The sequence below is a fragment of the Bombina bombina genome, chromosome 6, assembly GCF_027579735.1.
Source record: "Bombina bombina isolate aBomBom1 chromosome 6, aBomBom1.pri, whole genome shotgun sequence".
NCBI lineage: Eukaryota > Metazoa > Chordata > Amphibia > Anura > Bombinatoridae > Bombina > Bombina bombina.
Window position 1 is genome coordinate 863,225,088 of NC_069504.1, and position 132,876 is coordinate 863,357,963.

The 132,876-nt window shown below is 38.6% G+C and overlaps 1 protein-coding gene across 1 annotated transcript; it reads right to left on the minus strand.

The window, feature by feature from the left end:
* Positions 1-40,577: 40,577 nt before the first annotated feature.
* On the minus strand, positions 40,578-121,487 carry TNFSF13 (TNF superfamily member 13). The gene is made up of 6 exons (XM_053716130.1): positions 121,299-121,487; positions 119,885-119,978; positions 119,382-119,429; positions 118,514-118,632; positions 45,669-45,816; positions 40,578-40,745 (listed from the first exon to the last, which is right to left on the minus strand). Exons 1-6 carry the CDS (start codon positions 121,479-121,481, stop codon positions 40,636-40,638), a joined length of 702 nt encoding a protein of 233 aa, XP_053572105.1. The 5' UTR covers positions 121,482-121,487; the 3' UTR covers positions 40,578-40,635.
* Between the last annotated feature and the right edge of the window lie 11,389 nt (positions 121,488-132,876).

The window sequence follows — 132,876 nt, forward strand, 5'->3', positions numbered from 1 at the left end:
TTCGAGGTGAAAGCATCCTCCTATGTCAGCTAACGTTAAACATGAGTGCTTGATAGTAACAACAGGCTTATTCCAAAGACGGCAAAAAAGGATAATGGAAAACAAATACAACCTCTTCCAGGTGAGGATCGGTGTCAGGCAGCTGAGACCGGGTATCTTTAGGCAGAAACTTGAAGCATGAAATGAAGTGAGCCGGGACTTTGCATCCGGCTTCTGTCTCACCCAATTTTCTCCTCTGGTTCCTTAACACTGTAACTGTGCAAGTTGGACTTAGAGGTTCATTCCTGGGTAGATCCACTTTCATTCGCCTCTGCCACACTTCCTTCCGGAAACTTTAGTGTTCTCTATCAACACCATACCAGGTACTTCTTACTGCCGCTTAATTTTCAAATGACTGTGTCGACGCGCGTTTCGCCCCACAATGCTTTGCGTCAGGGCCTCGTCAGGACTGTCAGTCACAGGTGATACATTCTTTCCTTTAAATCTGTTGCCAATGTTGCGGGAGTAGTTAAGGCGTATACATACTATCCAATGGGAATAGCCATAGGGCGTCACTGTTACCTAGATTCCCATGCGTATATTATTTGGAAACAAACTGTTATTATTTACTTTATTTAAACAAAATTAAAGGATTGAAATACAATAAGTGTGTTAAACACTATCAAGAGGACCAAAAGTGCTGAACCTACATTAGATTAATTTTAAACACCCCTGGTTTAATTACTTTACATAACAAGTTGCAGGTTATATACAAATATTATTTTCGGATGCACATTCTTATATTCATGTGTATGTTTAGCCTTTTTAGGAATGACAGAAATGACACGAAAAGGACCATCTTAAAAGAAATACTTTTGAGATGTTGTTTGTGCTATTTGGCACTACCTAGGTTGATTTATCATTTATTCCTTTCTTTAACCCAGGAAAGACCTAAATTCAATCCTTTCATTTAAGCCAAGTGGGGACACTGTTTTTAACACATATGTCCATCTAGCTTCTTTATTTAGAAGACATTTATTGTTGTCACCTCCTCTGCCACTTGTCAGTCCCTGATCAATACCAACAAATTTTAAAGAGATAGTGCTGCTATTGTGTGTATCCTTAAAATGTCTAGCAACACTCGTATCTCTTTCATAGAGTATGTCATCTCTATGCTCCTGTACCCTGTCCTTGAACATACTTTTTGTTTTTCCAACATAGAACAGGGGACAGGAGCATTGTAAGAAATACACTACCCCTACTGTGTTGCAATTGGAAAAACATCTTATTTCAAAGTTTTTGCCCGTATTTGCCGAGAATGATTTGCACTTCAACATATATGGGCAATACACACAGTGTCCGCATGGAAAGCTACCTTTAACTTGTTGGTATTTATTCAACCAATTAGTTGCAGGCTCTGACCTCACAAATCTACTTTTAACTAACTTATCTTTTAAGTTAGGAGATTTCTTTGCGGTCAGTAGGGGTCTTTTACCCACTTTTCCAGCAATTCTTTCATCAAACGACAGCAAGTGCCAGTTACGAGACAAAATGTCTCTCAAATTTTGCCATTGGCAATTAAATGTAGTAATAAATCTTATGTTGCTATCTGCTGTAGCTACAACTTTATTTGAGTATAGAAGATCATTTCTATTCAATTTCCTAACTTTGTTAAGGGTGAATTTGATTAATTTATTTGAATAGCCCCTTTCAATAAATTTTTCACACATAATTTGAGCGTGATGTTCAAATTTTGTTTTTGAAGAACAATTTCTCTTCAATCTGAGCAATTGGCCAAAGGGAATGCCTCTTTTAAGCGGTTCAGGGTGGCTACTGGAAGCTTCCAATAAACTGATTGTTGCCGTATTTTTTCGATGGTTTTCAGTAGTTATCTTATTACCTTCTTTTTTAATGCAGATATCTAAGAAAGGTAATTCCTGATCACGATGTAATCTTCTGCATTTCCTTACTTTCATTTCTGCCTGTAATCTAGAAATATGTGTTTTAGTTTCTTCATTTAATTTATCAAAGTTAGGGTCATGATCGGGGGCGGAGCCAGCTCTATGTCTGAATGGTCGCATGATCTCACAGCTCCTGATACCTATTGCTTATAATTATTTATTAGACCGTCTAGCTCAGCTGATTTGATTTTCACAAGGCACCTCATAACTTATGGTCCCTTACAGAGAAGTCTGAAAACGGTGAGACATGGCTATGTGAGACTACCCGGCGAGATCTTGTGGCGCTATCTGCCAGGGTCCCTGAAGGCAGCCATCTTTCAACTCCATGGGGGAAAGCACGCACGAGGGAAAGTCTTAACACAGCTTTGACTGAAAGATGATGGGCCGTGAATAGCTAGAGCCGAGACTGACTCTACAGCACTAGTCCTCCACTTGAGACACCTCAGCGCAGCAGCCGATCCTACAAAGTGACAAGCGAGCCTCATTGGCGTGAAGTTATTCACGGAAAAAACATGACATCCTGCAGTGAATCTGTATCTGCCGCTATACTTGTGGACATCAAAGAACATCTTAGGATACTAGCTATGGAAGTGTCAGCATTCTTTACCTCTAAATGCAACACCTCTGTGGTGGCTGAATATCCACCGAAGACCCAGAAGCCTCAAGAGGAGAACTCACCCCTCCAGATGAACAGCCCTGAGTCTCTTGATACCGGGCCTCACTTCTCTCACGAAGCCGTACGTGCGAGCAAGCTAAATTTAGCAGACGTGACCTATAATACCCACCCGCTTTTGCTTCTAGCCGATATCAAGACTTTAACAGAGAGCGAGTCCCTCTGTATCCACGAGCTGTCAGTCTGGATGTCGGGTAAACCACTTTACAACAGCCTCCTTAACGATCACTCCTTACTGCCGGTGACCAGTACAGTCAATTGCAGGTACGATTTGGCACTAAAGAGCATTGGCGTTCTGATGATCCTCAAACTGATTTGCTTTGTTATGAATATCCCCCTAAGGAAAAAGACCAATACCGCTGCAATCTTTCGGTTGCAGAAGAGAGGTGTGGGTTAGATTAGTCTCGGCAGAAGACATTGTATGCGAACTGATTGAGAAGAGCATGCATATAAGTTTAACCTGGCCTACTAATCTTAAGTCATGTTAGCTCATCTACCTTACCTATTGTTGTTTAAACAAAGTTTTTGGGTTCTCAATATCGGACAATAAGAATTTCCACTTGTGTGCATTTAGTTAACCCCTCTCATCTCAGGAGCTCAAACATCTATGTTTTACCACCCTGTAACGATTCTTGGAGACCTTTCATGTTAACACCTACAACCCACATCTATAGTTCTGGCTAGATCTTAGAGATGCGAGGCATGCAGTTTAGCACAATGTTAACTCGCTTTGTTATTTGGTTTATTGTGATGTTTTTTTTGTTTTTTTTTTTAATATTACTCTTCTGTGTAGGAAACATATAGCTAGCTTTTTTTACTATTTTATATGTTTCATTTATGAGTATTTGCATATAATTCGGTCTTGTAGCTCATATAGATATAAATACCAGCTACCAAAATGCATATTCATAAGGGAGCGCACAAGATGTTCAAATAACTTGCTTTTTTCACAGGTGAGCTAGATGCTTAAAAATCCTGCATCTATAGATAACTAATTCTATGTTAAGGTGTTCAGATTGCAACCAGCTTATTGCTTGATTTAATTTGTATACATTCTACTCTTTGTTTTGCTTATACCTATGTAATATGTTCACCCAGAGTGCGCAACAATGCCACCTACTAGGACTTTACTTGGACAGGGATACCTGCTGTTAAAGACCAGTATATCAACATGGAAGTACAGCTGCATGTAGTTAATAGCAAAGGAGCTAGTTTGATGGACCTAAACTTGTACAATCATATTCTTACTCTGTCATCTTGGTTGTGTGTATATATGATTTCTAGGTATACTGTATAGCAAAGGTATTTAGGGAATATACAATTTCTACTTGCTTTAATTTTCTAGTTTATATAGCAACTTTAGGTCTGAGCAGGACAAGTCCCATATCCGTACCTCCTCTGTATATACCTTGAAGTTGCCAAGATGTTACTCTAAAATTAGGTTCACTTAAGCCACTTACAGATGGATTCTTACATCAGCACAGGCTATTTATCTAGTCTACCTAGAGTTCCTACATAGCATCGCAAGTACCCCTCACAATTACCTAGTAGATATCTGCACCTATCCCGTGATAGTGTATTCATTGCGTGGCCTCGGGTAAATACTATCCAACTATATATTAAACCTTAGAAGCCCAAATATGTTGCACTTTAGGAGAAACTATTGCCTCTACCTTAGTAGCTACTTACTATTGGATTGAATGATCACCTACAATATCCCTGCATCTACCTTCACTAGCTACAAGACCCAGAGGGTTAGTATAATATGTTCCTTTTTTATTTATTAAAATATGTTATAGCTATCTATATACAATAATTTCATTGGATTTTATATGTATTGGACTCCTAACAGCCTTTCAGGAAGTTAATACTTGCCCCATACTATACCCTGAGCTCCTTGTGCTCTACTCCTGGGGTTAATCCCCTTGAATTAACTTAGATGGTCATGGCAACTAGAAGATACAAGTTACGCTACCCAGGACAGTACATATATTAGATGAGGGGGTTGCTCAGACTACCAAGGCTCAGGTTTCTTATGGCTCACTATTTTATTCTGCTTTTACATCATCATATTTAGGAGGTATATAACACAACTCCGGGTAATAAAAGGGGTCATTGCCATTTGGGAATTTAGGCTCTAAAACGGTTATTGTACAATCTATGTTACGTTATGCGAGCATCATAAACGCACACTACAACTTGGAATAATTAATCTACAATCAATATTTATCTTAGCATATATGTTGCTTCAGGAGTTTTCACTAATGTTCTTACATGGTCCCACATATATCTCAATGTATATTTGCAATCTTTAAAGCTTCTATAGTATAGAACTCAGATAGTGTAGATGTCATAGCAAATAGTTTATAACATATTTATATATACCTTGTATTAAAATGTTCCCCTTTTTATAACAGCATAATTATTATACACTTTACTGAATATCTATCTTACGTAGCCCACTCCTAGTTACATCACTATCCTATTTGATTATTGCTATAGTATTAATACACATTTAGTGGTATTCTTCAACATTTATACCCACTCATCTATCTCCTCCAGCTGACCCCTCTCCTCCCTTTCCCGCAGGCATTTATTACCTGCGGGTCATACCCCTACTCCTTTTGCCCACATCGCCTATAGCTGGCATCTCCCCAGGAGAGGGGCCCCTGTAGCGGTCCTCTGTTCTCCATATATGTGTGTATGTGTGTGTGTATGTATATATATATATATATATGTGTATAGGTGTGTATGTGTATGTATATGTATATATATATATGTATATATATATATATATATAAATACCTTCCCCTGTTCGCCTCCTCTATAGGAAGCTATCCTTACTTTTACATACCCTAGCTTAAATTTTACTCACGGCGTAAATAGAGGATGGCCCCATGAGTGGTGTACTTGAAGCCTCTGCGATCCCAGTCCATTTCCAAACTCGACATGCTAACTGGCTCCGCCCTCCATCCCCCCCCTACTCTATTTTGAGCGGCTCTTGCCCGCTGCATTCCCCCTCCCCATAAAACTATAGGGCTAACTCCTCCCTGGCCTTAATCTTACCTGAATAGATACCCTACTTTTCTTTTTATATGGCACAGAGAGGACCATTTTTGTTTATACTACATTTATGATATCCTATTATAAAACTGAAGTCTTCCTATATAGCCCTCATTTTATATTAACGCTTGAGATATATGGATACATAATGTTTTCTCTACATGGTTATCTCTGCCATACCTTTCTAATTATTATACTGTGTATACACTTATCTGTAACTGTTTTGGGGCATACCTTATATGTTGTATTTGTTTTTGACTTCAATAAAAAAAATATAAAAAAAAAAAAAAAAAAAAAAAAAAGTTAGGGTCATGATCAAACTTATTTACAATTTGTAATGCTGACTCAACATCTTCTTTTATTTTTTCCAATCTTTTATCATTCCTCTTAATTAACATCTCTATCATTCCAAGCGCACATAAAGATAATTTTTCATTCCATTCATCCAAAAATTCTAAGCCTCCCTCTTCTTCTCTGGCATTGAAGCCTGGGTCTAAGAAGAGTCTTAACCCTCTAGGAACAATTTTTTTCTCAACGTAGTTAGCTAGGCTTGAATTTTCAGCCCTTACTTTTACCTGTTTGACAATACAGTTCTTATATTTTTTAAAAGCATTGAACACATTAGTTTCTAATTCACTACTTTCTAGATTTGTATTTGTAAGGGATTCTTTCAGCTCAGCTTCCCAGACCTCATCTGAGAGGGTAAATGCCATAATCTTTTGTTATCAACAATGTCTCAGCTTTAAGAAAGAAAAGTAAAAGTATACATACTATTCTTGTATCACTGGACGTTGAAAGTCACTACTCCTCCATACCTCATGAGGTTGGGATTGGTGCTAGCGAACACTTCCTGAAATCTAGAGGCTCAGAAAGCAACAATCATACTAATTTTGTCATAAATCTTTTAAGGTTTATCCTTGAGAACAATGTGTTTGAATTTGATGGCTCGATTTACAGACAGGTCAGGGGGACGGCGATGGGAGCCGTATGTGCACCCACTTATGCTTGTCTACACTTGGGGGCATGGGAGCTGGACATCTTTGAAAAGTTTGGTGAGGTGTTCAGTTCCCATGTGTCCCTTTGGATTAGGTATGTGGACGATATCCTTATGTTCTGGGATGGCCCCCTGACCTGTCTGTATGAATTTATCGACGCATTAAATAAGAATGATCGGAACATTCTGTTGACACATGCATGCAGTGAGAAAGAATTACCTTTTTTAGATATCTGCATTAAAAAAGAAGGTAATAAGATAACTACTGAAAACCATCAAAAAAATACGGCAACAAACAGTTTATTGGAAGCTTCCAGTAGCCACCCTGAACCGCTTAAAAGAGGCATTCCCTTTGGCCAATTGCTCAGATTGAAGAGAAATTGTTCTTCAAAAACAAAATTTGAACATCACGCTCAAATTATGTGTGAAAAATTTATTGAAAGGGGCTATTCAAATAAATTAATCAAATTCACCCTTAACAAAGTTAGGAAATTGAATAGAAATGATCTTCTATACTCAAATAAAGTTGAAGCTACAGTAGATAGCAACATAAGATTTATTACTACATTTAATTGCCAATGGCAAAATTTGAGAGACATTTTGTCTCGTAACTGGCACTTGCTGTCGTTTGATGAAAGAATTGCTGGAAAAGTGGGTAAAAGACCCCTACTGACCGCAAAGAAATCTCCTAACTTAAAAGATAAGTTAGTTAAAAGTAGATTTGTGAGGTCAGAGCCTGCAACTAATTGGTTGAATAAATACCAGCAAGTTAAAGGTAGCTTTCCATGCGGACACTGTGTGTATTGCCCCTATATGTTGAAGTGCAAATCATTCTCGGCAAATACGGGCAAAAACTTTGAAATAAGATGTTTTTCCAATTCCAACACAGTAGGGGTAGTGTATCTCTTACAATGCTCCTGTCCCCTGTTCTATGTTGGAAAAACAAAACGTATGTTCAAGGACAGGGTACAGGAGCATAGAGATGACATACTCTATGAAAGAGATACGAGTGTTGCTAGACATTTTAAGGATACACACAATAGCAGCACTATCTCTTTAAAATTTGTTGGTATTGATCAGGGACTGACAAGTGGCAGAGGAGGTGACAACAATAAATGTCTTCTAAATAAAGAAGCTAGATGGACATATGTGTTAAAAACAGTGTCCCCACTTGGCTTAAATGAAAGAATTGAATTTAGGTCTTTCCTGGGTTAAAGAAAGGAATAAATGATAAATCAACCTAGGTAGTGCCAAATAGCACAAACAACATCTCAAAAGTATTTCTTTTAAGATGGTCCTTTTCGTGTCATTTCTGTCATTCCTAAAAAGGCTAAACATACACATGAATATAAGAATGTGCATCCGAAAATAATATTTGTATATACCTGTAACTTGTTATGTAAAGTAATTAAACCAGGGGTGTTTAAAATTAATCTAATGTAGGTTCAGCACTTTTGGTCCTCTTGATAGTGTTTAACACACTTATTGTATTTCAATCCTTTAATTTTGTTTAAATAAAGTAAATAATAACAGTTTGTTTCCAAATAATATACGCATGGGAATCTAGGTAACAGTGACGCCCTATGGCTATTCCCATTGGATAGTATGTATACGCCTTAACCACTCCCGCAACATTGGCAACAGATTTAAAGGAAAGAATGTATCACCTGTGACTGACAGTCCTGACGAGGCCCTGACGCAAAGCATTGTGGGGCGAAACGCGCGTCGACACAGTCATTTGAAAATTAAGCGGCAGTAAGAAGTACCTGGTATGGTGTTGATAGAGAACACTAAAGTTTCCGGAAGGAAGTGTGGCAGAGGCGAATGAAAGTGGACCTACCCAGGAATGAATCTCTAAGTCCAACTTGCACAGTTACAGTGTTAAGGAACCAGAGGAGAAAATTGGGTGAGACAGAAGCCGGATGCAAAGTCCCGGCTCACTTCATTTCATGCTTCAAATTTGTGCCTAAAGATACCCGGTCTCAGCTGCCTGACACCGATCCTCACCTGGAAGAGGTTGTATTTGTTTTCCATTATCCTTTTTTGCCGTCTTTGGAATAAGCCTGTTGTTACTATCAAGCACTCATGTTTAACGTTAGCTGACATAGGAGGATGCTTTCACCTCGAACCTGTCAGCTGTTTCATTAATAACGGTACAGCTTTTGTATGAGCTCGCATGTTGCAATTGCATGAAAAAAGATATCTACACCATCACAGATAATATTTGTGGAACTTTTGTTTCTTTGGGACGTTTTACTTCACTGAGATTTCCCATGCTTTTTTCATTTTTTGACTTGTTTTATACAACATTAATTATGTATCATATTGTACCCGTTTATCATGAGTTTAATGATATATTTTAGGTCTTCCACTGCAGTGGCATATTTAGGATCAGGATAACTTGCATTAATAAATGTGTTACATATTAATTGGACCATCTGTGTGCGAGCCTCTGTTTGAAACAATGTCTCAGTTTTCCTTCTACGTAATAGATTAAGAGAAGTCCTTTTGAGTGCTGCAATCCCCTACTTTCAACATAGCATCTCGTATAGCTCTGCTGTGTGCAACATATATTTACTTATATAAATATATTTGAATTACTATTAAATTTCTGGGGTCTGCACCAGGACCTGGTTTAGCTAAGGCTATCCAGGTTTATACTATTGTTTCAGGCAGTTTACCTGTAAGTGATAATAAAGGTGCCTGACTATTTTATTTCTCTCCCTAATTCTTTATTAACTTATATATATATATATATATATATATATATATATATATATATATATATATATACAACAACATTTTAAATTAGGGGGAGATAAAAGGCGAGTTTAAAATACTCCACTACGCACAAAATATAGAAAAAATAACTCATTGTGTAGTTCATTAACAAATCTAGACAGACCCAGAGGCTTGTTTTCCCACAGAAAACCTCTGAATTACATTGTTTCCAATGCAGCAAAGGATTCTGGGTAAGATATGCAAATTAAGTACACAATGACACACCTTTTAACTTCAGTCTGCTTTTCAGCAGGTTCCCTTTACGCCAAAGTATTGCTGTTCACACAGCTTATAAACTTAGCTAGGGTTAGTGCAGTGATTCATAACCATCCCAGGACAGACTGTTTCGTGGTTTTTGCCACTCATCAGCTGGGAGAAGGTTAGAATCACTGCTGGGTGAAGTTGATTCCAGGCAGAATACAACAACATTTTAAATCAGGGGGAGATAAAAGGCAAGTTTAAAATCCTCCACTACGCACAAAATATAGAAAAAATAACTCATTGTGTAGTTCATTAACAAATCTAGACAGGCCCAGAGGCTTGTTTTCCCACAGAAAACCTCTGAAATACATTGTTTCCAATGCAGCAAAGGATTCTGGGTAAGATATGCAAATTAAGTACACAATGACACACCTTTTTATCTCAGTCTGCTTTTCAGCAGGTTCCCTTTACGCCAAAGTATCGCTGTTCACACTCATCGCTGTTGCTGGTGAGTGGCAAAAACCATGAAACAGTCTGTCCTGGGATGGTTATGAATCACTGCACTAACCCTAGCTAAGTTTATAAGCTGTGTGAACAGCGATACTTTGGCGTAAAGGGAACCTGCTGAAAAGCAGACTGAAGTAAAAGGTGTGTCATTGTGTACTTAATTTGCATATCTTACCCAGAATACTTTGCTGCATTGGAAACAATGTAATTCAGAGGTTTTCTGTGGGAAAACAAGCCTCTGGGCCTGTCTAGATTTGTTAATGAACTACACAATGAGTTATTATATATATATATATATATATATATATATATATACAGGGCTAAAAATTTCAAGTCCTAAGCTACTAGCCAGGACAAAATCTTACTTGCCACTAATATCACCCACACAACAGCCACTACTTTACCCCTCTTTCCATATGTTAAGCCATTGTGAAATATTTTGTAATATTTTTTTATTTTATACTATAAAAAATTAAATAATGCTACATACACTAATTTGTATTTTTGATTTGAATAGCCAATAGAATTTCAGTAGCTCTCATCCTATTGGCTTATTTGAACAGCCAATAGGATTTGAGTAGCTTTCATCCTATTGGCTGATTTAAATTTGAAGAATCAATTCAGCCAATAGGAATTCAAGGGACGCCATTTTTAATCGCGTCCCTTGAAATGTCTATCCAGTGTGCGGCGAAGATCGTATGAAGAGGATCCTCCATGCTCCATGACTCCGTGGTCGACGGTCTAAAGTTACAGGGTCACCGGTCTTCAGCTCCGCGGTCTTCAGTCTTCAGCTCCACTCCATGAAGGATGTTCCAGGAAGAAGAAAGAAGAGGTTGCCGCTTGGAAGAAGACTTCACTGCCTGGAACAGGACCTTCTCCGCCGGACTTCAGAAACGGTAAGTAGCAACCTGGGGCTTAGACTTAGGGTTTTTTAAGGGTTTTTTGTTTTTTTAAATTTTATTTAGATAGGGTGGGCCGTAAAAGAGCTAAATGCCCTTTTAAGGGCAATGCCCAACAAATGCCCTTTTCAGGGCAATGGGTAGTTTAGGGTTTTTAGTGTTAGGTTATTTTATTTGGGAGGGTTTGGTGGGTTTTACTGTTAGGGGGCTTTCTGTATTTTGTTGTAAAAGAGCTGATTATCTTGGGGCTACTGGTAGTTTATTAGAGTAGGGGGTGTTTTTATTTTGGGGGGGCTTTTTTATTTTCATAGGGATTAGGTATAATTTTTTAAAATTTGTTAATTTTCTTTTTTATTTTATGTAATCTTAGATTTTTTTTATTTTCTGTAATTGTAGCTTAAAGGGACAGTCTACTCCAGAATTTTGATTAGACTGTCCCTTTAATTTATACTTAGTTTATTTGTATTTTTAAAGTAGTGTTAGGTATTTTTAATTTAATAGTAACTTTAGTATTTTGTAAATTAGGTAATTTGGGTAATTTAGGGGGTGTTAGGTTAGGGGGGTTAGGTTAGGGGTTAGGTTTATTGCGTTGTGGGTTAATGGCGAATTAGGGGTTAATAGTTTTAATAGGTAGTTTGCGTTGTGGGTTAATGGCGGATTAGGGGTTAATAGTTTTAATACGTAGTTTGCGTTGTGGGTTAATGGCGGATTAGGGATTAATAGTTTTAATAGGTAGATGTTGGGGTTGGCGGATTTAGGGGTTAATACTTTAGTTATTACTTGCGGTGTGGTATTGATGGCGGATATAGGGGTTATTAGTTTAATTAGGCTTATTGTGTTGTGGGGGGTTGTCAGTCTATGGGTTAATACATTTATTATTAGTAGTGAGAGGGGGGGATTGCGGATATAGGGGGTTTTACGTGTCAGTCTTATTTTTGGGAGGTTTGATTCTAAAGTGCCGTAAGTCACTGGCGACTCCAGAAATTTGTTTTTTACGCTCATTTCTGGACATCGCTAGTTTATCAGACTTATGGCACTTTATGAACTGCCGGCGGGGTTTATGTAATACCTCGATGTGCGACGTGAAATTACGGGTGGCGCGGGTATATGTAATCGCGCCCTAGATGTGTTCAGATAGCTGCCAGTAGTGCAATGCTGTTTCTTCAGCAATGGATATCAAGAGAATGAAGGAAATTTTATAATTTGTAAAGTAAATTGGAAAGTTGTTTAAAATTGTATGTTTTATCTAAATCATAAAAGAACATTTTTGGGTGTCCTGTCCCTTAAAGTAGTTGAAAACATGAAAAACATATTTATGGAATATTTATAAGTGTTTAGCTGTGTATTTACTATATATATTTCACATTCCAATGTTCTGCACAAAGGGTAGTATGTTCTATGTATTTTTAAATAAATATTCCTATATATATCTGTATATATCTAGACCTATATATAATCAAGTATATATATATATATATATATACTGTATATATATATATATATATATATATGTACAAAACACGGAAGGGGACTGCACTCTCAAACTGGACTGGGTACACATCATATGACCCTGCAACATGCTTAGCCCTGGGTGCTCAATAGCATTCTCAGGAAACTGTGCTGACAAGTCTGGGTGCAAGGCCCATAGGGAAAATTACAAAATAAATTAATAGAACACACAGAGAAAGTCCAGCACTCACTTACAAGCACCCAGCTAAGATTAAAAGCAAAACTGAAAGAGTTAGTTACCGCATCTGGTCAAATGGGACAAGCCCAGGTACCACGCCAAGGTCTCTCCCAAAACCTGGGTCCCTAATACAGCCATACAAATGCAAGCTCTCTATCAAACAAACTGGGAACAAGTCAAGGGTTCACAGACTTATGTAATCACCCTAGACATATACAAAACACAGAAGGGGACTGCACTCTTAGACTGGACTGGGTACACATCATATAACCCTGCAACATGCTCAGCCCTGGGTGCTCGCTGGCACTCACAGGAAGTTAGGATGTCCACAGAGTCCCAGGCAGTTAACCCCAGACAAGTCTGGGTGCAAGGCCCATAGGGAAAATTACAAAATAAATTAATACAACACTCAGAGAAAGTTCAGCACTCACTTGGAAGCTCTTAGCTAAGATTAAAAGCAAAACTGGAAGAGTTTGTTACCGCATCTGGCCAAATGGGACAAGCCCAGGTTTATATGTATATAACAAAGAAAAACAAAAGTACTAATGGCACTGCTGAAAATTGAGGATTAGGGTAGCCTATTAATCTGAGTTTATAGATACCATATGTATAGGTTTGTGTCTATAACTCTGGGTTAGTTACAACATGGCTGAGGTGCTGTGTACTTGTAAACTGAACCACACAAAATCAATCCTTGGATTGAAAATTTGTACACCTGGGTAGCACTCTTCCCCTTAATCACGGTTGGCAGAATTGGGTAGAGACTGGATATCTTTGGAGAGGGAGTGCTTATGGATATTTAAAATATAACCTTTATTGGGTAATTTAAAACAAAAACAAAAACTTACACACAATCCACATATATACAATGTTTAAAAACACAGGATTTGGTCGGATTTATTGTATTCCAATATTCTCTATTTGGATATAGTGGTTGTAGTGTACATTAAACGTATATTGATTTGTCTTGAGTCAGAGGTATCTGTAAGGATCAGTATTAATCTGATTTTCTTATAGAATACGTTGTTTTTTCTTCACTTTATACCACTGTGATAATAAATCTGTTGTTCTTTATCTTGTGGTCTAAGTCACAAATAATGATGTCTTCTCTAATGTTTTGTGAATGGATACACAATTGTACAATTTTGTAGGAACTGATCTAGGGTCATAAGCAGCAGAGTCAAGTTTGTATTCTGTCTTGATGCATATGTTGAAGATTTTAGATTTAAATTCTGCAAATCTAATATCACTGCTAATTAAAAAGGAATATATATGCAGTGTTGGTATGGAATAGGTGTTACTCTCAGCTTGTGATAATAGGCTAAAACTGCCACTATTGCAATTGCTGTTTGAATGTGCTGAGGTTTGCGTCTGATATATTAACAGACTGTTGGATTAAACTATTGCACCTGCTGTCTAAATATGCTGACGATTTAGCCTGATATATTTCCAAACTATTGTGCTGAACTATCAGGTACTTCAAGTAAAGTTTATATATAGTTAACACATAATCTCTTCAATTTTGCAGTGAGCTATATTTAGTATACGACACTTATTAAATAGTTGTTTGGATCTTATATACTTAATGTGCTTTGAAGTGTGTATGGCTTGATCTTACTAGATAAATATCTCATCCAATTGCTTAGATTCAGCTGGATTTGGATTAACTGTTAGTTTTTCATAGAGTATTGTGTCTTTAATATAAAGTACTAGTGGACATCGCCATATATTTAGACAAAATTCTTCAAAAGTTACATTGTAAATTGATTCTTCTATATAGGCGATGTTTTATGGCAGACTTATTCTAGACTGATTGTAACGGAGTACTGATAGCCACACTGTTGTGGTTCAGCACTGCTTGGATTTGCTTCACTTAAAAATTACAATGACTAATGGGTTAACTGAGACAGATATTCTCAATGTCTTATTGATATAATGTGGACTCAGTTTTGCTGCTGAATTAAGCGCTTATTCTATTGGATTCTAATGTTCCATACGTTAACTATAATATATATTCAATTTGTGTATTCCCAAGAAGTAACTATATAATCACTATTTGTGCCACAACTAAGAATTAGATTACAAGTTTAGTCTCTTTGAATACTGCAAGGTAGTTACAGCGGTAGGAAGGATTCGTTCTGATACTTATAACAAATCTAATCGTTTGTTTTCTATATACTTTTCTATATCGATTATCTCTAAGTTGTTTGTAAATTTGTATGAACGCGGCTAGCAGTTTGGCGTTTTTGGTATTTATAACTTATTGGATATTGGGATATTATATTTACATCCCCTTATTCCGTACTAATATACTTATAATACCACCTTGCTGCAACTGCCGGCTACAAATGTAAGGTAAACGGTACTCGATAGAACCTTGTTTGCGAGATTCTTGGCTATAGTCTTAATGTTAATAATCAACATAACCACTACTATTATTTAGATTAAGGACCAAAAATCCTGCTAGTTAAAAAATGTTAGGAGGCATTCACAACAAAGATTTCCCTAACATGTTTCGCCACTAACGTGGCTTTTTCAAAGGATACGGCGCGGCCAGATTTGTGTCTTTTTATTGGCTCGCACTCCTCCTATTGGTTGTTATTTGGACAAATCAAGAGATCCGTTACAGGGAACTAATCACTCGATGCTGAATAACCTATACACATGTAAGGCTGGATATGATTGAAAGATAATGTTTTCTCATTCTTACTTTGTGTATACTTCGAACCTATATGAATGAAAGTTAGTAGAACACAAGCGAGACTATAATCTGATTTTTATGTTGTTTGTACAATGAAATCCTATAAACTGAAAGTTTATATAACGAATTTGTCTTATTTGGTTATTTTGGTTAATGACAGATAGTATCCAATTGTGACTTGGATATAACGTATATGGTAAAGAACAAGTTGCTTGAAAGGAATTTATCAAAAGAGCAAGTATATAGATCAACATATGCTTTTAAGCTATTCTATTATATTAGCCTTATTATTAGCCTAGTTGGTCAAGATGGAGTATAATAACGTTAAAAGGTATAACGATTGTTGATAAATATACAGGTATAAGATTGTCATTTTGACCTTCAGTATAGTAACAAACTTGATGTAAATGCTCCATTTATAATGGCCAATATCTTAATGTTGGTGTTTGAACATTTGCTGAAATAATAATTATTGTAGTTGAAATATTAATTCTGACCAGATAATAAGCTTAGTGGCTATGATAAAAAAAAGGGGGGGGGGGAATAGTATGACTGCATGTACATCTGTTGCTGGACAGTTGTTATCTTCTATTTTATTTTGACAAAATATATATGCTGTATTAATATAGCGATAATGCATTCTTCAGCTTGAGAATACTAGAATTAAATCACTGTATTTATTGTAAGGATTTATGTGCGGCTTCAATAGTTAGTTGATGGTTCAACTTTAAATAATGTTGGTAATCAGTGAAAATACTAATAATCCACCAGTGATTGTGTGTGATAAATTGAACAAATGGTGATGAATAAGAAATTCCAGTGAGATTGGTTATATGATTACTTACTGAATCTAGATTTATGACAGATTATGTAGTCATATGTATGTATTTATTTAAATAATAAGTTATTCACTTTTGTTACTGTATATGTAGGGACACCACATCAGTGTAGGAATAGTGCATACTTGTATATTAATGTACTGAAATTAAATCTTAGTGGTTATGTGCAATTGTGTCGTGACATTATGGGGTTGATGATAATAAATGAATAGGGATGATGCTTCTCAATAATATTTTAAGTCTTTTCAAGTGATGGTATGTCTGAATATCAGATAATGTGAACATGTGAACTCTCCATGAGTGGTGCTAATGTGTGAAAACAAAATAAAAACAAGTGCTCTAATACAAGGTGAGGATTATGATGTAATTTGGTGACATAGTGGGTGACTGTTGATCTAGTGTCTTTAAAGTGATGAATTTGTGGTAATTATACCAATTGTGGTTTAAGTGTTGAGTTATTTAAGATTTATAGATTATTTTGGTGCTTAAGAATTCTTGTCTTGATTTTATTCTTGTTTTATTATTCACTAAGACTTGACGTCTTGTTCATATTTATAGATATGAAAAGTAATTATTGTGCTCATTTAGGCCATTGGGTTGTATAGAATTAAGTAGATATATCCATCTACTTTCGTGTTGGAGTAAGCTTGTTTCTTTATCTCCTCCTCTGATTCCAAAGTTGACTTTCTGTATACCACAGCATTGTAACCCTTCGGGTTTGCCTTGATGGAATTTGTAAAAGTGATGGGCTACTGATGAAATGGTCTTCTTGTTCTTTAAATCTTTGGCTGCATTTCGAATATTGCGCACATGTTCCTGTAGCCTCGTGCGTAATTTGCGTGTTGTCATTCCTACATAGATTTTTGAACATTGACATTGTAGGACATAGATTACTCCGGTAGTATTGCAGTTGATAAAAGATTTGATTGGATGCTTTTTATCAAATCTATCTGTGATAGTTGTTGTTTTTTTCAAAATTTTACAACTGATGCAATTTCCACAAGGGTAGGAACCAGTTTGTATGCTGCTAGCCGTAGTTTTCTTTTTTTTGTGAGTATAGTGGCTAGGGCTTACTAAGTCTTTTAGGTTTTTTGTGCGTCGATAACTGATGTCTACTTTGGGTCCTATGAACTGACCCAAAGTGTTATCTGCTTGCAGAATGTGCCAGTGTTTGTTAATTATTTGGATTACGTCCTTGCTTTGTGCATTGTAGGTTAGTATTAATCTGGTTTTGTTGTCGTTTGTGCAAATCTTAGGTTTCAATAAATTCTCACGTTCTGTTTTTCTTGCCTTGTTCTTTGCCTTTTTGATTAAGGATTTACTGTACCCCCTCTGGCTAAGACGATCTGTTGTTTCTTGAGCTCTGATTTTGTATAGATCTGGTTCTGAACAATTCCTTTTGACCCGTAAAAATTCTCCAGTGGGGAGGGATTTGATTGTGCTTGGGGCATGTGCACTTGTATTGTATAGAATAGTATTGGTGGCTGTTTTCTTTCTGTACAAGTCTGTCCCCAGCATGCCATTACTTTTTTTGAAAATTCTCAAATCCAAAAAAGAGATTTCTGTTTGGCTGGATTCATAAGTTAATTTGATATTCATAGTATTCTGGTTTAGAGTCTTTAGGAATATGTCCAGTTTTTCTTTCGGTCCTTCCCAGATTAGCAAGATGTCATCTATGTATCTTAGCCAGAGGGGGATATGTTGAGTGAACTCGTCATTCTCATCAGTGAAGACAGTATTGTGCTCCCACCAACCTAAGAATAGGTTGGCGTAAGTAGGTGCACAAGCTGTCCCCATTGCTGTCCCCCTTGTTTGCAGATAGAATTGATTGTTGAAAACGAAATAGTTCTTCTTAAGCACAAATTCTAGCAATTTCATCACGAAATTGTTGTGATTTTCATCCTCTTCTGTTCCCAAATTCAAATAGTATTGAACTGCTTCTAGCCCTAGCTCGTGTTTGATGCTGGTGTAAAGGGCCTCAACATCTGCGGTAACAAGCCAAGATGTAGCTCCTAATTGGATGTCTTGTAGGTGCTGAAGTGTCTCCATAGTATCTTTTATATACGAAGGGATTTCTGGTAGGAATTCCCTTAATCGCTGATCAATGTATTTACTTGCTTTCTCTGTCAAGTTTTCATTACCCGATACTATGGGGCTGCCGGGTGGATGTTTGGCATTTTTATGTACCTTTGGGATCAGGTAAAAGGTGGCTACTTTTGGATGGTTCACAGTCAAGAATTTTTTCTCTTTTTCACTGATAATATTGTTCATCTTAGCCTTACAAAAGGAGCCCCAGTCCTTTCTCCAAAATCAAAATGAAACAATGAAAGTGTTAAATCTATCGAATAAAATGCTGTCTGAAGATCATCTATCTTTACTTGCCAAGGGTCTATCTTTCTGTCCAAGTACCACACTCGATAAATTTGAGAACATAAAGGACATACAATTATATCTAAGAAAATTATTGTTACGCAAACAATATGCAGATGTAAAAAATCAGAATGATCCAGGCGCAAAGTGGACTATAGAAGACCTTAAAATACTACAAGATCTGGAAGATCTATTAAAAGAAAATGAAACACAGGACAGTACAAATTGGCGAAACAATTTAACCAATAAATCCAAGTACATACCCAAATCTTCCACTAGCCCAAGCATTCAAATTTTCAATAACATTGTCTGCAAAGAAATTTCCAACTTACAAGTCAAATCACCCTTACCAAATTTAACTAAAGGAGAGAAACGTGCTTTAGCCGAAATTCAAAAGTGGGAAGATGTAATAGTCCGCCAAGCGGACAAAGGTGGCAATATTGTTCTATGGCCTACAGAGATGTACTTAAAAGAGGCGAACACACAGTTAACTAATGAAACCTGTTACAAAAAATTGTGGAGCAATCCAACAGAACAATTTCTCACACAATATAAAGATCTCATTACTCAGGCTAAGATGAACAATATTATCAGTGAAAAAGAGAAAAAATTCTTGACTGTGAACCATCCAAAAGTAGCCACCTTTTACCTGATCCCAAAGGTACATAAAAATGCCAAACATCCACCCGGCCGCCCCATAGTATCGGGTAATGAAAACTTGACAGAGAAAGCAAGTAAATACATTGATCAGCGATTAAGGGAATTCCTAACAGAAATCCCTTCGTATATAAAAGATACTATGGAGACACTTCAGCACCTACAAGACATCCAATTAGGAGCTACATCTTGGCTTGTTACCGCAGATGTTGAGGCCCTTTACACCAGCATCAAACACGAGCTAGGGCTAGAAGCAGTTCAATACTATTTGAATTTGGGAACAGAAGAGGATGAAAATCACAACAATTTCGTGATGAAATTGCTAGAATTTGTGCTTAAGAAGAACTATTTCGTTTTCAACAATCAATTCTATCTGCAAACAAGGGGGACAGCGATGGGGACAGCTTGTGCACCTACTTACGCCAACCTATTCTTAGGTTGGTGGGAGCACAATACGGTCTTCACTGATGAGAATGACGAGTTCACTCAACATATCCCCCTCTGGCTAAGATACATAGATGACATCTTGCTAATCTGGGAAGGACCGAAAGAAAAACTGGACATATTCCTAAAGACTCTAAACCAGAATACTATGAATATCAAATTAACTTATGAATCCAGCCAAACAGAAATCTCTTTTTTGGATTTGAGAATTTTCAAAAAAAGTAATGGCATGCTGGGGACAGACTTGTACAGAAAGAAAACAGCCACCAATACTATTCTATACAATACAAGTGCACATGCCCCAAGCACAATCAAATCCCTCCCCACTGGAGAATTTTTACGGGTCAAAAGGAATTGTTCAGAACCAGATCTATACAAAATCAGAGCTCAAGAAACAACAGATCGTCTTAGCCAGAGGGGGTACAGTAAATCCTTAATCAAAAAGGCAAAGAACAAGGCAAGAAAAACAGAACGTGAGAATTTATTGAAACCTAAGATTCGCACAAACGACAACAAAACCAGATTAATACTAACCTACAATGCACAAAGCAAGGACGTAATCCAAATAATTAACAAACACTGGCACATTCTGCAAGCAGATAACACTTTGGGTCAGTTCATAGGACCCAAAGTAGACATCAGTTATCGACGCACAAAAAACCTAAAAGACTTAGTAAGCCCTAGCCACTATACTCACAAAAAAAAGAAAACTACGGCTAGCAGCATACAAACTGGTTCCTACCCTTGTGGAAATTGCATCAGTTGTAAATTTTTGAAAAAAACAACAACTATCACAGATAGATTTGATAAAAAGCATCCAATCAAATCTTTTATCAACTGCAATACTACCGGAGTAATCTATGTCCTACAATGTCAATGTTCAAAAATCTATGTAGGAATGACGACACGCAAATTACGCACGAGGCTACAGGAACATGTGCGCAATATTCGAAATGCAGCCAAAGATTTAAAGAACAAGAAGACCATTTCATCAGTAGCCCATCACTTTTACAAATTCCATCAAGGCAAACCCGAAGGGTTACAATGCTGTGGTATACAGAAAGTCAACTTTGGAATCAGAGGAGGAGATAAAGAAACAAGCTTACTCCAACACGAAAGTAGATGGATATATCTACTTAATTCTATACAACCCAATGGCCTAAATGAGCACAATAATTACTTTTCATATCTATAAATATGAACAAGACGTCAAGTCTTAGTGAATAATAAAACAAGAATAAAATCAAGACAAGAATTCTTAAGCACCAAAATAATCTATAAATCTTAAATAACTCAACACCTAAACCACAATTGGTATAATTACCACAAATTCATCACTTTAAAGACACTAGATCAACAGTCACCCACTATGTCACCAAATTACATCATAATCCTCACCTTGTATTAGAGCACTTGTTTTTATTTTGTTTTCACACATTAGCACCACTCATGGAGAGTTCACATGTTCACATTATCTGATATTCAGACATACCATCACTTGAAAAGACTTAAAATATTATTGAGAAGCATCATCCCTATTCATTTATTATCATCAACCCCATAATGTCACGACACAATTGCACATAACCACTAAGATTTAATTTCAGTACATTAATATACAAGTATGCACTATTCCTACACTGATGTGGTGTCCCTACATATACAGTAACAAAAGTGAATAACTTATTATTTAAATAAATACATACATATGACTACATAATCTGTCATAAATCTAGATTCAGTAAGTAATCATATAACCAATCTCACTGGAATTTCTTATTCATCACCATTTGTTCAATTTATCACACACAATCACTGGTGGATTATTAGTATTTTCACTGATTACCAACATTATTTAAAGTTGAACCATCAACTAACTATTGAAGCCGCACATAAATCCTTACAATAAATACAGTGATTTAATTCTAGTATTCTCAAGCTGCAGAATGCATTATCGCTATATTAATACAGCATATATATTTTGTCAAAATAAAATAGAAGATAACAACTGTCCAGCAACAGATGTACATGCAGTCATACTATTTCCCCCCCCCCTTTTTTTTATCATAGCCACTAAGCTTATTATCTGGTCAGAATTAATATTTCAACTACAATAATTATTATTTCAGCAAATGTTCAAACACCAACATTAAGATATTGGCCATTATAAATGGAGCATTTACATCAAGCTTGTTACTATACTGAAGGTCAAAATGACAATCTTATACCTGTATATTTATCAACAATCGTTATACCTTTTAACGTTATTATACTCCATCTTGACCAACTAGGCTAATAATAAGGCTAATATAATAGAATAGCTTAAAAGCATATGTTGATCTATATACTTGCTCTTTTGATAAATTCCTTTCAAGCAACTTGTTCTTTACCATATACGTTATATCCAAGTCACAATTGGATACTATCTGTCATTAACCAAAATAACCAAATAAGACAAATTCGTTATATAAACTTTCAGTTTATAGGATTTCATTGTACAAACAACATAAAAATCAGATTATAGTCTCGCTTGTGTTCTACTAACTTTCATTCATATAGGTTCGAAGTATACACAAAGTAAGAATGAGAAAACATTATCTTTCAATCATATCCAGCCTTACATGTGTATAGGTTATTCAGCATCGAGTGATTAGTTCCCTGTAACGGATCTCTTGATTTGTCCAAATAACAACCAATAGGAGGAGGAGTGCGAGCCAATAAAAAGACACAAATCTGGCCGCGCCGTACCCTTTGAAAAAGCCACGTTAGTGGCGAAACATGTTAGGGAAATGTTTGTTGTGAATGCCTCCTAACATTTTTTAACTAGCAGGATTTTTGGTCCTTAATCTAAATAATAGTAGTGGTTGTGTTGATTATTAACATTAAGACTATAGCCAAGAATCTCGCAAACAAGGTTCTATCGAGTACCGTTTACCTTACATTTGTAGCCGGCAGTTGCAGCAAGGTGGTATTATAAGTATATTAGTACGGAATAAGGGGATGTAAATATAATATCCCAATATCCAATAAGTTATAAATACCAAAAACGCCAAACTGCTAGCCGCGTTCATACAAATTTACAAACAACTTAGAGATAATCGATATAGAAAAGTATATAGAAAACAAACGATTAGATTTGTTATAAGTATCAGAACGAATTCTTCCTACCGCTGTAACTACCTTGCAGTATTCAAAGAGACTAAACTTGTAATCTAATTCTTAGTTGTGGCACAAATAGTGATTATATAGTTACTTCTTGGGAATACACAAATTGAATATATATTATAGTTAACGTATGGAACATTAGAATCCAATAGAATAAGCGCTTAATTCAGCAGCAAAACTGAGTCCACATTATATCAATAAGACATTGAGAATATCTGTCTCAGTTAACCCATTACTCATTGTAATTTTTAAGTAAAGCAAATCCAAGCAGTGCTGAACCACAACAGTGTGGCTATCAGTACTCCGTTACAATCAGTCTAGAATAAGTCTGCCATAAAACATCGCCTATATAGAAGAATCAATTTACAATGTAACTTTTGAAGAATTTTGTCTAAATATATGGCGATGTCCACTAGTACTTTATATTAAAGACACAATACTCTATGAAAAACTAACAGTTAATCCAAATCCAGCTGAATCTAAGCAATTGGATGAGATATTTATCTAGTAAGATCAAGCCATACACACTTCAAAGCACATTAAGTATATAAGATCCAAACAACTATTTAATAAGTGTCGTATACTAAATATAGCTCACTGCAAAATTGAAGAGATTATGTGTTAACTATATATAAACTTTACTTGAAGTACCTGATAGTTCAGCACAATAGTTTGGAAATATATCAGGCTAAATCGTCAGCATATTTAGACAGCAGGTGCAATAGTTTAATCCAACAGTCTGTTAATATATCAGACGCAAACCTCAGCACATTCAAACAGCAATTGCAATAGTGGCAGTTTTAGCCTATTATCACAAGCTGAGAGTAACACCTATTCCATACCAACACTGCATATATATTCCTTTTTAATTAGCAGTGATATTAGATTTGCAGAATTTAAATCTAAAATCTTCAACATATGCATCAAGACAGAATACAAACTTGACTCTGCTGCTTATGACCCTAGATCAGTTCCTACAAAATTGTACAATTGTGTATCCATTCACAAAACATTAGAGAAGACATCATTATTTGTGACTTAGACCACAAGATAAAGAACAACAGATTTATTATCACAGTGGTATAAAGTGAAGAAAAAACAATGTATTCTATAAGAAAATCAGATTAATACTGATCCTTACAGATACCTCTGACTCAAGACAAATCAATATACGTTTAATGTACACTACAACCACTATATCCAAATAGAGAATATTGGAATACAATAAATCCGACCAAATCCTGTGTTTTTAAACATTGTATATATGTGGATTGTGTGTAAGTTTTTGTTTTTGTTTTAAATTACCCAATAAAGGTTATATTTTAAATATCCATAAGCACTCCCTCTCCAAAGATATCCAGTCTCTACCCAATTCTGCCAACCGTGATTAAGGGGAAGAGTGCTACCCAGGTGTACAAATTTTCAATCCAAGGATTGATTTTGTGTGGTTATATGTATATAAATATATATTTGTGCAAACATCCATCAGATATACATTTCAATATATCTTTAAGAATAAATAGAGCATATTCTGCTATGCGCAGAACATTAGATTATGAAAGATGCAATAGTATCTTCTTATGTTATGCTTTTAAATAACCGTGATCATGTTTGTGCGACTTTTGGGTTCTAGGTATTTTTTCAACTTTTTCAGCTCCATTGATCTCTATGGGGGAAAGCGATTTTGCATTTACAACTTCTCAAAGTCTATTTTTTACCATGAAGTTACGAACATGAGAGAGCAAACTTTTTACTTTCAACTCGTAATACAAACATGAATCTCTGAGAGCAAAAAATTACTTATAGCAGTTTTAATGCTTAAACGTGAGTGCAAACTACTGCTTCACTCGTAATCTAGTCCATAGCTGGTATTGTATAGCATTAGGTAGCTTGCATTTTTGTGTAGGTTTTATGGGAAAGCCTGCAGAAATACTGGACTTTCTGGTTGGATACTGGACACCTTGCAACCCTATATAAGACACTATTTGAATAGTCATCTCCATAACACTATTTATGGATCAGCTTTATCACTCTATAAAGAAGATAGTTAACATTTTGCAGCTTCAGAGATCCCACAATTTCAACATGGCCCTGATTTGAAAGCTTAGTCTCTGCTTACTTATTTATTCACACAATCAAACCCACGACCACCCAAAACCTGACCAAAAATGCCTGATAATGTTCAGATTTTACCCATTACTTGGCCCCACATTGCATAACTAACATTGCATAACTAACCTTGCATAACTAACATTGCATAACTAACCTTGCATAACTAGCATTGCATAACTAACATTGCATAACTAACATTGCATAACTAACCTTGCATAACTAACATTGCATAACTAACCTTGCATAACTAGCATTGCATAACTAACATTGCATAACTAACACCACCTCAAATTGTTTTGCCCCAACCCACCCCAGACTCATAAAATGCAATAAAATGTATAACATCACAGTGGTGTTTATTTTCAGTATATAATAACACAGTCATTATTTACTAATAAATATATTTATACTTAGGCTTACCAGAAGTCCCAGTTTGACTGGGGTAGTCCCTGTTTGGAGGCGCTGTCCCAGTGTCCCACCCGATTGTTTATTCTGTCCCAGTCGTAGGGTTGCTACCCAGCAGGTGCCGGAATGAGTAAAATACCGGCAATGCAAAAGCCTTTTTTTAAAAATTCTAACTGTGCGCAATCTGCCTGTGGACAGGGTAGTTGGACCTATGGCATACCTCTCAAAATATTGTGGCTAGGTATTAGGGACTCAGAAGGCTGAGGGGACCCTGTTGCCATGTTGTGGGTGGGCCGTGTTTAAAGAGGCAGGGTCGTGGGTGGTTAGGTGACAGAATTGTGAGTGTGCTGGTCGGTGGGTGTGTCTGTGTGGTTAGAGTTGCCACCTCAGCCATTTTTTCCTGAACACTTATGAGTTACACATGCTGCAGGGCGTGCAGGAAGGAACATGTATTGTGTTTCTTATCTGTTATCAATATCCATGTTTCTATAAAGTGATGTGCAGGGGGTTAAAATTGTAAGTTCAGGCCTTTTTATAAGCTAATAATGGTGCTAGCCATATCTGTGCAGCTCTTTGAACAATAAACTGAGTTTTAAACATCCTTAGTTTAATAACCTTTTAACTAGCGTTTACAATTCCAAGTCTTGGGCTTAGAGCTTTTGGAGAGGTGTAGAATGGCGGGGCCCTTAAAGAGATAGTACGTTGTAGGACACAACTTTAACAGAACAAATTCTACTCACCGTGCTATTTGTTTTCCTCCTGTGCAATCCCTTAAAGAGATAGTACGCTGTAGGACACAACTTTAACAGAACAAATTCTACTCACCGTGCTATTTGTTTTCCTCCTGTGCAATCCCTTAAAGAGATAGTACGCTGTAGGACACAACTTTAACAGAACAAATTCTACTCACCGTGCTATTTGTTTTCCTCCTGTGCCCGCACAGAGCAGTTGAAGTAATTACATTATTTACAGCTGCTGGTTGGTGAAACTCTGGATTTTCATACTTGGCACTGCCATCTTGAAGCTCACAAATTCTTGCAACCTTTGACAGAAGTAGTGAAAATTCACAGATCATTGATGTTGCCGGCTTTTTTACAACTCTATCCTACGTGTCCAGTAAGCACACACCATACAGAGTGGGAGGTTTATATTTTTGCCCTTTTTACACACAGTTTAAGTTACAGAACAAATATAAATAAAATGCCATATATGTAGTAAAGAGCAGTACAGAATCTCCAAAAAAGGGAAAACTCCCACTCTGTATCATGCACTCTATTGCAAAGTGCACAATACAGCTGTCAGAAGCCGGTCACTGACCTGTGAATTTGCACTGCATCTGTCAACCTATGGTTGATTCCAAAATATCCCATCCTATCAGAATTGAAGCCATGCTTTTATATTAATATCATAAAGTCAGTTCTTGTGCAATGATAAATGCTGACAGCATATGCTGCCGGCATTTATTGATGTGCAGCGGACATGATACGCTACCTCATACCATATCCGCTCGCACTTTGGTAAATATGCCCCATAGCCTCAGTTATGATGACATTAGAAAATCTCACTTTCATTCAGAATAGCACGACATAGTGACATCACACAGCCATGCTCTCATGGTGCACAGGACTTCATGGGATATGTGCATATGAAAGTATATTACAAAAATGCTTATACTTCATATTGAAATGCATTCACACATTTCATTTTTAAAGGGACACTGAACCCAAATTTTTTCTTTCGTGATTCAGATTTTACATTTTAAGCAACTTTCTAATTTACTCCTATTATCAAATTTTCTTTATTCTCTTGATATCTTTATTTGAAATGCAAGAATGTAAGTTTAGAGGCCGGCCCATTTTTGGTGAACAACCTGGGTTGTCCTTGCTGATTGGTGGATAAATGCATCCAGCAATAAAAAGTGCTGTCCAGAGTCCTGATTCAAGAAAAAAAAGCTTAGATGCCTTATTTTTCAAATAAAGATAGCAAGAGAACGAAGAAAAATTGATAATAGGAGTAAATTAGAAAGTTGCTTAAAATTGCATGCTCTATCTGAATCATAAAAGAAAAAATTTGGGTTCAGTGTCCCTTTAACTTTTTTAATCCCTTTAAGGAGTTTCAAGCTCACTCCTTTGGTGGCTACATTTAGAAGTCATGGAATTGGGTTGTACTTTAAAATTTTGTGCCAAACCATTGTTATCATTTATAATTGTTAAAAGCATTGTTGCAAAACTGCCATATAATGCTCCAGACACATGCTATAAAGCCTACCTAGGTATGTTCTTCAACAAAGGATACCAAGTATGATAATATAAGTAAACAGGAACTTTTTTTTAATTATACAAACTGTATCTGAATCATGAAAACAGGGCATCTGACTATGTCAGAGGTTCCCCTAGTATATGTAGAGAACAGACAGCCAGATTATGAGTTTTGCGTTATGGCTGGCTCGCTAATAACTTGTACGCTATTTTCACCGCTCACCTTTCATAGCGCTACTATTACAGGTTTGCAAAAACCCGGCTTGTGCGGGTGATATGGTTGCGTTGAGCTCCATACCCCACCCAAATACAAGCAGTGTTTTGACGTGCTCGTGCACGATTTCCCCATAGACATCAATGGGAAGAGCAGGCTAGAAAAAAGCCTAACACCTGCAATCGCGGAGCGTAAAGCTCCATAACGCAGCCCCATTGATGTCTATGGGGAAAAAAAATGTACGTTTAAACCTAATACCCTAACATAAACCCCGAGTCTAAACACCCCTAATCTGCTGCCCCTGACATCGCCGACACCTACATTACACTTATTAACCCCTAATCTGCCGCCCCTGACATCGCCGGCACCTACATTACACTTATTAACCCCTAATCTGCCGCCCCAAATGTCGCCGCCGCCACTATACTAAAGTTATTAACCCCTAAACTTCTAGCCTCCCACATCACTAACACTAAATAAATATATTAACCCCTAACGTAACCCTAACCCTAACATAACCCTAACCCTAACACCCCCTAACTTTAACATAATTAAAATAATTCTAAATAAAACTTACTATTAATAACTAAATAATTCCTATTTAAAACTAAATACAAAGTTACCTGTAAAATAAACCCTAAGCTAGCTACAAAATAACTAATAGTTATATTGTAGCTATCATACATCGCAAACACTTAAATAAAGTTTATAACCCCTAATCTGCCGACCGGACATCGCCGCCACTTTAATAAATATATTAACCCCTAAACCGCCGCACTCCCGCCTCGCAAACACTACTTAAATTTTATTAACCCCTAATCTGCCGTCTAAAGTACGAAACCCCCCACTAAATTACAGAAAAATAATAAAATAATTACAAGAATTTTAAACTAATTACACCTAATCTAATCCCTCTAATAAAATAAAAAAGCCCCCCAAAATAAAAAAAATCCCTACCCTATACTAAATTACAAATAGCCCTTAAAAGTGCCTTTTGCTGGGCATTGCCCCAAAGTAATCAGCTCTTTTACCTGTAAAAAAAATACAATACCCCCCCAACATTAAAACCCACCACCCACACACTCAACCCTACTCTAAAACCCACCCAATCCCCCCTTAATAAAACCTAACACTAACCCCTTGAAGATCACCCTACCTTGAGACTTCTTCACCCAAACGGGCACAAGTGGTCCTCCAGAGGGGCAGAAGTCTTCATCCGATCCGGGCAGAAGAGGACCTCCAGACGGGCAGAAGTCTTCATCCAGGCGTCATCTTCTATTTTCATCCGGAGTGGAGCGGGTCCATATTGAAGCCAGCCAACGCGGAGCATCCATCCAGACCGACGACTACACAACGAATGACGGTTCCTTTAAATGACGTCATCCAAGATGGCTTCCCTTGAATTCCGATTGGCTGATATGATTCTATCAGCCAATCGGAATTAAGGTAGGAAAAATCCTATTGGCTGATGCAATCAGCCAATAGGATTGAGCTCGCATTCTATTGGCTGTTCCAATCAGCCAATAGAATGCAAGCTCAATCCTATTGGCTGATTGGATCAGCCAATAGGATTTTTCCTACCTTAATTCCGATTGGCTGATAGAATCCTATCAGCCAATCGGAATTCAAGTGACACCATCTTGGATGACGTCATTTAAAGGAACCGTCATTCGTCGTGTAGTCGTCGGTCTGGATGGATGCTCCACGTCGGCTGGCTTCAAGATGGACCCGCTCCGCTCCGGATGGATGAAGATAAAAGATGCCGTCTGGATGAAGACTTCTGCCCCTCTGGAGGTCCTCTTGTGCTCGGATCGGATGAAGACTTCTGCCCCTCTAGAGGACCACTTGTGCCCGGCTGGGTGAAGACGTCTCACGGTAGGGTGATCTTCAAGGGGTTAGTGTTAGGTTTTATTAAGGGGGGATTGGGTGGGTTTTAGAGCAGAGTTGGGTGTGTGGGTGGTGGGTTTTAATGTTGGGGGGATATTGTATTTTTTTTTACAGGTAATAGAACTGATTACTTTGGGGCAATGCACTGCAAAAGGCCCTTTTAAGGGCTATTTGTAATTTAGTATAGGCTAGGGAGTTTTTTATTTTGGGGGGCTTTTTTATTTTATTAGGGGGATTAGATTAGGTGCAATTAGTTTAAAATTCTTGTAATTATTTTATTTTTTTCTGTAATTTAGGGGGGGGGGTTCGTACTTTAGTTTATTTTATTTAATTGTAGGTAATTGTAGGTAATTTATTTTAATTTAGGTAATTAATTTAATGATAGTGTAGTGTTAGGTGTAATTGTAATTTAGGTTAGGATTTATTTTACAGGTAAATTTGTCTTTATTTTAACTAGGTAGTTATTAAATAGTTAATATTGGAAATTGAAATAAATACAAAGTTGCCTGTAAAATAAAAATAAACCCTAAGCTAGCTACAATGTAACTATTAGTTATATTGTAGCTAGTTTAGGGTTTATTTTATAGGTAAGTATTTAGTTTTAAATAGGAATAATTTATTTAATTGTAGTAATTTTATTTAGTTTTATTTAAATTATATTTAAGTTAGGGGGGTTAGACTTAGGGTTAGACTTAGGTTTAGGGGTTAATAACTTTATTATAGTGGCAGCGACGTTGGGGGCGGCAGATTAGGGGTTAATAAATGTAGTTAGTTTGCGGCGACATTGGGAGCGGCAGATTAGGGGTCAATAAATATAATGTAGGTGTCGGCGATGTTGGGGGCAGCAGATTAGGGGTTCATAAGTATAATGTAGGTGGCGGCAGTGTCCGGAGCGGCAGATTAGGGGTTAATAATATAATGTAGGTGTCGGGGATGTCGGGGGCGGCAGATTAGGGGTTAATAAGTGTAAGATTAGGGGTGTTTAGACTCGGGGTTCATGTTAGGGTGTTAGGTGTAGACATAAAATGTGTTTCCCCATAGGAATCAATGGGGCTGCGTTAAGAGCTGAACGCTGCTTTTTTGCAGGTGTTAGGTTTTTTTTCAGCCGAATCAGCCCCATTGATTCCTATGGGGAAATCGTGCATGAGCACGTTTAGCCAGCTTACCGCTACCGTAAACAGCGCTGGTATTAAGGTGAGATGTGGAGCTAAATTCTGCTCTACGCTCACCTTTTTGCTTCTAACGCCGGGTTTAAAAAAAAACGTAATACCAGCGTTACTTTAGGTGAGTGGTGAGCTGAAACTAAGCGTTAGCAACGCACCCCAGTTACCGCAAAACTCGTAATCTCTGTGATAGGTTTTATTTTTATTTCACAGCTAAGTTTGTATTTATTTTAACTAGGTAGACTAGTTAGTAAATAGTTATTACCTATTTACTAGCTACCTAGTTAGAATAAATACAAATTTATCTGTAAAATAAAACCTAACCTGAGTTACACTAACACCTAACATTACAATAAAATAAAATAAATTAAATTAACAAAATACAATTATCTAAATTACAAAAAAAACCAAAACACTAAATTACACAAAATAAAAAAAGAAATGATCAAAAATAAAAACAGGGGGTTTGGTTGTGTGAGTGGTGGGTTTTACTGTTGGGGGGTTGTTTGTATTTTTTTTACAGGTAAAAGAGCTGATTTCTTTGGGGCAATGCCCCGCAAAAGGCCCTTTTAAGGGCCATTGGCAGTTTAGTGTAGGCTAGGGTTTTTTTTTTTTGTTGGGGGGGGGCTTTTTTATTTTGATAGGGCTATTAGATTAGGAGTAATTTGTTTTTATTTTTGATAAAAAAAAATTATTTTGTGTAATTTAGTGTTTTTTTTTTTGTAATTTAGATAATTGTATTTTGTTAATTTAATTTATTTAATTTTATTGTAATGTTAGGTGTTAATGTAACTCAGGTTAGGTTTTATTTTACAGGTAAATTTGTATTTATTTTAACTAGGTAGTTAGTAAATACAGTAGTTAATAACTATTTACTAACTAGTCTACCTAGTTAAAATAAATACAAACTAGGGGCGTAATTACCTATACGGCGCAGGCTTCAGCGCAAGTGCTGCAACCTGTGCCGCCCCGTAATTTCACCTTGCACATCGGGCTATTACATATATACGGCGCCTGCAGCTCATAAAGTGCCGTAAGTCGGATAAACTAGCGATGTCTAGAAATGAGCGTAAATACACATTTCTGGAGTCACCAGTGACTTACGACATTTTAGAAACTGCTGCCGCCTAAGAAAAGTAAAGAAAATATCAAATCTCCCGTAACAGTCTAACACGCCTCCCAAAAATAAGCCCACCATGTAAAAACCCCTATATCCGCAATTCCCCCTCTCACTACTAACAATAAATGTATTAACCCCTAGACCGACAACCCCCCACAATGCAATAAGCCTAATTAAACTATTAACCCCTATATCCGCCATCAAACCCACACCACAAGTAATAACTAAATTATTAACTCCTAAATCCGCCAACCCCAACCTCGCAAACTACCTATTAAAACTATTAACCCCTAATCCGCCATTAACCCACAACGCAATAAACCTATTAAAGTATTAACCCCTAAACCGCCAAAGCCCACAACGCAATAAGCCTATTAAAGTATTAACCCCTAAACTGCCAAAGCCCACAACGCAATAAACCTAACCCCTAACCCCCCTAACCTAACACCCCTAACCTAACACCCCCTAAATGAACCCAAATTACCTAATTTACAAAATACTAAAGTAACTATTAAATTAAAAAAACCTAACACTACTTTAAAAATACAAATAAACTAAGTATAAATTAAAGGGACAGTCTAATCAAAATTCTGGAGTAGACTGTCCCTTTAAGCTACAATTACAGAAAATAAAAAAATCTAAGATTACAGAAAATAATAAAGAAAATTACCAAAATTTACAAAAATTATACCTAATCCCTATGAAAATAAAAAAGTCCCCCCAAAATAAAAACACCCCCTAATCTAATAAACTACCAGTAGCCCTTAAAAGGGCTTTTTGCAGGGCATTGCCCCAAGATAATCAGCTCTTTTTCAAGAAAATACACAACCCCCCCTAACAGTAAAACCCCCCACCCACCAAACCCTCCCAAATAAAATAACCTAACACTAAAAACCCTAAACTACCCATTGCCCTGAAAAGGGCATTTGTTGGGCATTGCCCTTAAAAGGGCATTCAGCTCTTTTACTGCCCACCCTATCTAAATAAAATAAAAAAAACAAAAAATTCCTTAAAAAACCCTAAGTCTAACCCCCAAGTGGTCCTCACCTGTCCTGAAGTCCGGCGGAGAAGGTCCTGTTCCAGGCGGTGAAGTCTTCTTCCAAGTGGCGACCTCTTCTTTCTTCTTCCAGGAACCAGCCGGCGCGGAGTGGAGGGTGGAGCTGAAGACCGATGACCGTGAAGCTGAAGACCGGCGACCCTGGAACTGAAGACCCATGAAGAGCCATGGAGCGTGGAGGATCCGCTTCATATGATCTCCGCCGTACACTAAATAGGAATTCAAGGTACCTGATTAAAAATGGTGTCCCTTGAATTCCTATTGGCTGATTTGAGCCTTCAAATTCAAATCAGTCAATAGCATGAGAGCTACTGAAATCCTATTGGTTGTTCAAATCAGCCAATAGGATAAGCGCTACTGAAATTCTATTGGCTGATTTGAATGCCCGACAAATGCCCTTTTCAGGGCAATGGGTAGTTTAGGGTTTTTAGTGTTAGGTTATTTTATTTGGGGGGGTTTGGTGGGTGGGGGGTTTTACCGTTGGGGGGGTTGTGTATTTTCTTGAAGAAGAGCTGATTATCTTGGGGCAATGCCCTGCAAAAAGCCATTTTAAGAGCTACTGGTAGTTTATTAGATTAGGGGTGTTTTTATTTTGGTGGGGGCTTTTTTATTTTTATAGGGATTAGGTATAATTTTTGTAAAATTTGGTAATTTTCTTTATTATTTTCTGTAAACTTAGATTTTTTTATTTTCTGTAATTGTAGCTTAAAGGGACAGTCTACTCCAGAATTTTGATTAGACTGTCCCTTTAATTTATACTTAGTTTATTTGTATTTTTAAAGTAGTGTTAGGTTTTTTAAATTTAATAGTAACTTTAGTATTTTGTAAATTAGGTAATTTGGGTTCATTTAGGGGTTGTTAGGTTAGGGGTCTTAGGTTAGGGGGGGTTAGGTTAGGGGTTAGGTTTATTGCGCTGTGGGCTTTGGCGGTTTAGGGGTTAATACTTTAATAGGTTTATTGCGTTGTGGGCTTTGGCGGTTTAGGGGTTAATATTTTAATAGGTTTATTGCGTTGTGGGTTAATGGCGGATTAGGTGTTAATAGTTTTAATAGGTAGTTTGCGATGTTGGGGTTGGCGGATTTAGGGGTTAATAATTTAGTTATTACTTCCGGTGTGGGTTTGATGGTGGATATAGGAGTTAATACACTTTATTAGTTATTGTGGTGGGGGATTGCGGTTGACACGTAGATAGACATTGCGCATTTGTTAGGTGTTAGTTTATTTTTGCAGGCATTTTCGGGAGTTACGGTGCTCCCATACTCAGCGCAAGGCTTGTTACGGCTGCCTTTTATGGCAAGGTAAAAATGGAGTAAGATTTCTCCATTTTCGCCATGTAAGTCCTTGTGCTGGATATTGGATACCGATTTACGACGCGGTCCCATGTTAGCCTATGGGAGTAAAAATTGCGGGCGACGGGTGAAATATACGTAACGCATTTATATGCGGCGCTGTATATAGGATACCAAACCCGTGCAAAAACCGGTGTCGCCGGCTTTTATGGGGACGCCGCATATGTAATGGAGCCCTTAGCTGTGAAATAAAAATAAAACCTAAGATAGCTACAATGTAACTATTAGTTATTTTGTAGCTAGCTTAGGGTTTATTTTACAGGTACGTTTGTATTTAGTTTTAAATAGGAATTATTTAGGTAATAATAGAAAGTTTTATTTAGATTTATTTTAATTATATTTAAGTTAGGGGGTGTTAGGGTTAGGTTTAGGGGTTAATAGGTTTATTATAGCGGCAGAGTGGGCGGACGGCAGATTAGGGGTTAATTATATTTAAATAGTGTTTTTGATGCGGGAGGTCGGCGGTTTAGGAGTTAATAATTTTATTATAGTGGCGACGATGTCGGGGAGCGGCGGAATAGGGGTTAATACATTTTTTAACTGGCGGCGATGTCCGAAGCAGCAGATTAGGGGTTAATCATTTTATTTTAGTGTCTGCGATGCGGGAGGGCCTCGGTTTAGGGGTTAATAGGTAGTTTATGGTCGTTTAGTGCACCTTTTAACACTTTAGTTATGAGTTTTATGCTACAGCTTTGTAGCGTAAAACTCATAACTATTGACTTTAGATGACGATACGAAGCTGTAACGCTCACTTTTTGACCTCACAGCAAAACTCCTAATACTGGTGCTATGGAAGTCCCATTGAAAATGGACTTTTTTAAAAGTGCAGTACTGACGTTGCGTGACGGCCAAAAAAGTGTGCGGTACAGCTATTCTGACAAGACTTGTAATAGCAGCGGTAGGGAAAAAGCATCGTTATGGGCCATAACAATGCTTTTTCACTCATAACGCAGAACTCGTAATCTGGCTGACTGTTACCTATAGTTTATGAAGGTGCTGTTCATGTTTATTCAGTGCAGCAAGCAAAGTAATTAAATATTGATTCTTAATATATATGTTTGCGAATTCTTACATAAAGTAATACAAATATTAAAGGGTCAGTATTCACATATAACATATTACTGCATGTAATAGACACTACTATAATGAATAATATGCACAAATGCTGATCTAAAAATCCAGTATAAAACCTTTTTAAAAATTACTTAGAAGCTCCCAGTTTAGCACTTTTGATGAGGTTGACTGGAACACTGAGTGAAAGCAGACACTCCCCCCCCCCCCACCTCTTCTGCATATGAAAAGACCTTTTACACAAACAGGAGCAAGATGGAGGAGGTATACATTAGTATACTAAAACTTTGGGGCTTGTTAGGAGTCTGAAAATCAGCACAATGTTATTTAAAAATAAGCAAAACTATACTTTTTTACAAAAAGAAATCTGTATGGGCTATATAAAGGGATAATCTACAAAACATTTATGCAAAGAAAAATCTAGTGTATCATTTCCCTTTAAGGAGACGTAAACGACCAATATTAAAACACGTTAATGTGCAACAAGATTTTATTATTGCACTATTGCTTGAAGAGAATTCTGTTTAACTTCCAAAATGGATTAAACATACAGATAAATGCCTCTATTTATCAAGGTCTGGCGGACCTGATCCGACACTGCGGTCCGCCAGACCTAGCTGAATACGGAGAGCAATACGCTCTCCGTATTCAGCATTGCACCAGCAGCTCACAAGAGCTTCTGGTGCAACGCCGCCCCCTGCAGACTCGCGGCCAATCGGCAGGGGGGTGTCAATCAACCCGATCGTACTCGATCGGGTTGATTTCCGGCGATGTCTGTCCGCCTGCTCAGAGCAGGCGGACAGGTTATGGAGCAGCGGTCTTTGTGACCGCTGCTTCATAACTTGTGTTTCTGGCGAGTCTGAAGACTCGCCAGAAACATGGCCCTTCAAGCTCCATACGGAGCTTGATAAATATGGGCCAAAGTCTGCTTCAGACCACCAATAAACTCAACACAGCCGCTAAGCCAATCAGGAACAGCATATATGAATAGCTGCCAATCAATAACTGTATTCAGCTCAGGATAAGCAGAGCATTGCTGATTCAGAGCTAAATGTAACTGCTGTATGTGTTTAATCCCTTTGCAGTGGTTAAGCTCATCAGTCTGATACTAGCTCATAAGATCACTTTATCATTGCTCCTTTATTTCTCCTTAAAGGGACATGAAACCCCAAATTTCTCTTTCATGATTCAGATAGAGGATACAATTTTAAACAATTTTCTTCTCATATCAAATTTACTTTGTTCTCTTGGTATCATTGTTTTTTTTTTGAAGAAGCAATAATGCACTACTGGAAGCTAGCTAAACACATTGGGTGAGCCAATGGCAAGAGGCATATATATACAGGCAACGTGAAACCCTACATTTTTCTTTCTTTTATGATTCAGACAGAGCATGCAATTTTAAACAGCTTTCTTATTTACTTCTATTGTCAAATTTTCTTTCTTCTCTTGGTAACTTTTGTTGAAAAGCAGGGATATAAGCTCAGAGTGCGCATGTTTCTGGAGAACTACAGTTTTACAAAAATGTTATACATTTGTAAGAGCTCTAGATGCCAGCACTATATCATGTCATGCAGTGATCCAGATGCCTACCTAGGTATCTCTTCAACAAAAGAATAGCATAGAAAATAAATTAGAAACTTTTTCAAAATCGAATGTTTTGCTTGAATCACAAAAGAACATTTTTGGGGTTTCATATCCCTTTAAGGGATTAAAGGGATGCGAAAACCAATATTTATTTTTCATTATTTTGACAGAGCATGCAATTTTAATTAACTTTAAAACTCTAATTCTCTTCGTTCTCTTTGTATCATTTGTTAATATACTCAATAAGAAAGAAGAAAGAGCCGGTGGTTACCATAATGCTGAATAGCAAGTTTATTCAAACTTGAACTGTATCTTCACAAACAGTGTGGGGAGACAGCGGCACAGCAGCTGACGTGTTTCGCGCATGCACCCATGTGCTTCATCAGAGCCGTTACATGGACCGGGATACCTTTTAACTCTCACACGGACCAGTAGCAGACCAACTTAACAGAGGGCCCTGGTGCAAATCTTTTTTGTCCCCCCCCAAAGGTAACTCCGTAGTAAGCAATAGCAATAATATTCATGCTGCTCTGTATAATGATTTAAAGAATAGATAGATGGACCTGCAACTTGCACTAATAAAAGTCTCCCCTGCATTAGAATTATACATATTCTGCACATGCCTATGTATAGACTGGTTGATATGGGCCCCCTGAGTACCTGGGCCCTGGTGCCACCGCACCTGTTGCACCAATGGTAGTTCCGCCCCTGATATGGTGGAATCCTTACTTCTCTACTGGCAGTTTCCCTCTGGTTATTGCATCTCACAAATTTGTCCCCTCCAGCAATCAGTACTTCTCTAGCCAGGAGGTGTGGCTCCCACAAGTGGCGCGGTCTGAGAGACGCAGCAGGATCCTGGAGATACTACCCTATCTAAACAGTCATCTTGGAACAGATGGGCAGAGGAACTGGAGTGTCAATGAGGCTATACACCCCTTCATCATAGGATCCAGACTACCCAGAAGAAACCACATGGAGGTATGCAACCCCAATTTGTTTATTCGACTTATCCAAATTGGCCATCACTCAGACAGCACGGACATACACTTGGGCAGTGCTAAAGAACTGACACAGAGTCTCCGTACTTATTATTTGCAGAACAGTGGTGAGAGGGTACTGTGTGAACTTGTTATCTTTTGAGCAGTATGGATATACTTCTGGCTTCCGTTACTTTCATGATTCAGATAGGGCGTGTCATTTTAAACCACTTTCAAATTTATTTTTATCATCAATTTTGCTTTGTGCTCTTGGTATTCTTAGTTGAAAGCTAAACCTAGGAGGTTCATATGCTAATTTCTTAGACCTCGAAGGCCGCCTCTAATCTGACAATTTTTCACCACTAGAGGGCGTTAGTTCATGTGTTTCATATAGATAACATTGAGCTTATGCATGTGAAGTTACCTAGGAGTGAGCACTGATTGGCTAAAATGCAAGTCTGTCAAAAGAACTGAGATAAGGGGGCAGTTTGCAGAGGCTTAGATACAAGATATTTACAGAGGTAACATTTGTATTTTTATAACTGTGTTGGTTATGCAATTCTGGGGAATGGGTATTAAAGGGATTATCTATCTTTTTAAACAAAAATTCTGGTGTTGAATTTAATCTTTAAGAGATTCTCACATAAACATTATACTATAACTTTAATATATTTTTATTAATAAAAGGACCCAAATTGTGGGTCAAATCATAAAAACAAATATATAGTGTAACTAACAATAACACATTTCTCAGGCTTTGTTCAGTATCACTATTATCCTGCATTTGATTGTGTGAGTGCAATAGGATCATGTTTCCCTATGACAATGTTATTTTGTTTCAGTAATCTTCAGTGCGATAAATTGTATATCACAGTAGTACATATCAGAGATGTAATGTAAGACTCTTGTATAATTTTCCTAAAATCTAGTGTAAGTCCTACCCATGGAGTTCATGGTATACAGGTAGAAAACCCTTTATCCAAACTGCTTGGGACCAGAAAAGGTTTGGATTTTGGAATATTTGTATATTTGCATTTGTTAAATGGGACAGTTGAGAGATGGAGTGGGACCATGTGTAAACAACAATATCTTATGTCATTTAGGCAATATTTATATGTCATAATACAGCTAATACATGCAATCTAAAGGTAATGTACATACTTTTAATATTTTTGTATACATAGTACAATCAGAAAGATAGTACAGTAGTGTAATCAGAAAGGTAATATTTGTTGTTTTAAATAAATAATTTTTTTTTTTTTTAATATTATTTAAAAATGTTGTATTTCAGAATAAGTTTGTATTTTGGAATACTTGATTTGGGGATTTGTACCTGTAGTAATAATATTGGAGCTCCTGCATCAAAGAGCTGATAGTATTATGGTATGTTGAGGTACTGCGTCACAGGCTTATTTCAATCCTCTAAAATTTGTAATAATATTAATGTGTAATAGGTAACCATGGCGTGTGTGTGTAAGCGTACGTGCATGCATGTGTGTGTGTGTGAGCGTCAGTGCATGCATGTATGTGTAATCATGCATGTGTGTGTGTAAGCGTGTGTGCATGAGTGCATGCATATGTGCGTGTGTGTATGAGTGCATGCATGTGTGCGTGTGTGTATGAGTGCATGCATGTGTTCGTGTGTGTATGAGTGCATGCATGTGTGCGTGTGTGTAAGCGTGTGTACATGAGTGCATGCATGTGTGCGTGTGTGTAAGCATGTGTGCATGAGTGCATGTGTGTGTGTGCGTGTGTTTATGAGTGCGTGTGTTTATGAGTGAATGCATGTGTGCGTGTGTGTATGAGTGCATGCATGTGTGCGTGTGTGTATGAGTGCATGCATGTGTGCGTGTGTGTATGAGTGCATGCATGTGTGCGTGTGTGTATGAGTGAATGCATGTGTGCGTGTGTGTATGAGTGCATGCATGTGTGCGTGTGTGTATGAGTGCATGCATGTGTGCGTGTGTGTAAGCGTGTGTACATGAGTGCATGCATGTGTGCGTGTGTGTAAGCGTGTGTACATGAGTGCATGCATGTGTGCGTGTGTGTAAGCATGTGTGCATGAGTGCATGTGTGTGTGCATGTGTGTAAGCGTGTGTGCATGAGTGCATGCATATGTGTGTGTGTGTGTGCACCAGGTTTGTGTCTGATCTGCAGTGTATATGTATAGGAAATAGCCTGGAACTTTAAAAAAAAAAAAAAAAGAATACAAGTAATAACCTCTGTTCCCTTTGGAGTTATGCAAGTGGCAGGATAGACTGCTCACTTCTATCTGTACCATTCTGCGATTGGAGTAAATGTCTGATAGTTCCTTTATGCCTATGTCTATCTCTGCTGCAGAGGGAGAGACTCGTAGCTCTCTTTCTTCTTCTGTCATTCTTGCTTGGATGAACTACAATATATCTTTAGCCAATAAAATAATCTCTATGTAGCTGAGATTACCTAAAGGCTGCAGCATTTAAATTAGTCTCTGCTTTACTCCTACATTACAGGATGAGTCCATAACCAGGTGACCTATAGCCTGACCAATCCCAGGAAGGTAGCTTGACCACAGCGGTCCAGGCTGGCATTGTGTCTTGGTATAGAAAGTTGAATGATATCACCTTTCTGCAGCTGGAAAACTCCTGGGGGTGAAAGGATAACACGATTAGCAAATTATTACCAAGTTTATAAGAAATACAAAGCTTTGTACATTAAAGGGACATAATACTCATATGCTAAATCACTTGAAACTGATGCAGTATAACTGTAAAAAGCTGACAGGAAAATATCACCTGAGCATCTCTATGTAAAAAAGGAAGATATTTTACCTCACAATTTCCTCAGCTCAGCAGAGTAAGTTCTGTGTAAAATGTTATACTCAGCTGCTCCCAGCTGCAGGTAAAAAATTTTTAAAAAAATGAAGAAATGAACAGCAGCCAATCAGCATCAGCAGTGCTGAGGTCATGAACTCTTACTGTGATCTCATGAGATTTGACTTAACTCTCATGAGATTTCATAGTAAGCTTCCTTTACCTGATTGGTGAAATAATATGAGAGTGCACGATGCTAGTCCCTTCAGATGTCCCAGGATAAACACACTAAAATGCTGCTTAGAAATCCTTTACAATGGGAGGTGGCTACTGAGGAACTTTTGAGGTAAAATATCTTTCTTTTTTACATAGAGATGTTCAGGTGATATTTTCTAATCAGCTTTTTACCGCTATGCTGCATCACTTTCAAGTGTTTAAACATTTGGGTATTATGGCCCTTTAACAAGACATGAATGTAAGCAAATATATAAATATAACAATAATAGAATATCTGATGACAACAATTGTCCTCAGACAAGCCCCAAAAGCGCCCTCACCTCAAAAAAATCACTATCTCTGTAAAGTATATCGGTTCAAAGTAAAAATATATCTAGAACCCGATGTACATTATATTGTAATATAGTTGCTGCCAGTCCCAAAGAGAAAAACTCAAATAAGTCCCTCTGACTTATTTCGGTAATAGATATACAAAAGGGTATGGGATGGCGCTAAAGATGGCTCAGTATCTGAGTAATTAAATGAATAAGTGGTTCAAAAGAACGCCACTAGTTAATTGCAAGAAATACAGTGTGTATATGTATATGTTCAGTTACATCATATTTTATATGTGTTATGTATATAGGGTATATTGTATATAAAACCTAGTATATTAATACATAGCAACATACATACAAAACAGGCTTAGAATTTTTTTTAAAAAAGAGTCCTGTTTAATATATATATATATATTAAAAATCCACAAATTAATTTAAAACCTCTTAAAAAGTTCAATCCCAATAAGTGAAAAACGTCCAGCAGAAAGTGATCCGGCACCCTATCAGATGTGCACTTACTTTCACAGACCTCAATCAGTATGAGGTAAGTAGATGACCTCTGATGAAGAAGGGAAAGAAAGATTTGTACCCTTTGTAACGCATAAGGTAGATATATCGTTTAGGCTGACAGCCTCCCTTGGATACGGATCTATCCGTGACTTGGACTGACAAACGCCTAGATTACGAGTCTTGCGTTAGCCTTAAAAAGCAGCGTTGAGAGGTCCCAACGTTGCTTTTTTCCTAACGCTGGTATTACAAGTCTTGCAGGTACAGGTGTACCGCTCACTTTTTTTCCGCGACTCGAGCATACCGCAAATCCACTTACATAAATTGCGTATCCTATCTTTTCAATGGGATTTTCCTAACGCCGGTATTACGAGTCTTGGAAAAAGTGAGCGGTACAGCCTCTCCTGTCAAGACTCCTACCGCATTTAAAAGTCAGTAGTTAAGAGTTTTATGGGCTAACGCCGTAACATAAAACTCTTAACTAAAGTGCTAAAAAGTACACTAACATCCATAAACTACCTATTAACCCCTAAACCGAGCCCCCCCCCACATCGCAAACAATTAAATACATTTTTTAACCCCTAATCTGCCGACCGGACATCGCCGCCACTTTAATAAATATATTAACCACTAAACCGCCGCACTCCCGCCTCGCAAACACTAGTTACATTTTATTAACCCCTAATCTGCCGTCCCTAACATCGCCGACACCTACCTACAATTATTAACCCCTAATCTGCCGTCCCCCAATGTCGCCGCCACTATAATAAAGTTATTAACCCTAAATCTATCTAACCCTAACACCCCTAACTTAAATATAATTTAAATACATCTAAATAAATATTCCTATCATTAAATAAATTATTCCTTTTTTAAACTAAATACTTACCTATACAATAAACCCTAAGCTAGCTACAATATAACTAATAGTTACATTGTATCTAGCTTAGGGTTTATTTTTATTTTACAGGCAAGTTTGTATTTATTTTAACTAGGTACAATAGTTATTAAATAGTTATTAACTATTTAATAACTTCCTAGTTAAAATAAATACAAATTTACCTGTAAAATAAAACCTAACCTAAGCTACAATTACACCTAACACTACACTATAATTAAATACATTACCTAAATTAACTACAATTAATTACAATTAAATTAAATAAACTAAATTACTAAAACAAAACCACTAAATTACAGAAAATAATAAAATAATTACAATTTGTTTAAACTAATTACACCTAATCTAATCCCCCTAATAAAATAAAAAAGCCCCCCAAAATAAAAAAAAAATCCCTACCCTACACTAAATTACAAATAGCCCTTTTTATTCGTACTTTAGTTTATTTAATTTAATTGTAATTAATTGTAGTTTATTTAGGTAATTTATTTAATTATAGTGTAGTGTTAGGTGTAATTGTAGCTTAGGTTAGGTTTTATTTTACAGGTATATTTGTATTTATTTTAACTAGGAAGTTATTAAATAGTTAATAACTATTGTACCTAGTTAAAATAAATACAAAGTTGCCTGTAAAATAAAAATAAATCCTAAGCTAGCTACAATGTAACTATTAGTTATATTGTAGCTAGCTTAGGGTTTATTTTATAGGTATTTAATTTAAAAAAGGAATAATTTATTTAATGATAGGAATATTTATTTAGATGTATTTCAATTATATTTAAGTTAGGGGGGTGTTAGGGTTAGACTTAGATTTATGGGTTAATAACTTTATTATAGTGGCGGCGACGTTGGGGGCGGCAGATTAGGGGTTAATAATTGTAGGTAGGTGTCGGCAACATTGGGGGTGGCAGATTAGGGGTTAATAAATATAAGGTAGGGTTCGGCGATGTTGGGGGCATCAGATTAGGGCCAGCAGGAACATACCCTTTCCCATAGATTAGTATGCACTAGAATATATGCAATAGTGCAGTCTTCCTGTTCAAATGTAGTGGCAGGTTTATCTGTACAACACAGTGACAGCCATTTTGAAAATCCTGCCACCATATTCGTAAAGGCAAATCTATATACTTTCCTTACACTGTAAGCCCTGTTTTGCAGGGGGCACACAGCCCCATCAACTCCCCTCCCTGCAAAATCAATACTTAGAAGTTCGTGCCCAGTCTTGAAATTTAGGGCCATATTAGCGCTCCACTTAGTTATATCAGCGCACGCTAATGTGTGTTGGTATAACACATTCACAGCAATGCAAACTCGACTCACATTCGCATTCGCTTCCATAGGCTCAAATGGGAGCCTCATTCTTACACATGGCTTGAGAACCTCGCACAGCAAAGGGGGTAAGTAGCGCAGCGATGGCAGCAATTTAATATATATCTGTATGCTTTTTATATATATATATATATATATATATATATATATATAAATATATATGTGTGTGCGTTAATATGTGTATATACACATATTAACACGTAAATATATATGTATATAAGCATATACATATGTATTTACAGGGAACACATAGTTCAGTGCAGTTTTTTTTTCTAACACTCCACTCCTACAAACTTTAGAGCCCCAAAACTGCCTAGTGCAATTATTTTTTATTTTGTAGCATTTTGTTAAAGGGACACTCAATCAAAATTAAACTTTCATTATTCAGATAGAGCATGCAATTTTAAACAACTTTCCAATTTACTTCCATTAGCAAAATGTGCACAGTCTTTTTATATTTAAACTTTTTGAGTCACCAGCTCCTACTGAGCATGTGCAAGAATAAGCGTGTATGCATTTGTAAATGGCTGATTGCTGTCACATGGTACGTGTATGCATTTGTAATTGGCTGATGGCTGTCACATGGTACAGGGGGAGTGGAAATAGACATAACTTTTCAAATTGTCAGAAAAAAATCTACTCATTTGAAGTTCAGACTAAATGCTATTTCATTGTCTTGTTATCTTGCATTTGTTGATTATGCAAATCTACTGTGTTGACTGGTCCTTTAATAAAAAACTATAATGCCATCTATTTCAAGAGAATTTGGTGCACTTTTAGAATATTAACGAGAGATCTAATCTCGGGTTAAAGGCATACTAATCCCCAATTGTTTTATTTTATGATTCAGGTAGAGCATGGAATTTTAAGCAAATTTCTAATTTACTCCAATTACCCATTTTACTTTGTTCTTTTGGTATCTTTATTTCAAAAGCAAGAATGTAAGCTTAGGAGCCAGACCATTTTTGGTTCAGCACCTGGGTAGTGCTTGGTGATTGGTGGCTGAATGTAGTCACCAATAAGCAAGCGCTACTCAGAGTGCTGATCAAAAATTGGGCTGGCTTTTAAGCTTAGAGTCCTGCTTTTTCAAATAAAGATAGCAAGAGAACAAAGAAAAATAATAATAGGAGTAAATTAGAAAGTTGCTTAAAATTGCATGCTCTATCTGAATCATGAAATAATATTTTTGGGTTTAGTATCCCTTTATTTTACGGAGCGGTAATTGCTATCGCGAGCACTTATAATGTCTGGTTATTTACCGTGAGCCCGCAAACTTGTAATCTAGCCCTTAAACTGCTGATAAAAACTTTTACAAACAAACTGTAATACATTTTAAAATTCTCTCTTTCAGACGCACCTAAGAAAACATACTCAAATTTCGCTTCAACATTAGTCTTAATTGAAAAGTATTACTGTTAATGTATGTAAAATATATTATGCAAAATGTAATCATAGGAATCTCACCAGCACTATAGCAAGTATTATAGGCTATTTCTTCATCACTTGGCATGCTTTGCACACAGCGAAGCAAAATATCCTTTTTGTCAGTGTCTTCTTCTGCTCTGCGTGTAACGCTCTGTCCCATTGTGAAGGTGTTATCATGGTACAGAACCTGAGAGGAGTAAAAATGGCTTTCTTAGAGCAAAATACAAATGTTTTGTAAGAGTAGAGTGAAAGGTAAATGTGAATTATAGTACATCCGCACAGAGAGAGATAGCTGTGTATCATGTTTGCAAGCAAAGTGAGGGATTGCTATGTATATTATATTGGAGCAGAGTGAGAAATAGCTGTGTATTTTATCCAAAGAGGAACACAGTAAGAGATACCTGTATATTATAAGAGTAGGGAGAGAGAGCTGTGAATGTTATAGACAGAACGGTATGAGAAATAGCTTTATATCATAATGAGGAACAGAATGAGAAATATTTGTGGATCATAGAGAGGAGCACACTGAGAGATAGCTGTATATTATAGAGAGGAACAGTGTGAGAGACATAGAGAAGAACAGAATAAGCGATAGCTGTTGAAAAAAAACAGTGATTATAGCTGTGCATCATAAAGAGGAGCAGGGTTAGAGACAGCTGTCTATCAAAGAGAATAAGATATAGCTGTGTGAGAGAAGCAGAGTGATATATAGCTGTGCCACTGTGCATCATAGAGAGGAGCAAGCAGAGAGCTATCTATCATAGAGAGGAGCAGGCAGAGAGCTATCTATCAAAGAGAGGAGCATAAAGAGAGCTATCTATCAAAGAGAGGAGCATAAAGAGAGCTATATATCAAAGAGAGGAGCATAAAGAGAGCTATCTATTAAAGAGAGGAGCATAAAGAGAGCTATCTATCATAGAGAAGAGCAGGGAGAGAGCTATCTATCATAGAGAGGAGCAGGGAGAGAGCTATCTATTATAAAGAGGAGAAGGGAGAGAGCTATCTATCATAGAGAGGAGCAGGGAGAGAGCTATCTATCATAGATAGGGTTGCCAGCTGTGCTGTGATGACCTATAAGTGACTGGACACTGGATGTAGCTACTCTCACACAATGTCCCCACAAAAGCTCAACCTTAGACCCCACCCTTGATCCCACCACATATATTTTTCACTCCTTGGTTGCCAGAAACACATGTACGTAGTAGTGATGTGACCCCCTTGGCTGCCAGAAGTAAACACCCAGAAATGATTGAACACCCCCATGGTTGCCTGTAACACATATAATAGAAAATACACAGCTTAACCTTTTTTGAGCCATATTTCTAGTGTCCAGTATTTTTGTACAGATTGTACTGGACTTTAATTAATATAAAATTGATACAGACATAAAGGCTTCTAAATGTGGGGAATCTACTATTAAATGATGACAGACCTAGCACCTGTAGTTTCTTAGCTACACTGCACAATTACATACGCAAATTAGTATGGATGGTAACCCCAGAGGCAATCACGTGACATGATCCTGAGGCTCAGCCATATCTCTGTAGATATTACCACACCAAAGCAGTTCATGTAATTTTAATAATCTATTCCCAACATATAAGCACTGAAAACTCAGGATTTATAATGGGAGTTTTGTTAGAACTTAAAGGGACAGTAAACACCTTGTAATTACAAGACATTTCTGTTACCGTCCTACAGAATAACATATCAGCCAAGTGTAAAAATGTGTTTAACAAAATAAAATCCTGTTTACTGCAATTGGTTTTCAATAGAAAAACTGTCCCCAATGCTCGCCTTATTTGGAGGAGCCAAGTAAGTTTCAGTCGGCAGACAACAAGGCTAATAATTGCCATTAAGTTAGTATAAAGTGAATTGTTTTGCCGTTGTTATCTATTAAAGCCAATTAGGAAAATATTTGATGCAGAGTAAGCTCTAAAAAGTCAGGAGGATGCAGTTCCAACTCAATGTACAATTTACAGAGCTAAATTACATATAAAGGGCAAAATAAATAATCAGTATATTACACAGTTGTTTTATTATGCATAATTAAACATCTTATGTTAAAGCTACACTAATAACATAACTAAAGGCTAAACTGACAGTCATTTTATAATGTGATGCCTGGTTGTCATGGTGACAGGCTTAGGGGAGTGGCTTATGTGATGCAGCAGTTATGTCACAAAACCAACTGACAACACAAAGCCTCCACACTCATAACTGCTGCTCACTTTACTAGAGTTGCCAGAATGATCCTGATGAGCTTCAGTAATCACTGATATGTAAATATTAGTTATCTAATATCTGTATTTCACAGCTAGCACACTACAGTATAGCTAGTGCTTTACAACCACAGCTCTGTATACAGTATGTGCTGGTATGTTGAAGAACAGTGACTACCTCCAACACAATGCAAGTGGTATCCGGAGGGAGCTGCAGGTATGAACACCAATTACTACAGGTTGTATTACCATGATCACCCCAAATCAGTAACTGAATAATATTAAATCACATTTATATACATTGTAAAATAATACAGATAAAGGACAGAAGTAATAGCTTAAACTTTGTAGTTTCCTATGGGCACCAGTACTCTGAGACAAAACATAGCATACAAACCGTACCTAATAATGATCATTATCTTCACACCTTTATTTATGATAAAGTAATTTTTATTATTTTGTAGCATGTGCATAATAACAATAAGAAATATAAGACAGAAAATTAACAGATCAGGAAAACAGAAATCCTGGTTCTCTAAGATTACATAGTGAGTAACATAAGTAAGATCGTTCTTTCAAAAAAAAAAACAACATCAAAAAAAGAAAAGAAAAAGGGCTTAATAACACCCAACAATGTGAAACATTAGTCTATACAGTGAAGAGTTTTCTTTTGTAGCTGGGATTGAAGTAATCTTGTACTCAATTGAGTTGCTTTTAAAGCTCAAACTGGTTGTATGCTTCCAGGATGAAGAATAATAAAATAAAGAGAAGGTGAAGAGGGAAAAGGATTAGATGGAGCAAAGAGAGAGAGAGAGAAAGGGAGAAGTACAGTGTAGATGAAGGGGTTTCACCTTACCATTCTGCTCCTCTTAATTCAAGATTGTGGATTTAGTGTGTCTCCTTTTGATCTAGTTTTTATCTATCGTGTTTGGGGGCTTTAAAATCCAATTGGTAGGACAGTCATAGTGGGGGGTTCTATTAGCCTCGCCTAGTGAGTTAGGACACATTATGTAATATCCAGTAATACCATACTCTCTGAAAAGTTTCTTGCGTATCTAGAAGAAATGCTGCCTGCTCTGACATGTTATAATAAAATTTAAGTTTTAGTTTAATTTCTTCCCAGGACGGGGCGCTCTCCCGCCAATGGCGGGCTATACATATCCTTGTGGCTGTACATGTTATCCTGATGAATAAGTTAATGTATTTGTTAAATTCTTTAAGTCTGACGTGGAGTAAAGCTTGTTCCATGGTGAGCTTAATAGGGCTGTCTATAATAGAGCTTAAGAACCGTGATAGTTGGTTCCACACCCTGCGTGTATGTGAGCAGTCCCACCACATATGTTTATAGTCCCCGACCTCCCCACAACCTCTATAGCAGAGTCTGGATCTATCTTTAGTGGAGTGTGAGGTTATCTGTGGCGTTAGATACCATCGAAAACTGGTCTTAATGCAATTTTCCCACATATCAGCACTTATTAATCCCTTCCCCGTACTAGATAGGGTTACATGCCATTCTTGAGTCTCCATCTCCCTATTGATATCCCGTTCCCATTTAGTTTGTATGGTGGATTTAGCATTGTCTGTTGCTAGTTGGATTGCTCGATAGAGCCTGGAGATGGTGTTCTTGGGCCTAGATGAGGTACTGCATATGCTCTCTAGTGCAGAGGGTAAATTTTTAGTTATGGAAGGCAAGATAGGGTGAATGATGGAACTGAGTTGCAAGTATAAAAACCATTCTAATTTGATTGGCTGCAGTTTTTCTTGTAGTTGTGTGTAACTCATCATTTTACCTCCTACTATAAGATCAGCTATTCTATAGAGTCCTCTGTTTTCCCATTTCTGGATAATGGGGATCAGTTCATGTCTAACTAAACTGGTGAGTGTAGCTTTGGCAGAGTGCTCGGGGAGTAGAGTCAGAGAAGTAGTCAGTCTAGACCAGTGTTTAATCATGAAGTCTATTACTGGGTATTCGTGCTGTGTCCTATTAAGGCACCGTTTAGGGTCCCAGAGAATCATGTCTCGTGGGATAATTCCCGCAATATCTGTTTCCAGATGAGTCCAAATAATATCTTTGTTGGGATCGTTAAGAAGTGCAGTCTGTGCTAATCTAGCTGCCTTATAATAGTGCTTGAGGTTTGGGGCCCCTACTCCTCCCAACTGTCTGTTCCTAGAGAGGATTGCCGATGGGATTCTAGCCTTTTTGTTTCCCCTTATAAAATTAATTAAATGTTTTTGTATGTCGTCCAAGTCTGGGGCTGGTATTCTAATTGGTAGTGTGCGAAATAGATATAGGATCCTTGGTAATATCATCATTTTGACTGCCGATAGTCTACCAAACCATGTGAATCTTAATTTACTCCAGTTATTTAGGTCTTGTTTAATAGATTTATACATAGGGGGATAGTTTGCCTTGTATAGTGTCGATGAGCTTGTGGTTAAATTGATTCCTAAGTATCTGAGGAGGTTTTTAGCCCATTTAAATTCGAAATTGGCCTCAATCAGTTTTTTGGTATGGTCCGGGAGGTGAATAGGTAATGCTTCACATTTCTCTAGGTTAATTTTATAGCCTGATATGGAGGAGAAAGAGTTAAGGGTTTGGTAGAGGTTCGGGAGAGTCATTAATGGTCTTGATATGGAGAGCAAGACATCATCCGCGAAGAGTGTGAGTTTGTATTCTTTTTGTTTAATTTTAATACCAGTTATATCAGGGGATCTTCTGATATGTTGGGCTAGGGGTTCAATGCAGAGCGCAAACAATAGTGGGGATAAAGGGCAGCCCTGACGGGTCCCGTTAAGGACAGCAAATCTTTCGGATTGGTGACCCATGGCTCGCACACTTGCTGAGGGAGTAGAATATATATTTTGAATTGCACTCATAAATTCTCCCGATATGCCTATATTAGTTAACACTGCTTGCATATATGTCCAGTCGACCCTGTCAAACGCCTTCTCCGCATCCAAAGAGAGGAGCAGAGAAGGCATTTTTGTCTTGTGCATGTAGTCAATCAAGGATACCATTCTCCTGACATTATCTGGGGCTTCCCTATTTTGAATGAATCCGACCTGGTCTGGGTGAACCAGTCTGGGAAGTAGGGGCTTAAGACGGTTGGCTAAGATCTTAGTGAAGATTTTTAGATCCTGATTTATTAAGGATATTGGTCTATAATTTTGACACCGCATCTTGTCTTTGCCTGGTTTCGGGAGAACTATTATTTTGGTGTCTAACAGTTCAGAAGGGATCTTATGGCCTTTTAATATAGAGTTACAGAATTGTACTACATGTTTGGTGAGGAATGGTTTAAAGTGTTTGTAGTATTCCCCTGGGAAACCGTCGGGGCCTGCCGCCTTGCCTGGTTTTAAATCTTTAAGAACCCCTAGAACCTCTCTATCTGTAATGTCAGTGTTTAAAGAGTCTAGTTCTTGTTTGCTGATCTTGGGTAAGGTTGCCTCCTCTAGGAAAGTGTCAAGGGATTTCTGAATCATTTCTGTTTTGGTTACCTTTCGACCGTCATATAAAGAGCCATAATAGGCTGCAAATGAGTCGACTATATCTTTGGGGTTCACACCTTTATTTAAACATACATATAATTTAATAAATATTTTAATTTTTTAAATAATTATTTTAAACATATTATAGCATTATAAGTATTATAGTCATAACTGTAGAACACACCAATGCTTTTCTGTGCTTCTTCTACATATCTTTATAAGACTTGCAGCTGGCACTAAAGGCTTTAAACCAGCTTTAAGGATTACTACATCATTAGTTTGCAAATGCTCTAAAGCAAGGTAGATGTCCTTACGCTGCAAACTCACTGGTGCTGAGACCCTTATTAAACACTGTACTGTAAGGTGCAGCATCTGATGCAGCTGTTTGTTCTACTTGACCCGGACGAAGAAAAGGCAATTGACGATCTGAAATAAATTCAGATCAGACTGATGCGCATCTGGCCAGCAGTATCTGCTGATGGCAGATGTCCTCACGCTGTAAATTCACTGGTGCTGGGACCCTCATTAAACACTGTAGAGAATAAGATATAGCTGTGTGAGAGAAGCAGAGTGATATATAGCTTTGCCACTGTGCATCATAGAGAGGAGCAAGCAGAGAGCTATCTATCATAGAGAGGAGCAGCCAGAGAGCTATCTATCATATAGAGGAGCAGGGAGAGAGCTATCTATCATAGAGAGGAGCAGGGAAAGAGCTATCTATTATAAAGAGGAGCAGGGAGAGTGCTATCTATCATAGATAGGGTTGCCAGCTGTGCTCCATAAAATAGTGGATGACCTATAAGTGACTGGACACTGGATGTAGCTAGTCTCACACAATGTCCCCACAAAAGCTCAACCTTAGACCCCACCCTTGATCCCACCACATATATTTTTCACTCCTTGGTTGCCAGAAACACATGTACGTAGTAGTGATGTGACCCCCTTGGCTGCCAGAAGTAAACACCCAGAAATGATTGAACACCCCATGGTTGCCTGTAACACATATAATAGAAAATGCACAGTGTAACCTTTTTTTAAGCCATATTTCTAGTGTCCAGTATTTTTGTACAGATTGTACTGGACAGCCTGCTAAGATACTGGACACCCTATTTGTATGGTTCAAATCAACTTTAATTAATATAAAATTGATACAGACATAAAGGCTTTTAAATGTGGGGAATCTACTATTAAATAATGACAGACCTAGCACCTGTAGTTTCTTAGCTACACTGCACAATTACATACGCAAATTAGTATGGATGGTAACCCCAGAGGCAACCACGTGACATGATCCTGAGGCTCAGCCATATCTCTGTAGATATTACCACACCAAAGCAGTTCATGTAATTTTAATAATCTATTCCCAACATATAAGCACTGAAAACTCAGGATTTATAATGGGAGTTTTGTTAGAACTTAAAGGGACAGTAAACACCTTGTAATTACAAGACATTTCTGTTACCGTCCTACAGAATAACATATCAGCCAAGTGTAAAAATTTGTTTAACAAAATAAAATCCTGTTTACTGCAATTGGTTTTCAATAGAAAAACTGTCCCCAATGCTCGCCTTATTTGGAGGAGCCAAGTAAGTTTCTGTCGGCAGACAACAAGGCTAATAATTGCCATTAAGTTAGTATAAAGTGAATTGTTTTGCCGTTGTTATCCATTAAAGCCAATTAGGAAAATATTTGATGCAGAGTAAGCTCTAAAAAGTCAGCAGGATGCAGTTCCAACTCAATGTACAATTTACAGAGCTAAATTACATATAAAGGGCAAAATAAATAATCAGTATATTACACAGTTGTTTTATTATGCATAATTAAACATCTTATGTTAAAGCTACATTAATAACATAACTAAAGGTTAAACTGACAGTCATGGTATAATGTGATGCCTGGTTGTCATGGTGACAGGCTTAGGGGAGTGACTTATGTGATGCAGCAGTTATGTCACAAAACCAACTGACAACACAAAGCCTCCACACTCATAACTGCTGCTCACTTTATTAGAGTTGCCAGAATGATCCTGATGAGCTTCAGTAATCACTGATATGTAAATATTAGTTATCTAATATCTGTATTTCACAGCTAGCACATTACAGTATAGCTAGTGCTTTACAACCACAGCTCTGTATATAGTGGCCTAGATTTGGAGTTCGGCGGTAAAAGGGCTGTTAACGCTCCGCGGGCTTTTTTCTGGCCGCACCATAAAATTAACTCTGGTATCGAGAGTTCAAACAAATGCTGCGTTAGGCTCCAAAAAAGGAGCGTAGAGCATTTTTACCGCAAATGCAACTCTCGATACCAGAGTTGCTTACGGACGCGGCCGGCCTCAAAAACGTGCTCGTGCACGATTCCCCCATAGGAAACAATGGGGCTGTTTGAGCTGAAAAAAAACCTAACACCTGCAAAAAAGCAGCGTTCAGCTCCTAACGCAGCCCCATTGTTTCCTATGGGGAAACACTTCCTACATCTGCACCTAACACCCTAACATGTACCCCGAGTCTAAACACCCCTAACCTTACACATATTAACCCCTAATCTGCCGCCCCCGCTATCGCTGACCCCTGCATATTTTTTTAAACCCCTAATCTGCCGCTCCGTAAACCGCCGCCACCTACGTTATCCCTATGTACCCCTAATCTGCTACCCCTAACACCGCCGACCCCTATATTATATTTATTAACCCCTAACCTGCCCCCCACAACGTCGCCGACACCTGCCTACACTTATTAACCCCTAATCTGCCGAGCGGACCTGAGCGCTACTATAATAAAGTTATTAACCCCTAATCCGCCTCACTAACCCTATCATAAATAGTATTAACCCCTAATCTGCCCTCCCTAACATCGCCGACACCTAACTTCAATTATTAACCCCTAATCTTCCGATCGGAGCTCACCGCTATTCTAATAAATGGATTAACCCCTAAAGCTAAGTCTAACCCTAACACTAACACCCCCCTAAGTTAAATATAATATTTATCTAACGAAATAAATTAACTCTTATTAAATAACTTATTTCTATTTAAAGCTAAATACTTACCTGTAAAATAAATCCTAATATAGCTACAATATAAATTATAATTATATTATAGCTATTTTAGGATTAATATTTATTTTACAGGCAACTTTGTAATTATTTTAACCAGGTACAATAGCTATTAAATAGTTAAGAACTATTTAATAGTTACCTAGTTAAAATAATAACAAATTTACCTGTAAAATAAATCCTAACCTAAGTTATAATTAAACCTAACACTACCCTATCAATAAAATAATTAAATAAACTACCTACAATTACCTACAATTAACCTAACACTACACTATCAATAAATTAATTAAACACAATTCCTACAAATAAATACAATTAAATAAACTAGCTAAAGTACAAAAAATAAAAAAGAACTAAGTTACAGAAAAAAAAAAAATATTTACAAACATAAGAAAAATATTACAACAATTTTAAACTAATTACACCTACTCTAAGCCCCCTAATAAAATAACAAAGCCCCCCAAAATAAAAAATTCCCTACCCTATTCTAAATTAAAAAAGTTACAAGCTCTTTTACCTTACCAGCCCTGAACAGGGCCCTTTGCGGGGCATGCCCCAAGAATTTCAGCTCTTTTGCCTGTAAAAAAAAACATACAATACCCCCCCCCCAACATTACAACCCACCACCCACATACCCCTAATCTAACCCAAACCCCCCTTAAATAAACCTAACACTAAGCCCCTGAAGATCTTCCTACCTTGTCTTCACCATCCAGGTATCACCGATCCGTCCTGGCTCCAAGATCTTCATCCAACCCAAGCGGGGGTTGGCGATCCATAATCCGGTCCAGAAGAGGCTCCAAAGTCTTCCTCCTATCCGGCAAGAAGAGGACATCCGGACCGGCAAACATCTTCTCCAAGCGGCATCTTCGATCTTCTTCCATCCGGAGCGAAGCGGCAGGATCCTGAAGACATCCAGCGCGGAACATCCATCCGGACCGACGACTGAACGACGAATGACTGTTCCTTTAAGGGACGTCATCCAAGATGGCGTCCCTCGAATTCCGATTGGCTGATAGGATTCTATCAGCCAATCGGAATTAAGGTAGGAATTTTCTGATTGGCTGATGGAATCAGCCAATCAGAATCTAGTTCAATCCGATTGGCCGATCCAATCAGCCAATCAGATTGAGCTCGCATTCTATTGGCTGATCGGAACACTGCTTGCATAACACTGCTTGCATATATGTCCAGTCGACCCTGTCAAACGCCTTCTCCGCCTTCTCCGCATCCAAAGAGAGGAGCAAAGAGAGGAGCAGAGAAGGCATTTTTGTCTTGTGCATGTAGTCAATCAAGGATACCATTCTCCTGACATTATCTGGGGCTTCCCTATTTTGAATGAATCCGACCTGGTCTGGGTGAACCAGTCTGGGAAGTAGGGGCTTAAGACGGTTGGCTAAGATCTTAGTGAAGATTTTTAGATCCTGATTTATTAAGGATATTGGTCTATAATTTTGACACCGCATCTTGTCTTTGCCTGGTTTCGGGAGAACTATTATTTTGGCGTCTAACAGTTCAGAAGGGATCTTATGGCCTTTTAATATAGAGTTACAGAATTGTACTACATGTTTGGTGAGGAATGGTTTAAAGTGTTTGTAGTATTCCCCTGGGAAACCGTCGGGGCCTGCCGCCTTGCCTGGTTTTAAATCTTTAAGAACCCCTAGAACCTCTCTATCTGTAATGTCAGTGTTTAAAGAGTCTAGTTCTTGTTTGCTGATCTTGGGTAAGGCTGCCTCCTCTAGGAAAGTGTCAAGGGATTTCTGAATCATTTCTGTTTTGGTTACCTTTCGACCGTCATATAAAGAGCCATAATAGGCTGCAAATGAGTCGACTATATCTTTGGGGTTCACACCTTTATTTAAACATACATATAATTTAATAAATATTTTAATTTTTTAAATAATTATTTTAAACATATTATAGCATTATAAGTATTATAGTCATAACTGTAGAACACACCAATGCTTTTCTGTGCTTCTTCTACATATCTTTATAAGACTTGCAGCTGGCACTAAAGGCTTTAAACCAGCTTTAAGGATTACTACATCATTAGTTTGCAAATGCTCTAAAGCAAGGTAGATGTCCTTACGCTGCAAACTCACTGGTGCTGAGACCCTTATTAAACACTGTACTGTAAGGTGCAGCATCTGATGCAGCTGTTTGTTCTACTTGACCCGGACGAAGAAAAGGCAATTGACGATCTGAAATAAATTCAGATCAGACTGATGCGCATCTGGCCAGCAGTATCTGCTGATGGCAGATGTCCTCACGCTGTAAATTCACTGGTGCTGGGACCCTCATTAAACACTGTAGAGAATAATATATAGCTGTGTGAGAGAAGCAGAGTGATATATAGCTTTGCCACTGTGCATCATAGAGAGGAGCAAGCAGAGAGCTATCTATCATAGAGAGGAGCAACCAGAGAGCTATCTATCATATAGAGGAGCAGGGAGAGAGCTATCTATCATAGAGAGGAGCAGGGAAAGAGCTATCTATTATAAAGAGGAGCAGGGAGAGTGCTATCTATCATAGATAGGGTTGCCAGCTGTGCTCCATAAAATAGTGGATGACCTATAAGTGACTGGACACTGGATGTAGCTAGTCTCACACAATGTCCCCACAAAAGCTCAACCTTAGACCCCACCCTTGATCCCACCACATATATTTTTCACTCCTTGGTTGCCAGAAACACATGTACGTAGTAGTGATGTGACCCCCTTGGCTGCCAGAAGTAAACACCCAGAAATGATTGAACACCCCATGGTTGCCTGTAACACATATAATAGAAAATGCACAGTGTAACCTTTTTTTAAGCCATATTTCTAGTGTCCAGTATTTTTGTACAGATTGTACTGGACAGCCTGCTAAGATACTGGACACCCTATTTGTATGGTTCAAATCAACTTTAATTAATATAAAATTGATACAGACATAAAGGCTTTTAAATGTGGGGAATCTACTATTAAATAATGACAGACCTAGCACCTGTAGTTTCTTAGCTACACTGCACAATTACATACGCAAATTAGTATGGATGGTAACCCCAGAGGCAACCACGTGACATGATCCTGAGGCTCAGCCATATCTCTGTAGATATTACCACACCAAAGCAGTTCATGTAATTTTAATAATCTATTCCCAACATATAAGCACTGAAAACTCAGGATTTATAATGGGAGTTTTGTTAGAACTTAAAGGGACAGTAAACACCTTGTAATTACAAGACATTTCTGTTACCGTCCTACAGAATAACATATCAGCCAAGTGTAAAAATTTGTTTAACAAAATAAAATCCCGTTTACTGCAATTGGTTTTCAATAGAAAAACTGTCCCCAATGCTCGCCTTATTTGGAGGAGCCAAGTAAGTTTCTGTCGGCAGACAACAAGGCTAATAATTGCCATTAAGTTAGTATAAAGTGAATTGTTTTGCCGTTGTTATCCATTAAAGCCAATTAGGAAAATATTTGATGCAGAGTAAGCTCTAAAAAGTCAGCAGGATGCAGTTCCAACTCAATGTACAATTTACAGAGCTAAATTACATATAAAGGGCAAAATAAATAATCAGTATATTACACAGTTGTTTTATTATGCATAATTAAACATCTTATGTTAAAGCTACATTAATAACATAACTAAAGGTTAAACTGACAGTCATGGTATAATGTGATGCCTGGTTGTCATGGTGACAGGCTTAGGGGAGTGACTTATGTGATGCAGCAGTTATGTCACAAAACCAACTGACAACACAAAGCCTCCACACTCATAACTGCTGCTCACTTTATTAGAGTTGCCAGAATGATCCTGATGAGCTTCAGTAATCACTGATATGTAAATATTAGTTATCTAATATCTGTATTTCACAGCTAGCACATTACAGTATAGCTAGTGCTTTACAACCACAGCTCTGTATATAGTGGCCTAGATTTGGAGTTCGGCGGTAAAAGGGCTGTTAACGCTCCGCGGGCTTTTTTCTGGCCGCACCATAAAATTAACTCTGGTATCGAGAGTTCAAACAAATGCTGCGTTAGGCTCCAAAAAAGGAGCGTAGAGCATTTTTACCGCAAATGCAACTCTCGATACCAGAGTTGCTTACGGACGCGGCCGGCCTAAAAAACGTGCTCGTGCACGATTCCCCCATAGGAAACAATGGGGCTGTTTGAGCTGAAAAAAAACCTAACACCTGCAAAAAAGCAGCGTTCAGCTCCTAACGCAGCCCCATTGTTTCCTATGGGGAAACACTTCCTACATCTGCACCTAACACCCTAACATGTACCCCGAGTCTAAACACCCCTAACCTTACACATATTAACCCCTAATCTGCCGCCCCCGCTATCGCTGACCCCTGCATATTTTTTTAAACCCCTAATCTGCCGCTCCGTAAACCGCCGCCACCTACGTTATCCCTATGTACCCCTAATCTGCTACCCCTAACACCGCCGACCCCTATATTATATTTATTAACCCCTAACCTGCCCCCCACAACGTCGCCGACACCTGCCTACACTTATTAACCCCTAATCTGCCGAGCGGACCTGAGCGCTACTATAATAAAGTTATTAACCCCTAATCCGCCTCACTAACCCTATCATAAATAGTATTAACCCCTAATCTGCCCTCCCTAACATCGCCGACACCTAACTTCAATTATTAACCCCTAATCTTCCGATCGGAGCTCACCGCTATTCTAATAAATGGATTAACCCCTAAAGCTAAGTCTAACCCTAACACTAACACCCCCCTAAGTTAAATATAATATTTATCTAACGAAATAAATTAACTCTTATTAAATAACTTATTTCTATTTAAAGCTAAATACTTACCTGTAAAATAAATCCTAATATAGCTACAATATAAATTATAATTATATTATAGCTATTTTAGGATTAATATTTATTTTACAGGCAACTTTGTAATTATTTTAACCAGGTACAATAGCTATTAAATAGTTAAGAACTATTTAATAGTTACCTAGTTAAAATAATAACAAATTTACCTGTAAAATAAATCCTAACCTAAGTTATAATTAAACCTAACACTACCCTATCAATAAAATAATTAAATAAACTACCTACAATTACCTACAATTAACCTAACACTACACTATCAATAAATTAATTAAACACAATTCCTACAAATAAATACAATTAAATAAACTAGCTAAAGTACAAAAAATAAAAAAGAACTAAGTTACAGAAAAAAAAAAAATATTTACAAACATAAGAAAAATATTACAACAATTTTAAACTAATTACACCTACTCTAAGCCCCCTAATAAAATTACAAAGCCCCCCAAAATAAAAAATTCCCTACCCTATTCTAAATTAAAAAAGTTACAAGCTCTTTTACCTTACCAGCCCTGAACAGGGCCCTTTGCGGGGCATGCCCCAAGAATTTCAGCTCTTTTGCCTGTAAAAAAAAACATACAATACCCCCCCCCCCCAACATTACAACCCACCACCCACATACCCCTAATCTAACCCAAACCCCCCTTAAATAAACCTAACACTAAGCCCCTGAAGATCTTCCTACCTTGTCTTCACCATCCAGGTATCACCGATCCGTCCTGGCTCCAAGATCTTCATCCAACCCAAGCGGGGGTTGGCGATCCATAATCCGGTCCAGAAGAGGCTCCAAAGTCTTCCTCCTATCCGGCAAGAAGAGGACATCCGGACCGGCAAACATCTTCTCCAAGCGGCATCTTCGATCTTCTTCCATCCGGAGCGAAGCGGCAGGATCCTGAAGACATCCAGCGCGGAACATCCATCCGGACCGACGACTGAACGACGAATGACTGTTCCTTTAAGGGACGTCATCCAAGATGGCGTCCCTCGAATTCCGATTGGCTGATAGGATTCTATCAGCCAATCGGAATTAAGGTAGGAATTTTCTGATTGGCTGATGGAATCAGCCAATCAGAATCTAGTTCAATCCGATTGGCCGATCCAATCAGCCAATCAGATTGAGCTCGCATTCTATTTGCTGATCGGAACAGGAATTGTGTTTAATTAATTTATTGATAGTGTAGTGTTAGGTTAATTGTAGGTAGTTTATTTAATTATTTTATTGATAGGGTAGTGTTAGGTTTAATTATAACTTAGGTTAGGATTTATTTTACAGGTAAATTTGTTATTATTTTAACTAGGTAACTATTAAATAGTTCTTAACTATTTAATAGCTATTGTACCTGGTTAAAATAATTACAAAGTTGCCTGTAAAATAAATATTAATCCTAAAATAGCTATAATATAATTATAATTTATATTGTAGCTATATTAGGATTTATTTTACAGGTAAGTATTTAGCTTTAAATAGGAATAAGTTATTTAATAAGAGTTAATTTATTTCGTTAGATAAAAATTATATTTAACTTAGGGGGGTGTTAGTGTTAGGGTTAGACTTAGCTTTAGGGGTTAATACATTTATTAGAATAGCGGTGAGCTCCGGTCGGCAGATTAGGGGTTAATAATTGAAGTTAGGTGTCGGCGATGTTAGGGAGGGCAGATTAGGGGTTAATACTATTTATGATAGGGTTAGTGAGGCGGATTAGGGGTTAATACATTTATTATAGTAGCGCTCAGGTCCGCTCGGCAGATTAGGGGTTAATAAGTGTAGGCAGGTGTCGGCGACGTTGAGGGGGGCAGATTAGGGGTTAATAAATATAATATAGGGGTCGGCGGTGTTAGGGGTAGCAGATTAGGGGTACATAGGGATAACGTAGGTGGCGGCGCTTTGCGGTCGGAAGATTAGGGGTTAATTATTTTAAGTAGCTGGCGGCGACGTTGTGGGGGGCAAGTTAGGGGTTAATAAATGTAATACAGGGGTCGGCGGGGTTAGGGGCAGCAGATTAGGGGTACATAAGTATAACGTAGGTGGCGGTCGGCAGATTAGGGGTTAAAAATTTTAATCGAGTGGCGGCGATGTGGGGGGAGCTCGGTTTAGGGGTACATAGGTAGTTTATGGGTGTTAGTGTACTTTAGGGTACAGTAGTTAAGAGCTTTATAAACCGGCGTTAGCCAGAAAGCTCTTAACTCCTGCTATTTTCAGGCGGCTGGAGTTTTGTCGTTAGATTTCTAACGCTCACTTCAGAAACGACTCTAAATACCAGCGTTAGAAAGATCCCATTGAAAATATAGGCTACGCAAATGGCGTAGGGGGATCTGCGGTATGGAAAAGTCGCGGCTGAAAAGTGAGCGTTAGACCCTTTAATCACTGACTCCAAATACCAGCGGACGCCCAAAACCAGCGTTAGGAGCCTCTAACGCTGGTTTTGACGGCTACCGCCGAACTCCAAATCTAGGCCAGTATGTGCTGGTATGAAGATAAGAACAGTGACTACCTCCAACACAATGCAAGTGGTGTCCGGAGGGAGCTGCAGGTATGAACACCAATTACTACAGGTTGTATTACCATGATCACCCCAAATCAGTAACTGAATAATATTAAATCACATTTATATACATTGTAAAATAATACAGATAAAGGACAGAAGTAATAGTTTAAACTTTGTAGTTTCCTATGGGCACCAGTACTCTGAGACAAAACATAGCATACAAACCGTACCTAATAATGATCATTATCTTCACACCTTTATTTAAAAATACATATAATTTAATAAATATTTAAATTTTTTAAATAATTATTTTAAACATATTATAGCATTATAAGTATTATAGCCATAACTGTAGAACACACCAATGCTTTTCTGTGCTTCTTCTACATATCTTTATAAGACTTGCAGCTGGCAGTAAAGGCTTTAAACCAGCTTTAAGGATTACTACATCATTAGTTTGCAAATGCTCTAAAGCAAGGCAGATGTCCTCACGCTGCAAACTCACTGGTGCCGAGACCCTCATTAAACACTGTATTGTAAGGTGCAGCATCTGATGCAGCTGTTTGTTCTACTTGACCCGGACGAAGAAAACACAATTGACAATCTGAAATAAATTCAGATCAGACTGATGCGCATCTGGCCAGCAGTATCTGCTGATGGCAGATGTCCTCACGCTGTAAATTCACTGATGCTGGGACCCTCATTAAACACTGTACTGTAAGGTGCAGCATGCAGCTGTTTGTTCTGCTTGACCCGGATGAAGAAAAGACAACTAGCGATCTGAAATAAATTCAGATCAGACTGATGCACATCTGGCCAGCAGTATACGCGCTGATGGCAGATGTCCTTGCTCTGCAAACTCACTGGTTCTGGGACCCTCATTAAACACTGTACTGTAAAGTGCAGCCTTTGAGGCAGCTGTTTTTTCTGCTTGACCCGGATGAAGAAAAGGCAACTGGCGATCTGAAATAAATTCAGATCAGACTGATGCGCATCTGGCCAGCAGTATACGCGCTGATGGCAGATTTCCTTCAAGGATTTTTATATTACTAAACTGTAAGTATCTAAGGTAAGATTTTCTGAGATTAACAAGTTTGTAAGCTCTTTGAGCAAGACATCTCATTACCACACTCAATTGTAAACACACATACTGCTCCAAGAGCCTACAGACATGTGCAGTGAGGTCACATTTCTGTTGATCTTTTCCTTTACTTGCCCATGTCATAAAAATCTTTAGCTTTAATTTGGTTCTGTATGTTTAAAGCTTTCTGTAATTTTCAAGGCATATTGATATGAGCTATAAAAATCATCTCTGTGACACTAGAACATGAATCATAACACCAACAATAAAGCATGATTACACTTACACGGCTATAACTTTAATAAACTGATATTAAATAAAATTGAATGGCTTAAATCCACTCTCACTGCACACATCTGTATAATGTAATAATGTTAATGATCTTGGCGAAGAGAATACAATGATATGATTACTATGTTTGTACTTATATCCTCAATGCAATGCCTTGACGTAGGGACACCAATAATACTACTAGGTTATAAGCACCTTGCAGCTGATTTGCAATTTTATATGAGAACTGCAGCACCCTGGAACAAGGAGAGCCATGTCTGTGACACTAAACTTGAATGTCTACAGTCACTGTGGGACAAGTACTACTGTTGAATTTTTGAAGCAGAGAGTCCTAGTGAAGCACAAGACTGGATACGTCATGGGATGGTCCTGTATTTTATGCCTAGGATTAGAAACTGAAAAAAATACTTCATTATAAAGTACAGTGTGTCATGGACCTATGTTCTTGCATTGGATGAAAAATCCTTACAAGATGTGCATAGACTGATTCATATATGGCAAGCAGTATAACAAAGACTGGAAAACTCTATGACAGTGGCAGGAAGATTGAAGATTTCAGAGGGGCAAATGTTATGTCACATGCTGAGTGCAGTCTTACATCAGGGACTTCTTTTAATTCTCTACACTGTAAGTCCTCAGAGGTAAGTTCTCCTTAAATACAAGATTGTAAGTTCTTTGAGCAAAGCACTGAAACACTAGATTGTGAGCTCCTTTGAGCAGGGTCTGAACTTACACCCATAGAAATCCTTTAGAGCAGGGACTCCCATTGTACCAAATAAATGTATTGTTGTTAATAGAGTGAGATAAACCCTCAGTTTAATTAGTTCAGCAAGGAATAAATATATAATGGATGTCAGGGATTCCTGTCTCTTTAACCCCTTAATGACCACAGCACTTTTCCATTTTCTGTCCGTTTGGGACCAAGGCTATTTTTACATTTTTGAGGTGTTTGTGTTTAGCTGTAATTTTCCTCTTACTCATTTACTGTACCCACACATATTATATACAGTTTTTCTCGCCATTAAATGGACTTTCTAAAGATACCATTATTTTCATCATATCTTATAATTTACTATAAAAAAAATTATAAAATATGAGGAAAAAATGGAAAAAAACACATTTTTTCCAACTTTGACCCCCAAAATCTGTTACACATCTACAACCACCAAAAAACACCCATGCTAAATAGTTTCTAAATTTTGTCCTGATTTTAGAAATACCCAATGTTTACATGTTCTTTGCTTTTTTTGTAAACTATAGGACCATAAATACAAGTAGCACTTTGCTATTTCCAAACCATTTCTTTTCAAAATTAGCGACAGTTACATTAGAACACTGATATCTTTCAGGAATCTCTGAATATCCATTGACATGTATATATTTTTTTTTAGTAGACAACCCAAAGTATTGATCTAGGCCCATTTTGGTATATTTCATGCCACCATTTCACCGCCAAATGCAATCAAATACAAAAAATCGTTCACTTTTCACAATTTTTTTCACAAACTTTTGGTTTCTAACTTAAATTATTTACAAACAGCTTGTGCAATTATGGCATAAATGGTTGTAAATTCTTCTCTGAGATCCCCTTTGTTCAGAAATAGCAGACATATATGACTTTGGCGTTGCTTTTTGGTAATTAGAAGGCCGCTAAATGCCACTGCGCACCACACGTGTATTATGCCCAGCAGTGAAGGGGTTAATTAGGGAGCATGTAGGGAGCTTTTTGGGGTAGTTTTAGCTTTAGTGTAGTGTAGTAGACAACCCCAAGTATTGATCTAGGCCAATTTTGGTATATTTCATGCCACCATTTCACCGCCAAATGCGATCAAATTAAAAAAAACGTTAATTTTTTCTCAATTTTAGGTTTCTCACTGAAATTATTTACAAACAGCTTGTGCAATTATGGCACAAATGGTTGTAAATGCTTCTCTGGGATCCCCTTTGTTCAGAAATAGCAGACATATATGGCTTTGGCATTGCTTTTTGGTAATTAGAAGGCCTCTAAATGCCGGTGCGCATCACACGTGTATTATGGCTAGCAGTGAAGGGGTTAATTATGTAGCTTGTAGGGAGCTTGCAGGGTTAATTTTGGCTTTAGTGTAGAGCTCAGCCTCCCACCTGAAACATCAGACCCCCTGATCCCTCCCAAACAGCTCTCTTCCCTCCCCCACCCCACAATTGTCCCCGCCATCTTAAGTACTGGCAGAAACTCTGCCAGTACTAAAATAAAAGGTATTTGGCCCTTTTTTAAAAATAAAAAAAGCATATTTACATATGCTTATGTGTAGGATCCCCCCTTAGACCCCAACCTCACTGATCCCCCACCAAACAGCTCTAACCCTTCCCCTCTGCCTCAATGGGCGCCATCTTGGGTACTGGCAGCTGTCTGCCAGTACCCAGTTTTGTAAAAAAATGTGCCTTTTTTTTTTTTAAATGCCCTTTTCTGTAGTGTAGCTTCCCCCCCCCACCAAGACCAACCCCCAACCCCTTCCAGGTCCCTTAGATAACATTTTTAATAATTACATTTATTTTTTTTTAGCTTTTAACTTTTTTTTTCTGTAGTGTAGCGGTTCCCACCCGCTCCCGCCCCGTGCACGCGCCCGCCCGCCACCCCCCGTGCACTTGCGCGCTCCCGTGCGCGCCCCGTAGATCCCGCCCCCGATCCCGCCCCCCTCCACTTCACACATAGCACCGATGGCCGCCCACCCGCCTCCCACGTAAGCTCCCACCCACCAACGATACCGGCCATCGATGTCCGGTGCAGAGAGGGCCACAGAGTGGCTCTCTCTGCATCGGATGGCCAAGGGGGGTTATTGCAGGATGCCTCCATATCGAGGCATCACTGCAATAACCGGAAAGCAGCTGGAAGCGAGCAGGATCGCTTCCAGCTGCTTTCCAGACCAAGGACGTACGCCACACGTCCTCGGTCATTAAGTGTATTTTTATGAGGACGTGTGGCGTACGTCCTTGGTCCTTAAGGGGTTAACTTGTCAAGCAGTACTGTCCCTTTAACGTTACATCATCATGGAGACTGATTGGTCACACCTTTCTTAAAACACCTGTTCTCAGAACACACCTTGCTCAGTATTCTGGAACCTAGCCTAAGTTAGGTGTAATACAAGCCTTGTGATCCTATTTGTTACATATCAAGCCTGTTGATTTACTTTCCTGCTTTATTTCAGAATATCAAGTAGAAGTACCTTGGATCACAGTACAAATCCCTAGCACACTACAAGTGTCCGCTTCCTTATCCTTGAATACGGGATAACTCAGCGTCTTATCTAAAAGGTAGTTCTGTGGAATTACAAGTTGGTAAGATCTGTGACTTTTCTTTGTTTCTATCTCTTACCAGTATCCTCTGTGACGAACTGTACTGAACTGACGATACGTCACATCCGGTTCTCTGTACACACCGCTTGCTACACTGCTCTGACAGGCAGAGGGACGAATCTGTTGCAGCGGTTAGACAACAATTGGAGGTACTGCAAGGAACAACACGGACACTACTTCAGGAAGTAAGAGGGGGTTGAATTGACTCTTGGAAGGTATAATTTTTCCTTACACTCGTGAACTATAACAAACTGTGCTTGGTTAATTACTGTGTAGACCTGTTGATATTTATTAGAAAATCCTGAATAAGAACTTCCACCTTTATTACTGATCCTATGCTGATTCTGACTGAGCTGTTACGACAAATAGAACTCACAAACAAATGAGACTGTAGGAAAATAGTTTCATTTCTACTTCTCTGCCATATACTGTGTATTATTACGCAGTACCAAAGAATATATTAATCTCACTGATAAACAGATTCCCCTCTCACCATAGTGGAATCTATAACATCTGTGAAAACAATCTATCACTTTCAACCTGCAGTTGTGTTCCTCATTTTACAGTGTGTATTACAATGGATATAATATACAACTTATCCCACAGAGTATATTACTAATTCAAAATGCATTTTTAATATGGCACCCCTTATGCTCCTGTCAGTTTAAACCTGTAGTATAGCAAAATGTGAAATACACGAGGCTTAAATATCACAGCATCAACCATAGGCAGCCTGTCTTGCTACTTTGGGGCTCTTTCTCACTCAAGTCATTAAGGTTGATGCTGATGTCCTCAAGCATTCCACCCTTTGCTATAGGGCTGCCCATTATATTGAAATGGATTTTGAATAATTAGTGTTGCAATTTTGCACAGATATGTATATTATTTTTTTGCTTAAATTAATGCAATGGAGGGATGAGCCCCAAATGGGCCAAACAGGTTGTCTATGGTTGGTGTTGCTGTTCTACTCAAGCATTCATTTCACGCTTTGTAAGTGTGGTTATGAAAATTAATCTAATCATCAGCAAAACTGTCATATAGCCATAAACCTAAAATCAATGCTTGAGTCCAATAACATAGCACCTACATTATACTGAAGAGCCCCAACAAGGGCGAAACAACCTGCCTATAGTGAAAAAAACACTTTACATTTGTAATATTACAATATATTATTCCCCTGCAAGACACCACTCTTTTTGTACTGGGTGTGTATGAAAGCAGAACTACTTCAGAATAATAAGACTTCCATATATCATATGATTCGAGATTTTGCCTGAGTTCCAAGTGCCCTTGACATATTAAAAGGGTTCCTACCTAAAACTATATTTATATATGAGGACACAAAGAATATCTGTTAATGATAGCAGCAACTGGATCATCCGAAAACCCCTAGCAGTTATGTCCATGCTTATTTCAGTGCAGGCCTCCATTTCCCAAGTTGCCTACTTGTCTTATTTGTCAGTGTCATAATGGTCTAGCTATCTATAATAGGACCACTACTCAGATAAACAGACAAGCCTCCCTTAGAAAATGTAAACCACACTGCATAAATGTAAACTTCAAAATCCTCACATTTTCATATATGACGTAAAAAAACAAGCTCGTCACCTAGTAAAAAATGCTTAATTACAGTATACTGAGAACATGAAAAACAGCACTATTAATTCTTAGAAATTATCTATTTAGATATTTTAAATTATACTTTTAATATCAAATATCTGGTGTCAGATCAAAGTAATTGACAAAGAAAGAGGATAACTACATTATTTGTTTACAAACTGAAAAAAAAGTATGAATCTAGTAAATTATTTATGCCTTGATAAAAATATAATTTTCTATTTCTTGAGAGCATTTATTTTTAAATGTTTGCAGTACACTACAAGTTACATCCTATGGAATCTACTAAAGGGATATGAAACCCATTTTTGTTCTTTCAGGAATCAGGTAGAACATTACAGGCTATTTTAAATGCTTTTCCAATTTACTCCTCTTATCAAATGTGCTTAATTCCCTTGATATACTATGCTAAAGTCACAAAATGCATCAACATTTAAAAGTACAGTTACTTATAACAATGTCTGATAAAAAAATATTAAATACAATATTGCATTAAAAAGTTATAAGGGCTTAAAAATATGAGGTCTCAGGTATTATTAAAAAAAAGAATACAAAGAGCTTTAACATAGAGATACATACATACACATATCTAAATATGTATATATAAATAAATATATATATATAAATATATATATGTGTGTGTGTAAATAAGTATTGTTTATGTTTATATACGTATTTACAGACATATAAACACTTAAATACATATGCATGCATCTATAAACGTGCATTGGAGCCCTTTGCAGTTAAGTAGGTTAAAACAGGAAAACCATATTCATGCAATATTCATAAGTGTTTAACTGTGTATTTAATTAATATATATATATATATATATATATATATTATATCACATTCCAATGTTCTGCACAAAGGGGAATATGTTCTATGTATTTTTAAATAGATATTCATATATCTATATGTATATATCTAGACCTATATATAATCAAATTTATATATATATATATATATATATATATATATATATATATATATACAATATTATCTTCTTATGTTACACTTTTAAATAACCGCAATCTTGTTTGTGTAACTTGAGGTTGCTAGGTATTTTTTTTACTTTTTCAGCCCTATTTAAGTCTATGGGAGAATGCATTTACAACATCTCAAAGTCTATTTTTTACTGTGACGTTATGAACATGAGAGTGCAAACTTTTTCCTTTCATCTCATAATACGAGCGTGAATCTCAGAAAGCAAAAAATTACTTATAGCAGTTTTAATGCTTGAACGTGAGTGCAACCTACTGCTCCACTCGTAATCTAGCCCATAGCTGGTATTTGTATGTAGGGTTGCTATCTGTGCAAGATGGCTTCCCTTAGATTCCGATTGGCTGATAGAATTCTATCAGCCAATCGGAATTAAGGTAGAAAAAATCCTATTGGCTGATGCAATCAGCCAATAGGATTGAAGTTCAATCCTATTGGCTGATCCAATCAGCTAATAGGATTGAGCTCGCATTTTATTGGTTGATTGGAACAGCCAATAGTATGCAAGCTCAATCCTATTGGCTGATTGGATCAGCCAATAGGATTTTTTCTACCTTAATTCCGATTGGCTGATAGAATTCTATCAGCCAATCGGAATCTAAGGGACGCCATATTGCACAGCTGGCAACCCTACATACAAATACCAAAAATAGAAGATTTTTCTTCTATTCACTCACTTTGCATTGTTAATTAACTCATGTGTTACAACACTTTTAACACCTGCCTAAAACTTTTGTGCAGTATATACTGTATATATATGTATATATATATATATATATATATATATATACACAGTATATATATATATATATATATATATATATATATATATATATATATATATATATGTATATATTTATATATATATATTAATTTGTTTTATTTTATTATTATATTTTTATTCTACAGAAGATATATGGGAAGACAAGGAAAAAAAAAACTTTGTCAGTTTCTACTTTTTGAGGATAACTTTGGTTTCCTCTGTTTTCCTAAGCTTGAGAAGGTTTGGAACAACTTGTCTATCTGATGCAGTGATACAATTACCAACCCATGAGGATTTCTACAAGTTCTACATATTACAAGATATGGGAATGTGCAGAACAACGATAATACCTTTATTGTGAGAACTCATTTGAAACATATTTAATAAAAGACTCAGTACAATTGCTTATCAATAGTGATGTCCCGAACTGTTCGCCCGCGAACGGTTCACAGCGAACATAGGTTGTTCGCGTTCACGTTTGTGGGCGAACACATGGCGATGTTCGATCCGCCCCTATGTGTCATCATTGTGGAAACTTTGACCCTTTATGTCACAGCCGCCTGACACATTAGAGCCAATCAACATCAGACACTCCCTCACAGACACTCCCAGCTACTCGGAATCCGCCATTTTAGACTCATAACGACCTTGCTTTTTTAATGAGAGGACGTGTTATATTTTTGCTCCTGACATTAATAGGAAAAACATAGCTAGGCTAGTGTATTTACAGTCCAGAAGGACTCCACTCATCTCTGCTGCAAGCACAGCACCCCAAAAAGCCCTTTTTAGGGCTATATTTCGTGCCGTTTTCTTTTTTTTTTTCTTTTTTTTTTTATTAGCATTTGCCTGGCTTTCAGCTGTGTCTTTAAGGCTCACAGCATATGCTGTGACTACTGCCACCACTGATATCTCCCTAACAACATTAGTTTAAATTTAACTAACCCAAAAATATTATTTTTCTAGTGTAATTTTTTTTCATTTTCTATCAGGCCAGTGTCACACAGCATATACTCTGGTTCATTGCTCTGTGCCAGCCAGCAGCCAGCATTGTTAATATCCGTTTATAACATTATTTTTAATTTAAAAAAAAACACAAAAAAATATTTTTCTAGTGTAATCTAATTACATTTACTATCATGCCTGTGTCTGTCAGGCTCACTCAGCATTAATATACCTCTTTTTTTTTCAGTCTTTTGGTTAATTGGTCTGTGCCAGGCAGCCACCCAGCACTCATATCTATTTTTCTTTCACCTTAATTTTAATATAAAAAAAAAAAGTTTAAATTTGTTTGCTAGTGTAATCAAATCTAATTTTCTATCCGGCCTGTGTGTTTTGCTGACATAGAGAGCCTACTGTGTTTACTTGCTGCCCTCCCTAGTCTATGAGCCACGACTCATATTTGTTTAACCTTTTTTTAATTTCCCCCCCAAAAAAATAATTTCAATCATTTTTCTAGTGTAATCTAATAGTATTTTCTATCAGGCGTGTGTGTATCCGACATACATAGCCTACTGTTTTTAATAGCTGCCCTTCCAAGGCTATCAGCCACGACTCATATGTATGTGCTTAACCTTTTTCTTAAAATTTCCAAAAAAAAAGTCTTTAAATCATTATGCTAGTGTAATCTAATTGTATTTTCTATCAGGCCTGTGTCTAACTGTCTATCTGACTTACACAGCATACTGTTGTTATAATTGCTGCCCTACGTAGCAGCCAGCCAGTGCGACCACTCATAGATTCATATGTGCATTGCACTTCTTAACATAATTTTAATATTAAAATCTAAAATTTTAAAATATTTTGCTAGTGTAATGTAACTTAATTTTCTATCAGTCCTGTGTTTTTGTCACTTACACAGCATAATGTGTTAAATTACTGCCCTACCTACCATCCACGACTCATATCTGCCAGCCTGTCTGCCAGGCCCAAGCAGCCAATTAGTGGCACCAATCACAATTCTTGTAACAGTAATAAAAAAAAAAAAACATAATTTTTTGGACTGCAAATATTCAGTCTCCTAGGGCCATTGAATTTCATTTACCTCCTGCCTGCCACTGCCAGCCTTTTGTGCCAGGCCGTCTAGCCAACTATTTACACCAATCAAAATTGTTGTCACAGTCAGACAGTATAGTTATTAATTTAAATAAAAAAATTTTTTAGTGTTGATCTTAACCCTCAGTTTGCTTGTGCCTTTGAATTGCACTTTTCTACAGCTTTCCAAGCCTGTGTGCCAGGCCTACTTAAAAAATATTTACACCAATCATATTTGTTGTGACAGTATTCTAATAATTAAAAATTAAAATTTTTGGTAATAGTTGCTGTGATTTGAATCCTCAGTTTGCTGGTGCCATTGAATAGCACTTTCCTCCTGCCTTGAAGCCTGCTGTGAGCCAGGCCCACCTAGCCAATTGTTGTCAGCAATCATATTTCTGTTAACAGTATTGCAAAAATTGTCAATCATCACTGTTTAGACTGTCAGTAATCAGTCTCCTAGTGTCCTTGAATTGCATCTCCCTCCTGCCTGCCATCCTTTTGTGCCAGGCCGTCTTGCCAACTATTTACACCGATCCTAATTTTTTGTCACAGTATAGTTACTAATTAAAATTAAAAAAATCTTTATTGTTGATGATCTTAACCCTCAGTTTGCTCGTGCCTTTGAATTGCACTTTTCTACAGCCTTCCAAGCCTGTGTGCCAGACCTACTTAAAAAATATTTACACCAATCATATTTGTTGTGACAGTATTCTAATAATTAAAAATTAAAATTTTTGGTAATAGTTGCTGTGATTTGAATCGTCAGTTTGCTGGTGCCATTGAATAGCACTTTCCTCCTGCCTTGCAGCCTGCTGTGAGCCAAGCCTACCTAGCCAATTGTTGTCAGCAATCATATTTCTGTTAACAGTATTTCAAAAATTGTCAATAATCACTGTTTAGACTGTCAGTAATCAGTCTCCTAGTTTCCTTGAATTGCATCTCCCTCCTGCCTGCCATCCTTTTGTGCCAGGCCGTCTTGCCAACTATTTACACCAATCCAAATTTTTTGTCACAGTATAGTTACTAATTACAATTAAAAAATCTTTATTGTTGATGATCTTAACCCTCAGTTTGCTCGTGCCTTTGAATTGCACTTTTCTACAGCCTTCCAAGCCTGTGTGCCAGGCCTACTTAAAAAATATTTACACCAATCATATTTGTTGTGACAGTATTCTAATAATTAAAAATTAAAATTTTTGGTAATAGTTGCTGTGATTTGAATCCTCAGTTTGCTGGTGCCATTGAATAGCACTTTCCTCCTGCCTTGCAGCCTGCTGTGAGCCAGGCCCACCTAGCCAATTGTTGTCAGCAATCATATTTCTGTTAACAGTATTGCAAAAATTGTCAATCATCACTGTTTAGACTGTCAGTAATCAGTCTCCTAGTTTCCTTGAATTGCATCTCCCTCCTGCCTGCCATCCTTTTGTGCCAGGCCGTCTTGCCAACTATTTACACCAATCCAAATTTTTTGTCACAGTATAGTTACTAATTAAAATTAAAAAAATCTTTATTGTTGATGATCTTAATCCTCAGTTTGCTCGTGCTTTTGAATTTCACTTTTCTACAGCCTTCCAAGCCTGTGTGCCAGGCCTACTTAAAAAATATTTACACCAATCATATTTGTTGTGACAGTATTCTAATAATTAAAAATTAAAATTTTTGGTAATAGTTGCTGTGATTTGAATCGTCAGTTTGCTGGTGCCATTGAATAGCACTTTCCTCCTGCCTTGCAGCCTGCTGTGAGCCAGGCCCACCTAGCCAATTGTTGTCAGCAATCATATTTCTGTTAACAGTATTGCAAAAATTGTCAATCATCAGTGTTTAGACTGTCAGTAATCAGTCTCCTAGTGTCCTTGAATTGCATCTCCCTCCTGCCTGACATCCTTTTGTGCCAGGCCGTCTTGCCAACTATTTACACCAATCCAAATTTTTTGTCACAGTATAGTTACTAATTACAATTAAAAAAATCTTTATTGTTGATGATCTTAACCCTCAGTTTGCTCGTGCCTTTGAATTGCACTTTTCTACAGCCTTCCAAGCCTGTGTGCCAGGCCTACTTAAAAAATATTTACACCAATCATATTTGTTGTGACAGTATTCTAATAATTAAAAATTAAAATTTTTGGTAATAGTTGCTGTGATTTGAATCCTCAGTTTGCTGGTGCCATTGAATAGCACTTTCCTCCTGCCTTGCAGCCTGCTGTGAGCCAGGCACACCTAGCCAATTGTTGTCAGCAATCATATTTCTGTTAACAGTATTGCAAAAATTGTCAATCATCACTGTTTAGACTGTCAGTAATCAGTCTCCTAGTTTCCTTGAATTGCATCTCCCTCCTGCCTGCCATCCTTTTGTGCCAGGCCGTCTTGCCAACTATTTACACCAATCCAAATTTTTTATCACAGTATAGTTACTAATTAAAATTAAAAAAATCTTTATTGTTGATGATCTTAATCCTCAGTTTGCTTGTGCCTTTGAATTTCACTTTTCTACAGCCTTCCAAGCCTGTGTGCCAGGCCTACTTAAAAAATATTTACACCAATCATATTTGTTGTGACAGTATTCTAATAATTAAAAATTAAAATTTTTGGTAATAGTTGCTGTGATTTGAATCCTCAGTTTGCTGGTGCCATTGAATAGCACTTTCCTCCTGCCTTGCAGCCTGCTGTGAGCCAGGCACACCTAGCCAATTGTTGTCAGCAATCATATTTCTGTTAACAGTATTGCAAAAATTGTCAATCATCACTGTTTAGACTGTCAGTAATCAGTCTCCTAGTGTCCTTGAATTGCATCTCCCTCCTGCCTGCCATCCTTTTGTGCCAGGCCGTCTTGCCAACTATTTACACCAATCCAAATATTTTGTCACAGTATAGTTACTAATTACAATTAAAAAAATCTTTATTGTTGATGATCTTAACCCTCAGTTTGCTCGTGCCTTTGAATTGCACTTTTCTACAGCCTTCCAAGCCTGTGTGCCAGGCCTACTTAAAAAATATTTACACCAATCATATTTGTTGCGACAGTATTCTAATAATGAAATATTAAAATTTTTGGTAATAGTTGCTGTGATTTGAATCGTCAGTTTGCTGGTGCCATTGAATAGCACTTTCCTCCTGCCTTGCAGCCTGCTGTGAGCCAGGCCCACCTAGCCAATTGTTGTCAGCAATCATATTTCTGCTAACAGTATTGCAAACATTGTCAATCATCACTGTTTAGACTGTCAGTAATCAGTCTCCTAGTGTCCTTGAATTGCATCTCCCTCCTGCCTGCCATCCTTTTGTGCCAGGCCGTCTTGCCAACTATTTACACCAATCCAAATATTTTGTCACAGTATAGTTACTAATTTCAATTAAAAAAATCTTTATTGTTGATGATCTTAACCCTCAGTTTGCTCGTGCCTTTGAATTGCACTTTTCTACAGCCTTCCAAGCCTGTGTGCCAGGCCTACTTAAAAAATATTTACACCAATCATATTTGTTGTGACAGTATTCTAATAATTAAAAATTAAAATTTTTGGTAATAGTTGCTGTGATTTGAATCGTCAGTTTGCTGGTGCCATTGAATAGTGCGGCTATTCATGCAGGCCATATAGAGCTGAAAACATTCGGTGTCGTATCAGCTATTAAACTAATAAGAACAGTACTACCAAAATACAGCCAATGAAGGGCCTTAGGAAGACTGAGCCAAGGTTGGATTGTAGTATTTGGTTAGGCTAATCCTGATGGCCATGTAGACCACCACCACCGAGAGTCCTGGAAGTAACAGGGATGATGAGATGAAAGAGCTAAGAATAGTAGAACTTGAAACAACAGAGTTAGCCATGGGTGTTAGTGCAAAACTGCTTGGCTTTTTTTTGGCTTTGGGTGCGGCTATTCATGCAGGCCATATAGAGATGACAACATTCGGTGTCGTATCAGCTATTAAACTAATAAGAACAGTACTACCAAAATACAGCCAATGAAGGGCCTTAGGAAGACTGGGCCAAGGTTGGATTGTAGTATTTGGTTAGGCTAATCATGATGGCCATGTAGACCACCACCACCGAGAGTCCTGGAAGTAACAGGGATGATGAGATGAAAGAGCTAAGAATAGTAGAACTTGAAACAACAGAGTTAGCCATGGGTGTTAGTGCAAAACCGCTTGGCTTTTTTTTGGCTTTGGGTGCGGTTATTCATGCAGGCCATATAGAGCTGACAACATTCGGTGTCGTATCAGCTATTAAACTAATAAGAACAGTACTACCAAAATACAGCCAATGAGGGGCCTTAGGAAGACTGAGCCAAGGTTGGATTGTATTATTTGGTTAGGCTAATCATGATGGCCATGTAGACCACCATGTAGTAATAAGAACAGTACTACCAAAATACAGCCAATGAAGGGCCTTAGGAAGACTGAGCCAAGGTTGGATTGTAGTATTTGGTTAGGCTAATCATGATGGCCATGTAGAGCACCACCACCGAGAGTCCTGGAAGTAACAGGGATGATGAGATGAAAGTGCTAAGAATAGTACTACTTGAAACAACAGAGTTAGCCATGGGTGTTAATCCAAGACCGCTTGGATTTATTTTTGTATTGGGTGCAGCTAATCATGCAGGCCATATAGAGCTGACAACATTCAGTGTTGTATCAGCTATAAAAATAATAAGAACTGTACTATCAAAATACAGACACTGAAGGGCCTATGAAGACTGAGCAAAGGTTGGATGAAAGTGCTAAGAATAGTACTAATTGAAACAACAGAGTTAGCCATGGGTGTTAGTCTAAGACCACTCGGCTTTTTTTTGGGTTTGGGTGCATCTAATCATGAAGGACAGATAGACCTGCCACCATTTGGTGTTGTAACAGGTATGAAAATGCAAAGAACAGTACTACATAAGACAACCTACTTACCATGGGTCCCAGAACATATGTTTGGTTGTTATATTTTGTAAGGGTAATCATGCAGGCCATATAGACCTCCACCCATAGGGTGAGTATGAGTAACAGCTATTAAAATGCGAAGGACATTACTAATTAACACAACATAGTTACCATGGGTCGCAGACCAAGAGCAGATGTCTTATTATTATATTTTGTATGGGTAATCATCCAGGCCGTATAGACCTCATCAAATAGGGGGAGTTACAGAGATTAAAGTGCTAAGAATGGTAGTACTTAAAACACAACCTCGTTAAAATAGGTAGCAGACCACATGTCTTATTATTATAATTTTTCAGGGTAATCTGGCAGGCCATATAGAACTCCCCCGATAGGGGGGGGGGACAGGGATTAAAGTGCTAAGAAAAGTACTAATTGACACAAGCTAGTTGGGTCCAAGAACGCATGTTTGATTATTAGAATTTATTAGGGTAATTATATATCTAACAAATCTATCTATTTCTCTTCTATCGATTCTATCTAACTATCAATCTATGTATATCTATCTATCCTATCTATCACTATCAATCTATCTTCTGTCCGGGATGTTTTGAGATTTAGACCCATTATGGCTTAAAAGCAGACTCTGCATCAACTATGTAATTTTCCATGGGAGTTTTGCCAGGGATCCCCCTCCAGCATGCAACAGTCCAGGTGTTAGTACCCTTGAAACAACTTTTCCATCACTATTGTGGCCAGAAAGAGTCCTTGTAGGTTTTAAAGTTCGCCTGCCTATTGAATTCAATGGCGGTTTGCGCGGTTCGCGCGTTCGCGAACAATACCGGAAGTTCGAGTCCGCAGTTCGCGAACCGAAAATTTTAGGTTCGCGACATCACTACTTATCAATTGAGAGTATCAGTTGTTGCATCAGAATCTGGGATCACCTAGAGAATAGATTATTTGATTATTCAGATCTTCAGAGTTAAACAACACTCATATATTTTCAGTTTTTTTTATTATTTCTGACTCTGCAGGATTTCAAGATTCCTTTTTTAAGGTAACCTGGCAAAGGAAAACACTTTCATGTTATTTCCGTAAGGGACACTGAACCCAAATTTTTTTCTTTCGTGATTCAGATAGGGCATGCAATTTTAAGCAACTTTCTAATTTACCCCTATTATCAAATTGTCTTCATTCTCTTGGTATCTTTATTTGAAAAAGAAGGCATCTAATCTTTTTTTTTTTTGGTTCAGGCTCTGGACAGCACTTTTTTATTGGTGGTTGAATTTATCCACCAATCAGCAATAACAATCCAGGTTGTTCACCAAAAATGGGCCGGCATCTAAACTTACATTCTTGCATTTCAAATAAAGATACAAAGAGAATGAAGAAAATTTGATAATAGGAGTAAATTAGAAAGTAGCTTAAAATGTCATGCTCTATCTGAATCACAAAAGAAAAATTTTGGGTTCAGTGTCCCTTTAGCTAGAAGATTAGCATAGTTGTCAACATTATCATATGATTCATATAGAGCATGCAAATTTAAACAACTTTCTAATTTAATACTATTATCAATTTTCTTTGTTCTCTTGGGCTCCAATTTATCAAAGGGCTTGCGGGCCTGATCCGACACTGCGGATCAGGTCCGCAAGACCTCGCTAAATGCGGAGAGCATTACGCTCTTCGCATTTAACATTGCACCAGCAGCTCACAAGAGCTGCTGGTGCAACGCCACCCCCTGCTTACTTGCGGCCAATTAGCCAACAGCAGGGAGGTGTCAATCAACCCGATCGTACTCGATCGGGTTGATTTCAGGCGATTTCTGTCGGCCTGCTCAGAGCAGGCGGACAGGGTTATGGAGCAGCGTCTTTAGACCGCTCCTTCATAAGTTGTGTTTCTGGCGAGTCTGAAGACTCGCCAGAAACACGGCCCTTCAAGCTCCGTACGGAGCTTGATAAATGGGCCTGTTGGTATCTGTTGTTGAAAAGCAGGGATGTATGCTTAGGAGCCAGACCATTTTTGGAGCACTTTATGACAGCAGTTTCAGATTCCCACCTAGGTATCTCTTCAACACAGAATATCATGGGAATGAAGCACATTTGATAATGTAACTAAATTGGAAACTGTTTTAAAATAGTATGCTCTGTCTGAATCACAAAAGACAATTTTTGGGTTTCAAATCCCTTTAACTAAAAGTATGGAAGATGAAAATGGACTTTTAGTATCGCTTAAGAATGTAGGAAGCTCAGCCACTGGTGTGTGTGTTTAGCGCTCTATAGCAGCAGTGTTTGCAAAAAAAAAAAGGCCATTTATTCAAACTTGTATAACAGGTACTTAATCCAGGAAAAGTTTTCAGCTTTTATAAATGTATTTCAAAATCTCAGTGAGGGCCTTTCTCAAGAGCCAAAGTAAAATCTTACAAAAGAGCCAAACTCACTTACTTTTTAGATACAGCATTATTTATAGGCTGTAGCTCCTCCTCATACAACAAGTATAAGGTGTGGAAAAAAGACGTAAATGATACCATACAACACCGTGCACTATAAGGTCATGGGATAATATTCAAAAGGTCTTCTTTGTACTTCAAAGAAAATATAGAGAAACTTTTATAGTGTTAAACCATATGTGAATATCCCTTTAAGCACAATAAGAAAACTACTCATGTGATTTTTAGCTACTCTGGCCTCTAGTTATCAACATGTCTACTTTACCTGCCTTCGCCGGCCCAATACGCCCGCCTAAGCTCGCCTACCATCGCCGCCGCAGACCTGAAAAATCTTGCCAAAGTTATCAATAAATCTGTCAAAAAGACGCGCACCAAGTACGGGGCGATGAGCAGCGGACTGTGATAGTTATCACTCATCCGATCTCGCTGCTCTTCGGCTTTTTGACAGCTTTATTGACAAGCTGTCATTAAGCACCCACACTAACTATACTGTTCTACCCCTATACCGGCGCCCCCGGAGCCCCCCGCAACTAAATAAAGTTATTAACCCCTAACCCGCCGCTCCTAGACCCCGCCGCAACTCTTATAAATGTATTAACCCCTAAACCGCCGCTCCCGGACACCGCTGCCACCTACATTATACCTAGTAACCCCTATCCTGCTCCCCCTATACCGTCGCCACTTATAATAAAGTTATTAACCCCTATCCTGCGGATCCCGGACCTCGCCGCAACTAAATAAATAGTTTAACCCCTAAACCGCCACTCCTGGACCCCGCCGCAACCTATATTAAACTTAATAACCCCTAATCTGCCCCCCTTATACCATCGCCACCTATAATAAATTTATTAACCCCTATCCTGCCCCCCTTACACCGCCGCCACTGTAATAAAATTATTAACCCCTAAACCTACGTCTAACACTAACCCTAACACCCCCTAACTTAAATATTATTTAAATAAATCTAAATAATATTTCTCTTATTAACTAAATTAATCCTATTTAAAACTAAATACTTACCTTTAAAATAAACCCTAATATAGCTACAATATAAATAATAATTATATTGTAGCTATCTTAGGATTTATTTTCATTTTACGGGCAACTTTCAATTTATTTTAACTAGGTTCAATAGCTATTAAATAGTTATTAACTATTTAATAACTACCTAGTTAAAATAAAGAGAAATTTACCTGTAAAATAAAAACTAACCTAAGTTACAATTACACCTAACACTACACTATCATTAAATAAATTATTCCTTTTAAAAACTAAATACTTACCTGTAAAATAAACCCTAAGATAGCTACAATGTAATTTTTAATTACATTGTAGCTATATTAGGATTTATATTTATTTTACAGGTAACTTTGTATTTATTTTAGCTAGTTAGAATAGTTATTAAATAGTTATTAACTATTTAATAACTACCTAGCTAAAAGAAATACAAATTTACCTGTAAAATAAATCCTAACCTAAGTTACAGTTAAACCTAACACTACACTATCATTAAATTAGTTAAATAAATTAGCTACAAATAACTATAATTAAATACAATTAAATAAACTAACTAAAGTACAAAAAATAAAAAAAGCTAAGTTACAAAAAATAAAAAAAATAAGTTACAAACATTTCAAAAATATTACAACAATTTTAAGCTACTTACACCTAATCTAAGCCCCCTAATAAAATAACAAAGTCCCCCAAAATAAAAAATTCCCTACCCTATTCTACATTAAAAAGTTACCAGCTCTATTATCTTACCAGCCCTTAAAAGGGCCTTTTGCGGGGCATGCCCCAAAGAATTCAGCTCTTTTGCCTGTAAAATAAAAATACAACCCCCCCAACATTAAAACCCACCACCGACATACCCCTACTCTAACCCAAACCCCCCTTAAATAAACCTAACACCACCCCCTGAAGATCATTCTACCTTTAGCCGTCTTCAGCCAGCCGACCACCGATGGAACCGAAGAGGAGATCCGGAGCGGCAGAAGTCATCATCCAAGGGGCGCTGAAGAAGTCTTCCATCTGATTGAAGTCTTCATCCAAGCGGCGCTCAAGAAGTCTTCCATCCGACTGAAGTCTTCATCCAAGCGGCGTCTTCAATCTTCATCCATCCGGAGCGGAGCCATCTTCAGACGAGCCGACGCGGAGCCATCCTCTTCTTCCCGACGACTAACGATGAATGACGGTACCTTTAAGTGATGTCATCCAAGATGGCGTCCCTTCAATTTCGATTGGCTGATAGGATTCTATCAGCCAATCGGAATTAAGGTAGGAAAAATCTGATTGGCTGATTTAATCAGCCAATCAGATTGAAGTTCAATTCGATTTGCTGATCCAATCAGCCAATCAGATTGAGCTCGCATTCTATTGGCTGTTCCGATCAGCCAATAGAATGCGAGCTCAATCTGATTGGCTGATTGGATCAGCCAATCGGATTGAACTTCAATCTGATTGGCTGATTTAATCAGTCAATCAGATTTTTCCTACCTTAATTCCAATTGGCTGATAGAATCCTATCAGCCAATCGGAATTGAAGGGACGCCATCTTGGATGATGTCACTTAAAGGTACCGTCATTCGTCGTTAGTCGTCGGGAAGAAGAGGATGGCTCCGCGTCGGCTCATCTGAAGATGGCTCCGCTCTGCTCCGGATGGATGAAGATTGAAGACGCCGCTTGGATGAAGACTTCAATCGGATGGAAGACTTCTCCAGCGCCGCTTGGATGAAGACTGCAATCGGATGGAAGACTTCTTCAGCACCCCTTGGATGATGACTTCTGCCGCTCCAGATCTCCTCTTCGGTTCCATCGGTGGTCGGCTGGCTGAAGACGGCTAAAGGTAGGATGATCTTCAGGGGGGTAGTGTTAGGTTTATTTAAGGGGGCTTTGGGTTAGAGTAGGGGTATGTGGGTGGTGGATTTTAATGTTGGGGGGGTTGTATTTTTATTTTACAGGCAAAAGAGCTGAATTCTTTGGGGAATGCCCCGCAAAAGGCCCTTTTAAGGGCTGGCAAGATAATAGAGCTGGTAACTTTTTAATGTAGAATAGTGTAGGAAATTTTTTATTTTGGGGGGCTTTGTTATTTTATTAGGGGGCTTAGATTAGGTGTAAGTAGCTTAAAATTGTTGTAATATTTTTGAAATGTTTGTAAATTATTTTTTTTATTTTTTGTAATTTAGCTTTTTTTATTTTTTGTACTTTAGTTAGTTTATTTAATTGAATTTAATTGTAGTTATTTGTAGGTAATTTATTTAATTAATTTAATGATAGTGTAGTGTTAGGTTTAATTGTAACTTAGGTTAGGATTTATTTTACATGTAATTTTGTATTTCTTTTAGCTAGGTAGTTATTAAATAGTTAATAACTATTTAATAACTATTCTAACTAGCTAAAATAAATACAAAGTTACCTGTAAAATAAATATAAATCCTACAATTGCTACAATGTAATTATTAATTACATTGTAGCTATCTTAGGGTTTATTTTACAGGTAAGTATTTAGTTTTAAATAGGAAAAATGTATTTAATGATAGTGTAGTGTTAGGTGTAATTGTAACTTAGGTTATTTTTTACTTTACATGTAGATTTCTCTTTATTTTAACTAGATAGCTATTAAATAGTTAATAACTATTTAATAGCTATTGTACCTAGTTAAAATAAATTGAAAGTTGCCTGTAAAATAAAAATAAATCCTAAGATAGCTACAATATAATTATTATTTATATTGTAGCTATATTAGGGTTTATTTTAAAGGTAAGTATTTAGTTTTAAATATGATTAATTTAGTTAATAAGAGAAATATTATTTAGATTTATTTAATTAATATTTAAGTTAGGGGGGTGTTAGGGTTAGTGTTAGACTTAGGTTTAGGGGTAAATAAATTTATTATAGTTGCGGCGGTGTAGGGAGGGCAGGATAGGGGTTAATAAATTTATTATAGGTGGCGACGGTGTGGGGGGGGGTAGATCAGGGGTTAATAAGTTTAATATAGGTTGCGGCGGGGTCCGGGAGTGGCGGTTTAGCGGTTAAACTATTTCTTTAGTTGCAGTGAGGTCCGGGATCTGCAGGATAGGGGTTAATAACTTTATTATAGGTGGCGATGGTGTAGGGGGGGGCAGGATAGGGGTTACTAGGTATAATGTAGGTGCGGCGGGGTCCAGGAGCGGCGGTTTAGGGGTTAATACATATATTATAGTTGCAGCGGGGACCGGGAGTGACGGTTTAGAGGTTAATACATATTTTATAGTTGCGGCGGGGACCGGGAGCAGCGGTTTAGGGGTTAACATATTTATTATTGTGGCCGTGGGCTCCGGGAGCGGCGGTTTAGGGGGTAATACATTTATTTAGTTGCGGAGGTGTAGGGGGGGACAGATTAGGGGTGTTTAGACTCGGGGTACATGTTAGGGTGTTAGGTGTAGACAGCTCCCATAGGAGGAATGGGATGTCTGGCAGCAGCGAACATGAACTTTCGCTATGGTCAGACTCCCATTGATTCCTATGAGATCCGGCGGCTCCAGGGCGGCGGTTTCAAACCCAGGTACGCTGGGCCGGAAAAGTGCCGAGCGTACCTGCTAGTTTTTTGATAACTAGCAAAAGTAGTCAGATTGTGCCGAACTTGTGTGCGGAACATCTGGAGTGACGTAAGAATCGATCTGTGCCGGCGGATCGAAGCTTACGTCACTATATTCTACTTTTGCCGGTGTTTAGGGCTTGATAACTAAGGCGAATCAGCCTCGCCACAAATACGCTGCGGAATTCCAGCGTATTTGAGGTTGACGGCTTGATAACTAGGGGCCTCTAGCTCTAAATGATGCGCTTAGTATGCTTTTTAAAGAATCTTTGTTTTTAACATGTTTGCATTTTTGTCATTAAATATTGGAACCTCCTACAACAAATACAGTCTAGGATCCATATGTACTGAGTGCACACTTAGAGCTTTAGTAGCTCAAAATCATGAAATTGTGAGCCGTTCAGTTCTTGTTAGAAATGGAAGTGCAGGACACTGTTATATTCCACACATCCATTGGCTGCACACTCTAGTAACCTATTAATAACTGTCCCTAATTGGCCACAGCAGAGAATGTAACCTAAGTTACAACATGGCAGCTCCCATTGTTTTATAGACACTTTACACTTATTTTGTCAATATTTAAACAGCTAATGAAACTTTAAAAAAATACATCTACATGTTATTCTCAGACTAATCTTTTCTTTGAATGCATCATTCTATCTATCATCTATTTAGTGTTTAATGTCCCTTTAAAGGCATCTAGAACAGACATTTACAGATACAGACATTAATTTTAGAGATATTTTAGGCTCAGTGAAGTCACATTTTATAGGGGATTCCAATAAAAGTGATATTTTGTCTGTTAAGAAATAATGATTAAAAGAGGACAAACCGTTTCAGTTTCTGAGTTCCTCCTGGTTCCTCTGCTTTAGCAGTTGTTCTATAGCAGGGTCCGCAAGAACCTACTTTCCTTCCAGTAAGAGGAGCGTGCAGTATTGCTTGTGATTGGCTGTATCACCTGCTGTGGACTGAGTGATGGCTTGGGGAGAATAAAAATATGATCCATAGAGGTCTGAATTTTTTCTCTCAAAAACCCATAACTAATATGTATCTGCACTGAGTGCTTTAGAGAAGATTATACATTCTTACAGGGGTCTGTGCTGTCACTCACTGCCATTAGTTAATTTTGTAATAATAATAATAATAAAAAAAAAAAATTCAACATTTCTCAGAGTCTTTCTGGGTTAGGAGGTTGAGGGAGGCTTGTTGGCAGTGGTCCACTATTTTTTTCCGAGCAGACAAAGGGTCAGATGATCAAAAACTCACCGCCATGGAGAGAAATCACACAAAAACTTTGGGTTTGGTTTATACCTTATAATTTAATATAGGAGTCTCTCCTTTATATACATAACACTTTATAGTGAGTTAAAGGGTAAAGTTTGTGTTTCTAAAATTCTTTTAGGTACCTCGCGGTACTGACGGGACCTCTTAGATCATCTCGCCCGAGAGGAGAGCTATAGATCATCAGTCCCAGAGACAGGAGCGGAGAGGCAGGGAGCATGTGATGGAACAGGGAGTTTATGTTGTGGGCAATGTCAGAGCATGTTGTAAGTGTAGCTGGGGCAGTCCCTGGAAACCACTATATTTGCCCTGATGGGAGAAGCTGCAGGGAAAGTGATTTATCAAAGATATGCAGTAATAAAATAAAATGAAAAACAACAATACATTTGTATGTTTATCAATTATTACTTTAATATATCACATTTCAGTACTTAGGAGCTGGACCATTTTTGGTTCAGAACCTAGGCTAAATGTAGCCACCAATAAACAAGCGCTATCCAGGGTGCTGAACCTAAAATGGGCCGGCTCCTAACCTTTACATTCCTGCTTTTTAAATAAAGATAGCAAGAGAACGAAGAAAAAAGTATAATAGGAGTAAATTAGAAAGTTGCTTAAAATTGCATGCTCTATCTGAATCATGAAAGAAAGAAAAATGTGGGTTTATTATCCCTTTAAGTCCTCACATTAGCTGCATTGTTTTATCTAAATAATCTAAAGTGCCATTCAAAATTCACAACCTATTAGTATGCAAACAAAAGTATTCCTAAGGGCAGTGGCGGCTGGTGACTTTTGAGGATGGGGGAGCACTAGCCCCGCCCCTCAGATGGCTCCGCCCATTTTAATGTGTGTGTGTATGTATATATATCTATATATAACTTATATTATCAAATTTGATTCATTCTCTTTGTATCCTTTATTGAAAGAGCATCAATATCTCACTGAGAGCTAGTTGAACATATTGGGTGAGCCAATGACATGAGGCATATATGTGCAGGCACTAAAAACTGCTCACACACACTAAAAAAAACTGCTCACACAAACACTGCACACACATCTTACACACCACAAACACTGCATACACACACACCAAACACTGCACACACACACACCAAATACCTCACACTCTGCACACACACCTCACACACACAAACACCTCACACCACAAACACTGCACACACACACGCCTCACACACCACAAACACTGCACACACACACACCAAACACCTCACACACACAAACACCTCACACCACAAACACTGCACACACACACGCCTCACACACCACAAACACTGCACACACACACCAAACACCTCACACACACAAACACCTCACACCACAAACACTGCTCTCACACACAACAAACACTGCACACACACACACCTCCCACACCACAAACACTGCACACACACACACCACAAACACTGCGCGCACACACCTCACACACCACAAACACTGCGCACACACAAACCACACCGCCCCACATGGGCATCCACAGGAATATTTCCAGGGGGGTAGCAAAAAATAGCAAACATGTCCTAATCAATGCAATAACTGAATTTGGGTATATATTGTATTGAACAGCTAATTTATTGTCTTTCACAGTCACTACAGAGTGGTTCATAATGGCTGCTTGTATTATTATTAAAAGCTGAAAACCTGATAAATGTAGCATTTAAAATTAGTAATGTTTATAAGGATTCAATATTTTAAAGCTTTAACAGATAAATAAGCCATCCTATTTCATGTACTCAAGTCTCTAAATTAATAAGGATCATTTTAAATGAAGGCTCAGGGTAATGATGGTTATACTTATTTATAAGTATGAGACAATCTTATTTTTTACTTTAACAGGATCCCACTAACTTGTGTCACAAAATCACAGTCACATTATATTATTTGCCATATACAGACTCACCCTGTCCTAACTGTAAGGTAACCTGATCTGCAGGCTGAACCTTAATCACGGCAGTTTGCTGATATATGACAGCCAGACAGGGCAGCAGCACCATGCAGGAGAGTATGGGAGAGGATGTTTAAGAAAGCCCTATTTTTTTTTTTTTTTTGGAAAGTAGCAGGAACGGAGAAGCCAACATTCCAGAGGGAGTGATTTACGTTACACCACATGAGCAGCAGGTCAAATTACCAGGCAAAACTTTTTTTTTAAGTCTTAACCTCCCCACACAACACATGTACACAGCTGTGCAGTTCTCTACATCTTAGCAAGCTGAACGCCGCCTGATATACAAGAAGCATAGCTTGTCTTACGCTCATTCTATCTAGCACCATGTGAACTGTGTTGCTGTAAACAATTATAGGTTTAGAGTAGAAATAAAAGGTATAAGTGGCAGCTATCACTAAATGAGCCATGTTAGTACCGAGTCTGGAGTAGCTGTACAGTACTGTGCATGGTGTATATACCGGCATTATGTCAGAACAGCAAAGAGTTTTATGACAGGCATTCAGGCTTCAGCTGAGCAGGAGGGAGACTCCGAGTGAGGTTAATAGGAGAGTGAGGGCTTACCGCATCTGAGATGTGCAGCGTCTGCCAGATACCTGTTGCCACGGGTTCAGCACAACCAGCAACTTCCCAATCACTACTTCTATTTGAGCTCCTCTCAGCTCAACGACTATCTCCGCAATGAGATTTTGCGCCGTTGAGCTGGGAGGAGCTTGTCATCACTCACAGTCACGTGATGACGCTCTTCTGTGTCACTGGCTGCTGCCTGGCTCTCTTGTAACACCTCCCACCCCTCGCACAGGCTGAAGTGTGCGATCAGTAGACTATGGGGATGGGGAGGCTGGGAGCTGCGCAGCAGCCAAATTTAGCATGCGCACAGACACACTGCCATAGCTTAGCTATCGCACGTGCGGTTAGGTTTATTAGTAGTACTTAGTGCAATGTATACAGCAGAGAGCAGAGTGAGAGTCACAGTGTAATAATAAAATAAAAATATTTTTTTGTAAACATTATTGAAAAAAATGTTTGTTGATTGTTTTCTTGGGGTCAAAAAAATATATAATTTTTTCAATAGTGGGCTATTGAAAAATTATATATTTTTTTCTGTTTTTTTTTTCTTTCTTCTGGGCTGCTGGGGGGGGGGGCACGTGCGAGTGTGCTCAAATGGAGGAGCCTCCACTGCCTAAGGGTAGCAACATCATAGCCTATGTAATCAATTAGCCATTTGTTATATATCAGTCAGTCACAGCTCCCAATATTGCAAATTGACAGGCCTTAAAGGGACACTAAACCCAATTTTTTTCTTTTGTGATTCAGATAGAGCATGCAATTTTAGGCAACTTTCTAATTTACTCCTATTATCAAATGTTCTTCATTCTCTTAGTATCTTTATTTGAAAAGCAAGAATGTAAGTTTATATGCCTGGCCATTTTTGGTGAACAACCTGGGTTGTTCTTGCTGATTGGTGGATAAATTCATCCAACAATAAACAAGTGCTGTCCACGGTACTGAACAAAAAATAGCTTAGATGCCTTCTTTTTCAAATAAAGATAGCAAGAGAATGATGAAAATTTGATAATAGGAGTAATTAGAAAGTTGTTTAAAATTGCATGCTCTATCTGAATCATGAAAGAAAACATTTGGGTTCAGTGTCCCTTTAAAAAAATTCAAAGGAATATTAATCTGGTTAAAAAATGCAGCTGAGGTGGGGCTTAACCCGTTAACTACTGAGCCATTCCCCATTCCTGTGCTGAGCTGTTAAAATATGCTCACATTTAAGCCCAAATTTAAGGCATTTTCAGTCAGAAAACTACATATACTGAACCAGCAGATATAAACTATACCAATCCAAGTAGTTCCATTCTGAAATTGTGCAGAACATAGTTATATTCCACACACTCTAGTGATCTATTTACATCTGTCCTTAATTGGCCACAGCAGAAAAAAGAAACCTAAGTTACAACGCCTATTGCTTTTATATACACTAAGGGTCAGATTACGAGTGGAGCGCTATTTAACGCTCTTACACGAGCGTTAACTGCGCTCAAAGTAAGCTTTTGGTTCGCTTCGGGTTGCGCTTGTGTGAGTTGAAAGTAAACTGTTTTCACTTGTGCACGAACCTGACAAGCGCAAAATGCCAATCTTAGAATATTGCGTGCACGTTCACATATTCCCCCATAGAAGTGGAGAAAAGAAAGTGGGAAAAAAACTAAAACCCTGCTCGAACGCTAATCCGATCGCATATTCTCATGTGCGCGAACCCAACATGAAAATATGAATATTTAACATTCCAATGTTCTTCACATAGCAGAATATGTTTAATTTATTTATAAATACATATTTCTACAGATATCTGATAGTATTTTGGTACAATATATATTTATACCTATATATATATATATATATATATATATATATATATAAGCAAAGATGGGTGTATGTGCACTCTCACCAACGTTCCACAACTATCAGGGTGCTATACGGTGAACTGTAGAAATGCAAGAAAGGAAGCACTCACTGAATTTTCTTCAACATGTGGCAAATGATTTTATTGCAGTTTGTGACGTTTCGGGACAACAACAGTCCCTTCCTCTGACAAGTTAACACTAAACAAAATCAGCCTTTAAATAGGCTCCCAAACACACTCCCCTCAAGATCAGCCAATCTGTGCTGAATAGTAGACACACCCCTATAGTGACCAATAAAAATTAGTGATACATTTGTGCATGTAAATATTGTGAAATTATCGACCAAAAAACTACTTTAAAACAAGCCCAGAATGAATCCTATTGTTGGTAGTCATGTCCCCTTCACAAAATCAAGATCATACCAAATGCTGAGTCAACTAAAGTAATAAAATATGACCAAACTTAATCGTAAGCTTTTAGCCAATCAGCCTTCATTTTGTATCAGACTCTAATACGTCATTTAATCTGTTCCCGGTTCACAAACTGCATTAAAATCATTTGCCACATGTTGAAGAAAATTCAGTGAGATATATATATATATATATATATATATATATATATATATATATATATATATATAGTAGACAAAACCTTGTACTCACTGGGTTTTTCAAAAGCCAATATTTACTGTGACCGTGTTGTAATGTTTCGGGGACAATGTATCCCCTCCCTCGTTACAACACGGTCACAGTAAATATTGGCTTTTGAAAAACCCAGTGAGTGCAAGTTTTTGTCTACTATGTTTACTACATTTCACTAGCACCCTGGTAGTTGGACTTAAGTGAGGGTGCACTTCCTTGCTACTGTACTATATATATATATATATATATATATATATATATATATATATATATATATATATATACAGTATATATACTATTTATATATATATATATATATATTGTGACAAGATTCCTTTTTCTTTCCTAAGATATGGTGAGTCCACGGCTTGAGTAATTACTGTTGGGAATATCATTTCTGGCCAGCAGGAGGAAGCAAAGAGCACCACAGTTAAACTGCTAAGTATCACTTCCTTACCCACAATGCCCAGTCATTCTCGTTGCCTTCGGTGCATGGAGGAGGTGAAGTTTAGGTGTCTGAAGAAAATTTTTGATTTCATCTGCAAGCAAGTTTTGGGGTATAGCTGTACTCCACGTCATTCCTTGTAGTCGGGTAGTGGTGGCTTTAAAGCAGTTAGTAACTTGTAAAGAGGTACTTACTGCGTTTTCCTAACAATTGCTGCCCTAGTTTAGAACTCCAGAGTCGGCTACTCTGTTCTTTCTTTTTCGAAGGTCTCTGTGAAGAATTTTGTCTTCTCATACCTTGTAACTGTCTACATGCCGGAGAGCGGAGCAGGTAAGTGCTTTTTCTTCCAGTTGGGGAGACCATGCACTTAACAAATTACAAATACTGCTTTTCTATTGGGACATAGATATTCTTGTTGTATTGGTTATACTAGGTCATGAAGCAGGCACTGTAGCATGTGTAAGACTAACATTTAAACTCTTTTAAACAGAAAGGGTAAAATGTTTTTATTATGTTTATTTTCTGACACAAAGTAAGACTGAATTTTCTATTTCAGCAGCTTATTCATTTCCCCTTTGCTTTCAAATAAAACAATGCAACATTTTAAAATGTCAGGTTTGAAAAACCGGTTATTTCTGGTACTCAGTGAACCAGGAAGTAATGCCTCTTTGTGTCGCAGCAGTACTTTGAGCTCGGCAGTTGCGGTCACACGACCAGCTTTACTTCATAACGTTTCTGAGAAAAAGTTGTTTTCTCCATTTCTGGGTGATCCGGTCTTAATTGGTAGTGGTAAGGCACCTCAGTAATTGAGGTGTGGGGTTGCCTGAGGGGTATTTTAGAAGTTTATTTGATGTTTATTAAATGTTTTTTCTTAACTTTTCTCAAATAATTTTATCTGGGGATCGATCCTAATTTGGGATAAAATTTAAAGTGTATTTTTTCCTTGGCTTATTTTCATTAAATATTAAAATCTTTGAAATGTATCTCTACAAGTTTATTTACTGTTTCACAACATGTCTGATATGGAGCAAGAGCCTGCTCTGATGAATTCATGCTTATTATGTTTAGATGCACAAATTGCAGCACCTATGCAATTTTGTTCTTCATGTGTCAAGAAAACCTTGCAAAATAAAGGTAAAATTTTGAGCCTCTCAGGATGATGCTGTTAAAATAATATCTCAGCTTTGTTCCGCTACGTCCCAAGCCTCAATGGCGTCACTTGCAGTGACTTGCGGTTCCTCTATAACTCCTAGTGGAGTTTATTTTAAAGCAGAAATTGCTGCCCATGTATCTTCAGTGATATCTGCAGCATTAGCTGCCATTCCCAGATTAAAGGGAAAACGCAAGAGGAAATCTAGAAATTCAGAAAGTAAGGTACCTGTCCTCAGTTCTGCTTCCCAAGTTGTAATTTTTCATAAGTCTGATGAGGAAGATACATCAGGACTTTCTGAGGGTGAAATCTCAGATTCGGACAATATAATTCCTTCTTCTGAGACTGAGGTGGTATCCTTCAGATTTAAGCTTGAACACCTTTGTGTATTGTTAAAGGAGGTTTTAGCTACTTTAGATGACTCCAATACCCTTGTCACTCCTAAGAAATTTACGGCTAGATTTAGAGTTTTGTCGGTAAGGACCCGCGTAGCTAACGCCGGCTTTTTTCTGGCCGCACCATAAAAATAACTCTGGTATTGAGAGTCCACATAAAGGCTGCGTTAGGCTCCAAAAAAGGAGCGTAGAGCATATTTAACGCAGCTTCAACTCTCGATACCAGAGTTGCTTACGGACGCGGCCAGCCTCAAAAACGTGCTCGTGCACGATTCCCCCATAGAAAACAATGGGGCTGTTTGAGCTGAAAAAAAACCTAACACCTGCAAAAAAGCCGCGTTCAGCTCTTAACGCAGCCCCATTGTTTGCTATGCGGAAACACTTCCTACGTCTGCACCTAACACTCTAACATGAACCCCGAGTCTAAACACCCCTAACCTTACACTTATTAACCCCTAATCTGCCGCCCCCGCTATCGCTGACCCCTGCATATTATTTTTAACCCCTAATCTGCCGCTCCGTAAACCGCCGCTACTTACATTATCCTTATGTACCCCTAATCTGCTGCCCCTAACACCGCCGACCCCTATATTATATTTATTAACCCCTAATCTGCTGCCCACAACGTCGCCTCCACCTGCCTACACTTATTAACCCCTAATCTGCCGACCGGACTGCACCGCTATTATAATAAAGTTATTAACCCCTAATCCGCCTCACTAACCCTATAATAAATAGTATTAACCCCTAATCTGCCCTCCCTAACATCGCCGACACCTAACTTCAATTATTAACCCCTAATCTGCCGACCGGAGCTCACCGCTATTCTAATAAATGTATTAACCCCTAAAGCTAAGTCTAACCCTAACACTAACACCCCCCTAAGTTAAATATAATTTAAATCTAACGAAATTAATTAACTCTTATTAAATAAATTATTCCTATTTAAAGCTAAATACTTACCTGTAAAATAAATCCTAATATAGCTACAATATAAATTATATTTATATTATAGCTATTTTAGGATTAATATTTATTTTACAGGTAACTTTGTATTTATTTTAACCAGGTACAATAGCTATTAAATAGTTAAGAACTATTTAATAGCTAAAATAGTTAAAATATTTACAAATTTACCTGTAAAATAAATCCTAACCTAAGTTACAATTAAACCTAACACTAGACTATCAATAAATTAATTAAATAAACTATCTACAATTATCTACAATTAAACCTAACACTACACTATCAATAAATAAATTAAATACAATTCCTACAAATAACTACAATGAAATAAACCAACTAAAGTACAAAAAATAAAAAGAACTAAGTTACAAAAAATAAAAAAATATTTACAAACATAAGAAAAATATTACAACAATTTTAAACTAATTACACCTACTCTAAGCCCCCTAATAAAATAACAAAGCCCCCCAAAATAAAAAAATGCCCTACCCTATTCTAAATTACTAAAGTTCAAAGCTCTTTTACCTTACCAGCCCTGAACAGGGCCCTTTGTGGGGCATGCCCCAAGAAGTTCAGCTCTTTTGCCTGTAAAAAAAACCATACAATACCCCCCCCAACATTACAACCCACCACCCACATACCCCTAATCTAACCCAAACCCCCCTTAAATAAACCTAACACTAAGCCCCTGAAGATCTTCCTACCTTATCTTCACCATACCAGGTTCACCGATCCGTCCTGAAGAGCTCCTCCGATGTCCTGATCCAAGCCCAAGCGGGGGGCTGAAGAGGTCCATGATCCGGCTGAAGTCTTTATCCAAGCGGGAGCTAAAGAGGTCCATGATCCGGATGAAGTCTTCATCCAAGCGGGAGCTGAAGAGGTCCATGATCCGGATGAAGTCTTCTATCAACGGCATCTTCAATCTTCTTTCTTCGGGAGCCATCATCTTCCATCCGACGCGGAACATCCTCTTCTCCCGATGCCTACTAGCCGAATGACGGTTCCTTTAAATGACGTCATCCAAGATGGCGTCCCTCGAATTCCGATTGGCTGATAGGATTCTATCAGCCAATCGGAATTAAGGTAGGAATATTCTGATTGGCTGATGGAATCAGCCAATCAGAATCAAGTTCAATCTGAATCAAGTTCAATCCTATCAGCCAATCGGAATTCGAGGGACGCCATCTTGGATGACGTCCCTTAAAGAAACCGTCATTCGGCTAGTAGGCGTCGGGAGAAGAGGATGTTCCGCGTCGGATTGAAGATGATGGCTCCCGAAGAAAGAAGATTGAAGATGCCGTTGAAGATATGTGAATCTGGAAAAAAGCTCCCTTTCCCCTGCTACAAGAGTAGTATTCTTAGGGACCATAATATATTCTCTATTGATGAAGATATTTCTGACAGAGGTCAGGAAAAACAAAATAATTTCCTCTTGCCTCTCTCTTCAGGCTACTGCTTATCCTTCAGTGGCTTAATGTATTGAGGTAATCGGTCTGATGGTGGCTTCCATGGACATCATTCCTTTTGCTCGATTCCATTTGAAAGCTCTCCAGTTGTGCATGCTCAGACAAAATAATGGTGACCATGCGGATCTATCTCAGAGAAGAGTCATCAAGGTACTCTCTCCCATGGTAGATTTCTCAGGAACATCTGTCTCAAGGCACATGCTTTCGGAGACCTTCCTGGGTGATCATGACCACAGACGCCAGCCTGCTGGGCTGGGGAGCAGTCTGGAACTCGTTAAAAACTCAGGGCCTTTGGACTCAGGAGGAGTCTGTTCTTCCCATCAACATCTTGGAGTTGATGGCAATTTACAATGCTCTATTGGCTTGGCCTCAGTTATCCTCAGCCCAGTTTATCAGGTTCCAGTCAGACAACATAACCTCTGCGGCTTACATCAATCACCAGGGAGGAACTCAGGATTCCTTAGCCATGAAGGAGGTTACTCGGACTCTTCAGTGGGCAGAGACCCATAATTGCTGTCTATCTGCCATCCACATTCCAGGAGTAGACAACTGGGAAGCGGATTTTCTGAGCAGACAGACTTTTCATCCCGGGGAGTGGGAACTCCACCGGAGGTGTTTTCCAGCTTAGTCCTCAAATGGGGGGTGCCACAGTTAGACCTTATAGCATCCCGTCAGAACGCCAAGCTTCCAAGGTAAGGTTCAAGGTCAAGAGATCAGCAGGCCATTCTGATAGATGCTCTGGCAGTTCACCATATCCGGAAAGAAATACATTTATCAGGTAAGCATAATTTTTTTTTTTCCTGTCTTGGGACTTTACACTGCTACACAGTCTTTTAGGGGATAAGTTTACACACACACAGTAATGGAGTTCAAGCAGCCATCTGCCTGTTTATTTTGCACGTTACAGGCTATTCAAATGAAAACAGCAGCAAAATATAAAACAAAATCCTGCCCATTTAGGCACTAACTAAACATACAGCAAAAGTATCTAACTAGTGTTAGTCAGCTAGTATTAAACTGACAAAACTAACATAAAACAAAGTTAAAGGCAAAAGATTTTTACATTAATGTATAGGGCCTTCAAACAGCAGACAGCTGCTCCTCTTTCCTGCAGTGAGGAAGTGAAGGCCCTGAACTAACTCAGACTTCAGGCTTTATAGCAGCATGATTACACACCTGTGTACTGCTGCAGTGTGCGAGAAACTGATTAGCTGCAAATCCTGGACTGGAACCTAAAGTAACCAAACTATGTGACAGAACCCTTTTCCTCACATACCTGCCTTCTATGACAAAACCATGGGATCTGTCACATATCCCTCCCCCCAGCTCAGACCTAGAGGGTTGTGCATCTATGGACATCATGGAGTTCATTCTAGACAACCCATCCACGTTGTCATGGCTTGACCCAGCTCTGTGCTCAACAGTAAATTAAAGGACTGTAAACTGAAGGACCACCTAGTGACCCTTGCATTTTTCTCTTTATTTTGGTACATCCAGGTTAAAGGAGCCTGATCAGGAACCAGACAGAAGTTTCTACCAAGCAAGTAGTATTGAAGAGTTTCTAAGGCCCACTTAATTGCAAGGCATTCCATTTCCACAATAGAAAAATTCTGCTCTTGTGGCAGAAGCTTCCGGCTGAGATAAATAACAGGATGCTCCGCCCCTTGATGTTTCTGGGAGTAGAGCAAAGGGACTCTTTTAGCTTCTGGAAGGCTTGCTCTGTCTCTGTAGTCCACTTAACTTTATCTGGACTTCTTGCCTTAGTGAGATCTGTTAGTGGGGTTGCTATTGTTGAAAATTCAGGAACAAACCTCCTGTAATAGCCTATAAATCCAAAAAAGGTTCTTACTTGTTTTTTTGGTTACTGGCCTTGGCCAGTTCTGGCTGGCATCTATCTTTGCATTTTGAGGTCTCACTAAAGCCCTTCCAATGGAGAATCCTAAATATTTTGCTTCTTCCAACCCCATAAAACATTTAGCTGGGTTGGCAGTAAGACCACAACTCCTGATGGCATTGAGAACATCTTGGACTTTTGGGAGATGGGACTCCCAATACTCATTATGGATGACCAAGTCATCTACATAGGCATATGCATAGTGAGTATGGGGTTTTTAGACTTTATCCATTCATCTTTGGAATGTAGCGGGGGCCCCATACAACCCAAAAGACAAAAATGTGTATTGGAAGAGTCCATCAGGGGTTGAAAAGGCAGTCTTCTCTTTTGCACTTTCTGTGAGGGGTACCTGCCAATACCCCTTTGTCAAATCCAAAGTAGAAATATAGCGAGACTATGATTCATCGACCCTTGGCGTAGGATAGGTGTCAAATTTTGAAATTACATTTAGTTTTCTGTAATCATTACAAAACCTTATGGACCCATCAGGTTTAGGTACAAGAACAATAGAGCTATTCCAGTTTCTGTGGGACTCTTTGATCACCCCAAGCTTAAGCATCTTTATTTACCTCTGAGCTCATAGATTCCTGTTAAGCTTCAGGAATCCTGTAAGGCTTAAGATTCACAATCTTCCCTGATTCTGTAATTATATCATATTTTATAAGATGTGTTTTCCCAGGCACTTTAGAAAACACATCTTTATAATAATAATTCCTTATTAAGAATTCTTTAACCTCTTGTCTCTAATGGTGGGATAAGCTATCAGGCACATTTACTTCTGAGGACATGTCAGTAGAGAGTGTTGTTGCCCCTGATGCTAGCAAGGCCTCCCCCTTCCAGGGTTTAAGTAAATTGACATGGTAAACTTGTTCAGGTTTTCTTCTACCTGGCTGGCTTACCTTGTAATTCACCTCTCCCACCCTCTTAATTACTTCATATGGACCTTGCCAGGTGGCAAGAAACTTATTTTCTACATTTGGGATGAGGACAAGTACTCTATCACCCTGATGAAAAACACGGACACTGGCATTACGATTATAAGTATTTTGCTGGGATTCCTGGGCCTTTTTCATGTGTTCCACTACTATAGGCCTAATGGTAGCTATGCGATCCTGCATTTGAGCAATGTGTTCTATGACACAACAGTAGGGGGTGGTCTCCTGTTCCCAGGTTTCTTTATCTATATCGAGTAAGCCCCTAGGGTGTCACCCATACAATAGCTCGAAGTGGGAGAAACTTGTAAAGGACTGAGGAACAAACATTAAATATGGGAGCAAGTGTTCCCAATTCTTTCCATCTGTGTCAATTGCACGCCGTAGCATGGTCTTAGGGATCTTATTGAATCTCTCCACCAAGCCGTCTGTTTAGGGGTGATACACAAGAGTTTTTAACTGTTTTATTTTAAGGAGTGTACACAATTCCTTCATAACTCTGGACATAAAAGGGGTTCCCTGATCAGTAAGGATTTCTTTTGGGATTCCCACCCTAATAAATATATGTACTAGTTCTTTTGCTATGGATTTAGAGGAGGACTTACGAAGAGGTATAGCCTCTGGATTAACGTGTAGCTTAGTCTAAGACCACTAATATATACTGGTGTCCTCTTGCTGATTTTGGTAAAGGCCCCACTATATCAATAGCAATCCGGTCAAAGGGAATATTGATTATAGGCAGTGGAATTAACGGACTATGAAACACTTTAAAAGGGACTGTGTGCTGACATTCAGGACATTAGGAGCAATATATTGTTATATCAGCCATTATTCCTGGCCAGTAAAACCTACTAAGGATTCTTTCTTTTGTTTTTTCTACTCCTAGGTGTCCTCCTAGTAAATGGTTATGAGAGAGATTTAAGATAGTATTTTTAAACACCTTTGGTACAAGTAACTGCCTAATTACATCTGCTCCTTTTTTATCAATTTGATATAGCAAGTTATTAGACACTTAAAAGTGTGGAAAAGTAAGTAGCCTTTTTGGTTCCTGTACTACTCCATTTGTGACTCAAACATTCTTCCTAGCTTTGGCTAGAGTGGGGTCTTCCCACTGGGACCTTCTGAAATCCTCATGACTAGTCTGTAGGTGGACCAACTCAGTTTCAAGACTATCATCTGGGTTGTTTCCATCACAACTTAAATTCTCTCCCAATAGAGTAGTTATGGGGAACAGAACCTTAGCCTTCTTTTTTCTTTACAATTACTTCTCCCACTATGTCAACCTCTGAGAATGGGAAGTCCTTCCAAGACACAATTTCCTTTTCAATATTTTTTCTTCCAGACTGTTTTCCTTTTTCTAACAGCGCCCACAAATCAAGAAACTTTGGAAAATCTCTTCCAATAATAACATTATTTGGTAGTCGGGGTAATACACCTACACGGAAATTTATAGACCCAAAATGGGTCCCAAACTCAACTTCAGCTGTGGGGTATTCTCGGGTTTAGCCGTGATCACAAATAACTTTCAATTTCTTTGTGTAATCAATTTGGTAGTGTGGTATAAGGCTTTCTAAGACTAAAGATACTACACTTCCTGAATCAAGTAAGGCTTTAACCCTTCTTTTGTTTATCATGACTGTACACCAGGGATGACTATTTAGATACCCCTCAGTATTAGAGAATTCCCCAAGGGCTGACAACAATGAGTAAGAAGTTGCTTCTTTACTCATACTACACTGCATTGGTTCTATCTGTAGAGGACTCTTATATGAAAAATGGCCTGTTTTGTGACATTTAAAACACTTTAACAAAGAGTTCAGGCCATTTTTAGCCCCTTTAACAAAGTCCATAGACTGGTAACGATTTCTGGCACCCTGGAATTCAGTGCATGGTTCCTCCATTCCTTTTGGTTTTACTACAGTCTTGTAAACTTTAGTAGATCCATGGGCCCTTGGGTTGGTGCGCTGTTTAGTATGAGTTGGCAATGACAATTCTCCAACTGCAATTTACCTCTCTACCAGGGCAACCAGTTCATTGACACTATGGGGATCACATTGACCCACCAAGCAGGGAAGAGGTATTGGTTCGACTTCTCAGGAATCTGTCGATTACTAAAATTTAACAATACGGCTGGGTGTGTTGCTTTCCGGTTGCAACCATTTTCGAGTGAAGTGAATAAGGTTAAACATTTGAGACTTCACTGATGTGTCAGAACAGAATGTCCAAGTATGGAATCTCTGAGCACGTTCTGCCGTTGTCACTCAAAGTTGTGCTAGAATCTCTGCCTTTAGTTTAGGGTAATTGTTGGCCTGTGCTGGCTCAAGGTCATAATATGCTTTTTGGGGTTCCCCAGTCAGGAAAGGGGCTAAGAGGCTGGCCCATTGCACAATTGGCCACCCTCTCTCTCTGCAGTACATTAAAAAGTCAATAAATACACCTCTATGTCATCGTCAGGTGCCATCTTTTGTAGATAATGACTTGCTCGCACATGTTTGGCTCCTGGGGTTATTGCCTCAGCAGCTCCTTCAAGTCTCTCTGACAAAGACTGGAGCTCCTGCTTCCTCTGTTCAGCCAAAACTAACTGACTTTCTTCTGCTTGTGCAGTCACCATCTGTTGCACAAGAGCTTCTATGATATCCTTCTGAGTCTTAGGTAGTGCAGCAACCCCCTCCACCTGGACCAGGCCCAACTGTTGTAAGGCAGCAATACTCTCAGAGTGGTTTTCACATTTGCCTCTTGTTGGACGGCTGTGGAGTGAAGTAAAGTAAAATATCAGAGAGACAAAGGCAAAGGATGGTGAGAACGGTCAAACAAACAGCCCACAGACCACCTCCAAAGACCAACAACATCATCTTGCTGCAGATGGTGTCCCTGTGCATCGTTCAACAATTCAGTGCATGGGAGAGTGATGCGGAAGAAGCCTTTCCTGCACACACGCCACAAACAGAGTCGCTTGAGATATGCCAACGCACATTTGGACAAGCCAGCTTAATTTTGGAAGAAGGTGCTGTGGACTGATGAAACAAAAATTGAGTTATTTGGTCATAACAAGGGGCGTTATGCATGGTGGCAAAAGAACACAGCATTTCATAACAAACACTTGCTATCCACAGTAAAATTTGGTTGATGTTCCATCATGCTGTGGGGCTGTGTGGCCAGTGCCGGTACTGGGAATCTTGTTAAAGTTGAGGGTCGCATGGATTCCACTCAATATCAGCAGATATTTCAACAAGACAATGACCCAAAACACTGCTCAAAATCTACTCACGCATTTATGCAGAGGAACAAGTACAATGTTCTGGAATGGCCATCCCAGTCCCCAGACCTGAATATCATTGAAAATCTGTGGGGTGATTTGAAGCGGGCTGTCCATGCTCAGAAACCATCAAACCTAACTGAACTGGAGAGGCTTTGCAAGGAGGAATGGTCCAAAATACCTTCATCCAGAATCCAGACACTCATTACAGGCTAAAGGAAGGGTCTAGAGGCTGTTATTTCTGCTGTTATTTCTGCTAAAGGAGGCTCTACTAAATATTGATGTGATATTTCTGTTGGCGTGCCCAAATTTATGCACCTGTCTAATTTCGTTTTGATGCATATTGCACATTTTCTGTTAATCCAATAAACCTAATTTCACTACTGAAATATTACTGTGTCCTTCAGTTATTTGATAGATCAAAATGAAATTGCTGATCCAAACACCCAATTATTTATAAATGAAAATCATGGAAATTGTCAGTGGTGCCTAAATGTTTGCATATGACTGTATATATATATATATATATATATATATATATATATATATATATATATATATATATACACACACATTATAGAGGTTTGTTAAAAAAATTCATGTTAGTGGTCCACGGAATTAAAAATTGTGAGTTTAGTGGTCCCTGAGATCCGAAAGGTTGGCGACCCCTGCTTTAAAGCATTATTCCCCTCTACCTCATTACAACTACTGTCATGTGACTAACTGTCACTATTCCCCACTTCAAAATAAATAGCCCTGCCAACTTTAAATACGTGAAGTGCAGTAATAGGAGGCAGTTGTGTTTATCTGTGGAATTTTTTGACCATTTTCATAAAAAAATGGCTGGAATTTAATTATGCACAGTTCATGTGAGAATTTTGATGTTATGCATCCTTAAAATGTAAAGGCATAAATAAATTGTCATCATACGTTTTATATAACTATGTGTATATACTGTATGTGCATTTGTGGGTTTATATGTGTGCAAGTCTTTATATGTGTACACGTGTGTATATGTTTTTGTGAGTGCATGTGTGTTTGTGTCTATGGGGCCGAATTATCAAAGGTCTTGCAGACCTGATATGACAGTGCGAATCAGGTCCGCAAGACCTCGCTGAATGCGGAGGGCAAAATGTTCTCCGTATTCAGCATTGCAACAGCAGCTCACAAGAGCTGCTGGTGCAACACCGCCCCCTGCTGACTCGCGGCCAATCGGCCACCAGCAAGGAGGTGTCAATCAACCCGATCGTACTCGATCGGGTTGATTTGTGGCGATTCCTGTCCGCCTCATCAGAGCAGGTGGACAGGGTTATGGAGCAGCGGTCTTTAGACCTCTGCTTCATAACTGCTGTTTCTGGCGAGTGTGAAGACTCACCAGAAACATGGCCCTTCAAGCTCCACTCGGAGCTTGATAAATGGGCCTCTATATGTACACACATATGTCTGTATGACTTTTTATGCATGCTTGTGTGTGTATGTATTGATATGGATGCACGTGTGTGGAGGCTTTTATATGGGTGCATGCATGTGTGTTTTTATATGGGTGACTGTGTGTGTGTGTATGTGTTTTTATGGTTGCACATGTGTGTTGGTGCACGTGTGTGGATAAGTGTGTGTTTATATATGTGCATATATTTGTGTGTGTGTGTTTGGAACTTTGGTACTTAATGTCAAATGTCACATATAAACCAAGGAAAAGTTCTACACACAGTATATCAAGAGCAATGCAAGCCGGTGGGTTGACTTACCGCATCCACATTCAAGGGGTGTGGTCCGTTCTCGTCTCTGGCCTCAGGACAAAGGATACAGCCCGGATGCTTCCACCAAGGGGACTCCTTGCTGTCCTGCGATACTTATCGCCCGTGTTGTCCTGGATTCAATTAGATTCTGCCGGCTCTGTGTCTCCGTGACGGCCACACCCCCTTCAGATGCGTGCGGTTGCGTGATTCGTCGTCGATCCTGGATGTCGTCACTGATCCAATCAGAGGAGGGAGGGGGTAAAGAGGGAGGAGGCAGTCCACCAGGGGAGCGCCTTCGTTTTCCGTGCTCACTGCAAGGGAATCCAGGTGCAGGTAATGTAAAAAGAAATGACAGGAGCACCGGTAGATGAAGAATGTAGCGTTTATTTGCAAAAACGCTCGATTAATAAAGCAAATTTACACAAAGTAAAAAGTCTCTTTTAACAACGCTTCAGTTGACTCCAGCAGCAGCTGATTGTCCTTATACTGGGTGAGGGAAGAGAGACAGCTGACGCGTTTAGTCTTAGCTGTTAAAATAAATTAAAACCAGCGCCCTTTTTCAAGGCCTATTCCCTCTCCCATTGGACAATCAGTGGAGCCTATCCCTGCTCACTATTGGTTACAAGCTAATTACACATTCCAAAAAGTTAATCTGACAATTGTATAGAATGCTCATGTGTCAATTTGACTCTCAGTTAACTTAGGAAACGAAGGGTTATGTTGGGTGATATGCATTCGAAATCCAGTTATAGGAATGTACACACAGGCATTTGAAACTGGATTTCGAATGCGTATCACCCAACATAACCCTTCATTTCCTAAGTAGACATTAGCTACACAACCTTCATCTAGGGATACTAGATCAAGCAACTATATATAAGCAGGGGATTAGCGTTAAAAACAAACTGGATTAAAAACAAACTGGATAGGAAACTATAACAGGTCACAAAAGTACATACATAAGGTAGTGAAACTCAATGTAGATCAGTATGTAAGTAAATATATATCGACATAATACAAAATCCACATATGAAATTGAGGGGCATGGGTTGGTTCAAGTGTCTATTGTTTAAAACTGAGCATCCAGAGGTTAACTTAGAGTCAAATTGACACATGAGCATTCTATACAATTGTCAGATTAACTTTTTGGAATGTGTAATTAGCTTGTAACCAATAGTGAGCAGGGATAGGCTCCACTGGTTGTCCAATGGGAGAGGGAATAGGCCTTGAAAAAGGGCGCTGGTTTTAATTTATTTTAACAGCTAAGACTACGGCTGAATAGCCGAAACGCGTCAGCTGTCTCTCTTCCCTCACCCAGTATAAGGACAATCAGCTACTGCTGGAGTCAACTGAAGCGTTGTTAAAAGAGACTTTTTTACTTCGTGTAAATTTGCTTTATTAATCGAGCGTTTTTTGCAAATAAACGCTACATTCTTCATCTACCGTGCTCCTGTCATTTCTTTTTACATTAAATGTCACATATACACATACATGGGCTGCAAACAAATATTTTTTTTATACATTTTTTTGTGACATATATTTTAAGTTTTGTTTCTTAATTAATGACTTAAATGTTAAAGGGACATGAAACACATTTTTCTTTCATGATTCATATAGAGCATACTTTTCAGCGTTATACAAATAAATTATAATAACAATCTGCTAGATTACGAGTCCTGCGTTAGCCTTAAAAAGCAGCGTTGAGAGGTCCCAACGCTGCTTTTTAACGCCCGCTAGTATTACGAGTCTGGCAGGTACAGGTGTACCACTCACTTTTCTTCCGCGACTCGAGCATACCGCAAATCCCCTTACGTCAATTGCGTATCCTATATTTTTAATGGGATTTGCTGGTATAACGAGTCTTGGAAGAAGTGAGCGGTAGACCCTCTCCTGTCAAGACTCCTACTGCATTTAAAAGTCAGTAGTTAAGAGTTTTATGGGCTAACGCCGTAACATAAAACTCTTAACTAAAGTGCTAAAAAGTACACTAACACCCATAAACTACCTATTAACCCCTAAACCGAGCCCCCCCCCCCCCCCATCGGAAACACTTTAATAAATATTTCTCTTGTAAGGTGTATCCAGTCCACAGATCATCCATTACTTGTGGGATATTCTCCTTCCCAACAGGAAGTTGCAAGAGGACACCCACAGCAGAGCTGTAATATAGCTCCTCCCCTAACTGTCATAGCCAGTCATTCTCTTGCAACTCTCAACAAGCAAGGACGTTGTAGGAGAGAGTGGTTAAATATAGCTAGTTTATTTTCTTCTATCAAAAATTTGTTTCTCTTAAAGGCACAGTACCGGTTTTTATATTTGCTTGTTAACTTGATTTAAAGTGTTTTCCAAGCTTGCTAGTCTCATTGCTATTCTGTATAAACATGTCTGACATAGAAGAAACTCCTTGTTTATTATGTTTAAAAGCCATGGTGGAACCCCCTCTTAGAATGTGTACCAAATGTACTGATTTCATTTTATGCAATAAAGATAATTTTCTGTCTTTAAAAAATGTATCACCAGAGGAATCTGACGAGGGGGAAGTTATGCCGACTAACTTTCCCCACGTGTCAGACCCTTTGACTCCCGCTTAAGGGACTCACGCTCAAATGGCGCCAAGTACATCTAGGGCGCCCATAGCGTTTACTTTACAAGACATGGCGGCAGTCATGGATAATACACTGTCAGCGGTATTAGCCAGACTACCTGAACTTAGAGGTAAGCGAGATAGCTCTGGGGTGAGACAAAATGCAGAGCATACTGACGCTTTAAGAACCATTTCTGATACTGCCTCACAATATGCAGAAGCTGAGGAAAGAGAGCTTCAGTCAGTGGGTGATGTTAATGACTCAGGAAAGATACCTGATTCTAATATTTCTACATTTAAATTTAAGCTTGAACACCTCTGTGTGTTGCTTAGGGAGGTTTTAGCTGCTCTGAATGACTGTGATACCATTGCAGTGCCAGAGAAATTGTGTAGACTGGATAAATACTTTGCAGTGCTGGTGTGTACTGATGTTTTTCCAAATACCTAAAAGGTTTACAGAAATTATTAATAAGGAATGGGATAGACCAGGTGTGCCGTTCTCTTCCCCTCCTATTTTTAGAAAAATGTTTCCAATAGACGCCACCACATGGGACTTATGGCAGACAGTCCCTAAGGTGGAGGGAGCAGTTTCTACTCTAGTAAAGCGTACTACTATCCCTGTCGAGGACAGTTGTGCTTTTTTTTTTAGATCCAATGGATAAAAAATTAGAGGTTACCTTAAGAAAATATTTATTCAACAAGGTTTTATCCTACAGCCCCTTGCATGCATTGCCCCTGTCACTGATGCTGCGGCGTACTGGTTTGAGTCTCTGGAAGAGGCTTTACAGGTAGCGACTCCATTGGATGACATACTTGGCAAACTTAGAGCACTTAAGCTAGCCAATTCTTTTATTCTGATGCCATTGTTCATTTGACTAAACTAACGGCTAAGAATTCTGGTTTTGCTATACAGGCGCGCAGAGCGCTATGGCTTAGATCATGGTCAGCTGACGTGACTTCAAAATCTAAGCTACTTAACATTCCCTTCAAGGGGCAGACCCTTTTCGGGCCTGGTTGAAGGAGATTATTGCTGATATAGGTGCGGCATCAACTTCCTCTAATAATAAACAAGAGGGAACTTTTGCTCAATCCAAGACGGTCTGGAGACCAAACCTGACATGGAAAAAAGGTAAGCAGGTAAAAAAGCCTGCTGCTGCCTCTAAGACAGCATGAAGGAACGGCCCCCTATCCGGGAACGGATCTAGTAGGGGCAGACTTTCACTCTTTGCCCAGGCGTGGGCAAGAGATGTTCAGGATCCCTGGGCGTTGGAAATTATATCCCAGGGATATCTTCTGGACTTCAAAGCTTCCCCCCCAAAAAGGGAGATTTCACCTTTCACAATTATCTGCACACCAGATAAAGAGAGAGGCATTCTTACACTGTGTACGAGTCCTCCTAGTTATGGGAGTGATCCATCCAGTTCCAAAGGAGGAACAGGGACAGGGTTTTTACTCAAATCTGTTTGTGGTTCCCAAAAAAGAGGGAACCTTCAGACCAATTTTGGATCTAAAGATCTTAACAAATTCCTTAAAGTTCCGTCGTTCAAGATGGAAACTATTCGTACCATCCTACCACTGATCCAGGAGGGTCAATATATGACTACAGTGGATCTAAAGGATGCTTATCTTCACGTTCTGATACACAAAGATCATCATCGGTTTCTCAGGTTTGCCTTTTAAGACAGGCATTACCAGTTGTAGCTCTTCCCTTGGGATTAGCTACAGCCCCAAGAATCTTTACAAAGGTTCTAGGGTCACTTATGGCGGTCCTAAGGCCGCGGGGCATAGCAGTAGCCCCTTATTTAGACGACATCCTGATATAGGCGTCAAACTTCCAAATTGCCAAGTCTCATACGGACGTAGTAATGGCATTTCTGTGGTCGCATGGGTGGAAAGTGAACGAGGAAAAGAGTTCTCTATCCCCACTCACAAGAGTTTCCTTTTTAGGGACTCTGATAGATTCTGTAGAAATGAAAATTCACCTGACGGAGTCCAGGTTATCAAAGCTTCTAAATTCCTGCCGGGTTCTTCATTTCATTCCGCGCCCTTTGGTGGTTCAGTGTATGGAAGTAATCGGCTTAATGGTAGCGGCAATGGACATAGTGCCGTTTGCACGCTTACATCTCAGACCGCTGCAACTATGCATGCTCAGTCAGTGGAGCGGGGATTACACAGATTTGTCCCCTCAACTGAATCTGGACCAAGAGACCAGGGATTCTCTTCTCTGGTGGCTATCTCGGGTCCATCTGTCCAAAGGTATGACCTTTCGCAGGCCAGATTGGACAATTGTAATGACAGATGCCAGCCTTCTAGGTTGGGGTGCAGTCTGGAACTCCCTGAAGGCTCAGGGATCGTGGACTCAGGAGGAGTCTCTCCTTCCATTAAATATTCTGGAACTAAGAGCGATATTCAAGGCTCTTCAGGCTTGGCCTCAGTTAGCAACTCTGAGGTACATCAGATTTCAGTCGGACAACATCACGACTGTAGCTTACATCAACCATCAACCATCAAGGGGGAACGAGAAGTTCCCTAGAGATGTTAGAAGTTTAAAAAATAATTCGCTGGGCAGAGATTCACTCTTGCCACCTATCAGCTATCCATATCCCAGGTGTAGAGCACTGGGAGGCGGATTTTCTAAGTTGTCAGACTTTTCATCCGGGAGAGTGGGAACTCCATCCGGAGGCATTTGCACAACTGATTCATCGTTGGGGCAAACCAGAACTGGATCTCATGGCGTCTCGCCAGAACGCCAAGCTTCCGTGTTACGGATCCAGGTCCAGGGATCCCAAGGCGACACTGATAGATGCTCTAGCAGCGCCCTGGTCTTTCAACCTGGCTTATGTGTTTCCACCGTTTCCTCTGCTCCCTCGACTGATTGCCAAGATCAAGCAGGAGAGAGCATCGGTGATTCTGATAGCACCTGCGTGGCCACGCAGGACCTGGTATGCAGATCTAGTGGACATGTCATCCTTTCCACCATGGTCTCTGCCTCTGAAACAGGACCTTCTACTTCAGGGTCCTTTCAACCATCCAAATCTAATTTCTCTGAGGCTGACTGCCTGGAGATTGAACGCTTGATTTTATCAAAGCGTGGCTTCTCCGAGTCAGTTATTGATACCTTAAGTCAGGCACGAAAGCCTGTCACCAGGAAAATTTACCAAAAGGTATGGCGTAGATATCTTTATTGGTGTGAATCCAAGGGTTACTCATGGAGTAAGGTCAGGATTGCTAGGATATTATCTTTTCTCCAAGAAGGTTTGGAAAAAGGATTGTCAGCTAGTTAGCGTCTGGCAGATGTTCCAGACGTTCAGGCATTTTGTCAGGCTTTAGTTAGAATCAAGCCTGTGTTTAAACCTGTTGCTCCACCATGGAGCTTAAACTTGGTTCTTAAGGTTCTTCAAGGAGTTCCGTTTGAACCTCTTCATTCCATAGATATCAAGCTTTTATCTTGAAAAGTTCTTTTTTTGGTAGCTATTTCCTCGGCTCGTAGAGTCTATGAGTTATCTGCCTTACAATGTGATTCTCCTTATCTGATTTTTCATACGGATAAGGTAGTCCTGCGTACCAAACCTGGGTTCTTACCTAAGGTGGTATCTAACAAGAATATCAATCAAGAGATTGTTGTTCCATCCTTGTGTTACACAATTTGGACGTGGTCCGTGCTTTAAAGTTTTACATACAAGCTACTAAAGATTTTCGTCAAACATATGCTTTGTTTGTTGTCTACTCTGGACAGAAGAGAGGTCAAAAGGCTTCGGCAACCTCTTTTTCTTTTTGACTAAGAAGCTTAATCCGCTTAGCCTATGAGACTGCTGGACAGCAACCTCCTGAAAGGATTACAGCTCATTCCACTAGAGCTGTGGCTTCCACTTGGGCCTTTAAAAATGAGGCTTCTTTTGATCAGATTTGCAAGGCGACGACTTGGTCTTCGCTTCATATTTTTTCAAAATTTTACAAATTTGATACTTTTGCTTCTTCGGAGGCTATATTTGGGAGAAAGGTTTTACGGGCATTGGTTCCTTCCATTTAAGTTCCTGCCTTGTCCCTCCCTTCATCCGTGTACTTTAGCTTTGGTATTGGTATCCTACAAGTAATGGATGATCCGTGGACTGGATACACCTTACAAGAGAAAACACAATTTATGCTTACCTGATCAATTTATTTCTCTTGTGGTGTATCCAGTCCACGGCCCGCCCTGTCATTTTAAGGCAGGTAATTTTTAAATTTAAACTACAGTAACCACTGCACCCTATGGTTCCTCCTTTCTCGACTTGTTTTCGGTCGAATTACTGGCTATGACAGTTAGGGGAGGAGCTATATTACAGTTCTGCTGTGGGTGTCCTCTTGCAACTTCCTGTTGGGAAGGAGAATATCCCACAAGTAATGGATGATCCGTGGACTGGATACACCACAAGAGAAATAAATTTATCAGGTAAGCATAAATTGTGTTATTAACCCCTAATCTGACGACCGGACATCGCCGCCACTTTAATAAATATATTAACCCCTAAACTGCCGCACTCCCACCTCGCAAACACTAGTTACATTTTATTAACCCCTAATCTGCCGTCCCTAACATCGCTGACACCTACCTACATTTATTAACCCCTAATCTGCCACCCCCAATGTCGCAGCTACTATATTAAAGGTATTAACCCCTAAACCTAAGTCTAAACCTAACCTTAACCCCCCTAACTTAAATATAATTTTAAATAATATAAATAAAATTACTACAATTAAATAAATTAATCCTATTGAAAACTAAATACTTACCTGTAAAATAAGCCCTACAATATAACTAATAACATTGTAGCTAGCTTAGGGTTTATATTTATTTTACAGTAAACTTTGTATTTATTTTAACTAGGTACAATAGTTATTAAATAGTTATTAACTATTTAATAACTTCCTAGTTAAAATAAAGACAAATATACCTGTAAAATAAATCCTAAGCTAAGTTACAATTACACCTATCACTACACTATCATTAAATAAATTACCTAAACTACCTACAATTAATTACAATTAAATTAAATAAACTAAAGTACGAAAACCCCCCCACTAAATTTCAGAAAATAAAAAAATAATTACTAATAAAATAAAAAATCCCCCCAAAATAATAAAATTCCCTACCCTATACTAAATTACAAATAGCCCTTAAAAGGGCCTTTTAGTAATCTGCTTTTTTACCTGAAAAAAAGACAATACCCCCCCAACATTAAAACCCACCACCCACACACCCAACCCTACTCTAAAACCCACCCAATCCCCCCTTAAAAAAACCTAACACTACCCCCTTGAAGATCACCCTACCTTGAGACGTCTTCACCCAGCCGGGCACAAGTGGACCTCCAGAGGGGCAGAAGTCTTCATCCGATCTGGGCAGAAGAGGTCCTCCATGCGGCAGAAGTCTTCATCCAGATGGCATTTTTTTTCTTCATCCATCTGGAGCGGAGCGGGTCCATCTTCAATACAGCCGACGCAGAGCCATCTTCTTCAAACTAAGTCCAAGCGAAGAATGAAGGTTCCTTTAAATGGCGTCATCCAAGATGGCGTCCCTTGAATTCCGATTGGCTGATAGGATTCTATCAGGCAAACGGAATTAAGGTAGGAAAAATCCTATTGGCTGATGCAAGCAGCCAATAGAATTGAGCTTGCATTCTATTGGCTGATTGGAACAGCCAATAGGATTGAACTTCAATCCTATTGGCTGATTGGATCGGCCAATAGGATTTTTCTACCTTAATTCCGATTGGCTGATAGAATCCTATCAGCCAATCGGAATTCAAGAGACGCCATCTTGGATGATGTCATTTAAAGGAACCTTCAGTCTTCGCTTGGACTTCGTTTGAAGAGGATGGCTCCGCATCCGCTGGATTGAAGATGGACCCACTCCGCTCCGGATGGATGAAGAAAGAAGATTCCGTCTGGATGAAGACTTCTGCCGCTTGGAGGACCTCTTCTGCCCGGATCGGATGTAGACTTCTGCCCCTCTGGAGGTCCACTTGTGCCCGGCTGGGTGAAGACGTCTCAAGGTAGGGTGATCTTCAAGGGGTAGTGTTAGGGTTTTTTAAGGGGGGATTGGGTGGGCTTTAGAGTAGGGTTGGGTGTGTCGGTGGTGGGTTGTAATGTTGGGGGGTATTGTCTTTTTTCAGATAAAAGAGCTGATTACTTTGGGGCAATGCCCCGCAAAAGGCCCTTTTAAGGGCTATTTGTAATTTAGTATAGGGTAGGGAATTTTATAATTTTGGGGGGCTTTTTTATTTTATTAGGGGGATTAGAGTAGGTGTAATTAGTTTAAAAAGATTGTAATAATTTTTTTATTTTCTGTAATTTAGTTTTTTTTTCCGTACTTTAGTTTATTTAATTTAATTGTAATTAATTGTAGGTAGTTTAGGTAATTTATTTAATGATAGTGTAGTGTTAGATGTAATTGTAACTTATGTTAGGATTTATTTTACAGGTATATTTGTCTTTATTTTAACTAGGAAGTTATTAAATAGTTAATAACTATTTAATAACTATTGTACCTAGTTAAAATAAATACAAAGTTGCCTGTAAAATAAATATAAACCCTAAGCTAGCTACAATGTAACTATTAGTTATATTGTAGCTAGCTTAGGGTTTATTTTACAGGTAAGTATTTAGTTTTAAATAGGAATAATTTATTTAATTGTAGTTATTTTATTTAGATTTATTTAAATTAAATTTAAGTTAGGGGGTGTTAGGGTTAGACTTAGGTTTAGGGGTTAATAACTTTATTATAGTGGAGGCGACGTTGGCGGCGGCAGATTAGGGGTTAATAAATGTAGTTAGGTTGCGGTGACATTGGGGGGGCAGATTAGGGGTTAAGAAATATAATGTAGGGTTCGGAGATGTTGGGGGCAGCAGATTAGGGGTTCATAGGGATAATGTAGGTGGCGGCGGTGTGCGGAGCGGCAGAGTAGGGGTTAATAATTATAATGTAGGTGGCAACGATGTCGGGGACGGCAGATTAGGGGTTAATAAGTGTAAGATTAGGGGTGTTTAGACTCGGGGTTCATGTTAGGGTGTTAGGTGTAGACATAAAATTCCTTTCCCCATAGGAATCAATGGGGCTGCGTTAGGAGCTGAACGCTGCTTTTTTGCAGGTGTTAGTTTTTTTTTTCAGCCGGCTCAGCCCCATTGTTTCCTATAGGGAAATCGTGCATGAGCACATTTAGCCAGCTTACCGCTACCGTAAGCAACGCTGGTATTGAGGTGAGATGTGGAGCTAAATTTTGCTACCTATATTAAAATTATTAACCCTTAAAAAAACCTAAGTCTAACCCCCAAGTGGTCCTTACCTGTCTTGAAGACCGGCGGAGAAGGTCCTGTTCCAGGTGGAGAAGTCTTCATCCAGGCGGCGACCTCTTCTTCTTCCAGGAACCAGCCGGCGCGGAGCGAAGGAGTTGAAGACTGATGACCGTGGAGCTGAAGACCGTCCTCTCTGGAACTGAAGACCGGTGATGCAGAAACTGAAGATCGGCGATGCTGGAACTGAAGACCGGAGCCATGGAGCGTGAAGGATCACCGTCGTACACTGAATAGGAATTCAAGGTACGCGATTAAAAATGGCGTCCCTTGAATTCCTATTTGCTGATTTGAGCCTTCAAATTCAAATCAGCCATAGGATGAGAGCTACTTTAATTCTATTGGCTGATTTGAATAGCCAATAGAATAAGAGCTACTGTAATTCTATTGGCTGATTAGAATAGCCAATAGAATTACAGTAGCTCTTATTTATATATATATATATTGGCTGCACCCCCCAGATACTCAGCAGAAAATAAATAGACAGTAAAATTAAATGGCCATTATAGTAAAAAAATAAATAAAAATTACATAATTTAATTCATTAAAGCATGTAATTTTATGACCCTAAACCGTTATGTTTTTAACCTGGAGCAAAGGGGTTAAACACATAGTAGAAGCACAAATTAGGTCTCACACAGCACCACGAGTCGAAGAACTTTTCTCCCAAAGGAAGCCTCAGCCGAGGCTAAAATATAAAATTTGTAGAATTTAGAAAAAGTATGAATAGAGGACATTGTGGCCGCCTTGCAAATTTGTTCCACCGAAGCTTCATTTTTGAAAGCCCAGGAAGAGGAGACAGCCCTAGTGAAATGAGCCATAATTCTCTCAGGAAGCTGTTGACCAGCTGTCTCATAAGCTAACCGGATAACACTTCTCAACCAGAAAGAAAGAGTGGTAGAAGTGGGCTTCTGACCTTTAAGCTTACCAGAGAACACAACGAACAGGGCAGAAGATTGCCGAAAATCTTTAGTTGCTTGAAGGTAAAATTTTAGAGCATGCACAACATCCATGTTATACAAAAGACGTTCCTTCTGTGAAGAAGGATTGGAAAAAAAAGAAGGAACAACAATTTCCTGATTAATATTGCAATTCGACACAACCTTAAGGGAGAAACCCCAGCTTGGTACGGAGGACCGCCTTATCAGCATGAAAAACAATGTAAGGGGAATCACACTGCAGAGCCGAAAGTTCGGAAACTCTGTGAGCAGAAGAAATAGCAACAAGAAACAAAACCTTCCAAGATAACAATTTAATATCAACAGAATGCTTCGGCTCAAACGGAGCCTTCTGCAAAACTCTAAGAACAAGATTAAGGCTCCATGGAGGAGCAACAGGCTTAAACACAGGCCTGATTCTGATCAAGGCCTGAACAAAAGATTGAACATTTGGCAGATCTGCCAGACATTTGTGCAAAAGAATAGATAGTGCAGAAATCTGACCCTTCAGGGTACTGACTGATAAACCTTTCTCCAGGCCCTCCTGAAGAAAAGCCAAAATTTGAGGAACCCTTACTCTTTTCTAAGAAAAACCATTTGAATCACACCAATAAAGGTATTTACGCCATACCTTATGCTAAAGCATGGTATCAATAACTGACTCATAAAAGCCACACCTAGCTAAAACTAGGTGTTCAATCTCCAAGCAGTCAGATTCAGAGAATCTAGATTTGGATGAAGGAAGGGACCCTGAAGTAGAAGGCCCTTCCTCAGATGTAACCTCCAAGGTGGAAGAGATGACATCTTTACCAGATCCACGAACCAGATCTACAAACCAGATCCTGTGAGGTCATACTGGAGCTATTAGAATCATAGACGGTCTCTCCTGCTTTTTACGAGCAATTACTCATGGAAGAAGAGCAAACAGAAGAAACAGGTAAGCTAGATTGAAGTTCCAAGGAACCCCCAGAGCGTCTATTAGAGTGGCTTGAGGATCTTTTGACCTTGAACCATACTTTGGAAGCTTGGCATTTTGACAAGACGCCATTAGAACTCTGGAAGCCCCCACCATGAGGGTTAACATTGTGAATACTTCCGGATAGAGAGCCCACTCCCCGGGATGAAAGGTCTGTCTTCTCAGAAAATCCACTTCCCAGTTGTCCACCCCTGGGATGTGGATGGCGAGTGAACTTCTTCATTGCTAAGGAGCTCTGAGTTCCTCCCTGGTAGTTGAGGTAAGCCACCAAGGTGATGTTGTCCGGCTGGAATCTGATAAACCAGACCAAACCTAGTTGAGGCCAAGCTCTCAAGGCATTGAAGATTGCTCTCAACTCTAGGATGTTTATAGGAAGAGAAGACCCCTCCAAGTCCACAAACCCTGAACCTTCAAGGAACCCCAAACTGCTCCCCAGCCTAACAGGCTGGTGTCCATGATCACAATTACCCAGGAAGGTCTTAGGAAGCATGTGCCCCGAGACAGATGGTCCTGGGAAATCCACCACGAAAGAGAGTCTCTTGCTAGAGGATCCAGATCCATCTTCTGTGAGAGATCTGAATGGTTCCCGTTCCATTGACTGAGCATGCAAAGTTGCAGAGGTCTCAGATGGAACTGAGCAAAAGGAATGATGTCCATGGAAGCAACCATCAGACCAATCACCTCCATGCATTGAGCCACTGATGGATGAATAGAAGATTGGAGAGAAAGGTACGAAGCAAGAAGCTTGGATTTTCTGACGTCCGTCAGAAAAATCTTCATAGACAGAGTCTATAATTGTTCCTAAGAAACACATCCTTGTATCTGGTACAAGGGAACTCTTTCCCAGATTCACTTTCCACCCGTGAGAACGTAGAATAGACAACAACATCTCTGTATGAGATCTTGCTAGATGAAAAGATGACGCTTGAACCAAAATGTTGTCTAGGTAAGGCACCACAGCAATTCCCTGAGATCTGACCACTGCCAAAAGAGCCCCCAGAACCTTTGTGAAAATTCTGGGAGCCATAGCAAGAACAAAATAAAGGGCAACAAACTGGAAATGATTGTCTAGAACAGCAAACCTCAGTTACTGGTAATAATCCCTGTGAATGGGAACATGAAGATATGCGTCCTTCAGATCTATGGTCGTCATGAACTGACCCTCTTGGACCAAATGAAGAATGGAACGGATGGGCTACATTTTGAAGGACGGAACCCTGAGGAACTGGTTGAGACATTTTAGGTCCAAAATGGGACGAAAAGTGCCCTCCTTTTTGGGAACTATGAACAGGTTTGAATAGAATCCTAGGCCCTGTTCCTCTAGGGGAACTGGTGCAATCACTATTCTTTAACCGTGGGACACTATGTCTACGGCCCAAGGATCCAGAACATTGCGCATCCAAGCCTGCCAAAAAAGAGAGCCTGCCCCCCACTTGATCCAATACAGGATCGGGGGCGGTTCCTTCATGCTAATTTTGAATCAGCAGAAGGCTTCTTGGCTTGCTTTCCTTTAATCCAAGGCTGACCGGGCCTCCAAGAAGACTTGGATTGTTCCGGCTTTGAAGAGGAGGAGGAAAACTTTTGTCCCTTAAAGTTATGAAAGAAACGAAAATTAGAATTCTGGCAACCCTTAGGTCTATTCTTTTTATCCTGAGGTAAGAAAGAGCTCTTTCCACCAGTAATTTCAGAAATTATTTCAGCCAGACCTGGACCAAACAAGGTTTTGCCCTTATAAGGCAAAGACAAAAGCTTAGACTTGGATGTGACATCCGCAGACCAAGATTTTAACCGCAGAGCTCTGCGAGCTAAAACAGTGAAACCAGAAATCTTAGCTCCCAGTCTAAGAACTTGCATATTGGCATCACAAATAAAGGTATTGGCCATCTTAAGAGCCTTGATCCTGTCCTGGATTTACTCTATAGTAGTCTCTTCTGAGATTAGATTAGATAAATCATCGCACCAATAAGCTGCTGCTTCCGCAACTGTAGCAATACTAGCAACAGGCTGCCACTGTAACCCCTATTAAATGTACATTTTCTTCAAAAAAGCCTCAAGCTTCTTATCCATGGGATCCTTGAAAGAACAACTATCCTCAATAGGAATAGTAGTTCTCTTGGCAAGAGTAGAGATAGCACCCTCTACCTTGGGCACTGTTCGCCACGAGTCACGTATAGAATCAGCAACAGGAAACATCTTTTTAAAAACAGGGGATGGGGAAAAAGGAATCCCTGGTTTATTCCATTCCTGAGCTATGATATCTGCCATATGGTCTGGAACAGGAAACACGTCCACAGATGAAGGAACATCATATACCCTGTTAAGTTTACTAGACCTCTTTGGATTCTCAGGGACAGAGGCGTCAGATTCCTCCAAAGTAGCAAGAACCTCCTTCAACAGTACCCGGAGGTGTTCTAACTTAAATCTGAAATTAATCTTCTCTGAATCTGCAGAATAGGCTACTACAGTATTAGAATCTGACAACTCACCCTCAGACGCAATTGAGGTATCATCTTCATCAGATAACTTAGCAAAACTGACAAGCGCAGCCTTAGCAGAATCAGAACTCTTAACAGAGATATTTTTGATTTTCCTGTTTCACTTACCAACAACAGGAAAGGCTAATATGGCTGCCCACACCGCAGATGTTATCTGCGCAGCAAAATCCCCCGGTAAATAAAGACCCCCAGGAGAATGTTGCAAGGAACCGCAGGGCACTTCTTGTGAAACAGGAAGGGACTTTGAGGGGAAAGAAGAGGCATGGCATGGACAACAGAATCCTGTGAGACAAACTCAGGAGGGGAAATTTTGTCTTTAAACTTTAAAGTCTTATGCAAACATGAAGAAAAAAATTGCACAGGGGGCACTATCTGAGCCTCCAAGTAAAGCAAACATTTTTCAAAATTAACCTCTAAATTTTGATCTGAGTCCATTTAGGCAAAAATCTTAATTCCCACAGAATAGAAAAGATAAATCAAATTATATATTTATAATAATAAAGACTACAGTTAGTCGCTAAGAGTAAGTGGAAGCGTGAGTCACGTGAGCGCAACAAATCCCAGCTCACCAACAATACGCAGCTCCTCTCTCTGAGCCGTAATAAACCCGGAAGGCCAGATAACGTCACGTGATTGCACTTAGACACAAAAAATAACTGTGCCACAGATACAAAGAGCGTGAACTAAAAGCGCTACTAAAAAACAAACAAGCAAGTTTCCAGAGATTCAGATATACCTGAATTGATAAGTCAAGCAATAAAATCTCAAACAAGTATCTAAATTCCCCAACGATACCTGTCTTCCAGCCAGATTTTCAACCTCAATAAAGGAAGGAAAAAACATTAACCCCTTCTAGTAAACAACACTGCCTTAGTAACTTAAGTGCCTGCATGAAATAAAACTGCCCAGAAATAAATTCCTAAAGAACAGGAATTAATTGTGTCCCATTAAAAGATCCACTGAGGATTAACCCCTGGAGTGCTGCCCTCAAAACCTAGAAGGCAAAAGCACTTACCTGTGGATCCGGCTGTAGGGCAAGAAACAGCTTCTTAGGTGTGACTGATACACCAACATCTGCCAGGGACCTGTTAGAAAAAGAAAAAACAGAGTAACCAACCCTGGTTTTCTATCAGAGGGGTAGCATACTCTTAGAAATAAAGCAAGGACCACCTTGCCGCCTTCTAACTGCTAAAAGCCACCATTACTCTTACTAAAGAGATTGACATGGACACAACATAGCCCCTAATCCTTGCTTGCAGGGAAATTTTAAGGATAAAAATCTTCAGACACCTTTTTCGCCATCCTCCTGTGATACTTAAGAGCTTTGCTGGGGTGCTCTTTGCCTCCTCCTGTTGGCCAGGAGTGAATATCCCACTAGTAATTGGAATGAATCGTGGATTTCCCATGCCATAGGAAAGAAACATTTATTTTTCCAAAGACCTCTGTGTTAAGGGGAGGGCTCAGTACTAGAAAGAATTACCCCTCTCCTGATTGTTTAAAAAAATATTCTTAATTTAAATATTACAACTGGGCATAACTAACCAGGAACTTGTTGGTCAGAGGACTCGTTTACTCCATAGATGTGTATGGGTTGGGGGTTGGGCATTCTTGAGCAGTTTCAGATTTCGTTTTTTATACAGAAACCAGGATATAATTTAGACAAAAATTAAGGGGGCAAATGGAGGGACAGCATGACACAAGTGCAAGCTTTTTTTTTATTGAAAATGAAAGCACAGACACCAGGCAGCAATAGGTCCTATGTAGAGAGAAGCATGGTGAGAGGTATATAGAATAACATGTACCCTTATTTAATATAAACATATGGCAGAGATGTTATCTTCTGTGCAAGTAAAAGAAAGTTTGGTAACTTTCTTTTGAAAATGAGAAAAAATGTGTCATAGTTATTTTACATTAAGCAGTGTAAGCAATAGCTATGTACCTGACTATATATATAATATATCCCAGAATCCTTCACTCTTACACTTGCTGCTTGGACACTGAGAGATTTGCCAACCCGTAGAGACACTTTCCAGAAGATTAGAGTGATGTCACGTGACACTGTGAAATAAAGAGGCGTAAAAAGAAGAGAGAGGACACAAGGGGAGTGAGGAAAGAGTTTTAATACATTTGGGATAAAGCATGAGAGTAAAAGTATGGATAAAAGCTGAGGTTAGAGAGAACGTTGACATTAATAATGATGTCAGTGTGCCAAGAAGAATAAAGAAAGGAAATAGGAATATTGGAGCATAAAATAGAATTTATGTTTTAAACAGATATAAAACAGATCTAATTTGTTTAAAGGGACAGTCTACACCAGAATTGTTATTGTTTAAAAAGATAGATAATCCCTTTTTTTACCTATTCCCCAGTTTTGCATAACCAACAGTCATATTAATATACTTTTTACCTCTGTGATTACCTTGTATCTAAGCCTCTGCAAACTGCCTCCTTATTTCAGTTCTGCAGTGCTGACTCATAGGTAACTCCACTGCAGTGAGCAAAATGTGATCTATATGGCACATGTGAACTAGCGCATGTATAGCTGTGAAAAACTGTATAAATTCACTGCGATAAGATGCGGCCTTCAAGGACTTAGAAATTAGCATATGAGCCTACCTAGGTTTAGCTTTCAACAAAGAATTCCAAGAGAGCAAAGCAAATTTGATGATAAAAGTACATTGGAATTTTTTTTTTTTTAAAAAGGCATGCCCTGTCTGAATCATGAAAGTTTAATTTTGACTAGACTGTCCCTTTAAGAAAAAAAGAGGTAAAGTAAAATGAAATTGGAATAACAGAAAGTCTCTCACCATCTGACGAGAAAGACTCAGGCACCAGATGAATAACACAACGTTTTCCTGAAAGAAACATCAAAATATGATTAAAGAGAGACAAGTAGTATTAATATAATAAACTGCACAAGCCCTTATAGTGACAGATGAGAGTAATAGATCTGTTCCTGCCTGCAGGGTGTCATAGTGACAGATAGCATGGAGATTTAAGTCTCTCTCTACTGCTACACAGTTACACAGAGGAAGAGGTTAATTTGTTTTACTGACTGTTTCACAATCCTCACTTCTTGCCAAAGAGGATGAATACATTGCCAGACTTTTAACCCTGAACAATAGACATTTGACCCTGTGTGTAAAGGAAGAGAAGATGAGAATTCAGGCCAAGTAAAAGTTTTGAAGAGAATAGGAGAGGGTTAAATTAATAATACAGAAAGAAGGAAATACGAGTGAAAAATGTAATGTGATACAGATATTGTTAAAGGGAGAAACTGTCTTGCAAATTACCACTTGCCCCATCTCACCTTTATGCCGTTGCGTTCTGTTAGAGGCAAGATCCCTCTTCTGTCTGGAACACAGTGATGAGGAGTGCTGCTCTGAATCACGGTGTTCCCTCACCTATGGTGCAAATTTACAAAACAATAAATAGTATACAACCATTGTAATTGCCCAGAATATAGTAGGTAACATATCCGCTAGCTTATTGTACTTGTGATTTCAGTATGTCTCCAGTTAGATTAATTAATACTAGTGGATTAAAGGGCCAATGAAATGGAAATATATAGAATTATATGAGAGTGTCTGCAAAAAGAACAGATCTACGTATCATTCTATATTTATTCAAACAGAAACCAACAATATTTATCGTCTGCTATTTAGTACTAATAGTTTCAATAATGTATCATATGGTTTTATACCACACAAAAAAAGAGCAGGAAAACGGTGAAGGAAATAGAGAACATTATTTTATTTTCTCTATAATGGTGTCACCAATGGCAGTTTTCTGGGGATGGCATTGTTGCAAGGCATCACAATTCACTGTTGTAACTCCCCAATTCTCAAGGTTGTCAACAGCCATTGATTTACAGGGCACAACCTGTTTTTCCATGCTTCTTTTTTCTTCTCAGGACAAGGAGAGAGGTAAATGGGGGAGGCAGGGATTTAAAGAGACAGTATACATTTATTTTAGTAGCATAGTACTTCTCTCATTGCAGTACCTAACTGCCATGCATATTTAAAAGACTGAGCAAACCTCTGGCTAAATACAACCCCTGGGTGCTTTTGAAGCTATTTTTTTTATCTTTTCAAAATGCAGGCTGTGCTCAAAACAGATCACACATTCAGTAGCAAGAGCTGCAGAAACACACAAGTGGGATTGCATCTGATTTTTTTTCTGTGAGCCTATAGTATGGCTTCTGATTGGCTCTACCACCTGTTGACTAAAACCCGAAATAAAATTGTGTCACACTAGGGGAGGCTGACCAAAAACTAAACCAGAGATGTTTTTAGTTTTTTAAGTATGTTTTGCATTCAGATAATGCAATATATGCAACACAGTGCTTATAAAATATACATTTACTGTCCCTTTAAATAATAAGGAAAAAGGGAGTGGAACATGCATATCCTATACCAATACCACCCAGTTTTAATTCAAAATGTTGTCACCTTTGTCAGCACTGTCAACATTTGAGGTCTATAGTCACCCTTGCACCTCACTATCAATAAATCCTGGCTGTGATTAAGTCATCCTGAGTCACTCTTAGTACATTTCATGATGTTGAAATCCCTTGGTCTGCCTTAGTTATGTCACTTCCTTCATTTGAACGCTGCACCCCAGTGGGACTGACCCATTAAGCCGGCCAAGGTCACTTTGATTATTTTTCTATAGAAAATAGCTCATATAGCATATAACTGTTATGGAATTGTTTGGTGACTTACCTCCACTCTAGATTCTTCATTTTGCTTCTGGACTAGAGAAAGTTCCTTCTGCAGATTCCCAAGAAGGATTGATTGACACAGCAAGGCAATAAGGCACACAATTACCCCAAGCCAGGCACCAGTCCCATCCCACAATCCCCTTGCCAAGCCAAAGGACCAACAGCCTCTCACCATATGGGACATAGTGTGTGTCCTGCTTCTGCTTTTTTTTTTTTGTAGATTTGGGGAAAGAGAGAGAGAGAGGAAGAGAAAGGAGAGAGAGAGAGAGAGAGGGCGTGACAGAGTGAACGAGATTAATAGAATATTGCTGTTTAATCTGGGTAAAAAAACAAAAACAAAACAAAACTGAAAGGACAAGCAACTATAAAGCATATTTTAGAGTTGGATATAAAAGGAGAATTAATTTTATTTATCAAAAGAGACAGAGAGAAGGGTAGATTAACGATTAATGGAACATAATCTGTATGCAGATTAAGGGATTAATATGATATTCTTTGGAGTTTCAGAATAAAGTATATGGATTTAAGTAGAATTAGAAAGACAGAGGTAATTGCAAAATTGATAGAGAAAAATATGTATATAGGAGAGGTTAAAAAGGGGAAATAAAGTGCTGAAATGAATCTATTTTAAAGGTTGAAAGAAAAACAGTGAACTAATGAAAACAAAAAACAAACAAAAAGATTGAAAAGGATTAGTGAAAAAATGTGGAGCAGAGAAAAAGGAAAAATACAAAGTCGATGTCAAAGATTAAAAAGAGATAATATGACAGATGTATAAAAGGGAGAGAGACCGGTAGCTAAAGGTAGCTCTCTGATAATCTTCAACTACCTCTCATAAATGTGATTAAAGCTGAGTAATCATCAAGGATTTGTTGCTGGAACTGCCATTAACCCTTAATCTTGATATAAGAACTATTCACAAACAGGCTATGGTGTTTTATTTGGTTAACTGACTCACCAGGAAAAATGTTTCCATGCAAATAAGGTGGAAATTTATTTCAGGGAAAGCCCAGAACCTTATGAATTCCTCTGAAGCCTACCATAACAGTGCCTGTGTTTATAATACTGAATGGCATACATTAATGCAAAACTTCTGTACATACTACGTGCCTGACTGCTACTGGTATACAATAGCAGGCAGTGTAATAAAACTACTTTTTGTAGATAATCTATTTAATAATGTTAATTACACAATATCTCATCAAACCTGCCCACTATCATTATACGTACATCATATATTATTGAATCAATCACAGCCAGGATGTGCACTCTCACCTTCCAATCATCTACTAGGGTGCTATTGGTATACACAATAACAACAATAAAACTTGCACTCACTGGATATTTTGAAAAATCAAATTTACTGTGACAAATGTAACGTTTCGGGGACACTACATCTCCTTTCTCAGGCACAAGTGATACAAACAACAATGCCTTTATGGCCAAACATAGTTTAAACCCCACCCCCCAATTAGACAAAAAAAATGCTAAAAAACGGTTGTCATAGAAACATAGAAACATAGAATTTGACGGTAGATAAGAACCAAAAAGGCCCATCAAGTCTACCCATATTACATGTTACTTTTTCCTTAGGATAGCCTTATGCATGCCCCAGGCATTTTTAAATTCCTTTACAGTCTTTGTGTTTACCACCTCAAATGGAAGTTTATTCCATGAATCCACCACCCTTTCTGTAAAAAAATGCTTCTTCAAATTTCTCCTGAATCTACTACCCTCTAACTTTAGATTGTGACCCCTTGTTTTGGCATTTATTTTTTTGTGAAAAACGCTTTCAGCTTCTATTTTATTAAGTCCCTTCATATATTTGAAGGTTTCTATCATGTCACCTCTTTCCCTTCTATCCTCTAAACTATACATATTTAGATCATAGAGTCTTTCTTTGTACGTTTTATATTTTAGACCATGTACCATTTTAGTAGCCCTCCTTTGGACAGCTTCTAGTTTATTTATATCTTTCTGAAGATATGGGCCTCTAGTTATCAACGCGTCTACTTTACCTGCCTTCGCCGGCCCAATACGCCCGCCTAAGCTCGCCTACCATCGCCGCCGCGGACCTGAAAAATGTCGCCAAAGTTATCAATAAATCTGTCAAAAAGCCGTGCACCAAGTACGGGGCGATGAGCAGCGGACTGTGATAGTTATCACTCATCCAATCTCGCTTCTCTTCGGCAGGATAGGGGTTAATAGGTATTATATAGGTGGCGGCGGAGTCTGGGAGCGGCGGTTTAGGGGTTAATACATATATTATAGTTGCGGCAGGGACCGGGAGCGGCGGTTTAGGGGTTAACATATTTATTATAGTGGCGGCGGGGTCCGGGAGCGGCGGTTTAGGGGTTAATATGTATAATGTAGGTGGCGGTGGGCTCCGGGAGCGGCGGTTTAGGGGGTAATACATATATTTAGTTGCGGCGGTGTAGGGGGGACAGATTAGGGGTGTTTAGACTTGGCGTACATGTTAGGGTGTTAGGTGTAGACAGCTCCCATAGGAATCAATTGGATGTCTGGCAGCAGCGAACATGAACTTTCGCTATGGTCAGACTCCCATTGATTCCTATGGGATCCGCCGCCTCCAGGGCGGCGGTTTGAAAACCAGGTACGCTGGGCCAGAAAAGTGCAGAGCGTATCTGTTAGTTTTTTGATAACTAACAAAAGTAGTCAGATTGTGCCGAGCTTGTGTGCGGAACATCTTGAGTGACGTAAGAATCGATCTGTGTCGGACTGAGTCCGGCGGATCGAAGCTTACATCACTATATTCTACTTTTGCCGGTGTCTAGGGCTTGATAACTAAGGTGAATCAGCCTCGCCACAAATACGCTGCGGAATTGCAGCGTATTTGAGGTTGACGGCTTGATAACTAGGGGCCACAGTCTCCAGAACTGTACACAGTATTCCATATTTGGTCTAACTAATGATCTGTAAAGTGGCATAAGAACCTTGCTATTTCTGCTACTAAAACCTCTTCCAATGCAACCAAGCATTTGACTGGCCTTGCTGGCTGCACTGCGGCATTGTGTACCAAATTTTAAATCATCTGAAATAATAATTCCCAAATCCCTTTCTTCTTTAATTACAGTCAGTAATGTACCATTGAGACTATAATTGGCCTTTGGGTTTTTGAATCCGAAATGCATAATTTTGCTCTTGGTAATATTACATTTCAGATCCCATTTATTTGACCAGTCCTCTAGTTTATTAATATCACAGTTCATTTGATCAACTCCTCCTGGAACATCTACCCTGTTACAAATTTTTGTATCATCAGCAAACAAGCAAACCTTCCCCTTAAGCCCACTTCCAATATCACTTATGAACATGTTAAACAAAACAGGCCCAAGAACTGACCCTTGGGGAACACCACTAGTAACTGATGCTTCATTTGAATGTACTCCATTAATTGAAACCCTCTGTTGTCTATCTTTAAGCCAGCATTCTACCCACTTAACAATCTTAGCATCTATTCCAAGGCAATACATTTTGTGATGGTAACCACTAAGTTACAAATCATAAGCATAGTGAAATTTACATAAATTGTCTAAGTACATAGTGCTCATAGTGTTATAGACCATAATAAAGTGACTCATATGAAGAAGGGAAACAGGAACAACATGGATAACATGCATCTAGAAAAATAGAGGTTAGAGGTTAGAGGTTTGTTTGGTGTCCACTTATATCCTTGGAGATCAGCCTCATAAAGGTTTTTATACTTGGATTATTACTTTGGGGATCAAAGGTACTCCTGATTTTAAAAGGGTGGAGTTCATCCCTCCATAAATCCTCTTTAAAATTATCTTTAAGACGTAATGACCTCTGAAACTTTTGACAATCAATGAAGGTCTTAAATTCATCACCTCTGCGAGAGGGAACAAAACTCAAGCCTCTGTTCAACACACTCAATTCTGGTGCGGATAGGATCAGATCACTGATATTAACCACCAGGTCCTCTATGTCTCCAGGATACAATGTTACCTGGGTTTTTTTCTCTCCAACCTCCCCTGCGAATGTGGGGCCTCGCCCTCTTCTTCTCTGACCGGCTCTGATGGTGACTCCCTGAAAAACCTAATGTCCAGTGGTTTGGCTACTGGTGTATCCGCTTGTTCCTTGGGGTGTATCTGTATCAGAGCCGGAACTGGTATCAACTGTCTGGAGTGTCAGTTTAGTATGGTATCAAACAAATAGGTTTTGAAATAATCTTACAGAACCAGAGAGGAAGGCCATCTTGTCACTTTCAAAGGATCCGGACATTGCAATTAGGACGGCGGACAAAGGTCGGGCTGTGGTCGCCCTTAACTATAGTGATTACAGCAATGAGATTAAACAACAATTGAGTGACAGGTGTACTTACCAACCCTTGAGTAGAGACCCCACACGAGAGTTTCAATCCATTATTGGACAGTTGGTCCAGATGGGCATTGATTAGGCCTGGATCGATACAGAGATCTCCAAGTTCTTGTTGATTGAACACACATTGTGTCCAATTTTATACACGTTACCAAAAATTCATAAAGAGCCCAAGAGACCCCCTGGGAGACCAATAGCCTCCGCTAGAAATTCTATCACCTCAAGACTAGAGATGTTTGTAGATCATTATTTACAGCCATTGGTGAGGAACATGAAATCCCTTCTGAGGGACTCATCACACCTTATTGAGGATTTAAAAACAGTGTCTATGGAGGAATCACACATTCTAGTGACTGCTGATGTAAATAGCCTCTATACTATCATTCCACATGAAGCAGGCAAATGTTGCTAATTTATTTTCACTTTGAGGGTAAATTTTACCAACAGATTTCCGGCATGGCCATGGGATCAAATGTGGCCCCTTCATTGGCTAAACTGTAAAAACCTAATCACTGAAGGGGGCGCTCAAGATGCAGTATAATCATTAATCTAGAACAAAAGTATATATGATGGGGCAATGTTAAGCTATCATAGATGAGTATATACACAATAAAGGCAGAAAACAGTAAATTCTTAGATACTGTAGTGAAAATACACTTGCAATTGTGAAAAATTAGACAGTCCTTTATATGTTCTTCAAAGGATAACGATTGCTGTAGCGGCTGCCTCCTCCTCACTGGATGGTCCAGGTGGTACTATATAAGATAAAACAGAATGGAGGGGCGCCTCATGTGTGGTATCATCTATTAATTAACAACGAGTCACAGAACTATTGCCAAATAGGTACTCACAAATTTGGAGAGCACACTTATGTGCTGGTAGGGGCGGGCTGCAGAATTAGAAAGGTGTGACAGCTCACCCACTTGAAGGCGCTCTTGGCGTAAGATGGTGGTGCTATAAGGGAGACAAGAAATACGGGCACCACATGTGCAGACTATTAATGGTACAACCACAACAGATTCCTTCATGTGGAGGGTACTCACATATTCCCAGAGCACACCAATGTGCTTGTAGAAGCAGGCTGCAGATTGGTAGAGGTGTGGCAGCTCACCCAAACTCTAGGTATCTTGATATTTGTATGATAATGTGTTCCCTCAGGTGCTGGGCTGGTCTCTCATAGGTCAACAATGGCAGATGGTGGGTAGAAATGAATCCACTCAAAGGATAAAAGATATATCCAAATTTATTTAAAAAAGCATAAAAGTTTAAAAACAACAGCACAATGATTGCTGATGAGAGTGGATAACAGGGTGTCCAATAATCACCCAATCATGCAACGCGTTTCACGGTTCACAGACCGTTTCATCAGGCATAAAAAATCATAATAAATCATGCTACCCTTCAGTGCCTTATATACCTCACTAATGAACAGAACAAAACACCTCTTTTTGCTGGAGAATGTGTGGATTAGTCCACCTGTGTGGGTTAGTCCAAATCACTGGCCTAGAGGTGAAAAATCCCTCTTGACTCTGTAAACACTCACCTATGTTTGCATTTATTAATCTATTCTCTGCAGTACAATTATCTGGTGGAATAAACTTCATAACTAATCATTGTTATGAAAAAGCTCCAAACTGGTGAACATGTAAATAGGTTCCCTTACTGGGATAGATGATCCCTCCCACCCCTTTTATTTTACACATTTGAGGTGGTATAACCCTTCCAAAGATATTTTGGGAGTCTGTTTTTGACAACACTATGATTGATGTGGTACACCTTCATTGGCTAACCTCTATATGGAGGACTATGAAACTACCATTATGCAGGTTTACAACAAGCCCAAATTACTCTTTTATAGAAGATACATTGATGACCTCCTCATAATCTGGAGGGGGTCACCAATAGAGCTGGAAGATTGGTTTACACAGCTGAACTCCTTGGAGAATCTGGTGAAGTTCAAAATATCATACAGCACAACATCCATTGAATTTTTGGATCTGAAGATTTCCAAATTGGATAATGAACGATTCGGGACATCACTCAGACAGGAATTTGATACTACATGCCACCAGTAGTCATCCACCAGCGTTACTGAAAGCAATCCCTAAAGCACAGCTTTGCCGTGTGATCCGTAATAATAGTGAAGCCCAAGTGAGGAACAAAGAACTGTCTGATATGGAACAAAGGTTTGTAAGGAGAGAATACAACCCATGCCTGATTGAGCAAAGTAGATCTGTGGCAGAGGCTGATAATCGTCCATGGATTCTATTAAAACAGAGGAAGAACTACGATGACCTTTATAACCACCTATGGTCCAACAACCAGATCGTTGGGTCAGACACTTAGAGAGCACTGGCATATAGTGCTGAGCGATCCAACACTGCCATTTAACAAATGGCATACACCAAGATTGGGCTTCAAAAGAGATAGAAACCTAAATGATTCGCTAATGATCACTGACCCTTATCACAGTTATAAAAAGATACCTGGTTGTATGAGAGGAAGAAACAAGGATGCTATCAATACACCGGCTGCACCACTTGTAGTGCTATGATTCAAGGGTCCTCATTTGGACACCCACATCAACAAAAGAGGTACCAGATTAGGCATTTCCTCACCTGTACTACCACATTTGTGGTATATCTGCTGAACTGCAATTGTGGCAGATTTTACGTGGGTAAAACCACAGATGATGCAGGGACACGTCTAGCTAATCATAGGTCATCGATCAAGAATGCCCTCAAGAAAGGATCCAGTGACCAACCAGTGGCGAGGCACTTCGTGGAACAGGGCCATGGGGTCACTGACCTTCGATTCACTCTTATCGATCATGTTCCCCCATTGAGACGGGGTGGGGATAGAAAGAAGCTCCTCCTTCAAGTGAAGGCAAAGTGGATCTATCGCTTGAACACTCTACAACCTCATGGATTAAATACTATGTTTGACTGGCACTGTTTTATGTGAAGATCTTTTTGAGAGTCCAATGAGAGTCTATTGTTTGTGTTTCTTGGACTCCAGATGAGAATCTATGATAGCACATGGGAGTCCATGATCACATTATTTTCTTGAATCAGTTTTTGAGCCTGTGGCCTGTATGTTGATCCTATAGGTCTTGTAGCCTGCCTATCCATCTAGTGATCTTGTGGGCTGAGTAATATGTGCATGTGGGAGGGATTACAGGGGAAAAGAAAGTAAGGGATTAATGCAGCACTCAATCTCACTTGGTATTTAGTAATATAGGTATAAAATCATTCATACTTTATTGTTATTAAGTTAAAAACCGGGATCAAAATCCCTGATAAACCTATGAACTACTCACAACCACTTATTTAACAAAAGTTAACAAAAATAATGGCCACCTATCACTCCTCTGTTTCCTGGCCGATAGCAGGAAACATCGGCATCAGGTGGCTGGAGTGAAAGGACGGCCAAGTAACTAAGGTGCAGAACAAACACGTTTCGGCTATGTATTAGCCTTTGTCAATGTTACACATTCGATGGTCAAATGAATAAGCCGAGGCTTCAGTGTGAAGGACTTAATATGTCCGTGAACCGGTAACCCACAGCCAATCAGGAATGCTTCCGGACCTCTGCCTCTTTTTCCACCAATCAGCGTGGGGCATAATTCACGCCCACTAGAGGAAGTAATCTGAATGGAGCAATATCGGGCAGCACTCGGATTGGTGCAATATCGGGCAGCACATGGATCGCCTGCACTATAGAATTAAACCATAATGTAATTCAAATGTAAGCAAACGATTAAAAACACAAAACTCACAGAGGTTCTCCCCAAATTAATACAGTACAGAGTCAAATGCCAAACTATCGAACAATGTGTCATCACGTTTATTGATAATAGGCAGCACAGGGTTTTGATCAATTTACACAACAAATCGGAGTGTACCTCAGAATTTAGAATATCTGTGGGTCCGTCTCCCCCTACACAAGCTCCATACTAATGCGAACAGTTGCAGCAAGACACACCATATAGTAAGGTTAAGAGCTCATATAAAAAAGATTATCTATCCCCGTATGCCGAGTAATGTGATCTTTTTCACTCACAATCTCGCAGGATAAAGTCATGTATAATATAGTGGTAAACCTATAATTCCTTTAATATTTTAGTATTGGTGTGCTTTGTTCATTTAATGATCATCTATGGCCATAATCAATTATGTACTGACTGTATTGTGTATGTAACTTGGTTTTTCAATGTCATATTTTTTCCCTACAAGTCATAATTAACTATTGAGGATTGAATTATGTTAGCATCATGGAGTATATATAACCTATGTACATCCCCCAAGGACAAATTACCAACGATTTCTCAAAGAAATATGCCACAGTATTTAGGTAATAAAATTACTTTTCAGGAATTGTATATATGACCTGTGAACATCCCACAAGAACTTGTTAATAAAGGTTCGTCAAAACAAAAGCATACGGTTGTGGGGTAATAATATTCCTAATCCAGAATATCAAAAGATGGTTATAAGAAAATCCCAAAATGGGGTAACATTACTTTTAATGTAAGATAGCCCAATATAGGAAATAACCCATTTTTAATTCATAAAACACCATGACGTCCTTGGTATCAATAGTTAAACAATAAAGTATTAATATATATCATCATCTGAAGTAAGTTACCAGGTCATATGGTTTTGGTTAATATTGACCTGTCATGTGACATATGACAAATATCAGATGAGTAATATATTAAATATAACAGTAGAGATCAATAGTTGCTTACAAATGTTTAGATATACACCCAGTAATTGTTGAACTCATTCATACCGTTCGGTATGACCGTGTTCAAATTAAAATCCCATTTGGTTTCCATCCTTAGCAATTTTTGTTCGGTATCACCACCCCGTATTCCAGGTTTAAGTCTTTAAAGACCCCAACATTTCATTACATTGGTATTCCCATTATGGGATAGTAGGAAGTGTTTAGCTACACTTGTGATTTGTTTTTTATTCTCTACATCCCTTTGGGCTGTCCTTATATTACTAAGATGTTCGGTCATGCGTGTGCCCAGACAGCGTGTGGTCATACCAACGTAATACAAATTGCAGCTGCAAGATAAACAATAAATCACGTTGGTACTTTGGCAATTAATGTGTTCTTTAATGGCCCACGTTTTACCAAATCTATCCACTATAGATTGTTTTTTTACCATATGTTGGCACACTTTGCAGTGCCCGCAAGCGATAGACCCTTTATGCACAGGATTTCTTTTAGCATTCCTATCATAGTGACTGGTTACTAACTTGTCACTAAGGTTGCTCGCTCTCCTGTATGTTACTAATGGCCTATCAGGTAACAATGGTTTTAATAGGGTGTCTTGGGTAAGGACATGCCAATGTGTTTTCAGAATGTTAGTAATCTCGTCACTTTTTGGTGAATAGGTAGTGATGAACCTGAGAGGGGTACTACTTTCTTTAGGTCTAGGAGTAAGTAGCTCCTTTCTATCTTTACGCAGGGCATTATTATAAGCCTTAGCAAGTAGCTTTCTTGAATACCCACGTTCGAGTAATCTCTGTCTGAGACCTCTAGCTGATTTCTTATAATTCTCAATGGTGCTACAGTTTTGTCTTAGGCGTATATACTCCCCCATCGGTAACCCTCTAATGGTATTCAGGTGATGGTAACTACTGGCATGCAGGATGTTATTAGTTGATGTGGGTTTCCTGTATACGTTAGTCACGATGGAGCTGTCAACCTTATGGATGTAAAGATCTAGAAATTCCACCCTAGACTTTTCTATAGTGGAAGTCAGATACAATCCAAAAGGATTTTCAATTGAGAATATTGATGAATTCTGTCAAAAGGTGTTTAGGGCCATCCCATACGAAGAATATATCATCTATATATCTGGACCAGTGGGATACATATTTGGTAAGGTGTTTCAGATTGTCATGGAATACCACTGTTTCCTCCCACCAGCCCAGATATATATTCGCGTATGTCGGGGCACAGGACGTGCCCATGGCTGTGCCACATGTTTGTAAAAAGAATTTGTCGTCAAAAACGAAAAAATTATGTGTCAATACAAATTCCAACAACTTTAGCAAGAATTCCTTAACCTCTTGACTCATCTTTGTATTCTTGGCTAAATAGTAAGAGATCGCTCTACACCCCCACTCTGTTTTAATACTAGTGTAGAGCGATTCTACGTCACGTAACCAATAGTGAAGAATTCATATCAAGCTTTAAGCCATTCACTTTATTTAACAGATGCATGGTATCCCTGGTATATGATGGAAGGGATTCCACAATGTATCTTAACCTTGCATCTATATATCTGCTTGCCTTTTCAGTTAAGGAACCAATCCCAGAGACTATAGGTCTCCCAGGTGGTTTTGAAACATTTTTGTGAATTTTGGGCAATAAATAGAGTGTGGCTATTATGGGTTGTTTTGTTGTATTCTTTTTGATCAATAGCGCCACTAGTTAAGGCTGATTTAATAAGTTTGTTGTAGCTGTTTAAAAACATATCCATAGGATTACATAATAAAGTCTTGTAATTCATTGGATTGTTTAGTTGGCATAATGCTTCCTCACGGTACATAGTGTCCGGCCAAATAACTATGTTACTTCCTTTGTCACTGCACTTTATCTGCACATTTTCATTACAGATAATTGTTTTAGTGCCAGATTTTCTTCCTTACTCAGGTTATAATTAGGTTTTGCAACATGTCCCTGAATGTCAAGAATGTCTTGGCACACTAAATTAAGGAAGGTTAATGCATTAAAGGATGTGTTATTTGGAGGTACAAATTTAGATTTGGCTTTCAAAACTTGGCGCCAACTTTTATTATCTTCAGTTTCAGCAGTACTGATAGATTCCTCTAGCAGAGAAATTAAATCACTAATGGCTGCTTGGTCAGTGGCATTTAACTGGTCATGGTCAGGATTGCTAAAGTATTTTTCAAAAGGATTTTCCGAGTGAATAGGTGTATATCTTTTATTGCCTCAATTTTATTAAATTGTGGTGTGGGTATGAATAATAAGCCTTTTTTGAGGATTGATATTTGGTCAGAGGTCAGAATTATATCAGAGAGATTAATAATATTCAATTCAGTGGTATTTATTTCTTGTTGTGTGGTGATTTCTGTGTGAACTTCACTTGCCTCCTGGTTCTGGGTTTTACGTTTGCGTCCCCTTCTAGTTCTACGCCTAAAGGGATACTCGCATTAGTTACTTTATGAGGCTTGATT

Coding starts and splice junctions, on each gene's coding strand:
- TNFSF13 (XM_053716130.1), bottom strand. CDS start 121,481: ATGTCCCATATGGTGAGAGGCTGTTGGTCCTTTGGCTTGGCAAGGGGA. Junction 119,430..119,884: donor CAGAACGCAACGGCATAAAG/GTGAGATGGGGC, acceptor TGTTTCTTTCAG/GAAAACGTTGTGTTATTCAT. Junction 45,817..118,513: donor TATATTATATATATAGTCAG/GTACATAGCTAT, acceptor TACTCCTCTCAG/GTTCTGTACCATGATAACAC.